Source organism: Vipera berus (genome assembly GCF_964194415.1).
Source record: "Vipera berus genome assembly, chromosome: 1".
NCBI lineage: Eukaryota > Metazoa > Chordata > Lepidosauria > Squamata > Viperidae > Vipera > Vipera berus.
In genome coordinates this window covers 31,423,420-31,567,598 of record NC_138202.1, presented here as the reverse complement: position 1 = coordinate 31,567,598, position 144,179 = coordinate 31,423,420, and the positions used below count along the sequence as shown (strand labels likewise).

The 144,179-nt window shown below is 37.3% G+C and overlaps 1 protein-coding gene across 1 annotated transcript; it reads right to left on the bottom strand.

The window, feature by feature from the left end:
* Positions 1-42,533: 42,533 nt before the first annotated feature.
* JAG2 (jagged canonical Notch ligand 2) lies at positions 42,534-119,481 on the bottom strand. The gene is made up of 24 exons (XM_081346733.1): positions 119,239-119,481; positions 91,258-91,312; positions 90,149-90,403; positions 87,904-87,964; positions 84,218-84,348; positions 83,744-83,863; positions 82,523-82,636; positions 81,587-81,700; positions 78,871-78,917; positions 77,232-77,405; positions 74,055-74,205; positions 73,085-73,249; positions 71,927-72,040; positions 71,010-71,123; positions 70,304-70,417; positions 65,027-65,143; positions 63,068-63,095; positions 60,314-60,399; positions 54,116-54,229; positions 53,837-53,952; positions 52,808-53,056; positions 47,891-48,022; positions 46,030-46,189; positions 42,534-44,855 (listed from the first exon to the last, which is right to left on the bottom strand). Exons 1-24 carry the CDS (start codon positions 119,467-119,469, stop codon positions 44,368-44,370), a joined length of 3,450 nt encoding a protein of 1,149 aa, XP_081202859.1. The 5' UTR covers positions 119,470-119,481; the 3' UTR covers positions 42,534-44,367.
* Between the last annotated feature and the right edge of the window lie 24,698 nt (positions 119,482-144,179).

Genomic DNA, 144,179 nt, shown 5'->3' with positions numbered 1-144,179 from the left:
TAGAACTAGTTTAATAGGCCTTAACTGGTTCCCTGCCCTGGGGATTTGGGTCGGAGGAATTAACACCGTTAATAATAATAATAATAATAATAATAATAAAACCCTCAAATCTGTCTGCGATGAATTCGCAGACGTATTTGATGGGTCTTTGGGTAAATATAAAGGGCCCCCTATTAATTTTAATTTAGACCCTGCAGTTAAACCCATCAGGCTTAAGGCCCGACGGGTGCCTTTCGCCCTCAAGCAAAAAATCGAGGCCGAGCTCGATAAGCTTGTAGGCCAAGGTGTTCTAGAATCGGTCGAGGGTGGTTTGTGGGAAACGCCGATCGTCACACCCCTTAAACCTAATGGGGATGTGAGGATCTGCGCTGATTACAAAGCCACCCTGAACCTCGGAATGAAAAAACATGCTTACCTGGTCCCGACGGTGAAGCAGGTCCTCGCCACGATACAGGACGGCGCCATATTTGCCAAGTTAGACTTGGCGCAGGCGTATTTGCAACTTACTGTTTCCAGGGAGGCTGCTGAAGCTCAAACTATTGTTACCCACAAGGGGGCGTTCCGAGTCCACAGACTGCAATTTGGTATTGCAGCAGCTCCAGGCATCTTCCAAGAGGTGATGGAGAGGACCTTAAAGGGCATACCTGGTGTATGCCCTTACTTTGATGATGTTCTAATAGCTGGAAGAAATGAAGAAATTTTAGCGGAGCGTCTGGAACAGGTATTGGGAAGATTTAGGGAGGCTGGACTTAAATTAAAAAGGGAGAAATGCTGTATAGGAGTTAAATCCACAGAATTTTTAGGATTTAGGATTGATAAGAATGGAATTCACCCTACAGCTGATAAAATTAAGGCAATTAAATTGGCACCTGAACCAAAAAACAAGGCTGAATTACAAGCCTTTTTAGGATTAGTCAATTTCTATCATACATTCTTGCCACATAAGGCTGCCATCGCGGAACCATTACATAGACTATTAGATAGAAAAACCCCATGGCAGTGGCAAGAAAAACATAGAGTCAGTTTTCAAACTTTAAAAGATATCCTATCAAGCCAATCCACAGTTACTCATTTTATTGAGAACAAACCGATCTATTTAGCTTGTGATGCTTCACCTTATGGTGTGGGGGCTGTTATCAGCCACATGGATAGTCAGGGCATTCAAAAGCCAATTGCATACTATTCCAGGACGCTTACTAAAGCTGAACGGAATTATGCACAAATTGATAGAGAAGCATTAGCTATTGTGGCATAGAGTAAAAAAGTTCCATGATTACCTTTATGGTAGGAACTTTACCATACTCACTGACCACAAACCATTATTGGGACTGTTTACCACCGATAAGCAGACACCCCAAATAATGTCTCCCAGAATGCTGAGGTGGTCAATTTTCCTCTCAGCATATTCATTCTCACTACAACATAGACCTGGTAAGGAAATGGGCCATGCAGATGCCCTTAGCAGACTGCCTTTATCCAACACAGAGGAGGACCCTGCCCCAGTAGGACAAATTATGTCATTACAGGAAATTCCTGAATGCCCCTTAACAGCTAGAGAAATAGCTGAGGCTACTAAAAAAGACCATATTCTCAAGAGGATTGTGACCTGGGTACTAGGGGGTTGGCCAAGCACTAACCCTGATCCCAAGTACATCCCATATTTTAGAAGAAAGAATGAACTATCATCCCATTTGGGATGTATATTGTGGGGTAACCGTGTTGTTATTCCTGAACTTCACAGAAATACAGTTTTATCTGAATTACATGAAGGTCACCCTGGAATTGTGCGAATGAAGGCATTAGCCAGAAGTCATTTGTGGTGGCCGGGGCTTGATAAAGATATTGAAGAATGCATTTCAGGGTGTTATTTATGTCAGCGATCTAGACCAGAGCTGGCACACGCACACACACATAAGTGGGAATTGGCCAGGAATCCTTGGATTCACATTGATTTTGCTGGGCCATTTCAAGGCCTAACCTTCCTAGTTGTGGTAGACAGTTTCTCTCGGTGGCTGGAGGTAGTACCTGTTAATTCAATGTCATCTGGTAAAACAATACAGGTTTTAAGGGGCCTCTTTACCACTCATGGGTTACCTGATGTGATTGTATCGGATAACGGGCCCCAATTCACCTCTGCTGAATTTCAGGATTTCCTCAGGGCCAACTCGATTAGACATGCAACATCAGCACCCTTCCACCCGTCCACCAATGGCTTGGCTGAACGCAACGTGAGAACCACCAAAGACGCCTTGAAGCGAATCATCCGTGGCGACTGGCACCAAAGACTTGCAGACTTTTTGCTGACTCAACACAAAACCCCTTGCACGGCTACCGGGAAAAGCCCTGCGGAAATGAGGTGGGGCAAATGGCTAACCACTAAACTAGACAGGTTACATCCTGACAAACGACCCTCAAGTGCTGAACCTGACATTCCAAACAGGTCCTTCAACATTGGAGACTTAGTCTGGGCCAGAAACTATGGACAGGGGGACAAATGGGTTCCTGGGGTAGTCACTGACATATTGGGGCCGTTGTCTTACACCATTGAGGGGGAAGGGAATAGAGTAAGTAAAAGACACATTGATCAATTAAGGAAGAGGGTTGCCGGAAGTATGCCAGTTGATGGGGGTCAAAATTTGCTCAGGGGTGATACTGCACCTTGGCTGAATCAAAACAATTTGCCAGTTAGCGGAGAAGCGGAAACTCAAACCAGTGTGGATGCAGCTAACCCACAACATTTTCAAATTGATTGGGAATTGTCCCCTATGAACAGACCAGCAGTACCTGAGCAACAACAACAACAAACACAACAGCAATCACAATCAGTTAGTAGTGATTCTTCAGAGCCTGTAATTCAAAGTTCCAGACCCATAAATATCAGCCAGCCAATCAGACAGTCAGTTAACAATGACTTTAGTAGCCAACCCAAAAGATACCCATCCAGGGTCCATAGGCCACCAAAATACTTGAGAGATTACGTCAACAAATAACATCAACTGGGGGGGAAGGGGTGTTATGTCAGTAGCTTTGTTGCATAGAAGGTTCTTTTGAAGCGGGAGATTCTGGTGCAATTATTGGTTAATGTTGCATTGGCGGGAAAACCCGGGCTTGGGATTGGATACAGTTCAAACAGCTCGAGTATATAAGCCGGAGTTACTTTGACAGTTGTCAGTTGACATATGTGTATTAATAAACCTTATTGCTGTTAAACCTCACTGAGTCATTCGTCTGTCTGAACCAAACAACTATCTACTATCTACTCTACTCCTAACAATAACTACAAAAATAGAAGAACTGAACAAGATAAAAATATTAATTTGAAAAACAATTTGGCAAAGGAAGAAGATTAGAGACCGGCTGAAGAGCCTGGATTCGCCCTATCAGATGGAATATTATATGAGTAAACACTTGTTTGAATATGTCTAAATAAACAAATAACTTTGGCCATAAAGGGACTTTACAATAAGTGGGATAAGAGATATAAGTAATATAGTATTTTTGATAAGATACAAAATGTAAAAATATTAGGATGTTGTAAGTGAAGGAAAAGTTTGAATTTTAAAGACAAATTAAGTTTGAAAAGATTTAGGATTAAGGAATTATTGAAATATTGAGGGGAAATTAGGCTTAATAAGAACTCTGAAAAAAAGGATATATAGAGATTTAACTAATTTTTACAAATAGAAGTGAAATATAAATTGACTAGAAAGATGTTATGGATAGATGTTATGATAGATAATTAGTATAGTATCTCTATAATATATGAAATATGAAAATACTGGGATGATATATTTAAATGGAAAAGTTGGATATTTAGATGTTAAACACTGGAAAAAATATGATTGACAAGAATTGTTTGAATATTATGGAGAAATTGAGTTTAAACAAGATTTATGAAAATAAGATATATGGTGAACCAATAAGATGACTCTTACAAAAATAACATAAGGTGATAAGAAAAAAATGCTAGATATGGATGCTACTATTGTTGGTATAAATATAGAAGGAAATGTTTTTATTTAATCATTTTAATATGGAAAATATCAAATATTAGAAATTATATTTGTTTAATGTTGTAGAAAGAGAATACTACTGGGTGAAGAGAAGATCAAGAAAATATATTATTAATTGATATACTAATTATGGAAATATAAAAATTAATTATTATTGATTGTTTATTAACTATTATTAATTGCACATTCTTTGCTAAAAAAATTATGAACCAAGACAACACACTGTACACCAGGCACTAAGGCTGTTATTGTAAAAAACCAATAAAACTTTTACAAAAGCCTTGGTGGAGCAGTGGGCTAATGCCTCCTTAAGTAACACCAGCTGCCTGCAATTAATGCAGGTTCGCGTCCCACCAGGCTCAAGGTTGACTCAGCCTTCCATCCTTCCGAGGTAGGTAAAATGAGGACCCAGATTGTTGGGGACTTTGTAATAATGCCGCTTGGGGTTTGTGTGAAAGCCCTAATAAGCAGGCATATACATAGAATGAAGGCTACTGCTAAGCTTGTAAGCCGCCCTGAGTCTTCGGAGAAGGGCGGGATATAAATGGAATTTAAAAAAAAAAGAAAAGAAAAGAAAAATCCGGCCTCTACTTTCAAGGATTTTCTAATTTGGCAAACAGGTGCTAGTAGTGCTATCAAATCCATAATCATTCCACCGTGAATTCAGTTTGAGCTCTTGAAAATGAGGAACTCCTTTGCATCAAGCAGGGATGAGGTTCAGGGCTGCCGTCCTCCAGCAGGTGCAATGTTAATATTGTTTTTAATGCTTCGGGCAGTGGTTAACTCAGTCTTTCATGACTCCGAACCAGTGATTCTGTTGTCACTCCTCAGTCTGAAGGAGGCAGCCAGTGCAGAAGCTATTCTTAGCTCATCCAGCCTGTTATTAGAGTGGGAAGGGAGAGACCCCCATCTTAGGGGAATTGGCACATTCCTGGATTGGATGCTTAATGGGAGGGGAGCAAGGAGGTGAGAGGGAAAATTGCCTGACGTGACACCCAGGGGAGGATCTTTGCTCAGGAAAGAAGGATATGTTACTTAATAATCTGGCAAGAAAAACAGAGAAAACTACAAGAAGAAGAAGAAGAAGAAGAAGAAGAAGAAGAAGAAGAAGAAGAAGAAGAAGAAGAAGAAGAAGAAGAAGAAGAAGAAGAAGAAGAAGAAGAAGAAGAAGAAGAAGAAGAAGAAGAAGAAGAAGAAGAAGAAGAAGAAGAAGAAGAAGAAGAAGAAGAAGAAGAAGAAGAAGAAGAAGAAGAAGAGGCGGCAAACCCCAGCCGGTGTTTAAAAGGGGCCTTATGAGAAATGGGGGAAGAAGCATTTTTCTTTTCATAACTAAGTAATTTGGGAGAGAGAAAGAAAGTTGGGTGGGGAGGATGACTGGAAGAGCTTGCCTGTTTTTCTGATCTGGAAATGTGCAGTATTGTTTAATCGAGGCTCCAGTGCCACCATGCAGACTGAGGAATAGCCTCACAGCAAGTAGTAGCACACTAGTCAGGGGTGGGGGGGAATCACCTGGGACAATCAGTGAAACCTAAGTTTGAGGCAGCCATGAGGCTTTCTTTATTACCAGCCTGGCTGAAATTAGGAGAGAGTTGATTCTCAGGATCCTTCCCTCTGATTTGCCAACGTGACAGGGAGCAGGTTCACTTCCCTCCCCCTACATAATCCTATTAGACCTAAAGAAGCTAGTCCTGATCCCCCCCAAAAAAACAATCCCTTCCTTTTTGGAAAAAAAGAAGAATGCTCACCATGAAAAAAAGATGGAATGAAATTGACTAGAAGCAAGGGAGGTCCATACAATTGACCAGGGCAACATTTCTTAAACATTTTTCTTCTCAGTATTCATTCCCACTTTTAAAAATTATGGAAGAGTCCAAAGGAGCTTTTGCTGTATGGGTTATATTTATGTATTAAAAATTAAAATGGATGCATTCCCTGCTACTAATGCTTCTCATGTTTGTTTGATGAGATTTTAATACTGCACTATCTTTGCAGCATAGACTGGCAAATAATTTTGATTTCAAGGGTCTCTAAGAAGGTCCTGGAGACTCCCCCAGGGATCCCAGAACCACACTTTAAGAAATGCTGCACTAAGGCAAACCTACCGTAATTAGGAAATTGTAAGCAAGTAACTGAATAATACCTACTTAATGCCTTCCACTTCCTTGCTGGCTAACAAGAAACAATAGCTATTTTCAGCATAGTTGCCTCTTCTTAAATTCACATTTTTCCTTAACAATAAAATGCCTCTCCTTACACAAATTTATCTGATTTTCTCTATATGATCACAAGATCCTGGAAGTAAATCAGACCCCCCCAAATTTCCTATTGTACAATTCAAAATTCTTTTAAAAGTTCTATTCTTCTGTGTTTCTCTCCTTGTAAAGCTGGAACCCAAGCTGGAACCTAACCATCACTGAAATGAACAATTTGCTAGTGTTGTGTTTAGTTCTGAATTTTCTATGGCCTCTCCCTATTTGGCAGGCAGATTGTCCTCTATCTTCTATTTGAAAGATTATCCAGTAAAACTCCCACTTAATGTGTATGAAATTGCTCAGAGTTCTTGAAGTTGGCCATCAATGCTTAGTGCACAGAGGCTAGTAAGAAGAACTCAAGTTACCAGATTTCCCCTGCTCTTCAGAAATGTACTGTATTTCTGTTAAAATTATAAACATTGTTTCAGTATGAAAATGTTGGTGGAAAGCGCACCAGAGGTCCACCTTCTTGGCCCTGGCAGCCTTCAGAAATGTTGAGGTGCCACTCTCTAATGGCTCTAATGACAGTCAAAGAATTTCTGGTGGCCAAGCAGATGGGGTAAAAAATGAGCTAAATGGTTGGATGCCTCATGCCACCAATTCATTGCTACAACTTTGTGCCATAAAATAAAATTTGAGAAAGATGTTCTGCCAATGTAGAAAATGTTTTCTGTTGTTATTTTTTTTAATTTGGGGACCTTAAGTGTTGGTTAATTCGCTTGGAACTGGGCACCTCATTGGATTTTGGCTGTTTATTAATTTGTCAGTTATTTGAAGATATGTCCATACACATCAGTCCAGCAGGGATGAGTAATCTATTGGCTGCCACAAAAATATAAAGATTTTCTTTAAAAAAAAATTAAACACAGCAAATGCAAAATTGGCAAGAAAACTATCCAAGCATTTTTTTTCATTTTTTAAAAATCTAGGCTAAGATTGATCAGCATCAAGCTGTGACATGCTTTCAAGAAAATGAAGAGAAGAGAGATAATAGGGAACAGAGATGCTTTTGTTTCTGACTAATTAAATACTGCCATGTTTGTCTTTTTACTGACAGTTAAAAAGTCACAAGATGTAGCCAATACTTCTGAGAGAGACACTGTGGACAGGAATGGTGAAGCTGGCTTACCCACTGAATTTATTGTTATATTTGCCTAGTTTCACCCGCTGTCTACCACTATATACTTGTGTTTATATATTTTTAAAAAATGGTTAACATTGCAAATAGACGATTATATCCCTCCCCTTGCTTTGTGATGTCTTTGGTTCCAGGCCTAACATGTTCTGCAGCTGTTGAAATACTACAGCTTCCCCTGTTGTAAGGTATAATTCTCAGAACTGACTCAGACATTAATATGTCTCATCCTTTGGTTGTACAAACATTTTATTTTTCTATTCAATTTCACAATGCCATTTTTATGTATAAAATTTCTGCCTAAGAGATATGCCTAAACCCACCCTTTCATATCTAATTTGTTTGGAATGATAGGCATGTTCTAACTAAATAATGATAATTTAGGTGGGTGGTATAACTTGTTTCATTATGCAAAAATTTGCCATTTGATGGGGTGGTGAAAAAGAAGAAAAACACTTAATTAGTGTGTATCTGAAAGAACTTAATTTGATCTTTCAGTGGAAGAAAGAAATGCAGGTCAAAGTGAAGATTAGGATTATATACGCACTAGAAGAATCCGCCCATTTTTACGGCTTCTTCTTTAAAATGTTGAGGAAATTAGTTTTGCTAGTGAAAAAATCCTACTGAAAACCAGTATTTAATTCAATCTAGATGGATTATTATTTTTATTCAAAAGCTTGATTTTAGTAAATGTTCTTGAATGAGGCCGAACAATTTGAATACTTATTGCCAGTGACAGGTTTGGAGGTAAAATCCTGTGTCCCACTCTCTTCTATCCTAACCTAATTTATAATAAAACCTAGAAGGTGGAAAATAATCATTCAGACAGTAAAAAAGAAAAGATTTAAAACAGTATTTAAAGCATTTGAAAACACTTGTCACCGAGCACTTTAAAAGGTGAAATAAAGAGATGTGTTATAACTGCTTTCTGAACTACCATGTTGGTTTGGGATTCTGGAAAATGCAGACTAAGTGCATCTGCTCCAGATCATAAAAGCCACTATTAAAAGAAGAAGGAAAAAAAAAGCATGTCAGAGGAGAAAATACTTCCTGATAGGCAGATAACTGTCTGCTATCTGCAGAACTTCAAAAGAAGTAATTATTTACTGAAAAACAACCAGAAGTATCGTTTCATTTCCTTCATTTTTTTATTAGTGCCCTTCCAATTAAATTTTCCCTCTTTGTCTTTTTTTTGTTTTTTAATTGCTCATTTGTGGCTTTTATAAGTAGTCTTTCAGGTGAGACAAAATAAAGCAGTGTTACATTCCATGCATGTAGAGGCTTAGTTGCCATTTAATTGTGTGTTCAACCCTGTAATTAAGAAGCAAATGGAAACTGATGCCCTTAAACCATAGAAATTGTAGGGTTCTTGGGGAAAGGCTTGGGCAACTGTACTTTGTATTAAACAGCCTCTGCGTATTGGGAAATACGGTGCTGGGGAAGGGAGGGAGGGAGGGAGGAAAAGGGGAAGGGAAGACTACTGTGTTTGAGACTTTTAGAGTGAGGGTGGGTGAGGGCAGAAATAAAAATGTTACATAAAATCATGCAGGGCATGAGAAATGTACTGTAGAGAGAAATGTTTGGGTCATCTGTTGAAACTAAATGCAGAAATCACACAGAATGATGGTGCTCAACTTGGAAGACTAAGTGCATTAAGTAGCTTCATAGATCTTTTACTGCTCAAATCAGAGGCACTATTCTGCTGGAGAGTATTAGTGGAAGAAAAATGTCACCCTCCTTTTCATATTTTAGCTTCCTGAATGCATAGGGTAGACCAGATAGACAATTGGTCTCTGAAGCAAATTCAGGCAGGTTAAAAATCTCCCATATCCTGAGTACAGTCTAAAGAGAAGCATATTTAAGATGCTATAATTTAGCAAAACAGAGCAAAAAGATGGCCACTGATAGAAGTTCCGTTAAGGAAAGAAAAATGGCACATTTTAAAAAAACCACTCTCCTAAGTCCTTCTATTCCTGAGTGTGTGTTCGAGTTTTTTGGAGTCACATTTTACTCATTGCATTACCAAGATTTTCTTGGAGTGTAGCTTAGAACTGTCACAAAGCATTATCTGGCCATTTGGCTGATACAAAACACAGCAGTCAGGTGAAATCCACTGCAATCCACTATTGCAGAACAACACCAATTTTACAGCTGCTGTACCAGTTACCAGTATATTTGTTTCAAAATGCTTTTTATCACCTACAGAGTTCTATCTGGTGTGCAAGGTGACCGTTTTTATTAAATATGATTTTGCCTGTTCTGCATGGTTATCTAGAGAGGGATTGCTCAATATCCACTGCTATAAGGAATAGCAGGGACACAGGCTTAGAAGATAAGACTTCCCCATAGTTCCCACATTCTACTCCCAGTAGTATGTCCTTATTCTCTGTGTTTGGAAAGGTACTGAAAACACATTTTTTTAGATGACAGATTTAGATTTAGATGACAGAGGTAACATTGGGCAGTCTTGTTTAGCAATATGATATTTTAGTGATGGTTTTCTTTATAACAATTATTATTTTAGGTTTACATTAATGTGTTATTCTATCTTACTATACACCATCTAGATCTTGCAAGGATGTACTTTAAAAATGTTGTAATTAAATAAATAAACTGAAAACTGTTACCGTAAAATATAATCAGATACTATAAAATCTTTACAGCCTGGACCTCATGTCTACTTTTAGTAACCAAAGCAGCAATTTCTAGCAAAGTTCTCTGGGCAGCTGTTTAATAAATGATGAGGCATTGAGACTCATCTTTAAAAAAAGTCTTTTAGTAAATCAATACCTACAGAGGACAAGACATACCAATTCAAAAACAAGCATTCCATCTGAAGGACAGACAGAAGATGGGAAGGGAATAAATATGCGTACTTAAGAACTAGAAAATACAGAAATATGGTCTTTAAAAAATGCCAGTCTTTTTGATGTTCAGATTACATTTCAAGATGTAACATTTTATTTTTGAAATACCAATTTTTAATGTCCAGTTTGTAGTTTTCTGGCAGTTTTTCGAGTACTTGATCTTCATGTGGGTGTTAAATATCAAATTCTCATCAGTCAGAGGTTAGTAATAGGCATTAAATATTAAATAGCATTGCATGTCAGTTCTAAATACTTCTGCATGCTGCCGTCAGACTGCAGAACCAGACAGGAGAACTATGTAGCTGCTGAGCCCATAGGAAAATGGGAGCTGAGGAGTGCTGGGAAAATTCAAAGTCAGTGGCAGTCTTCCCTTCTCTGCCCATTGTACATATGCTATCTGTCTACATGCCAGGTGAGAGGAAAATGGTAAAGAGCAGATCTGCCTGCCACTAGCAGCAAGCCTGAAACTAAACCACATGGAAAAATTAAATATTGAAAACAATATCCAAAAGAAGTGTACAAATGTGAAATCAAAATGCAGACATGGCACTTTGAAAGCTCTTTGCCCAGTAGGTGTATATTAATTGAACAAGTATTAATATAATTTTTTACAGAAGAAAATATTTGCATGCATCTTTGATGCCAAATTAATTTCAGGTCCCACTAAGGAAGTCATGATTTGGCAATAAGATAACTTAAATCTAACTCCCTTTGCCTTAGTTAGCTCTTCATTGAACTTCATGGTGTTTTTTTTAAAGAGCCTGGATCTTATTTGAAGGGGACTATGAACACATGTGCATTTTTCCTAGATTGGAGAAAGGGCATTGCTACTGAGATCCCTGTACTATTACTTTTGAAGTATATGCATTAACTATACTGCATAGTTAATAGTTATAATAGTTATGATGTTATCTATTAAAGGGACCTTTCTAAAGGCTTTTTCATGTGTCTAGTCCAGGGGTAGGCAACCTCGGCTCTTTTATGACTCATGGACTTCAACTCCCAGAATTCCTGGGTCAGCATAGCTGACTCAGGAATTCTGGGAGTTGAAGTCCATGAGTCATAAAAGAGCCGAGGTTGCCTACCCCTGGTCTAGTCTGTGTAAAAGTAAATGTAACTCTTCAGATAAATAAAAAGTAAATTTGTATGTATTTGACTGTTACTTTATTCTGTATCTCCTTATTAGAAGCCAGAAGATGAAGACTGAAGCCTCAGTACAATACTGGTACTCAATATTTCCCTTCCCCTCTTTTTCCATAACATAACCTTTACTACTGGAAAGACTACAAACTTAAGAAAACGAACAAGCAGGATTATGAGATCAATAATTCTGTCTCAAAAATGAGAATCTACAGAACTGTGATGCTTTTGCAGAATTGGCTTGTCCTCAATAAGCGCTGGTTGAGCCATGGGATATCACAGGAATGGCATCTGAACTGGTCCTCAGTTTCTGCAAGAAAAAGTATTTGTGATATGACAGAGCTGTGTGCATTTATTAACCCTTTGTAGGATCTGGGAGAAAACACTGCAGGAGATATTAGAGTAGTCTGAACGTTTTCATTGAAATGATAGGAAGGAAGATACACAGGCTGTCACTGTTACCATGACTACTATGCTCCATGTTATTATGCTTGGAAATAAACAACTGTTTAAACCTTAACACTGCCATCTATTCTTTGACTATAATAGAGGGGCTCCAGGATTCAGATACTTTATACATACACCAAGGTACTTTTGTTTTAAATAGCTAGGTAAATGCACACATGGTCTACTATGAATCTCTCACCAAAAGCTTTCCCTCCATTCTCATTCTACTAGGAATAAGAAAATGAAATAGTTACAGCTGAGGCCATGGGGTGGCCTTGTCTGCTAAGAATAAACAGAATGGTTGAATTCTAGATAGTGTATAGCTGACCAATACCTATAGGAAGCGTTATCTCAGGATCTGAGTTAGCACTGAGCAGGGAGCGATTGCCCAAGAAATGCACTACAGAACAGACCTGGGCATTTTATGGCTCCAGGGCCACATCCAGCCCTTTGGCTGTCCATAACAAATCCACATGAGGTTAATTGGAAAATAGAATTCAAATGTAAATAAGATGTAACATATATTCTTATCAGTAGCCGTAATCAAAACCATATAATTTGATGATTTTTATGAAACAGTAAAATTAATATTGAGCAGAATTAAGTTCAGCCTATTCAGTTTCTCATGTCACTCCTTGGGAAAATAAATTGCCCACTCCTGCCATAAAATAGCCAGTTGGAAGTGGCAGAAGAGTCCTCCACCGCCCCCATGCTCACCTAATTCTTTTTTGAAATGGATGGAAGCATGAAGGAGATGGGGAAAAAGGGAAAACTCACCAGGCAGGCAGCTATGCACCAATGGGTTCATGTCCTACAAACAGAACAGTGGCACCAGCTTTTGTTGGACAAGAGATCTGAGATTCATACAGTTCACTACAGATATAGTTCACATGACCACTGGCTGTATCTCAACCAACCTTGTAGGATTGCTGTGAAAATAAAACAGAGCAAGAGAACCAATATTTGCCACTTACTCTCTAGCACAGGAGTCGTCAAACTTGGCCCTTTTATGACTTGTGGACTTCAACTCCCAGAATTCCTCTGCCAGGCACGCTGGCTGAGAAATTCTTAGAGTTGAAGTCCACAAGTCATAAAAGGGCCAGGTTTGAAGACCCCTGCTCTAGCAGAAGGTCACAACTCAATCAAAAATCACAATGGTGCTTTTCCATAACAGCTAACCAACTGTCTCAACCTGGGAGGCTATAAAACCTCTATTTCTTTCCAATCCATTCCCAGTTTTTAAGTCCGCTTTTGCCAATCTGACATCCTCCAGATGTGTTGAGAATGCAATTGTTAGAATTCCCAAGCAACACAGCCACAGTATGGCAAGTTCACTGAGGTTGCTACATGATAGTCCTCAGCTTGAAGGCAGAAAGAATTGTCCAGTCCATATCAAACACTATAAGATGGGACAAAAAGAGTTCTGAAGTAGCCCATCAGCAGTTAACATTTGGGTGACAGATTGAACAACATTGATGTGCCATGGTTGGGGCAATACTGTCTTTGTTTCTGATTATGTAACTGAGGGTGAGACAACAAGGCTACTTATCTTCTCCAACACCCTCCTGGTCTAAACATCTCTTCCTTAGACGTAGAAGGGAAGAAGAATACAAGGTCTGAGACTTCACTGCCAGTCTTAATGCAGCCAATGCACAAGACTAAAAGTGCAAGACTCTTCAAGACCCAAGCGCTTTTAAGTATGTACAGCGGCATTGTCACTTGCTCCATGGAAGAGCTTAGTTGGCTGTGAATCAGCTCTGAAGCAACATTGTTGTGAATTGCTCCAAGTTTTAAATTCCCTTTCGTTGTGCTATTTACAGATTTTCACTGTGCTACCCACTCTGATTACACCTTGCATTTAGGAAATTTGACTTTTGGTCTGATTCCTTTTGCATTATAAACACTCATTCTCAATCTGCATTCATTTCTCGAGGAGGCTATTGTGGTTGCACCACATGGTTTACCTTACAGTATTTTACTAAATGTAACCAAATTGCCATGGTTCGCATAACCTTCTGAACCACAACTCACTTTAAGTCATTTCTGCAATAGTATTTTCTAATATGTGCATAGCATCACCCAGTTCTATAGAGCCTGTCCGCAGTCATCTGTAGCATGCATGTACATGTTAGAAAAGTCAAGATGGCAGCTGCAAATCAGATCAGCTCCTTTTGACATGCAGTCATTTATGCAGTTGTAAACAGAAGCTTAACTTTTTTTTACTATCCCCATGAACACTTCTGCAGGCAGGAAAAGAATCATCACCAGTCTGATTTTGCTTTCAGTCAACTGCTGTTCATTCCAGCCTCAGTGTCTGAGACTTCTCAGTGTAAATATAGAAAAAGATCCATGGAAAATGCACACACCTCAGACACTATTGAGGTGACATAACTTGGATGAGATTGCAATTTTTATAGCTTTTGAGCACTGATGTTGATCAAGTGGGCAGAATTCTCTTTGTTATGTAATTACAGAGTGATCACATTTAAAAAAGAGAAAATGTATTCCCAGAGGGGAGGCCAAAAAAGAAAAGATTTGCATGAAAAAATAGCATATGTTGTTTATTTGTTTAGATGCAGTTTTAAACTGTTGGGATTTGTCCAGGCAGTCACCAGGAGTCAATATGTTTAAATGGGAAGGATAAGAGACAAATAAACAGTTGCTCAACCTGTGTGACAATTCTAGCCTAGCCATGTCAGATGGACAGCACTATCATTGATGATAACCCTGGCAAGATGGTGGATTTACTCATGTTCTCTCATTTTTCCCATGTGACTCTCTCTCCTCACCCCTCACATCCCCCTGTCTGTTTAAAGCTGGCCAGATGCTATTCAAAAGATCACTTGGTTATACACCCTTTGTAGTCTCTGGATCTGTTGCTACCCTGCAGAACATTCCCATGCCGGACACTTGATCTAGGTGTAACAGAAGCAACCATCAAAAGAGTTTGGTGTCTTTTATCAGTCACTCATTTTGCAAGGGTAGAATAGGAGCAAGCACTGACAAAAGAAATGGTTGAAATGCTTTAGGAAAGATCCTGTTGCCACCATTACTACTTTAAAGAGCAGGAGTTCAGCAACCTCCTTGGTCCAACTTTTTCCACAGAAAAGAGCCCAATCAGGTGGGTTATCAAGATGGCTTCTAAATCAATTATACTATATGCTACTTCAATAAAACTGACTGTGACATTTTTTTCCTTTCAATGCACTTGGCTCTGCTTTCCAGCTCACTTAATAATGCATTACCAGAAGCTGAGGCAGCTTGATCTCTGAGCCCAGTAATAACACAGATCATATCCTCCTGTAAGGAATCAGGTTACTGTCATTTGGGAATCCAACAGATGGAAACTCTGGGATTCTTTCCATGGCGTTTCAGCTTTGGAGGTCTCCTACTATAGTAAATTACAAGCATATCATAATCCTGGTGTAAGACGGTCTGGGGGAGAGTGAAGGGGATGGAGAAATAGGAGGGCAATGGTGAAGTCTGAGGAGTTAGAACAAACTTTGCTGCAGAGATAGCCAGCAGGTTTTGAAAGCTCATGAGGCAGCAACCATGGTGAAAGGGTTAAGTAGGTTTGAATGGGATCTGGACCTGGCTGAGTGATAGCCTTAGGACTGGATGAGCCCCATGGAAGAAATGTGGTCTAGAAATAGCTTAGGTAAATACACGGTGGAATTTGCCAGAAAATCATAGATCACTGGCCTCGGCTTCTCAGTATCTATTGTGTTCCTGCCTAGTTTTCAGTCTATTTTCCCCATTCCTCCAAGTCAAGATTTTTCATCTCCTTTCCCTTTTCTTGCCTTTCATTATATGCTCCTATGCACTTCAGCCAACTGAAGGGTTGTCTCAAACCTGATTGTTGCCTGCTAAACATGGAAATGTTTTGGCAAGAGAAGCAGCGGCACTCAATGTCTGAATATGAGAAATGAAGGGAATGACAACAGACAGACCTCATAGACCAGTCTTGTGATGAACAGTAATTTGTTCCAAGCTCTCCCTGCTCTTGACATGAGTTTTCCCCTTTTTTAAAAAAAATGGAAGTGAGAGTTACTTGTGGCATCTGCGTCAAGGAGCTTTGGCAGTAATCTATAAAGTATTGTTGTTTACTTATTCTATTAATTTAACAATATATGATTTTTTTCAACTTTTAAAAATTTAAAAATGCAAAGCAGGCCAGTGCAAAACAAAATCTCTCTAGCATTACCTGTATTTTGAAGCATAATAATGACTCAGCAGTTTGCCCACCTACCCACAAAAAAGCAAAGGTAGTCCCAGGTAGGGAGGATGGGGGTTACTAAAGAGAATAATAAGAAACATGCTTGCAAATTTACACCCTGCTATTGGAGATATCCCTATAGCAGCCATTTTGTTAGTGGGCAATCCCTAGCAGCCATTTTCTGAGTGTAAGTATATTGCAGTTCCAAAAGGTGCTACATCGATGATACCACCCATTTCTGGCCCCCTCAAACAGGCAATCAGGCCCTTCCCCTCTTTTCAGAGTCTGTCAAACACCTCTTTTTTGTCACATCATACAACAGCCACTGAACCATGGTATCTGATGTCCAAATGTCCAAAAAACGTTCTTTGAGCCCATGAGCATTTGCCCAGCCCTTGTATTTGATGGAAACAGACCATTATCCCCAATAACCAAATAAAAGCAGGAAGGCTCCCCTCTTTTCCCAGCTTCACTGCTCTTGGTTGGAGGCACAAATTAACTTTTTTGGATACTTGTAAGCCAACTTTTTTTTTTACTCTGGCTTTGATAATTATTTAGGTGCTGTCCCTCTTTTCTCACCCCCTTCCAGGATTCCAGCAGAATCACTTATCATTTATGGAGGTTTTGTGTTTGTGTGTGTGCGTGCTGGCAGATAATTCTGATTTACATACATTTTCCAGTCTAAAAAGTCCATTTTGCCCAATTGTGAACCTGAAAAAATGATATTGTTTCTTTAGGAACTGGGAGCTAGGAGAGAAGTGGTGGCAGTTTGGAAGGACAGCCAAGATACTTCTTTAGCCTGGCAGAAGAAGCAAGAGCAGTCAGAGTTTCTCCTTCCATCGCCCATTTGTTTGACCTACTTGGACTAGAAAACCTCCAAGGTCCCTTCCAACTCTATTATTACTATTACTATTATATCTCACTGATTACTGTAGAACAAATTGGGATAGGGATGAGCAGGAAGCTGGGAACCAGCAATATAATATGTTGATGGAAAACATCAATTTTGAAAGCACAGTGAAAGGAATTCATACTCTCCAGCTTTAATTCATCCCTATTTCCAAACCATCTCTTTTTTATCTTATTACGTAGCTAAGGGATGCTCTGAAATTTTATTGGTAGATTTCATTGATTTTTCTTGAGCTCACAATCTCTCTGGAATCTCTTGATCTCTCTCTTTTTTTACATATCTTGTATGCACTGTCTGTTGTTGCATTTGCTTACCACAAACTTGCACTGTTGCTCAGGGTGCGTGGCATAAACAAGAAGGTACCGCAAAAGAATTAGGCATAATAGGGTTGTTTGTATCTATAATGCAACAACCGGCTGTCTCTTGTCTCTTGTGCTTGCTTGCCTGCACATCTCCGCCCAGGATCACAGCATTGTCTTGAAGAATAACTTGCGTAGGAGAGGTTCTCCAAGCCCGTTGGTTCATGCCACATTAGCCAAATGCTTTTAGCTGCTGCTAATCTGCTCAGTGTTGAAACTTTGACCAGGTTGTGCTATTCAAAGTTGCCTCAAGCACACCACATTTCTTAATTTACTGAGCCAGAGTTATGCATGATAACACATATTTCTGTAAGGTAGAAAAACTACACCACTTCAGAACTCAGATGATGGTTGTAGTGGTGTAACATTTTTTATTATTGCTCAAAATTTCTTGAAAACAGAGACTTTGGACTTTCCCCCTCAAGTGTAGAAACCCCAGAATCAAAAACTCCATCTATTGCAAGTCTGAAAAAACCCTCCTGCTTTCTCCTCCCATCCTGCTGCCCCCAATCTTTATTCTATTTCATGAAATAGATGTTTTTTTTCCCAAAAGAGAAGATAATTTTGGTGATCATCTCATGGATGGTGTCTGGTGGCTTTTCACTGTTATATGTTATAAGAGATGACCAAGAACTGATGATGAACTCTTTTCCACATTTCAGGTGAATCCCAAGGAAAGGTCTAAGGAGAGCAAAACTTTTTTTCTACTTGTTCAGGAATTGTGGGCAACATGGAAGTTATCAGATGATAGAAAGACGTGTAACCGAAAAATAATCTACCAATAGTATTCTTCACAAAGTACTGGATAAATTTTATAGACATTCTTAAGCATTTCTATTGTAGGATTGTGGGGAAAATTAGCCCTATTGCAAGTAGTCACCAAGGGCCTGTGGTCACTGTTATTCTATTTCACTTTTTGTAGTACCCGAAGGAATGCTTGCAATGTACATAACACCATTTCATCAGACAAGGACATTTTTGATACATTTGATATTGATTGCTTCTTTGAAGATCATCCATTACATCTGTGAATGCCTTCTATGTTCCATGAAAGTTTAAAATTAAACTTACTACCGTGTTTCTCTGAAAGTAAGATCTACCCCCAAAATAAGCCCTAGCTTGATTTTTTTGTGTGGGCCTAATATAAACCCTACCCCAAAATAAGCCCTAGTTTGGGGGCAAGGTACACACCTAATCAAGCTAGGGTGGGGGTGAGGGTGTGGAGCTGCCCAACATGCCTTGCACCCACTTATCTTACAGCCAGGCCTCAACTCACCGGCCCACTTCTTCTGAGGCTTGGTTCTTGGCTGCAGAGGCCTTCCAGAAAGGCCTTTGACTGTGAAATGCAAGTCAGAGCTTCTTTCTCAGCCACAGAATGAAGCTGCTCCTGCGGCTGCAGAAGTGGGCTGGCTGGGCAGGGCTGTCGGTCCCGTAGATGAGTGGAAAAGACACCCCCTCCTGGAAATAAGACCTGGTGCCTCTTTTGGAGGCAGCAAAAAAAAGGCCGGGTCTTATTTTCAGGGAAACACAGTAGTTTCAAACGTGGATAAAGTGAGAATATTTGTTTTGGGGATCCTTTTGCAAGGTTCTCTGTTGGTTTCCCCATTGACTTTCTGGGGAAGCTGGCAGAAAAGATTTCAAGTGACAATTACATCATCATGGAGCACTTGCCAACCAGTTTTAGTTGCAAACAGGTTGCCAAGAAAATCACAATCACATGACCATAGGGATGGGGGACATCATGATCACATCTACAGCAAGAATTGTGACCTTCAATTAATGTCAATAAATAAGGGTATACTGTAGATTAGCTTTTCCTAGCCAGGTGTCTATTAGATTAGGTTTATCTAATCCCACATTGCAAGATACAAACATGTTTATTACTATTTCTTGTAGCCTAATATGGGTTTTTGGGGACTCTTTTCTAATTTTATACTTGCAACAAAAATCATGTGAGGTGGATTGATCTGAGAGACATCACCTAGTCTATGTTCAAGTAGGATTTCAATTTGGATCATTCCACTCTGAGTCTAACACCTTAAGTATTACATTAGTCTTGTGTAGCTGGTTGGGAAGACATGTTTTAGAGGACAGTTAATTGATGATATGCCATTTCTAAATACATAACTTCTTCCTGAGTATTTATGAGTTCACCTTCCCCTTTCAAACTTAGCTTGTCTTTTACAGGAAGTGTCTCTCATTATTGAGAACTGTCTTGAATGCATTTGGGTCACTATAAAAGGGGAGGAAATGACATTGCCATAGGTGTATACTATAAGCCACCCACCAAACAGAGGTTGCTAATCAGTTAACTAAGGTATGTAGGAAGCACATCACAATAGTAATGGGGGACTTTAACTATCCTGACATCAACTTGGAGACAAACTCCATACCAAGTAGAAGATCAAACAGGCTCCTGACAAACGTAGCAGACAACTTTGTCTCCCAAAGAGTAGAGTCTTTGGACTTGTTGGACTTAATTTTCACTAACAGAGATGAAATGATAGAAGGTGTTGAAGCCACAGGAACCTTGGGGGCGGAGTGATCATGCAAGCACAAGCAATAGAACAAAGTCAATCTAGAGTCTTGGACTTTAAGAGAGCTAATTACAATAAACTTAGAGAGAGTTTGGGTAGGATTCCATGGATGAGAATTCTCAAAGGGAAAACAACTCAAGAAGCTTGGGAAATTTTGAAAAGTGAGAATATAAAAGCCCAGTCTAGCAGAATACCAACAAAGAAGAAAAATAACAGCTCTCAAAAGAAACCAGCATGGCTGCATAAAGAACTTTCTGATAAATTGAAAGACAAAAAAGACAAGTATAAAAGGTGGAAAGAGGGACATATAACTAAGGCAGAATATCAGCAGATAGCCTGAGCCTGCAAAGATGAACTAAGGTGTGTGACAAAGGTCTAAATAACAACAACAACAACAACAACAACAAAAAGCAGCTTCTTTCAACATGTAAAAACAAGAAAAAAGTCAAGGAAACGATTGGTCCATTAGTGGGAGAAAGTGACAAGAAGGTGACAAGCAACAGGGAGAAAGCAGAACTACTTAATTCATTTTTTGCATCCCTTTTTACACAAAGAAAAAAACAGTCCAAGCTATCAGAAAAACAAGTTAAAATAGACAAGAAAATGGTAAGTGAGCACCTGCCCACCCTACACAAGTTCAAATCACCAGGATCAGATGGATTATACCCCAAGGTTCTGAAGGAACTGGCAGATGTGAACTTAGAACCACTGAACTATATCTTTCAAAGATCCTGTAGTACCAGGGAACTACAGAGGACTCTGGAAAAGATAATCAAGCAATGAATCAGTGAACACCTTAGAGGCAAACAAATCATAACCAAAAGCCAACATGGGTTTGTCAAAAACAAATAATGCCAGACAAATCTTATCACATTCTTTGACAAGGGGACAAAATTAGTGGACCAGAGGAATGCTATGGTTATAATTTACTTGGATTTCAGTAAGGCATTTGATAAAGTAGGCCACAACCTACTATTTGATAAGATACAAAAATGTGGGTTAGACAGCATCACCACCAGATGGATTTGTAACTGGCTGACCAACCGCACTCAATGTGTAGTCCTCAATGGAACTGCATCTACATGGAGGGAAGTATGCAGTGGGGTACCCCAAGGCTCTGTTTTAGGCAGAGTACTCTTCAGCATCTTCATCAATGATTTGGATGAGGGGATAGATGGGGAACTCATCAAATTTGCAAACAACACCAAGCTGGCAGAAATAGCCAACACTCCAGAAGATAGGCATAAGATACAGAAGGATCTTGACAGACTTAAACATTGGGCACTATTTAACAAAATAAAATTTAATGGTGAAAAAAGTATGGTTCTACATTTAGGCAAGAAAAACCAAATGCACAGGTACAGGTTAGGTGGTATCTCGCTCAGTAGTAGTAACTGTGAGAGGGATCTCGGAGTCCTAGTGGACAATCACTTAAACATGAGCCAGCAGTGTGCTGCAGCTTCCAAAAAAGCCAACACAGTGCTAGGCTGCATTAACACAGGGATAGAATCAAATCCAGTTTTGGTCACCACAATGTAAAAAAGATGTTGAGACTCTAGAAATAGTAGAGAGAAGAGCAACAAAGATTATCAGGGGACTGTAGTCTGATACATATAAAGAATGGTTGCTGGAATTAGGTATGTCTAGTTTAGTGAAGAGAAGGACTAGGGGTGACATGACAGCAGTGTTCCAATATTTCAGGGGCTGCCAGAAAGAAGAGGGAGTCAAGCTATTCTCCAAAGCACCTGAGGGCAGGACAAGAAGCAATGGATGGAGACTAATCAAGGAGAGAAGCAACCTAGAACTAAGGAGAAATTTCCTGACAGTTAGAACAATTAACTAGTGGAACAACCTGCCTCCAGAAGTTGTGAATGCTTCAACACTGGAAGTTTTTAAAAAGAGATTCGACAACCATTTCTCTGAAATGGTATAGGGTTTCCTGTCGGAGCAGTGGGTTAGACTAGAAAACCTCCAAGATCCCTTCCAACTCTGTATTGTATTGTATTGTATTGTATTGTATTGTATTGTATTGTATTGTATTGTATTGTATTGTATTGTATTGTATTGTATTGTATTGTATTGTATTGTATTGTATTGTCCTGAAATCCAAAGTAGATTTCCTACCCCAAATTAGGGAGAATGCATTAGAGATGTATAGATACACTAACAATTTCTTGACCTTTATTTTGGTGTCATGTGCTGCTTTTACAGTTGAGACAGAAATATGAGAATAGGGCTATTTTGAGTCTTACATTAAAAGAAACAAGACAGAGCCTCAGGAATGCAAATGTTTAAAAAACTGGTTTCTGAATGCAATGACATGCAATAACACCAGTGTTATTCTCCTGGAACTTTACTATGTTTGCTTTTTTGTCACAGTTGTTCTACTTCAATTTGCAGGTCTTTATATTTTGTGATTTTCTCCAGTTCTTTTTCTTCTACAGTATTCTGCTTTCTCCAGGTACTGCAACACCCATTATCCAGAGTTTTTTGTCTTTCTTATTGATAATTGTTAAGTCTGGAGTATTATGGGCAGGGGCTCGTCCGTTTCAATTCTAAAGTCCCAAAGTAATTTAGATTCTTCATTTTTATTAACATCACCACCACCACCACCACCACCACCACTATCGTTGTTGTTGTTGTTGTTGTTGTTGCTGCTGCTGCTGCAGCTACTATTACAACATGAAAGCAGAGCTGCCAGTTCTTTAGCTGACGTTGGCCTTCATATACAAAAATCTAGGATGAAATAATGTATTGGCATAGCAAGCAGTTTGGCCTTTTGTAATTGACAGATAAATTTTTTCTCAATGTACATGTTTTCTAAGTGCCATCCAAGAGTTTTTGGTTTGGTACCCAGTGTACTGATAACCACTGGAACCACCATGGCCGGTTCATGCCATAATCTTTCCATTTCGATTTTTTGATCTTGACATGTTGTGATCTTCTCCAATTCTTTGCATTCTATTCTATTCTATTCTATTCTATTCTATTCTATTCTATTCTATTCTATTCTATTCTATTCTATTCTATTCTATTCTATTCTATTCTATTCTATTCTATTCTATTCTATTCTATTCTATTCTATTCTATTCTATTCTTTCATTCATTTAATCAATTTCCATAGAAGTCCACCTGATATTGCTATATCAATTATGCACAGTTTCTTCTTTTCAACCACAGTTAAATCTGGTGTGCTATGATTATGATTATTCCTTCTTGGATTGTGGGCCAGTAGGAACAACCTTAAGGAGGAGTTAAAGAAAATAAGGATTACAGGTGTGACTATGTGATTAAAGCCCTGTCCTTTTTTTAATGTGCATTGCAATGTGCATAGAAAAGGGATGGAGCTTTAACTTCATGGTCATGTCTTCCATCTTAACTTTTTTGACCCAGCACTAGCATACTATTCAAGGACAAGTGGAACTCTTGTTTGGAATATAATTGCACAACATTGTAGTCTGGTTCTAACCCTTAGCTTGCTTGCGCTTCGAGGAAATTTCATGAATGCAAAATATGCTACAGCTAATAAGGAATCTTTATTATACATTAAGATAGAAATTGTTATAAATGGATGATTGTCCACTAACAGAATATGTTACACTCAGTACTCTTTCTCTTACCCTTCCATAGCTTAATGAAACCCCTGCTTTGGACATCTAAAGGCTTGATGACTCTTAGTTATGAACATTTTAGCATTCCTGCTCTCAGAAACCTATTTCTTATATTTCCCATAAGTGTGACCAAATACAAAAGAATGTTAGATTTCTTTTACAAAACTGCAGGCATCGTTTCTCAACTTAAGCTCTTTGGAGGCATAGCAGAAAGAGAGAAAGAATCTTGAATCACCTAGGAAACAACATAATTGAGGCTTTCAGGGAGTTTACATTGGTTCAATTATTTTTGAAGTTCATACAGCATGAACATATATATATATATATATATATATATATATATATATATATATATATATATATATATATATATATATATATATATATATATATATATATATATATATATATATATATATATATATATATATATATATATATATATATATATATATATATATATATATATACACATACGCGAGAGAGAGCCTGTGGCCTAGAGATAAAAATAACTGCCTAATGTGCAATCAGCCCAGGTTCGAATCTCAGAAGGGTATGGCTGACTGATGAAAACTAATAAGTTTGAAATGCATATCAGTCTCCCTTAATTCTTTGTTAGCAATTTACACAAATATATGAGCCGTCACCAGTGTGACTACTGCCTGTTCGATGGCCTTCATGATAGGCTGAAACAGGAAATAAAGATTTGTCCCACACACACACACACATATATATATATATATAAAGGCAAAGGTTCCCCCGCATATGCGTGCTAGTCGTTTCCAACTCTAGGGGCCGGTGCTCATCTCCATTGCAAAGCTGAAGAGCCAGCGCTTCTCCGAGGACATCTTCGTGGTCATGTGGCCGGCATGACTAGACGCCAAAGGCACACAGAATGCTGTTACCTTCCCACCGTAGTGGTCCCTATTTTTCTACTTGCATTTTTACGTGCTTTCAAACTGCTAGGTTGGCAGAAGCTGGGACGAGTAACAGGCGCTCACTCTGTTACATGGCACTTGGGATTTGACCCACCAAACTGCCGACCTTCTGATCGACAAGCTCAGCATCCTAACCCACTGAGCCACCGCATCCCTATATATATATATATATATATATATATATATATATATATATATATATATATATATATATATATATATATATATATATATATATATATATATATATATATATATATATATATATATATATATATAGAGGTAAAGGTAAAGGTAAAGGTTCCCCCGCATATGCGTGCTAGTCGTTTCCAACTCTAGGGGCCGGTGCTCATCTCCGTTTCAAAGCCGAAGAGCCAGCGCTTGTCCGAGGACGTCTCCGTGGTCATGTGGCCGGCATGACTAGACGCCAAAGGCGCACGGAACGCTGTTACCTTCTCACCGGAGTGGTCCCTATTTTTCTACTTGCATTTTTACGTGCTTTCAAACTGCTAGGTTGGCAGAAGCTGGGACGAGTAACAGGCGCTCACTCTGTTACATGGCACTTGGGATTTGACCCACCAAACTGCCGACCTTCTGATCGACAAGCTCAGCATCCTAACCCACTGAGCCACCGCGTCCCTATATATATATATATATATATATATATATATATATATATATATATATATATATATATATATATATATATATATATATACATACATACCGTATACATATATGTTAAATGTTTGTTAAGCATTCATAATACACTTGCTTATTCCCAGACACGCGACAAATCTTATTTCCTGTTTCAGCCTAGCCCAAGGCCATCTACAGGCAGTAGCCACAGCAGTGGCAGCTCATATTTCTGTAAATTTTTTGGCTTGTTAACAAAGAATAAAGGGAGACCGATATGATCATTTCAAACATTTCAGAAGGGTATGGCTGACTGATGAGAACAAATAAGTTTGAAATGATCATATTGGTCTCCCTTTATTCTTTGTTAGCAAGCCAAAAAATTTACACACACACACACACACACACACACACACACATATATTGTGTGTGTGTGTTTCATATAAGCAAGCTAGCTACAATGAGCATAGTTACATAAATAGTATTCACCATACAAATGATGACTTAAAAATGAATTTCCCTGCATTAAAATTTCCTTTAGGAGAGAGTCTCCTAATTGAGATTTTGCTATCAAGGTATCTTAATCCTAAGCCTCAAACTCTCATGGGATTTCCAAGAGGTCTCCCTATACAGCTTCTTAGTTGGCAGGTGCTAGTGAAAGAGACTGTCTTTCCAATACTAAGTTCTGAACCACTTGGGACTCTATAGCTCAATCTTGAACTTCTGGAAATGTAGGTTGAGACTGTGATGAACATGGTGAAAGGTTTCACTAGAACATTGCCACAATGGAAAAACAGTATCAAGGCAACTGGAATCCATCACTGCTGGCTGATTATTGTTGGACACTGCTGTGAGATGCATCAGACACTAAGTACAAACAAAAATCAGCAGCAAAACACTTTTATCCATGTTGAACTCATGCAGCATGTCTGAAACATTATGGAATTAAATACATTACCATCACTAAACATTAGTGATGGCAGTCATTCTGAAATTATATTTGTGTTCAGTTTGAAGGGGTCTATCATAATAAATAAACTTTCAATAAGTAAAACTTTTGAAAAAATTGTTGTCCAGTGTTATTATGTCTTGGCTTGTGACTGTCTCTTGGGAGGGGGTTCCAGGATTTTTTTTAAAAAAGCTGGCTCCTTCATCCTTTCATTGCATGAAATGTCATCCTCATCTGGCATGCACAGACAGATGTATGCATAGGCATATGCAGATTAGGGAGTATACCAAATGTTCCTTTGAAAAGAGCAGAAAGAAATATTTTTTGAAGTCGATGGCTCAGGTCAGCTGAATTTAGGCCCCACTCAAGAGATGCCTGTTGAAATGATAGGACTTATTTCCTGATTTGTCTCTATTAGCGCATGCATATTTTATGCAGATTATATCTTCAGAGTTTAGATTTATTTATACTGGAGTTTGTATTCTGCCCATTTTCATGACACATACTGTATGTGTGTGTGAATGAAGAGCAAACTTCTTTTCTCTTTTTGAGAAGACACATAAAAAACAAGAGAAACTGCATTGAGCTCAAGGCAATTTGTAGTTGCAGCCTTCTTTGTCTGGACTTCTCATACTGGTTACTAGAAGATCAGGAAATGTACAGATCGGGTGTCCACACGTATGATTAAAATAAATCAAAATGGCAACCATATGGCCGGATTAAAGTTTTGCTTGTTTTTATGTGCCTTTGATCACATATTGTGGCTGCCATCTTGACTTTTTGACCCTATTTTGCAGACACCCTGAGAGATGCATGCAGATTGGCCTTATTTATGCTTTGGGGCTGCATTGCCCACTTCCACCTCACTATATCAAGTCTTAGCAAATTCTCCCCATGTCCTCATGATGTTGACTTTCTCTTGGCCCAACCATGGGTGAAGCATTCTTAAATTGCTATTAACAATATTGGTATTAAAGCAGAACCCCACCCCCCATCCCCATCCAATTTCCTCCAGTGGTTTATAAATTCTATTAGGGCTTGTCACCCATTTCTTAAAAGGAAAGGAAAGTATGCATCAAAGTGAGGGAAAGAACTGAAAATAGGGAGAGAACATTTCATGCTGACATAGTTTTTTGCCAAGTCAAGAATGAGTAAAGTGAACTTCAGTTCTGTAGAGGGGAAAGAATTTGGAGTAGGTGTAAATGAAACAAAATATTTAAATTACAACATTACCTTAGCGTAAATGGGGACCTGTTTGGTGCCTTTGCTAATTCTGATGGAATGAGATAATCATATCTGCTCCTGTCTTTGATTTATTCCTATAATTCATTGTTCCCCAAGTAGATGCCTGCTAGATAGGGGCTTCAGACCTACTCCCCTCTGAGGCAGATGGGGTTTATGGGAGTTGTAATCCAACACATTTGGAGACTATCTAGACCAGGGAAGTCTACCTTTTCACAGCTTTCCTCACTGGCAAACATACTCAGTGTGGCCTAGTCAGGGTAGCTGTTATTTCTTTGGGATGCTAAGTGGCATGCCTAAAATCTCTGTGTGAAGGCATGTTATTGATTTTGATATATCAAATGCTCACTCTCTCAAATGCTATTTGGCTATGGAAGCCAAATTTTGAACTGAATTGGAGAAGAAGAAACAAAACCCAAACCTTGGAATTTCCTCTTTGTCTGGTTTCTTTCTGCTGATACAGCCAGGCTAAGCCCCCCCCCCAAAAAAAAAAGCTGAGCTCCTAAGTAAGCTCTATGCCCCTACTCAGAATCCAGCCTCTTGGATTCCTCCCAAAAGCAGCCTGATGCTCTTCTCTGGGAATGAGCTAGAAAGGATTTGTGAAGGTGATTTCCCAGCATTTGATAAGAAAAAAAAAACGGCCTCAGGAATAGTGGCTGACAAGTTTAATTATTTTTTTATTGGTAGCTTAAATATATTTTCTGTCACTTCTACAGCTCTGAGAATTTCCTATGTAATAGTGCAGCATTTGAGATTCAAGTCTTATGGATACAACAAAGCCAGGGATGGCAGGGAAAGAACACCCAGAACAGAGAGTAGAAGGTTAACATAAGGTCATGAAGAAATTCTGCTGCAGCAAATTCAATTGATGTGCAGCTCTGTTTTAGAATGTGGTCAAAGCCAAACCAGAGATGGTATCAGATACATTGATTGCAATCAATATGCTCATGTTTAGAAATGTTTTTTTAGTAGCTATTGCTTATAGTGGGTGCATTGGTACAGCAGGAAAAATTGAAGACTCATAGGGGTGAAAGCTACTTTGGAGGTCTTCTACTCTACCCCCCTGCCCAAGGCAGGAATTTTCAGACCATCACAGACAAATAGCTGTCCAACTTCTATTTGAAAGTCTATGGTCAAGGAGTATCCATAACTTCAGGAGGCAAACTGTTGCTCTGCTAAAAGATCTCACATTGAGGAGATTCCTCCTTGATTTGAGTTTAGCTCTGTCTCTGCAAAACTTCCCTCCATTGGTCCTTGTCTTACTCTCAGGAGCTAAGAAGAATGCATCCACACTGACTTCCTCATGGCAGCAATTCAGATATTGGAAGACTGGGAGTAACACATCCATCTTCACTCTAATTGACCTCTCAGTTGCCTTCAATACCATCATTGCCCATGAGGTCCTTCAGGTTCAGTTCGAGCAGTTGGGGGTGCTGATTGTCTTCTTTCCTTCAGGGTTGGTTCCAGTTGGTGTTGACTGGGAGTGATAAGTCCTACCTTTAGCCCCTACTATTTAGGAGACTGCAGGGTTTAGTACTTTCTCTGCTTTGGTTTAATTATCTGCATGAAACTGCTGGGTGAGATTAGCCATAGCTATGAGGTGAAGTATCATCAGTATCCTGATCATACCCAGTGTCATATCTCCAGCCCTGGTGAAGTGATACTACAGTCTTGGTGTTGGGAAGCTGTGTGGGTTTAAATGGTGAACAATGGATCTCAACTCAACCCTGGCAAGTGGTTTTGGGTTTTGGAGCCACGAGGCTCCAGCAATTTACCATCTTTAGATCTTGGCCCCAGCAAACCTAATGCACAAATTGGGGCACTTCCTTCTTAACTCATGACACATGATCAAATGACAGTTATGGCTTGGAAGGATTATTGGATTATTGTAATGTGGTCTACATGGACCTGCCCTTGAAGAGCATGTGGAATGCTTCGTGTGCAGTTATTTACTTACTTACTTATTTATTATTTTATTATTTTTACAAACACTCCAAGGCAGTGAACATATCTAATATATCTTCCTCCTCCTGGTTTCCTTACCGATCCAGCTGAAAGGGCATTTACAGGTCCTATCTACAAATGAATGTCATTTGGCAGGACATAGAAGGAGAGCCTTTTCTACCTCTGAACCCACTATTTGCAACATCATGCCTCCAGGATGAAATTGGTCCCAACCTTGCTGGCTTACCAAAAGAGCTTGAAAACATGGCTTTGCCATCTGGCATGGAGATCTAGTGACATTGGTGGAGAGCATGCTAATTGGCTGCATTTCTAGGAAAATGACTAGTGTACTCCTGCAGCACACTCTGGTTAACTTAATAGATCTATTACAAAGCTTCTGCCCTTTTACAATGCATTAAACACTAAACTATGGTTTATAAACAGAACATGAGTTACTATGTCATATAAAAGAAACCATAATGCTAAACCAAATGCTGTAAACACAGTTACTGTTTCTCTGGATTATCTCCACTCCTTAAAGCAGGGACAAATACCTAGGTACATTGAATAATAGTAAATTCTACTATTGATATATTGAAAAACTTGAATTGATTCTTCCTGTTTTTACAAGGCAGCACTCTTCAAAAGCACATTTGAATTAAAGTGAATTAAATATGCAGTAAGCTTAGGTTTTTTATTTTATTTTAAATAAAAAACAAACTGTCATAATTTTTTTAAAGAGCTCAACAGGCAGAACAGAAACAAAAATGTTTTTAATTGAAGTGTGGCTTCAGCTACCCTAGAAATATATATATATATATATATATATATATATATATATATATATATATATATATATATATATATATATATATATATATATATATATATATTAGAAAATGTTCTTTGATCTTGCTTTCAGAGTTTGTCCAAAAGAAGATATTAAAAACCAAAATGTTGAAATTATTCCAGAAAGAATGCATTAATTGTCATGGCAACAACTTGATATGTGTCTGAGGTGACTGTGCATAAAGCACATTCACTGTATTACCTTGTTTTCACCTATCAGAACATGTAAAAAAGTCTCTAGGCAGTTTCACAGTTCCATTGATTCATATTACCAGTATTAGTATTTATCAGTATTAGCTATCCTAACTCATCAGTTTTCTTGGCAAATCTATTAGAGAAGTAAATATGAGATTCTGAATCAGCATTTCAATCTCTTCCCCTAATTTGGATTGCTTTGTTTTGCTATTTTTATCTGTAATAGTAGATTTTCAAAGCTGAAAAGATAACAAAGATCATGATCTAACAGAATCCAATCCAACCTAGATTCATCAAGTGGGTCCCAGAAACAGGCTAATCTCTAAAATGCAAGAAGTGATTTCAGCTTGGAAGATGTAAGAATCAGACCATTTGTCTGCACTCCTTCCCTCTTCATTCCATATCATGGTGCAAGATCAGAATAAATGCCACAATGAAATCACTCCAGAGAATTAAACCCATTATACATCAACTCCAGGGAGACTGAGCCAAAGAACATAATTGCAGAAACTCTACTGTGTTTTGTGCTCAGCTTGATCCCATCTTAAACATTTGCTTTGCATAAATCTGTTGAGTGACTTTTTCGTGAACTACAAGGTAAGCAAAACTTTCAGAAGGCCGAAAAAAAGAAAAGAAAAAGAAAATATGGGTTTCTCTCCATTGCCTTCTCTAGGTTTCTTTTTTAATGTTTTAACTTATAATGCCTTTAATAGTTCTAAGGCAAATTTAGACACAGAACAGGATATGCTGTAGGGTATCTCTACTACCACAGACTTCAGTGTTCCTCCCAGTTCCTTTCTCCTGGTTGATCTTGGCAACAGATCATACAGCTCGATATAAACTATGTCCATTGTTAACTCAGCCTAACATTTCTTCATGGCTAGAACAAGACTTCTCTTCCCTGCCGCAAACACCTTCAGCCAAACTGTTGCTGTACCTCTCAAAGGTTGTCAGCTATTTCTCTTTTCTCTGTGTGCATCTCTCTCTGTGTTTGTACACACACTAATGTGCACATGTCTGCATACCTCCTCCTCCTCTCTACCCTTCCTTCTCTGCCTCATTCTCCCTCCTCCTTGTCCTCCCTTCTCTCCCTCCCTCTTTCTTATTCTTCACTATCATCTATCCTCCTCCTCTATCTTTGTCTATCTAAAACAGGCAATGTAATGAGAAATGGATAGGATTACTGTATAGGTGTGGATTGTTCTGGGTTTGTAGGGGTGGATTTGCTTTTTTGAAAAACTGTGAATCCTATTTTGGGATTTATATTATAATTCATGACTCTCCCAGCAAGGGAAACCATGCCACCATATTTCAACAATGCAGTCCCAGTTTGTCTACGGCAGCTGTAGTGATAAGCAAGGAATGAAGTTTTGGAATTTAAAGGTCTCTGAAATCCAGTATTTGATGAGCCCAATGTGTTGTGTTTGATAAACACAACTAGGTGTCCCTACAATAAAAATGTGATAGTAATATTTATTGTGTATTTATGCATTATATATATCCTGCCTTTTCTCAGGAGTTCAGAGGGTTTTCTGGCAGAAGGTGGATTTGTACCCGAGTCACTCCAGTTTTATTCTCTCATTTTAACCAATATGCTTTGGTAGCTATAGCTTTGGTCACTTTTATAGGAAGTGAATAGGCATCAGGAATAGTAGCCAGCCACCAGTAGTCTTTTCTTTCACAGATTTGTCTAATTTCTCCTTAAAACTCTCAAATTTGAAGTTTTCATTACTGATTTGGCTACCAAATTCCATAATTTCATGATGTGGTCTCTTTTGAGTCTCCATCTTTCACCCAGTGAAAGATGAGTCTCCATCTTTCACCCAGGTATAGTACTAGTAAATCAAAAAGAAGTTTTTCTTTCACCTAGATTTTTCCCAGATATTATGCATAATTTTATACATAAAGTTCTAATACATACTTTCGTGTATAAGATGCTGCACATGTATAAGATGCACTTGATTTTTGAACAGGTTTTTTGCAGGAAAAAATAGCGTCTTATACACACAAAAATACAGTAATTAAGAATATGATGAGATGCAACTGCTTTTCATCTATCTATCTATCTATCTATCTATCTATCTATCTATCTATCTATCTATCTTCTATCTATCTATCTATCTATCACGCTTCTAGACCGCCCATCTCCCTCATATATTGTACGTGACAAAAAATGAAAACTGAAGAAAAGCTCTGTGATCAGATACAATAGAGTAAGCAGAACACAAGTTTGTCTTTTTTATCTTAAGACACAAACGTGATTTTTTAAAAATGCAGCCAAGTTGTCTGTATTATGACCCAGGTACAAAGTCATGTGTGTTTGTGTTGAAGTGTGTGTGTGTTTGTGCGTATATGAAAGAGAGAGAGAAGTGGAAGAACAAAATCTGGAATAAATACATTAGAGCATAATAGAGATTATTGGTCACTCTGAAGTATTGTCAGTTTGTTTTGAGAATATTGGCAGAACTGAGCAACAAAATGTAGTAATGCAAGGTGGATTCTACCTGAGGAATCCAAGGCACAATTCCTTTTGTTCTCCAGCCTGAAAGCCATATGCTCTCTTCACTCCCTGCCCACCCCCGCTCACTCCTTCCCGGTTGCTGCTTCTCCTCCATCAGCACTAATGAATAATGGATGAAGAACAGTTTATAGCTAAAACAGATGAGTCTCCCAAGATCTTTAAAAGCTTAGTGATAATGGCTTTGCAGAGAAATTGAACATAGACTTCTATAACCTTGTTTTGTAAATTTCTTAAACATACGTTGTCTATGTATGCTGAATTAGCAGAGATTTCAGTGCCACCTGCCTTGCTGAGCTGATTTCTTAAACTTAACAAATAGGTATGTTTGCTAATGTCGAATTAGTTTACAAATCCTATTGGAAGGATATTGGAAGGATACATTTTCAAAATACTAAATACTATTTGTCTGGATCAGCATTTATACCACTCAGCCAACTCCCAATTCCGTTTGCAACGCTTTGGTCTCCCTTTCATTTGGAAAACATCTCCAATAACTAGCATAACTTCCTTAATGTGGTGACCTCGTATTCATCTTCCATAATTCTTACCTAGAAAAGGCCTTCTGGTTGAATAATATAGATACTAAAGACCAAAACATGTAATTATTGCTATACCTGGTGCATTTCTAACTACAATTTCATAAGTATCTGATTATGTGTATTCCTAATTATGTAGTGTCTTGATATGCATTTGGTAAATAATTTTTAGAGTTAAATACTTTAATTTCAAAAGATAAGCATGAATTAACAATATGAAAATAAGCCCCTGTAGGCAGAGAAACACCATATTAAGAGATTTTCATAAAAGAAAAAAAATCAAGATGCACAAATAACTTTATTTATTAAAGCTGTGCTTTGGAGTCCAAAAGATGATTTGGAACATGTGGGAGTGCATACAGAACCCTCTTTACAGCTCATTAAAACAGTTGCATTTCTCTGCGCTCCAAATCATCTTTTGGTGATAAGAATCCGAAGCACTGCATAGTTCCATTATTTAAGTTTGGCTCATCCAAAATGATTTTGAATAATATCCCCCACCTCCATCTACACCCTCCCCATCTGTAATTTGGATCAGACTGTTTTCAGATATTAATTTATATATGTTTTATATATAATCTTTTATGGCTATGGTGGTAAGATGGCCAGCCAATAAATTTTGTAAATAAATAAATAAAATAAATATTCAACGTGAAGACCAAAACATTAGAAAAAATATAGAAACTTTAAGACAAAAGGCTTCACAAATATAAATTGTACAACATAAATTGTACAAAATATAAACCTCATAGCAGCAAAATATGATTGGCAAGATGGCAGCATAGAAGTTTAATAATGATTTTTTTTAAAAAAATGCAACTATAGATTGTTTAACAATAAAAGATAATACTTACTTTGTATCAGATACAAGCCCTTATGTTTTTTTTTATTGAAAAGTTTTAACATACAATTTTTCCCTTAAAAAATCCCCCCTCCCCCCCTTCTCCCTCCCCCCCCTTCCTCTCCCCCCTCCCCCCCTCCCCCCCCCGACTTCCCAGAGCTAAATACAAGGTATATATAAAAAAAACCAATCATAAACAACCATATACTAACAACCATAAACTCTAAAATCTATCACTCTCTAGCTTATATAGGATAAAACAAACCTTAGTAATATTAAATATATATAAATATATATAAAAAAAACTAATATAGAAAAAAAACAAAAAAAGAAGACTTATTCAAATATAAAACTTCTTAACCCTATACTTGTTTTGAATAAACCCAAGCCATTTTCTCCCTTCCATAATATAACGTTCCTGCGAGTAATCTTTCAAATAGGCCGAAATCTTCACCATTCCGACCAGGTCAGAAACCTTTAAAATCCACTCTTCTATAGTCGGCAGTTCCTCTTTCCAAGTCTACCATATATGAAAATATGAAAATATATTACATCTTTATCACCACACCTCCAACATTTAGGCTAATAATTCAGATACATGCTTAGCTTTTTAAAATCTAAATACCATCTATAAAACATTTTATAAAAATTCTCTCTTAGATTTCAAACTTGTGTAAATTTTACATTCCTCACCCAAATCTTTTCCCACCTCCCACTACTTGACTGTAAGTACGTTGTGAAAGTTCCATAGACTTCTGCTGATCTTGTTCTTTTATCTTTTTTGATCGTTTTAAAGCAGCACGCGTCACCCTCTGTTCTCTGGGATCATCCAAAAGTGTTATAACTTGATCTCCTCCAGCACCATTCTCCTCTATCTGTCCATCTTCAGCCTCTTGATATTCTCCTTCTCCAGATCCCTTTGCAGCTTCCAGAAGTGTTAATGGGGTTGCTTTTAAAACATTATTGTAAAAATCACGCGCTTGCATCACAGTAACCAGACGGTACCTTTTACCTTCATGCATCACCATCAACCCAGCTGGAATCTCCCATCTGAACCTTATATCTCGTTGCTTGAGCTCTTGCACAAGAAATGTAAAATCCTTCCTTCTCCTTAAAATCTTTGGAGGAATTTCTTTTAGAACCAGAACTTCTTGATCAGCAATCACGACCTTAGTATCATAGGCAGCTTGTATAACTTCATCTCTAATTTCCCTTTTTGTAAAATAAACCACCACATCTCTAGGCAACTTTCTCTGTCTAGCAATCCATGAGTTCACACGATACACTTTATCCATGCCTCCTTTTATTTCAGATGCTGGCTGATTCAATACCACTTCGAGAGCCTCAGAAACCAGCTGCTTTAGATCTTCCTTAATATTCTCCTTTAAACCTCTGATTCTAATGGCAAACTGCATCTGGAAGTATTGAGCAAGACTCAATTCTTTATCCATTTTGTCTCTTAAATCTTCATTCTCCAATACTTTAGCTTCTAATATGGCATTCTTTTGAGTCGAATCTTTGACTTTTTCATCCAAATCTTCCACACATTCAGCCACTTTATACACTGAAGACAAAATGTCTACCTTCATCACCCTGCACTTCTGTTCCATCCTCTCCTCCATTCTCTCCTCCAACTTCTTCAATTTCTCCTCCATCTGTGCAAATTTATCACCCATTGATTCCAAAATTGATTCCAAGATTACCTGGGTATGTTTTTCAAGAGCATCTTGTAAGTCCTTCGATGTCACTACATCAGGAGGATGCAATGCCTGCAATGATGATTGTTGCACCGGGGAAGTTCCAGCACTCCGAAGAGTTTTAGGGGGAGGTTTAGCCGCCATCTTTTACTTTCAATTGTGACGCACTTTCACTTAGAGTTTAAAAAGTCCATCAAGCTCGAGAGTAGAATAAAATAATCCTCTTCACCTTTTCCTCTTGTACCGCTCTGCCTGCTCTTTTTATTCCATAGTCCTTCCTTCAGGCAGGGGTGGTCGCAGACGCCTGGCTCTGCTCCATAAAGTCAGGAGCAGAGGCGCTGGCCAGCTGGGAGCGACCCAGGCTACGGGGGAGTTCAATCCTTCGGCCGCCCAAGCTACAAGCTCAGGCGGCCCCGGAGAACTCGACCCCTACCTGGGGCCTCACCCCCTCCTCTTCTCCCGAGGAGGGGGCTTCAAATTCGCCCGAACAGCTGATCGGCGCTGTTTCGGGCGAAAAAACACTCAGCTGAGCCGCGGGCAGCCCGGGAAGGCTGTCTCCGTCGCCGCGGAGCCACCGGAAGTCGCCCTTATGTTTTATATATACAGCAAAATTGTTTTCCTGACAACATGGAAGTACATGACTACGGATTTCTAGGATTTTTTTTTGAACTTTCCATTTTAGTATATGAACCTATTAGCTTTTGAAGATAAACCTAGATGTTATATCAAATCTAAGTATTTCAGTAAGGTTAAGTTTTTGGAAATAGGAGCATGTCTCAAAGGTGTTTTTTCAAAAGACAACTGGAAAGAAAACATTTCACTTCTCATCCAAAAAGCTTCATCAGTTCTGACAGTATATGGTGTGTGTGGAATCATTCCATTTCCCCCACCATCCAGTCAGAACTGACAAAGCTTCTTGAATGAGAAGCGAAATGTCTTCTTCTTCTTCCTCAAGGAAAAAACACAATTCAGATGCCTTTAAAAAAAAAAACACCTTTGAGATGACCATGAGCTTGATGACTGAAAATCTCCATAGAAATAAGAGTATCTTTTATTCTTTAAATTATAAAATCTAAAAAAAATATTTACCAGTTTGAAAAATTAATGTTTATATAATGCAATTAGAGATCTATTGAGTTAACTTATTTATTAATACACAACTTCAAAGAAAAACTTTAAAGACAGTGAACTTGCATTCACTATGTAATTCCTTTTTAAAAGATCTTTTATCCCACCTTTATTGATTTTGTAAATAACTCAATGTAGCAAATACACACAATGCTCCTTCCTTATAATTTTTCCCACCTTGTGAGATGACTTGGGCTGAAAGAAAGTGACTGGCCCAAAATCACTCAGCCAGCTTTCATGCCTAAGGCAGGACTAGAACTCAGAGTCTTCTGGTTTCTAGCCTAGTGCCTTAACCACTAGATCCAACTGGCTCTCTTTTTATGTTCTTAAGTGGACATAGCAATGTTCTAGTAATGTTCTCTGTGTATGTACAGGAAACCCAAGAAAAAAAAATAAATTTTCTTTGGCTGGATTTATACAACCTATTAGGTCATAAAGTAGTTTGTTTGGTTATGTTATGTAACCCAATTATTATAGCACACTGTATAAGCTTTAGTTAAGTTTAGTTAATGCAGTTAATGTTACTTCCCTAATATTTTGCATTCTCAGAATGAGCAGTTTGCTGAAATTTGCTGTGAACCTAATATACTACCTGAGAAGTGTTGCAGAAAATGGGGAGAAGCTATTCTATCAGGTTGTCTCAACTGTAGATCATTCCAGGTGCACAGATGTTAATTTTTATATCATGAAAAGATGCTGGTTTGCCCTGCGTGACTGTGAAGAACCTTCACTTCAGCCCTTTAGTCAAGCGATGCTGAAAAAAAAGAGAGGAAACTCTCAAGAGGATGAAACACATTTAAAGTGCATCTGTGTATGATGAGACCCACAAGGAGATAAAGTGCATTGAATGCCACCATAGGTGCCATTAAAACTAAGCAGATCTGCCACAGAGCCAGTATCTCTGAGCTTCCCTGCCTAAATTTAGACAACAGTCAATGTCAATTTCTGATCAAATATACCCTTGCACTTAGTTGCCTCTGCTAAATGAAGACTGCTCTTCCAGAAGCAGAAGAACTATTAAGCTATTTAAAGAAAGAGATTTGGCAAAATACAAGGGAGAGCCAGATGTTAGGTCAGGATAAGATGCCAGTATTCTTTGGTCTTTTTGAAGAATATTGTAATTCTAATCTAAATTGGCCTATTGGTGGCCTTGGAAAATTGGATGCAGGTTCCAAGTCAACTATAAGCAATCTCTGATCATTCAAATGTTAAATGTTATAGGTTAGTTAGTTAGTTAGTTATTCAGTTAATGACCAGCAAGATAGATAAAAAAATTGCTTCCAATTTTCCTAGCCAATTATAGTTTTTTAAAACTAGGTGGAAAACTAGCTACTAAGTTATCAGTCTTTTAACTACTATAAGGATATAATCACAAGGGTTGCATAAAAAATTCAGTTTCTGTATAAACAAATCATCCCTCTTTTGTTAAGAAAATTGTGGGGGTTGATCCACATAATCTGAAAAGGAACATTTTACATGCCTTTAGGATTATACTGTATCTGTTCAGAGAGGAGACTGAAGTGGTCACGAGGAAGTTAGTGGTGATTGAGGCAGTTTAAACTATGAAAAACTTCATATTTTAATATTGCTTTGATGTTTGGTTGCTTGAGTAAGACACAAGACGCAATGCATTTTCTGAGGTATAGCTATCCTATACAGAACATTGTACCAGTTTATGTATTTGGATTCTATACGTACATTTCTGTAAAGAGATGCTGGCCTGCTTTATTCCAAGATATCTTGGTGGGACTTTTGGTGCAACTTTTCAAATATTTCTGATTGATGTGTCACCTTCCATTGCTCCTTTAAAGAAAGTATCCTCCAGTTGAAATTTGATTGTCCATGTTTTGCTAAGAACAACTTTCAGTAAGACTAGCAGAACAGAATGGCTGCCAGATTAGTCTAGCTGCATAATTTTCACTGCGTCTCCATAAGCAGTGTGAGCAAATGGGCAAAGAGGTCACAATGCACAGTTCAGGGGAATCAAGCAATATCTGAGATTTAGAAGAGTGGTTCTAATAGAAGAGGGAAAGAAATGCATGCTCTTTAGTGGTAACTTTGGGTTATTTCTTGAATATCTGGCCATAGTTAACAAGCAAGTTTTATATATATTATATATTTGTAAATAACCAAACTTTTAGTTCCCAAACCCCTAAATTTAAGAAAACATTAATTCTAGTCTCCTTTTAATGAATTGAGTATAAATTTTGCTAGTTAATGACCAAATGACCAAAATAAGGCTCTCCTGTGATAAGTTATGACTGTTTTTAAATATCTGTCCATAATTAAGTTGAACAAATGTTTTAAAGTAAAAGGTCTATTCAGTTGTTACTGTATGCAATAGGTAAATTAGTCAGATATTAAGTTGGTTTTAAAAACAATGAGATACATTTTAAAATATAATCACTGTAGGTGGTTTTTTTTTTGGTAGTGATAGTAACAGCAACAGTAGTAGAGTTTCCATCAGAGGACAGACTGCAGGAATGTTAGCATTCCTCATTTTGGATATTTGCTCATCGTAATCCTGTTCTTCCTGGTCTTGTAAGCTCTTCAATGTAGCATTCCTGGCTAGATTTCACCCTAAACTAGGTCTTGCTCAAACTTGTTTTAAAATACCAAAACAAGGAGAAAAAGATATAGCCAGAATCTATTGTATTCAAGAAAATGAAGAGCTTGCAAAGTATATATAGTATAAAGTCAGAGCGGGATAATATGTAGGCTTCTGTATACTTTGAGGAACATCAATACCATACTGGTCAATAATCAGAGGGAATGAAAAGCTTAACTGTATCATTTAGCAATGGTATCCCAGATTCCACTTCACAATTAGAGGATCAGGATATAACCTATTATACCAAAGGAGCAAGGAACATGGAAGGCTGCTTTGCATTGCATGCAATTTAGCCCACTACTGTTTCCTGGCTAGTGCCAATTTTCAAAGTATCAGGTAAGGGTTTTTCCCGATTACCTTCTGCTATGTAGATGGATGAAATCTTTCATGTACAAACCTCCAAGAATCTCAGGCATCATTGTCCTGAGACATAGTTGCTAGGGAACCTAAGGGGAAGAGTGCTATTGTCTTTTTATCCAATTTAAAGGCTTCTCAGTAACATTTGGTTTGGCATTTGGTGAAACATAATATGGCCTCTGTGAACCATTTGATCTTATAAAGCAGAAACCTTAAGATATGTTGAAGTTCTGAGGTAAAGTCTATTTTCCTAATAGTTTAGGAAATCCTGCTGGCTACATGACCTTTCATCCTATACAGTACTAATCCTCTCAACTGAGAGAAGCAATTGGAATTAAGTAAGCTTTAAGTAAGCACGTAAAAATGCAAGTAGAAAAATAGGGACCACTACGGTGGGAAGGTAACAGCGTTCCGTGCGCCTTTGGAGTCTAGTCATGCCGGCCACATGACCACGGAGACATCCTCGGACAAGCGCTGGCTCTTCGGCTTTGAAACGGAGATGAGCACTGGCCCCTAGAGTTGGAAACGACTAGCACGCATGTGTGGGGGAACCTTTACCTTTACCTTAAGCTTTAACTGTGAATGTCTTATCCTGGTATCTGGAAGCTGTGTGGGTCTGGATGGGGAACAACAGGCTTCAATTGAATCCTGGCAAGACTGAGTGGCTTTGGGTTTTGCGGCTCACTAGTTCCACAACTATACTATATTTGATGCTGGCTTGGTGACACTCCCATAGATTGACCTGGTGGGCAGTCGGGGAAGGGCACATCTGCTCAATGAGCAGGTTGCAGTCATGACTAAAAGGGCCCTTGCACACTTGTGTGCCAATTGCACACGTTCTTGGATCAGCAGGTCTTGCTCACAATCACTCATGCCCTAATTACTTTCAATTTGGACTACTGTAATGTGCTCCACATGGGGTTGTATCTGGATGCTTCAGCTGGTACAGAATGTGGTGGCACAGGCAATTATGTATGCTTCTAGAATAGTATTATTAGCTGCACTGGCTGCTAGCTTGCTTCCAGGTCCAATTCAAGGTACTGCTTTAATCTTTAAAGCTTTTCATGGCAAGGGACTACCTCTTCCCAATTACATCTGCCTGCCGTATTAGATCTGGCATACGGGGCATATTGTGCATACCATCAACTAGAGATGTACATTTGATGAGTTCCAGGCAACAGGCCTTCTGTCATGGTGCCTTATGGAACATTTTTCTCTGTGAACTAAGATTAACTCCATCCCTTTTGACATTCTGGAAGTCCCTTAAGACCTGATTATGCCACCAGGCCTGGGACTCCCAGGCAACTGGAGACACATCTTGATGTCTTCATTGCTGAGGTAGATACTTTCGTTCTCTTTGTATTTTACTTTTAGTATTTATCTTTTAATACTGATTCTTATATTTTTACACTGTTTATATACTGTATATTATCAGATTGGTGTATGCCACCCAGAGTAACTTTTTGTGAGATAGATGGCCATACCAATTTGGTTAATAAATAATGAACTCACAAGAGGCACAGGAGTTAGGTAAGGAGGAGATATATAATAGATGCCTATGGGTTATTCTTTGGGTTCAAAGAAAACATGCTGCTGTGCACTTTATTTGTGGATATGGACACGGCTTTGCAGTCCCAGTCTGGAAGTGAAGAATCTAGCAGATTTGGGGCACTGAAAATCCATCGTTGCAGTAACTGTGTTATTCTGCAATACTATGCTACTCATGGTTTTCTATCAGTTTTGATAGGACTTATCTTTAAAGCTAGTGGAGGCTTCATAGCAAACCTTCATCCACCCAAGGAAATGAAATTTCAGGAATATTAAAACCAGGGGAAGGCATACAAATACATAAGGATAATTTTAATCAAAGCAGAAAGGTTTTCAAAGATTCGTTAATAGTACTGAAGTCTAGTGCTCTCCTGAGGGTTAATTAATCTGGTTGGTGAGAGTACATAAACATACACAGAGAACAACAAAAGGCCAAAAGGAATACAATGTACCTAAGTTGATCGGGGAATGGACTTACTATACCTGATTGGAAAACAATTTGGACTGGATTTTTTTTTTGGTGGGGGGAGAAATGTATTGACAACAGAAGTTTATGATTCTGAGGAATAAGATACAATTGTTGAGAAAATCCTAAACTAAGATGACTGTAATAAGTTTTGGTTTTTGTTTTTAAATTATGATTCCAGATTACTAAAATTTCTTTGTTCTGCATTCAAGAAATAACTCATTTATATTTGACGTGAAGGCTCAGACTCCTCCAGTTTCTTCCTTTGTCCTTCCAAACCTGAAATACCACAGGTGACAAGACATTTGAAAAGCACTGTTTCAAATGTTATATATATATATAAAATGAGGGAAATAGTTTTATTAGGCTTTGGAAGACAGCAGTATTGCAATACAAAATAAAATTACAATGGCAAGAAAATTGAATTTTAAGAAAACTCTTTAAGTTGCATAGGAAAAACTGGAAAAAGACACTGCGGTTGTGGGAGTAAGAAGATGGGGGTGATCAGAGATTCCAAACCATTCTGAACACTTAAGCAGAGTCAGGGGCAAAAATTTCAACTACTGACATTGTTATAAAATGCTTTAATAAATAGTTTTCATCTGAAAACTACAGAACATGTCAAACAAAACGTACTGCACAGAAGTTTCTGCAAAGCAATTTCTGCGTTCATGTATAAAAAGTGGTTCCAAAATGGCCAAGCCATTGAAATATTTCTTTCCTTTGCAATTACAGGATAACCTACTTAACATAAGGTTTTATCAGTAATTAAAATAAAAGTAGAGCCCATTTCTGTAATAACAAAGCCTTTTTTAAAAAAAAGAACCCCACAAATGATGCATAAGCCTTCTATTAAGAATAACAATTTCTCCTGAGATTTTCCATCATGTAAGATGGAACCAGATGTTACAACCAACGCAAAGCTGAGAACAGGCCTCTATTCTCTCCGCATGCATCTAGTGACCCCAAACACATGACATGATGATGCTGTGCTGCAGGTTTACCTGCCTCCACAAGTAGCAGCTAATGAAGTGACACAGAGGCAGGAAACTCAATTCAGTGGCATCACCCCATCAAACTTGAAGAAACACTAGTTATCAGGGATAAAGGAAAGAATCCCACAGCTAATTGATAATTGGCAGGTTTCTGCTACACCACCTAATTCCAGCATGTTTGCCAACATGTTTTCTAGCGTGAATAAGCATAACAAACAAGAAATGAGAATATTGTTCCCTTCATTAGGCCTGTATTTAAAAAAATGCAAAAAAGCAATACCACATGTAATAGAGACATTCACAAGAAAAAGAATATCACCCTGTCATCTTTATGCTGTACAGGATACTTACTCTCTGTGTTCTTGAGATGCGAGGAAACACCTTGGATCTATTTACATGTGAAATGGTTGCAATACATTGAAAAAAAGTACAAAAAGTGACCAACAGTTTCCCAACATTAATTATAGTAACATCATTTTCTAATATGAACATAATACCAAAATAAGGTTTTTGTATCTTTTTTTAGAAATTGCCATAAAACTTCCCTTTCTGCGACATAAATTAAAAAGGAATGACATTTAAAAAGATCAAAAATATTTTTAAGTTATTAACTCAAATATACAGAAGTGATTCATTTAAATATATACATATTTACAAAAATGCACTTGCACAATCTGAAAATAAACTGAATCAGTCTGAGAGAACCAAATATCTTCTTGTGGTAAACTTAGATGGGCATGGCAGTCTTTGACAGTTGCTATTGAGTAAGCAAGATGATATTTCAAGGCACTTGGTATGTGCTTCAATACTGCATTTCTAAGGAAATTAAATCAAATTGACAGAGTCAAATTAAAAAGGCCACTTTTTCTAACCAATCACAGTTTGAAAGATCTCTATAGATTTTCTTTTGTTCACAGAATAAGGCAATATTTTTTTCAAGGGGACAAACTTGTAGAAGTATTGAGAGAAGTTTTTAGTAAATATTAAACAAGAACACTTCATGTTTTCTTCCTTAAGTTTAGCAACTTCCTGAACCAGGAGGTTTCTAAGCCACTGTTGTAACAAGTAAAAAAACAAAACAAAACAAAAAACCCTCCATTTTGTAAACCGTGTTGAGCTTTCTGTGATAAACCTTATGAATTGAAAATACAAACTTCTCTCCTCTGCCTTACAAGTGTATTGTAAGTAAAAATTACAAAAATAGCAACTATCAAAGATTACTCTATCATCTGACAGTCATTGAATAATTTATACAAGGCTAAAAGAAACAAAATAAAATTTTTATTTTATTATTTTAATTTTTTTATTCAAAATAAAGTAACTATGAATATTTGACTTCAGACAGTTAAGTCCTTTATGCACAATGGAGATGCCAATTTCTCCAAATTTTTTTAATGTAAGCAATGTAGTCATGGTCCAAACACAGTTTAGTCTCTTCCACCTTCAAGGTTTTTTGTGTTCACATTTTTTACAGATCTGTTGTCCATTTTGGTTGTCTGAAGAGTGTTCTTAATAGGACTATTCTCTATTGAGTCCACTGCTACCTTTGTTGTCAAAGGTTTAGAGAGTTTTTGAGAGAGGAATTTGTCCATTTCCATAACCTCTTTTTCTTCTTCTTCTTCTTCTTCTTCCTCCTCCTCCTCATACTCTGTATACTCCTCTACCCCATCGTAAGTTCTTTTTTGAGGAGATATAAAATTTTTCTGTTCATAATGAATGCCTTTATGACTGTAAGGTCTATCTATAGGATTCCAAATTGGATTTAGAGGTGCCCACTGATTATTTGTAGCTTCTTCTCTGGATGGGCGATTTCTTTCTCTCTCTTTTCTTCTCTTTCGTGTCCACCACACACAAATTATTATGCAGGTTATCCATACAATACTAAAAACTACACAGAGGATTGGAACCAGATAATCTAGAAAGCAAACCAAACACAGCTTAGAAAGGGAATCTTGAAACTATATGGAGTGCAAATGAAATCTCCAAAAGGCATCATAGGCACTATTTGCAATGAGCCATGCAATCAAAGAATTTTTTTGCAAAACTAATGAATTAGGAAGCAGCTATCATATTTACATTGAATTTTTTAATGAGGGCTGTTTTGAGATGGCATTAAATGTCTGTTTCAATTTATCAACAAAGTCACAAAACATCAAGTATAATATAAAATAGAAAGATGAGCAAATAGAACTTTTTAATAATCAATGTTATTTTTTAAAAAGAAAATGGAAATCTGTTTTATACTATGTATCAAATTTGTCATTTGAAATACCTGTGCCAGTCATTTATGACAGTGATTTTAGACACACTTGGACACAGGAGGACAGCCTTTCAATGTGATGTATTGGGATGATTTTTTGAACCAACATTCCTTTTTCCAAGAAGAGTGGCTTGAATGTTATTCTTGTCACTCCCCTTTGTAGAATAGGAGAGAAATACTGTCATGATTGGGGGGGGGCATTCTCCACTTACACCTCATAACACAACCATTAAATTAAAAGTGGAAAGTTATTTGGATAGACATGTAGAAAAGGCATTTATTTTGGTATTTATACACTTTCCTATTTATAATTTATTCCTTCTTTCTTCATGCAAGTACAGAAGGAATATGGGTAAACACATTTCATTAAAAAAGGAAAGACAGAAATTTTACTTAAATTTTTAACTTAAGCAGCTCTACTGCAGGACATTAAAGAAAATGAAAACCAAACATCAGTGTTTAAAAGATGTACAAAGCCTAAACATGATAGCCAATTCCATTCTATGTAAACTACTTTGGGATTTTTTAAAATGAGAAACAATTTACAAGTATAAATAGTCCTTGTTTAATGACCACAATTGAGACTAACAATTCAGTTAAGGAAAGTGATTGCTAAGTGAAACTACGATTACCATCTTACTTCAGTTTTCCTTTGCCTTACAGACCTGCAAAGGTTATAAATGCAAGGCTTAGAGATATTACTTTTTCATCACCACTGTAACTGCAAACAATAGCTAAACAAGGCAGTTGATAAAAAAATAGTACATGTACAATAAAATCAGTATATTCTGAGGTACGCAAACTGTCTCAAATGCATATTTTATCTTACCTGATGAAGAAGAATTCCCAACTACTATGGTCTCTATTTTGACTTCCGTTACTGCTAGCATAACTGTGCTGTTTTGCCGCCTTGTAATTGCATTTACTATAGTATTGGCAGCATTCTGTATGAGACTATTATCCGTCTCATCCTGATGCGAGATGAAAGACTAAGAAGAAAAGACAAACAGGAAACTTAAATTTAAAAGTAACTACTTTCTTGAGACTGATGATGGAGAACTTGAGAATTCCAGTTGACTGTTGTGGCATGAAGATTGATTTCAAGCCAATATGAAAATAAGGTAAAAGGTAAAGATTTCCCTCTCCAGTCATGTCCGACTCTAGGGCGTGGTTCTTACCTCCGTTTTTTTGGCCAAGGGAGACAGTGTTGTCCAAAGACATTTTTATGGTCATGTGGCCAGCATGGCTATACACCAAATGCTGTTACCTTCCCAACAAAGTAGTATTTATTAATCTACTCACATTTGCATTCTTTCAAACTGCTAGGTGGGCAGTTATAATATGAAAGTATTACACTGATATAATACTTATAGGTATAATATTATACATATATATTAGTATATACTATACTAATATTTAATAATTCAATCATTTAATCATTCAATCAACCAATCAATTTCTATAGTAGCCTAATTGGCTCCTCCATCCAGTTGACTCAACTGGTTACACACTGAAGATTTCTTATTATTTACTGCAAGCTAAACTTTTAAACGTTGAATTAACATTTAAAAGTTTTTGATGTATTATCTGGCTAGATATTTGCATTAATGATATAACCTGATACATAAATAACACAAGCTTTCTTCAATTTGTATCCCAAATGCAACCATATTTGAGGTGGTTAAGTTAGCTAAGAATGATCACTTAATATTACTCAGCAAAAAACAATGTCATGAAGCAGTCTTCAGTCCTTTCAAATCAATTTTCCTAGTTTCCAGGCTGAACTCATATTTTTACCTTTCCTGGTATCCAAGGCACTTTAGTTTAGCCAGAAAAGATAAATCTGATTTATATGGCTGCCCATCTTGCAAATGTTAATCTGGGCACCTAACAGAATTTTAAAAGGCTCAATCAAATGAAATAAAAAATAAACAGCAAAAAATAAGGACAGACAACATATAACTGAGAAAACCAACAACCAATCCAACTGAGCTCAATTAACTTTCCAACCCCCATGCCTGGAAAAATAGCTAAGTCTTCCTGGGTTGCACATAATGCCATTATCTCATCAACAGGGCCTGGAACATGTCCCTCCTGGCAGAGACAACTGGAAAAAGGCCAAACACAGCTGTATGCCATGAAAGCTTTATAGATGGCAACTAGCACTCTGAAGTGCACTAAGAAGCCTACTAAAAATACTTCTATTTCTATCTTTTGGGCTTTGACAGAGGTGTACAAAGTAGGTTAGCACTAAAATTAGTTAAAAACAGGTGACAATTAAAAATAGCAAAGATTCATGATGAAAGCAAATCTAACATCCACACATTCTCTGCATTTTCTTTTATCTCTTAAACTGAATTACACTCCATTTCTATTTGCTTAAATCTCACATCTGCCTTCAATAACTGAATGAACATTCACTTTACATGAATCTGAAGGGATGCTTTCTCTTTCACTGAAGAAAGAGACAATCCCTTTCTCCTTCTGGGTCATACCGACACTTATGTTCTTTCTTTGTTCAACTTCTGCACTTTTCTTGGACAGGTTCATTCATAATAAACACGTCCTCAATAATAATTAGCTCATTATCCAAATCTTGGGTAGTTCTTACTGTATTTACTAAGCTGAAAACAGCCTGGCACTACACAGAAAGGGCATTAATTTTAATTTAACAAAAATGTAATACTTACAACAGCAACCTCCACTGCATTCTCTATGGAGTAGGATAGGTCACACAACACTAACAATATTCTTTCACTAGAAACAGATCTAGTTGCTGGTAAATATCTTATTTCAGAGCATACATTTTCAACAGTAGTACCCTAAGAGAAGAAAATGTAACAACAGGAAATAAAAATTAAAGTGCATATTATTTTATAGAAAACTTAACTATTAAACAAAAAAAGGAATCAGTGTTATAACTTACAACATATGTAAACTCCTTATGTTACAATGTACATTAGTAGTTTTAGAAACACTATTCTCATATTCAGCAATCTCACTAGACTGCTACCAGTATATACTTGACCGGAGATATGCAAGGAGTTAATGCATGAAATTTTAACAAAATTCCCTTGTTTCCCTTATCTCTTCAGCAAGAAGGAGACATCACGGTCAGAAATGAGGTTCTGGTAGTCACCTGCAAAAGATGTACCTTTTCCTTTCTCCTAGAACAGAGGTCCCCAATGTTTCTAGGTTGGCAGCCCAGAGGGAAAGGAAGGGGAAGGCATGGGGCTGCATGCGTGACGCAAATGGGAGTGGTGCGAATGTGTGTGTGATGCTGGGGGCAGGGCTAACGCCCATGTGACACTCAAGGTGGCACTAGCGCGAGTGGGGGGGAACCCTTGTTCTAGAAAACAAAACATTAGTGGTTAAAGATGCTGGCCTAGAAACCAGGAGACTGTGAATTCTAATCTAGAAAACTAGCTGGGTGATTTGGGGCTAGTCACTTTTTCTCAGCCCAATTCACCTCACAGGGTTGTTATGGGGTAAAATGAAGGAAGGAGTATTGTGTTCACCACCTTCTTAATAAAGGTGGGATAAAAATCAAATCAGACGAGATCAAATCTTAAATAAAAAAGTGGAGATGGTGAAGATTCTGAAAGTAAAGCTTGGTGAACTGGAGGCAAAGCATAATCTTTATAACTAATTCCCTTAAGATGAATACTTCCCAAATAATAGTGTGAATGCCATTACTTCTCATAAACAGCAGAATAATATCAAATGCACAACTTCAACGAAGGATAAGAATGAAGATAGCTGGCAACGTTGCTGTCACAAAGAAAACTAATATGAAGCAGAGTAAACTCCTAGTTTTGGTAGCCAATTTCCACCTTTATCCTTTGGATATGCTTTTGAAAACGAGAGCAAAGCTACAAAAGCTAGAATTTCGTCATCTGATTCAAGTGGACATGGTTTACTACCAATCATCAAGAAGAATAAAAGAAAGGCTATGATTCTAGATCACGGGTGTCAAACTCGGTAGTGTCACGTGACGTATTGCGACTTTGTTGCCTTTGCGAAGCCGGGGCGGGCCTGGCTTGCACGTGACACATCTGGCTCACGGGCTACCAGTTTGACACTCCTGTTCTAGATGATTCTTTCCGAGACACAGAAGCTCTCATTTGTCACCCAGTTCTTCCATCTCAACACATATACTATCTTCCATATACATCAGCTGCCTGATGTATATACACCAGCTGCCTGCAATTAGTGCAGGTTCGCATCCCACCAGGCTCAAGGTTGACTCAGCCTTCCATCCTTCCGAGGTAGGTAAAATGAGGACCCAGATTGTTGGGGGCAATTAAGCTGACTTTGTAATAATGCCGCTTGGGGGGTGTATGAAAGCCCTAATAAGCAGGCATATACATAGAATGAAGGCTACTGCTAAGCTTGTAAGCCGCCCTGAGTCTTCGGAGAAGGGCGGGATATAAATGGAATTAAAATAAATAAATAAATAAATAAATATGCCCAAATCGAAAATGCAAAGGAAAAAAAAATGACCTGGCACACCAACCTACCAGTCACAGACCCATCCATGTGAGCACAGAAAAAGCAACACCTCCCGCATATCAAAAGTGACTTCATGGCTTTCAGAAAGGTGAAAAAATGGAATAACCAGCAGATTGTTCTTTAATAATATAAACTTCAGGGATGATGGGCTACTTTTAAAAGATGGAATTCATCCCACTAAAAAGGCAAATTACATATTTGGATCATTGGCTATGTTGAGAGGATGACTTTAAATAGAAACAAGGCTTTGGCAGTCATGAGAGCATAAGTTACAAACTGGCGAGTAATGGATTATATACAGCAGTAAGGTGTTTTGCATTAGTTTAACAAAGAAAATGCAGATAAATGGAGACTAAATTTAAGCAAATAGACATTACCTTAAATATCTCTACACTAATGGACAAACTTAGGCAAGGTGAATGGGATGTCATAAGGCACAAACAAAAAAACAAAAAAATGATAGAATAGGAACTGTAGAAAACATGGTGAGATGAATTCCTCAAGTGGAACATTGGGCTTGATGGGTATACCTTGTTTCATAACAGGCAATATAAGAGTGGTGCAGTGTTGTATATCAAAGAAATTATCTATACTGAAGTCCAATGGAGTGATGATAATAAGAGTACTGAAAGCATCTGGGTTAAGATAAAAGGGCAAGCAAAAGAAAAAAAGATTTCTTACTAGGATTTGGCTATAGACCACCAAACCACTCAAATTTGTAAATGAAAATTTAATGGAACAGGTAACTGAAGCCTCAAAAAAACCATGAAGTAGTTATGATGGGATTGTTAGTATTCTTGATTGTGAACAGAAATTTGGTTTAATATCCTACTATAGCAGTCTCAAAGCTTCAGCTTGGAAAAACAGGAATGAGTTTACGAAGGCAAGGCAGAAAGTGAACTTAAGCTAGCAAGAGAAGCAAGAAGGGTTTATTCATATCATCAAGAAGACAAAAAGAAGTGGTGGGCTCACTGTTTACTCCGGATGGAGAAGTCTTAAGAGAATGCAGAGGAACCTAACTCTTGTTTTGCTTTTTGTCTTTATATCTAAAGGAAATGGTGATTTAAATATCATAGACTGGGAACACACTCAACAGAGAAAAATGCAAGTCAGTAAGGATATTATAAAGGAACTTCTAATCAATTTAAATGAGGGGCAAGATGTCCTTCAGCAGAGGAAAATATTAAGTATCAGGGAGAAAAATGTAGAACATGCATAAGATGAGGGATTTGAAAACACTTCCAATGGAAAAAAAAACACGTGGGTATGTATCGGCAGCAAGCCAACTGCAAGTAATGGAATTCTAGGCTGCATTAGGAGAAATACTATATTAAAGATACATAAATATCTCATTATCTTCTATTCTACATTGGTGAGATCAAATCCAGAGTACTATGTACGTTCAAGGTACTGCATTTCCAGTATACTAATGGATCAGTACACGTTCAGAGGATGGTGATAGACATATCATATACTCTATAAGGGCAAATTGAAGACATTTAGGATGTTGCATTTAGAGAAGATTGTGGGAAGACATCATGTTTAGGTACATTAAAAATGGCATAGGAAGATGGTCAGGAAGTCATTTCCATTATCAGAATCAGAAATAATGCATAAAGTTGTAGTTAACGAGATTTTGCTTAAATATAAGAAAAAACTTTGCAACAATAAAATATGTACAAAAAAAGTGGATCTATGGAGATTATGAATTCTTCATCTATGGAGATTCTTAAAAAGAGGCCGACAGCCATCTTTCCTGGATGTATTAACTGATTTTCTTGTACATTTGTTCATTGAAATTATCATCATGGTTTCTTCAAATTATGACATTGAAAGCATGTTGATGTAATGGATCAAAATCAGTATACATGAAAAATGCCAGAATTCTCATTTATATTATTTTCCTCACTTAAGGATTCCAATTCTTCAACAAAGAAAATATTTTCAAGAAATGCAGAGAAAGAAATGTACCTGTCATAAGAGTTCTGCCGTCTATTCTCTTGAGTATCACAACAAATTCATCTAAGAAGTATTCAATTATTAAGAAACCATTTATCAACTGCCGGTTGAGCTCCGGATGGCACCGGATCTCCGCTCCTTCCGGCGCGGGTTAAAGACCCATTTATTCGAACAAGCTGGCCTGGCCTGATGGGGAGTCAACTTAGGGTTTTAATATTTGTATATTTTTTACTGTTTTATCTTGGGCAATAATTTAATTCTTTTTTAACTTTTGTACCTTTGTATTTTTATTATATGCCCTGTTCACCGCCCTGAGTCCTTCGGGAGAAGGGCGGTATAAAAATTTAATTAAAATAAATAAATAAAATAAATCTATAAAGCAATTTCACCCAAAATGTACTAATTGACTGTGGTGGGAATGGATGGGAAAATGTGAACAGAATAAATTGTGTGATAAGGATTGGATCCAAAATCTTTGTAAAATTGGGCCTGCTTCCAAATTGTTGCATTTCCTTTCCAACTGATACAGATGGAAGGGTAGCACAAGGAAGGTACACCAGCTGACCAAATAGAACCCATCCTGCCAAAAAGCTCATTCCACAAAAGGCCAAATAATAGGCAAATTTTGAAAAAGATGGTCATTGAAAAATAAGGTCATTCCCAAGAGAGTCTGGGGAATTTTGAAGTCCTAAATATATTCCAGGAAGAATATATAATTTCCCCAATACTTGTAGCAGAAGCGAACTTGGAACTGATTATATATTGTTCACTATTTTCCCACACATCTACCTAATTTTTATACCAAAAACTGATGGGAATTTTAAATAAGACACATGGAATCCTTCACAATTAGAAAAAATGATTTTGTACAAGAGAGCTGATCTTTATTAACATTCCACATAATCAGGCAGGAGTATTTTCCTAAGAAAAAGATCAATACACAATACCAACAGACTTCAAAATAAAATAAAACTTTCTCTCTCATTGCCTCCAAAGCAGAGGACTGCAAACAGAAATGATGAAAGTGCTACAGACCAGTTAATAACAATTAGAATTATGCTAGCAATGTGATCAATTCCAAAACAAAATGCTGTGTAAAACACTAGCAAAATCTAAATAAAACTTAAATGTCTTACCTGGGGTACTTTATCTCTGTTAAAAATTAGAGTAATTCTTGCACAGCTATTGTCCAAGTGGCCTGAATTGGGGAAGCACTTGATGTTACCAGGTAGAGATTCTGATTCACTGCATTCTCCCCAGCTAGAGCAAGGTGGTTGGAAACATTTGATGTATGAATTTTCTTGGCATTCTTGGCCTTTAGGACATTGATAACTAGAATGGTCCCCAAGTTTGGTAAGCAAACAAGATTTCCTTCCACACCATACCTAGAATTTAATACAGACCTATTGATTTCAATGGATTGTAAAAGGAAACACTAAAGGAGATTGTAAAATTAATTCCTATCAGTGTCTATTCATGTCATTCAAGCATATTTTTCTAGGGTTATACTCATAACAACTCTTTCTTGTTCCTTATCTACATGTAGTCCTCAGTTAATAATGGTAATTGGAATTGAAATGGTGCACAGGTGGGCTAGTGAGTGGTGAGTCCAACACAGTTGGGTAGCTGCTGGTGGGCAGGGGAGGGGAAGGTGCATGAGTGGTTGGTGAAGTATGATAAGGATGCTGCTGGGCAAGTGAAGATATGTGTGTGGCTGATGAAGTCCAGGGTGAGTGTGGCGGGGCTGGCTGTTGCTGGGCAGGGGAGGATGTATGGCGGTCAGTGTGGCATGAGCATAGCAAGGCTGTTGTTGGGCAAGGGAGAGTGTGTAGGTGGATGGCGAGGCAGGGCTGGAGGGGGCTGCTGCTAGATGAGGGAGAGTGCGAACGACTTGCCAGTCACGCAACAAGGATATAGCTTACTTTTTCCTAAACATTGTTGCTGGTGGCATAATATGATTTAGAGGCTTGCACTGTGCCCAATAGCCATGAATTTAAGATATTAATTTTAAAGTATTATTTCATCAGCCCTAGCCAGTAGACTAATTTCTGGGCACTGTAAGAGTTCTTACTAAAACATTCAGAAGAAGGTTGCCATAAAGAAATATAATTAATAAATTCATTTCACATTGTTTAAAGTGGGAGAAGAATTCCAGGAAAATTTACCTTGGTACAATCAATGTGGCCATCCAGACAATGGCAACTGTTGCATTCTTGATCCCATTTACTCCTGTGAGGAAAGGACTTTCCTTTAAACCAGCAAGATTTTCCAGAGCCTATAACTAAGGAGAAAGAAGGGAAGGAAAGGCAACAATTTGAGAATGGGAAATTTAACCTTGGAAGAAAATGCCAAGTTCAATTTGCAGATAAAGCCTGACAATCATGATTTGCAAGATGTTAACTTCAATATCTATTTTCTTATTTTAGTTTACAGCTTCAAATTACCTTCTTGGCATCTTGTTCCAGCTCGGCCAGCAGGACAAATACACCTGTAACCATTTATTTCATCAATGCAAGTAGCACCATATGCACAAGGAGAGGATTGGCATTCATCAATATCTAAAGGAAAGGAAAATTCAAGGGATTTAGAAAAAAACAAGTGCTCAATGCATGAATTGCTATTGCTATTAGCAATTTTTACTAGAATTTATTCAGATATTGTATTAGTAGCTTTCTTCAAACTTATGGCTTTGAGATCCACTGAATTAGATTGAGTCAGCATGACCATTAGTTGTAGTGTTTGAAGATGATGGGTGCCATAATCTATTATACCTACAGGTCTGATGCTAGGAAACCTTTATTTTTTAAAATATCTCTTTATATCCCCCCCCCCGTTTATCCTCTTTAGCCATTATAAACTTTCTCAGGTAAATTACAGCAAGCATCCATTTTCTTTGAGACTATGTTACTAAGGCAGAAAATTTGGAAGTTGGTTTTACTTAGTTAACCACATCCTTCACATGGAAGTCAACTATTTGTAAGTGTTACAAAGTAGACAAAATACAACCTCTGTAAGAAAATCAGTAGGGTTCCAATTATGGCAAAGAATGAATCTCTGCGAATCCTAACCTGCTTTCTTTTGAAACCAGTGCTTTTAGGTTAAAAAAAAGAGAATTAAAGTGAGCGTGAGAGATAAAACAGTATTTACCTATCAGTAACTTTCAGAAATCTGTACATACGCTATTTCAAAATTTGAATATATTGTTAGAATGCTGTGTACCAACACACATGGTTTCTAAGTATAAATTTTATAACATCTCTCATTTTTTATTCAGCTCCTCTCGCCTAGGCATTTTTTAACATCAAATTGTCATACATTTTTTCTAATCTTAATTAATTTCAAACTCTTGAAAAATTTCTCTAATTCCCTATTCTGTTTTGAATGCATTATCACTACTCATGCTTGCTGTGCTTTTAAAGTTAACTGGTCTTAATTATTTCTAAATAATGGAATATATAAATTTATAAATTATCAGAATTGTCTCGAGTGAGCAATATTTACTCAGACTTGGGACTTAAAAGGCTAATTAAGAAAAGTCAGAATTATTTCAGCTGTAAAGAAAGTTCAGAGACTTTTTGTTCAAACACAAATAAAAACAGGTTGTCAGTAATTCTTACATAAAGCAGTAATATTGCTGAGTATTCCAAAAAAAGCGCATTCTGTTCAAGATGTAATCTCTCTTTAGATGGAATCATATTTTAACTATAGTCATAGTGTTAAAATAGATATAGATATAGAATACATATATACATAGAACCCTGACTTGCTTGTTTTCTTGCAGACGTTTCACTACCCTAACTAGGTAACATAATCAGTGCTGGTAAGGAATGCTGTTTGCAGTTTATATTCTGGTGTCTTGCCTGTCTGTGTGGGTGGGGGTGGTCTTAGGGATTCTTTGATTGGGCTGCTTACTAATGGCGCTTTGGCAGTTTCTTGATTGGGGTATTGCTTACTTGACTGTTGGACTGAAATTGACCTTAGAGTTAACTATACTGATTTGAGTACTGATTACTGGTGGAGAGGTGCTGGAGTCTTTTTTCTCTTTGGGGTTGGTTGTTTGTCTCTTTTGCATAGTCTATAGATTTATTAATGTCTATGTGTCTATTGATGGCTGATTTGTCAGAGTGCCAAGCTTCTAGAAATTCCCTGGAACTTTTGGATTTGGCCTGGTCTAGGATTGTCACATTTTCCCAATTGAAACTATGGTTTAATCTGTCTGTATGTTGTGAAATTAAAGAATTTTTGTAACGCCTTTTGACTGCGTTGGTGTTCATGGATGCATTCTGCCAGTCTTCTGGCATACATAGAACCCTGTCTGGATCCATTTGGAATTAAGATTTTTATCTGTGCCTTTTAGCAGAGTTAGCAAGCCTTGGTCTGAGGTATCTCCTAATGCAGTTTACCATTTTTGCCTCATAGAGTCTAGAATGGATGAGACTAAAAATCTTAGAACTTAAGTTTTGTCTGATTTGGGGAAAAACAAGTATCTTAACCTTAGAAAGCTTAAGTTTAAAACAAAAACATGTTTGCTGGGGATAGATTAAGAGGCAACCTCCCCAGTCTAAAAAAAGAAAGGAGCCCAAAATTATTAGCCCTGTCCACTCCAATTTATTATGTTACCGGCCACATCCATGTTACTCCCTAACATGGTAGGAGGAAACACGACTTTCAGGCAAATAATTGTTCTTCATCTCTAAGATATTCTGCCCACTGTTTCCCTTCAGTTCTGAAACAATGGATTTTAAAGTAAAATAGAAGTGATACCAACTGAAGTAGGATGGATAATTTGTAGACATAAATGATAAAAGAACCCATTATTTCTAAGCAACTATTCTTTATAATGGTGTCTCTGATTCAGTTATTACTTCAAAGAGAGCAAAAGAATCTATGATAGATACTTGAACTGCTCTACTAAAATAAGTATTCTGATAAGTTCACAAATCAGGTTAATGAGGGGTGAGTGATATTTGCCAGATGTAGTCTTCTGAACCCTATCAAGAACATCTTCAACCTTTAGATTAAATAGATTAAACTGCCACTGCAGTTTCCATATACATTTGAACCATTCAGGCAAAACAAAAAGCACTCAAAATCTTCATTACCTCTAATTCAAAATGTCAAGCAGTTTCAAATTGTTGTACTTCATCCCCAAATACTTCTGCATTTAATACATTTGCTAGGTTTTTTTATATATTTCAGAAAATGAATAAAAAATAACACTACTTTCAAAGAGGTAATTCTTGGCCATAAAAAAATTGGTAGCTCCAATTCTAAGCAAAAAGGCTCAAAAAGAAGAGGCTTCTTCTTGCCTGTGCGATCCACACTTTCTGTCTTCCTAATACAAAAGAGCTGAATTTTGTTTTTAACATTAAGAAGTCTCCATGATGACAAAATGGGGAGAAAGGTGCTTAAGAGGAAGAGCCAACCATCCTCTTGAATCCCAGAGGTTCTACTTCTTTTGGAAATGGGTATCATGGATGCAAATGTGGATTCTGTATCTTTGTGCATAAGTATGATGTAACTTTGAATCTAATGGAACATGGGCTGGCCAAGATGCCACCATCAAGTCATCTAGAACTTCTTAGAACTCAAGAATGGATGATTTTCCTTAGGTGTGGGAAATTCAAATAACTTGAATATGTTTTGGAGAGAAGCATGGTGCCCAAGCCAAATGATAATAAATCCTAAACACTGAAGATCAATTTATTATGCTGATAAGAGGTTAAGGTAATAGAAAGATCTAATAAGAACTGGCTGAACAAGTGAAAGCATAGGAGTAGAAGGGGAAACAGCTGGTTAGCTGCTTTTATCCAGGCATAAAAGAACAGGTTGAAAAAAGATGCAAGTGGGACCATACCAAGCATTATCCTTTTCATAGTTTGTGTTGGTTGTGCTGTGTGGGTTGAGTAATCAGGAATCATCATAGTTCACAAACTAAAGCCCTCCAAAACATCTTAAGTAAATCAAAAGACTCAGTACCCCAAGAAGTAAAAGAAGAGTCATCTACAACATACAATATAAGGAATGTAAGAGCTACAATGTAAGAAAAACAGGCAGAAGACTAGCAGAGCATACCCATAAATACCAACTAGCAGAGACACAATGAAAACATGCTTGATTTCTTAACACATTAACAGACTTTACTGTAGTTTCAAGTGGGAAACCACTAGGGAAATCCTGAAAGCAAGGCACTCAGACAAATCAGCCATCAACTGGCACAAAGAGATAAACAACATTTCCACACCATTCAAAAAATATCCAGGAGTTTATCATTTTTGATCTTGGATGAGGATGGAGTACTTCAGACAGACCTGGTGCATAATTTGGGGGTCCTCTTGTATTTGCAGCTCCCACTCAAAGAGCAGGTGGCTAGGAGGGCTTTTTCTGAACTTCATGTTGTGTGCCAGTTATGCCCTTTCCTGGACAGACACACTATCCACTTGATCACTCATGCCCTGGTCATCTCCCATTTGGACTACTGCAATGTTTTCTATATGGGGCTATCCGTCAAAAATATCCAGAAGCTTCAGCTGGTGCAGAGTGCACAAGATATAATGGGTGCCCGAAAAAGAGCACATGTAACATCTCTGCTCTGTGAACTGCATTGGGCACCAAGTTGCTAGTTATTATCTATAAAACCTACAGAATGGTTTCTGCCATCACATCAGTCCATCCCACCTGATCAGGCAGGGAAAGTATGTTGCAAACCCTGTCAAAGAATTTCAACTGAGGTGGTCTAAGAAGACTGCCATTGCCCTGCCCTATGAAACTTTGTCCCCACAGAGATAAGGTTGGCCCAGACTCCCCTGGTCTTCTGCAAAGGGGTTAAAACATGGATTTGCTACCTTGAGTGGGGATCACAAAGGAGTATACAGTTGTGGAGTTTGTTGGTGCCATTAAGAGCTCTCCCTTTGCCTTACTAATTTTAACAGGGTGTAACTATTCTTACCTTCTTGAACATTTTTATAACTTTTATTTTTTTAACTATTTTAATTCTAACATTTTGTTTTGTATATGTTTTATATTTTGATGTCTTATTGTACACTGCCCCAACCCCTCTTTGAGGGAGATGGGCAGTTCAGAAATGTAAAATATAAATAAGTAAAATAAAAAAACATAAAATTAAAACAAAAAGACCACATACTTCCTCACCATCAACACTCAGATAAACATGGGTTAACCCCTGGATTAACAACTAGACAAACAATCAAGCAGTAAACAATACCCTAATCAAGAAACAAGAAATTCAGACTAACAATCAAGCGTAAACAAAAAGAAACTGCCAGGGAGAAATCAATACTTCCATCGATGTTGACAAGGAAAGCTACTGTATTAAAAAAGAAAAAAAAACACTCCCTTCTAGCACTGAAAATATTACCTAGTCAGTTAATCCCAAAGCTGCTGTTCAAAAGGCAACTAGACTTTTTTTCCTTGAAAAAGTTTTGCTGCCCATCCAAGAAGCTTCTTCAGTTCTTGGATCAGAAGGGAAATGTTTTCAAGGAAAAATCAAGAACAGCACCTTTGGGACAACCATGACCTGGATGACTGAGAATCTCCATAAATACCTAGTCAGATAATGAAATGTTCACAACAGAACACCAATGACTCCACAGTTCAAACCTGAGCTACATATTCTCTCTTCTGTTGTTAATATAGCATCAAGAAATGAGATGAAAATGATAAAGTGCTAATAGTTGTATTTGAGGTAAAATAATGTAGCAATTTAAAGTAAAAAAATCATGATTGGTGTGATACCAAGAGATCAGGCTTCTCAAGACCTTAGTAAGGCCATAAACAAGTTTTCAGAATGGAAGCTATCTAGAGAAAAGCACTTTGACTGAGAGAATAAAAGATGATGAGTAGGTGAGATGCTATGGACATATGTGTTAGGGTTTTCCAGGGTGAGTGTTCTAAACATAAGAGAGACAAAGTGTGTTTATTCAGTGGAGAGAATCTATCCCTGCACTCCTTGTATTTGAAATAAGGCAGCATTCAAAGCCCACAGTCCCAAAACAGGGGAGAAACATTTAAAGAGCTGTGCATCCCAATATAAACACAGAAATGACAGCTGAGAGAAAATTGTAATTAGTAAAAATAAAAAATAAAACTACAAATAACAAATGGAACTGACCATCATTATGGAAGTTGAAAAATAATTTAAAAGAAATATAATTTAAATAAAGGACAGGACAAGTTCCTACCATCTTAGTTCTGGAATATTCTGGATGGTCTTTGCAAAGGGTTCATAACACATGTATAAATCATAAACATCATAATGAAGAAACATATAGATAAATCTGCAGTAATAATAAACAAACATACTACAGGATATTCTTGAGTTGAATATATATTAAAGGTCTTGGCTGAATATGTTAGTATCATACATTTGTTTAGAAATAGCAGATAATTTAAATACAATTTAAACCACATTTAATTTATGAAATGTTATTTATAACAGAATTCTATCCAATAACAAAAAGAGCACTATTCTTTGTAAGATAAATATCCGCATCAATGAATAATTCAGTTAGTTTCTGCATTATTTGAGATACAGCTGACTAAAACGTAATGCATGGGTAAAGGTAAGACATGACATGACAACAGCGTGATTTTTTCACTCCTTTTCCTATATAGATACTTACTAATTCTGCAGTCAGGACCAGCAAATCCAGGTGCACATTCACAGCGAAACCAATTCACACCATCAACACAGATGCCTCCATTATAACTGTAAAAATGATAAATCTATCATCGCAATGAAGGCTGTCAACAGTTTTTCAAGCTGAGAGAACATTAGTTTTTGTATAAAATAATGTGCTGAAATTCAAATTTATTTCTATCCATAGTCACTGTATTATTAGTCAACATTGCAAAATTCAAGTAGTGTAGTTAATTTATAATGAATCCCTTTTTAATAAAATATTTGTATTGTCTTAATTTGTTAATTTAAGTTTAGTTAATTAAATGTTCAGTCACACTGAGCAAAGGTCTTACTTTTATTAACAGAAGCAGCATGTAAAGAATTGTTAATAATGGGTTTAAACTCCCAAAATTCTATTAAAGCAGAGGAAAAAATAGGTAACTACATTGTATTTTAAAGGTAAAGGTTCCCCCGCACATGCGTGCTAGTCGTTTCCGACTCTAGGGGCCGGTGCTCATCTCAGTTTCAAAGCCGAAGAGCCAGCGCTTGTCTGAGAACATCTCCGTGGTCATGTGGCCGGCATGACTAGACGCCAAAGGCGCACAGAATGCTGTTACCTTCCCACCGTAGTGGTCCCTTTTACATTGTATTTATAGGAATATAAAGCAGATTTTTTATTATTTCAAAAATAAAATACATTTTAGTAATGTGACTATATAATTCAATAGTAACTAATCCAATCACATGGTTTAGATTTTACTTCAAACAAGGATATGAAGTTTTAGAAATTTATGACTTAAGAAACAGGACATTTTGAATGCAATTATATTAAGTTGCACAATTTCATAAATTCTGTAACCTCAAGGAAGTGGGAAAGCTATGAGAAAGCCCTTTAAAACTGTTCATTTTGTGGTTGCTAAGAGTTGACAATAACTGAATAGCACATAATCAAGAGTATTGACCCATGAAGGGACACAGGGGAACTCTAATAATGAAGATGAAAGTAGGAAGTATTTTTTCAAAAATCTGGAAAACTACTGCATGTAAAACTATCTACATAAAGCTGGAAGAAAATGTTCAATTGCATATTTAAACATTTAATGCTGGTACACAAAACCAGAAAGTTCAAAGGGAAATTTGTAAAGAGGCAAGCTAATACTGAGGTAGAACTATGATGAGTACATTACTATACACACACACACACACACACACACACACACACACAGAGAGACACATATATATATGTTTATTATATATATATGTTTAAGTTCACATGCTTGCACTTATCTCTCTTCAAAACCAATATTGTATAAAAGGTATAAATAAAGCGCTTCATGCTTTAAAAGTTAACGAGTCAAGATTCATAATCTTTTGACATTATTTGCAGCAAAGGTGCTTACTCTACTCTTTTACACTGTTTGAAATACATAAGTTTGTTTTTTAATTGTAGAAAATTTGGGCATGAAAAATCTTGCTTGCTTCCTCTTCAAGTATGAGCATGCTACCACTTCACTAAGTTATACAAATATAACCTGTAGCTTCAAATAGGGAAAACAAAATTAATTTAGGTGAATATAGATCCTTTCTGGACTCAAAATCAATGGTTATATCAAAATGGATATTTGAATTTTTGGAACAATTTAGATTAACCTCCCTAACTTGATTACTTCCAATTACATTAAATTACAATTCCCTGACAACATTAACAATGTATTCTGGAAGATGCATTCAACACATCTGAAAATATAAGCATCTGAGTGAGGGTAATATTCCATTAGTTTTTCACAGATACAGGTAGTTTGCAACTTATTACTGGTCATTTAACTATTTTCCAATAGCTACTTATGCTTTTGAAGTTATGACACCCTCCCCATGGTCATATGATCGCATTTTGGGCACTTGGCAACTGGCCCACCTTTATGGCCATTTTCAGTAGCCTAGTGTCACAGCTGGTTTTTTGCTGGTTTCCAGTGTTTACTGCTGATTTCTGCCAAAAAATGTCCATTGGGGAAAACTGAAAAGCTTAAGATTCATTTAATGTCTACAAAAAACTGGATCTAGTCACGTTATGCCTCGACTTACAACTACAACGACTTACAAACATTAATTCCGGGCTCAATTATGGTCATACGTTGAGGACTATGTGTATTATTAAAATCTGCATTGGTATTATATCAATATTTATCACTACTAAGATTGTTTTCTTTAATTTATAGCCTGTTGTGGATAGGTACACAAAGTAGCTAATAAAACTAAAAAGTAAAAAATTGCAAAGTTAGAAATATAGCTTAAAATAATAATAATCAAATAAATATTAAAATAATCTGATAAATAAAATCTGGCATGCATAGTGCCTTAATGATTTCATATTCAACAAGAAAGGGTAAGTGACTGGAGAAAGAAGGGAAGGCAAGCCCAGGTTTCAAGGGATCGCATTCCTGAGCTAGGAAAAAAGTTACTTTTTTCCCCACTTCCTCTCTTATTCTAAACAGGGACATCAAACAACTAGATCCAAATAATTCTGTTTTAAATGGGATTATTCAAGTAAATTTTCTTTTGAGCTAATTTGCTTCCACAAAAATTTTGCAGCTAAGAAACAGATTTCTTAGGCGTAGAGTAGAGTAAGTATAGGAAAGTTCATTTGGTAAGCCCAGCACAATTGCTTAAGATGGATGTGAAGATTTTGAATCAATATCATTTATTTTTATTGCTGTATTAGAATATTTTGAAAAAAGAATTATTATTGAGTACTCACCATGGATGTGGATTGCAATCATTAATATCTAAAAACAGAAAAGTAAAGTAATTATTCATCTGAAGTATATAAAGAATATTAAATGTAGACCATATCTGAGCAATTCCGTCTAATTTTATGCATAGAAAGTTTCTGTATAGTATGTACAAAAACTTTCCCCCAACAACATACAATAGTAATGGCAATTCTATTCCTATATCCCAATTTGTTTTTATATGTAGTCACAGAAGTATCAATTCTAAAGCTCCAAGAAAGTGTTCTGGTGAAATAACACTACTGCATTGTTAAATGTGTAAACAGGAAACTCCTTTTCATATTGAAATATCAAATTGGATGATGCGAGTTAAAACCTTTTGTCTGCTAGATTTATATTCCAATTTTTCTTGGGGAGCTCTAAGTGGGTTCTCTCTTCATCACAAGAAGTGAAGTTTGTTGGCTTGAGAATTTGTTACTGACCCAAAGATAGTTTCATAGTTAAAGAGGGGCTTGAGCCTGGGTCTGCTCTGTTTCAGTTCAATATATGAGCTCATGTAAAACACATTTCTTCCCAAACCTCATTCTTGCCTCTAGTTGGACTTGTTTTCAGTATCAGAATTTAAGAAAAAAAATAGTTTTAGAAGTTAAAAAAAAAGTGAGGTCATAAAATTTTTAATCTTATTAATAAATAATGATTTTGACCTTAAAAGTAGATTTTCCAGCCCTACTTTATAGATACAGCACATGCAAAAGTTTTACAAGAAATCCAACTTTGTTTTTGATCTTAGAACGCTGGCCACAAAGATATTGAGATGACCTCTAGAGGTTTTAAAGCAGTTCTTCCACAACTGGGGTTCTCCAAATGCTCCCTTTGCTTATGAGCCCCTTCCCAGTATGTCTAATTAAGATAGTAGGTAGAAAAGATGAGGTATAACAAAATGAGAAGCATTTTGGGGAAACATATCTATGTGTACACCAGACTATTCACACCATTAATGTAGGGATATTCTTTGTGTTGCTTTCCAATAAATAACTTTACTTTTGCACCAATTAGCATAACAAAATGCTATGCCACAATGAAGAACCACAGTATAATGCAATTCATAAAGAAGCCAACCTTCTCTTACCTACCATTTAAAACTGAATAATGCTACAATCATCACTGTTCATATTTTATGGCACAAAAACATAATAAAATAGAGATTATTAAAATAATTTAAATGCAAAATTAGAAGATTTAGACCAGATGTAAAATTTTAAGCAAGTTTTGTCATGAGTCAAAAACTGAATCTCAACCACACCTAAGAAACTCAGTACTGTGTATCAGAATGCTAATACTCAAATACAATATTCAACTAAGCTATTTTGATAAAATGTAAAATAATTACTAATCTGAAGTATATTAACAGTATTAAATGTTCACCATATCTGAGCAATTCCATCTAATTTTTTTGCATATACAAAGTACTTTGTATCAGAATGCTAATAAAATGTTGTTGTTAGCTGTGAAGTCGTGTCCGACCCATTGCGACCCTATGGACAATGTTCTTCCAGGCCTTCCTGTCCTCTACCATCTGCTGGAGTCCATTTAAGCTTACGCCTACTGCTTCAGTGACTCCATCCAGCCACCTCATTCTCTGTCGTCCCCTTCTTCTCTTGCCCTCAATCTTTCCCAGCATTAGGCTCTTCTCCAGTGAGTCCTTCCTTCTCATTAGGTGGCCAAAGTATTTGAGTTTTAGCTTCAGGATCTGGCCTTCTAAAGAGCAGTCAGGGTTGATCTCCTCTAGGACTGACCGGTTTGATAGCCGCTAATAAAATACTCAAATATAATATTCAACTAAGCTGTTTTGATAAAATGTTTAATGCAATATGTAAAAAACTTTTAGTACAAAAGTCCACTCTTAAGTATCCATCACAATAAATTATCTGGGTATGCTACAGGACTAAGAACATTATATTAAAACAAACAATAATTATACTTACTCTGGGTACATGTGCGTCCTTCCCAACCTTCTTTACAAATGCAAGAAAAAGAATCTCCACTGCCAACACAAGTTCCACCATTCAAACAAGGATTAGGAATACAGCTGCTGTTCTTTGCTATAATTGAATTTTTAAAAAAGGGGGTTTTTTTGACCATAGGAACTTTCATTGATATTAACTAACAGGCCAAAAATAAAAATCCACATTGTTACAATTATTTTAATTTAGACCATGAAGTAGATTAGCACAATACTTGAAATAATTAGCAAATAACCCAACTTCTATATCAGATGCTAAACCAAGCCTCTATCAAAAATTATTAATATTTTGGACTTCCGGTGGCTCCGCGGCGACGGAGACAGCCTTCCCGGGCTGCCCGCGGCTCAGCTGTTGTTTTTTTCGCCCGAAACAGCGCCGATCAGCTGTTCGGGCGAATTTGAAGCCCCCTCTTCGGGAGAAGAGGAGGGGGCGAGCTCCCAGGTAGGGGTAGAGTTCTCCAGGGCCGCCTGAGCTTATGGCTTGGGCGGCTGAAGGATTGAACTCCCCCGTAGCCTGGGCTGCTCCCAGCTGGCCGGCGCCTCTGCTCCTGATTTTTGGAGCAGAGCCAGGCCTCTGCGACCACCCCTGCCTGAAGGAATGACTATGGATTAAAGGAGCAGGCAGAGCGATACAAGAGGAAAAGGTGATATTTTACTCTCCAGCTTGATGGCCTTTTTTGGATTATAAATCTGAAGTGAAAGTGCGTCGCATTTGGTAAAAGATGGCGGCTAAACCACCCCCTAAAACTCTTCGGAGTGCTGGAACTTCTCCTGTGCAACAATCATTACTGCAGGCGCTGCATCCTCCTGATGTATTGACATCAAAGGACTTACAAGATGCTCTTGAAAAACACGCTCAGGTAATTTTGGAATCAATTAATGCTAGATTTGTACAGATGGAGGAGAAATTGGAGAAATTGGAGGAGAGAATGGAGGAGAGGATGGAACAGAAGTTCAGAGTGATGAAGGCAGACATCTTGTCTTCAGTGTGTAAGGTGGCTCGCTGTGTGGAAGAATTGGAGGAAAAGCTAGAAGATCTGACTCAAAAGAATGCTATATTAGAAGCAAAAGTATTGGAGAATGAAGATAAAGTGGAAAAGGAACTGAGTCTTGCTCAATATTACCAGATGCAGTTTGCCATTAGAGTTAGAGGCTTAAAGGAGAATACCAAGGAAGATCTAAAGCAGCTGGTTTCTGAGGCTTTTGAAGAAGTGTTGAAACAGCCAGCATCTGAAATAAAAGGAGGCATGGATAAAGTGTTTCGTGTGAATTCATGGATTGCTAGACAGAGAAAGTTGCCTAGAGATGTGGTGGTATATTTTGCAAAAAGGGAAACTAGAGATGAAGTTATACGAGCTGCTTATGATACTAAAGTTGTGATTGCTAATCAAGAAGTTTTGGTCTTAAAAGAAATTCCTCCAAAGATTTTAAGGAGAAGGAAGGATTTTACATTCCTTGTGCAAGAGCTCAAGCAACGAGATATAAGGTTTAGATGGGAGATCCCAGCTGGGTTGATGGTGACGCACGAAGGTAAAAGGTACCGTCTGGTTACTGTGATGCAAGCGCGTGATTTCTAGAATAATGTTTTAAATGCAACGCCATTAACATCTCTGGAAGCTGAAAAGGTATCTGGAGAAGGAGTGCATCAAGAGGTCGAAGGTGGTCAGATAGAAGACAACGGTGTTGGAAGAGATCAAGATACAACTTCGTCGGATGATTCAATAGAACAGAGGGTGACGCGTGCTGCTGCAAAACGAGCTAAGAAGAGAAAATAGCAGGATTTGCAGAAGTCTATGGAATTTCTACGACGTATTCATAGTCAAGTATGGGAGGTGGGAAAAGATTTGGGTGTAGACGCAATATATTTTTTACATGTGGTGGTTTTGTGGAAAGGGTGAGGTTTTTTTGGATTAAAGTTTGGTGGAATATATAGAAGATTTCCAAATGGAGGTTAAAGTTTTGTTCGCAATTTTTTTATTGTTTGGAATAATTATAGATGTGCTGGAAGAGGAACGGCCGATTACAGAAGACTGGACTTTAAAGTTTTCTGATTTGGTTGAGGTGGCGAAGATCTTGGTTAATTTGAAAGATTATTTGTAAGAACGTTATATCATGTAATGGACAAAAAGGGATGGAGTCTATTTAGGACAAGTATAGGTTGAGAAGTATTATATAGTATTTGAATAATTCCTTTTTCCTTTTTTTTCTGTTCTTTTTTTTCTCTTTCTATTTTGGGGTTCTTTTTCCTGTTTTTAATGTATATTTAATATTATTAAGGTTTGTCTTATTCTATATAAGCTAGAAAGTGTTTTTTTTTATTTTAGTTTTTTATATATATTTAATATTGCCAAGGTTTGGTTCATCCTATATAAGCTAGAGAGTGATGGATTTTAGAATTTATAGTTGTTAGTACATGGTTGCTTATGTTTGCCTTTCTTTTCTTTTTTTCTTTCTCTTTTTATATATATACCTTGTATTCAGCTCTGGGAAGTCGGGGGGGGAGGGGGGGGGAGGAGGGAGGGAGGGGGGGAGGTAGGGGGGGAGGAGGGAGGGGGAAGGGGGGTTTTTTAAAGGAAAATTGTATTTTAAAACTTTTCAATAAAAAAAAAATTATTAATATTTTGTTTAACAGCAATCATTAAACCAGTCAGACAGTCTTTTGAATGGGAGTCCAGAGTCTGATCAATGTCTTTGTTAATACCATATATGGGATTTTTGATAGATTTCAGTTTTTCAGTCTTATAAAGCAATCTCCCAGCACATTATCCAAAACTATCAATCCTCCAAGTGTGACTTCTAGGAGTTCTTGGAAGTCAAATAAATATTCTAAAATTTCTTAGTTTTAATGGATATAACCCTCATAAACCAAAGCTCTTTGGATCTTCAATCATTTTTAAGAACACAGACAGGTCCTGAGACCAAAATATTTCAGAACCAGTATTCTAAACTATTCAAAATATTTAATTTTGCCATGTTGATCAGCTAGTAACCTGACCATTATTTCTGCCTATCTACAGTGCATTCAGAAAGTATTCAAACCCCTTTCACTTTTGTCACATTGCAGCCTGATTCTACACTTGCTGAAATTCATTTTTCCCTCATTAATCTACACTTAGTGACAACAGAAATTTAGAAATGTCTGTAAATTTATTAAAAAGAAAAGACTGAACTATCACATTGGCATCAGTAGTCAGACCCTTCACTCAGTACTTTGTTGAAGCACTTTTGGGCAGCAATTACAGCCTTGAATCTTGTTCTTCACAGCAAGAGAGTCCTTCATGTGCTTTTTTGCAAACTCCAAGTGGGCTTTCATGTGTTTTGCACTAAGGAGAGCCTTCCATCTAGCCACTCTTCCATAAAGCCCAGATCACTAAAGGGCTACAGTGATGGTTGTCCTTCTGGACCTCTGTCCTATCTCCACACAGGATCTTTGGAGCTGAATCAGAATGACCATTGGGTTCTTGAGCACCTCTCTTACTAAGGGCCTTCTCCACCAATTGCTCAGTTTGACCAGGCAACTAGCTCTTGGAAGAATCCTGGTTGTGCCAAATTTCTTCAATTTGAGAATTATGGAGGCCAGTGCTCAGTGCAGCAGAAATTTTATTGTAGCCTTCCCTAGATCTGTGCCTTGCAATAATCCTGTCACTGAACTCTGCAAGCAGTTTCCTTGACATCATGGCTTTTGCTCTGCTCTGCATGCATTGTCAGCTGTGAGGCCGTCTATTGAGATACATGTGCCTTTCCAAACCATTTCCAATCAATTTAATTTACCACAGGTCGACTCAATCAAGGTGTAGAAACATGTCAGCAACGATTAAGAGAATTGGGAAGCTCCTGAGCTAAATTTCATGTATTGTTGCAAAGGGTCTGAACTCTTATGCCAATGTGATATTTCAGTTTTTTCTTTTTAATAAATTTACAGACATTTGTAAAATTTTGTTTTCACTCTGTCATTATGGGGTGCTGAGTGTAGTTTAATGAGAAAAAAATGAATTTCAACAACTCAAGATCACGCCTTGGTAAGGCCACACATGGAATACTGCATCCAGTTTTGGTTACCACAACATAAAAAAGATGTTGAGAGTACAGAGAAGAGCAACAAAGTTAATTAGGGTACTGGAGGCTAAAACATATAAGGAATGGTTGCTGGAATTGGGTATGTCTAATTTAATGAAGAGAAGGATGAGGGGTGACATGATAGCAATGTTCCAATATCTCAGAGATTGCCACAAAGAGTCAAGCTATTCTCCAAAGCACCTGAAGGCAAGACAAGAAGCAATGGATGGAAACTAACCAAAGAAAAAAGCAACATAGAACTAAGGAGAAATTTCCTGACAGAATAATTAATCAGTGGAACAACCTGCCTCCAGAAGCTGTGAATGTTTCTACACTGGAAGTTTTTAAGAAGAGACTGGACAGCCATTTGTCTGAAATGGTATAGGGTTTTCTGCCTGAGCAGGGGATTGGACTAGATGACCTCCAAGGTCCCTACCATCATCATCATCATCACCATCATTATTAACTGTAGAATCAGGCTGCAGCATAACAAAATTTACAAAAGTGAAGGGGGTCTGAATACTTTCTGAATGCATTGTATATTGAGGTAACTTTGTTCACATTGTCATATTTCAACAGGGCTCCTAAGGTGTTATTGTGTTGCATTTGTTGTTTAAAAATTGTTAGATCCTTTCTTTCTTTCTTTCTTTCTTTCTTTCTTTCTTTCTTTCTTTCTTTCTTTCTTTCTTTCTTTCCCTTTCTTGCTATTTATTATTTGGCGCCCATTCAATCTGGGAGGATTACAGCATAAATATAATAAAAACTTCAATTATAAGATAGCAAAGCAGATAAAATAAAATCATTAAAACAACATGGAACCGGATTTTTATACATTTTCTGCCTCAAAATAGTGAGAAATGATACCTTTCATTTGAAATAATGATAATTAAAAGAGCTTTAGAGCCATAAAAAAGGATTGGTATCCTTAGCACTGATTATTCAATTCTACCTTAATGGAAGATAACCATCTCAATTCCCTCTTTCTTTTTTCCCCTCCACACCCTTCATTTTTATGCCAAAGCAGCAGTCCTCAAATATAATCAACACTAGTACACTGTTCTACATAATAAAAGACTTTTTCTAGATCACAGAATGAAGAATGAAGAAACAGACTACTTATATTAGCTTCTCAACCAAGTCATTCTCTCGATTTAAAGACAATATAAGTAGATTAAGCACTTACCAATATTGCAAGCGCTTCCTTTCCATTCTGGAGGACAAGAACATCGAAAAGTGTCACCATCATCGTAACATGTTCCTCCATTTGTACAAGTATTTGCATCACACTGGTACTTACCTAAAATATCATAAAAGCACATTAAAGCAGCCTATCAAATATACTATAAATTCATTGCTATAGAAGGTAGGGATATATTCTTTGTTACATGGGATTATGTACATTATTAGACCCTGAATTCAACTTACTTTCTATTTCAGGTGTGCAGTGCTTCACATTCAAAGACAAGAACACCTCTCTTCTTGGGATAATGCTGCAAGCTATGTAGGGCAGCTGCCTAATCCCAGGAAAACACGGAGCTGTTTTAAGAAGCTGCAGAGGTGTGCTATTCAAGTGCTCCTACCTCACATGAAGCATCATTTTGCATTTACCTAATGTGAAGTGCTATTTTGCTGCATTGCCCTTTCTAAATAAAATTATATGTGAAAATAATTTCAAATGGCATTATTTTATGAACATTAATTTTATATGGGGACTAGACAGAAGCTATAATTTATAACTTGATATTTTATTATACTCTTCCCTATATCCAGATCATTTCATTTGTTAGACTTAATTGTAGATTACCTTTTTCATCGCATTTTTTTTTGCAATTCTTAAGTTTTCTTTTCAGCTTTTGAATATTTTAAGCAGTAAACCACAACATACTTACTTGAATGGCATGTTTTTCCCTTCCAGCCATTTTTGCATGCACAATAGAAATCATTCTCTAAATCAATGCACTGGCCTCCGTTGTGACATGGATTTGGTGAGCAGTCATTAACATCTGTAAAATTCATAAAGAATTGAACAAAAAATGTCTGTGAAAAGAAGAATCTTCATAAATAACAATCCATTAAGCCATACATAATCTAGACTCATTAATCTGTATTTAAATACTACAGATCCTTGGATAACTTTGAGTAAATTAATGTGGGTCACAACTTAATCTGTATGATGCAAATCCAAATTCTGTTAATTAAATTGCAATGAACAACAACTGCTGGGTTTGTACAGTATGTTAAAACCAAACTGAAATACTTTATTACTTAGCTCGGTAGAGAATCAGTGTAAAGTTATTAGATGAGAGCTAAAGAGGACAATCCAAAATTCAAGTATTTCTTAACATGAGATTTTAAAATATCAAAATCTGTCTGATTGGTTTTAAAGATAATATTGACTGTCTCAGATTAGCTAGAAATTCTTGTCAACTTTGTTTCTTTTTATTTTGGTTGACTTTTATTGATCTTTAATAAATGTTTTAAAGCATGTTTGATATCATTATTAAGATATATAATCATATATCTATTATAATACTATAATAGAGGAATGATCTTTCTTATTAAAAGTGCACATTCTTATCTAATTTTTATAGTCTTTAAATCCTTCTTTGTATTTCTTCCCTCAGTTCTATTCTGTATCTTTAAAAATAAACTAAGCTAGTTATCACATATCTTGACATGTGGTTGAGAATTAAGAATACAAACCTAAATTTCTTTTTAAGTATCATAAATAAAATCCCTAAGAACTGCAAGTGATAAAAAGATTTCAATGTCTACCTTAAATATATTAATATTTAGCTGTACTCACTAATGTCACACAATTTTCCTTCCCAGCCATTCCGACAGAAGCATCTGAAATCACTAATTTCATCTATGCAAGTTCCACCATTCTTGCAGGGTTTTTCAAGACAATCATCAATATCTAAAATATAATAATACAAAATTATTATCTGTTTGTTCTATGGTGACTGTTTGGAAGAAACACAAACACCTTAAATAAAATTCTTCAATAATCATTCAAAATTAGTAGGTATAAAATAAATATGAAATTAATGTGAGGAACAAAATGTTCCATTTGTTTCAAATAATATTGTACCTCAAAGATCCTTTCTAAATTAATCTGGTGCTTATTCGAGCCCAATGTGGTGAGTTTTGCTTTTCTACTCCAATGAAATAAGTCTGTGATGACTTCTTTTGTTCAAAAAGCTACCATGTAACAATTGTTTAGTTAAACATGTAAAATCTAGCTACATTTAAGATGTTATCTGAATGGGCTCTTGCTTTATGAAGTCTTTATTACTTTGTGGGGTTTTCCATAATCTGAAAAATGTTAGCTTGTTGCAGAACAAGAATCACATTTATAAATGCTATTTATCACTCTTAAAAGTTTTACTACAAAACTTAATTTTTATCAAATGTGGCGAAGTGTAAAATGGCAGGTTGTGGGCCAGGAAACCAGATACCAGGCTGCTCTGTTTCTGATTTTCTCTCTGAGCTCTCTTCACTCAGCTGTGATGTTATCATTGCTGCTGTAAAGCTAGGACAAGCTGGAAATTCTTGCCAAAAATCAACCAATATTCAACATACATTTCACTACAAAGTGCTTTTTTTGGACAAAACATTGGTATCACTGAGAAAGAGCAAGTGAGCTCTTGTAAATTTGCCAAACAACAACAATCTAGTTATTATACAGTGGATCTTTAAACAGCTCACCAATGAAAAACTATCATTTAGTATTTGTACAACACAGAAGCTGTTTGTGCAAAGCCACCTGCCCATCTCCCTATTGAGAGCAAATGGCTAGTATTCATAGAAATAGTCATTCACGATCGAAGTCTTCAACTAACTTAGACCTCTAAATCCTATTATGTGCTTATGGAATCACTTTAAACTGTTAAGAAACAATGTTTTATAAAGTAAGGCCAAGTACATTGTGTTTTAATACTGTATTTTTTCTTTTACATACTTTCATGACAATATGCTCCAGTAAAGCCCTTTTCACAGGCACAAGTAAAATTTCCTCCTGGTTGACTGATGCAGTGTCCATGAGGTCCACATACACTGGATGAGATCAAACGAATGCCATTCTGAGTAGCATTTGTGAAAACTTCTATTGTACAGCTGTCTATTACTAGGAATAAGAGAAAATTATGCATATAAGCTACTCTCTAGGATAGAAAGCCACCATAAAGCTGTGGTTTCTTAATTCTGGCACAAAATTTTTCATTTAGGCTTCATGTTTAAGTTGCAAAATTTAGCAAAAAACAATTTAAAAAGTCACTTTATGACACATCCTTGCATGGATTAGGGAGCAGATACATTCTAAATATTACTTGCTAGTACTTAGTATATGACATACAATGCTCTTATAAAATAGTAATTGGCTAATCATTATCATTATGAAGGAACTTTAATATGTATTAGAACTTTTCCCTCTGTACGATCTTTTACATCTGCTCTAAATAGTTCCCAGTTCTCTGAATCAGATTTGGAGAGACAAAAAGTGGCTACAGAAATACACGAGAATGTGATCCTCTACTAATGTCTGTTTCACTGGCACTCAAAACAGAATTCAATCTGGGAAGCAAGGTTGATAATGCAAACAAGGTTAAGAACAAATTAAACAGATTGTCTCATTTTATCTAAGAAAAAATGACTAACAGATCCTCTATGGATAAGTAAAATAATTCATGTTCATCTCCATATATTTATTTTCTGTGGAAGGACTGAGGTTTGTTAGTTCCCTTTCTTACTCTATTGATTTTATTTTTTTAAGAAAATCAAATTTACATGCATTTAAGTTTGCCCATATTGTTAACATCTGTAATACTAATTAAGAAAAATCAGTGAACATGATTTTTTCCTTAAAGAATTCTATTATTGTAAGATTTCTGGCATTTGGATACATGGTCAAAATTTCACAGGACAGATAGTACCTTTACAAGAGTTATTTTTACAATGATCCTTGAGGTGAGAGCAGTTCTTTCCATCATAATCATCAGAGCAAGCACAGTAATAGTCTTCTCTCAGATCATAACACTGAGCTCCATTTTGGCAAGGGTTAGGCTTACAGAGATCTATATCGATCTGCAAAAGATTTAAACTGCAGTTAGTTTTGTAACAATATTCCACAAGATAGTTACTCTATTTTTTCAGATCAGTTGTAGACTTAAAAGAAAATGGTTTTCTACAGAGAGAAGTAATATGTCACTAAAATTAAATTCTAATTTATATCAAGTGATAATTCAACCTCTAGATGAATATTCTGACATTTGGCGCTCAAAGTGACTTAAATGGGGGTCTTACTTCATTGAATTGGCACAATAAACGTGGGTTAACTTTGGCAGAGTGCGAGTGAGTGATTCAAAATCTTGGAACAAATGTTAATGGATAAAGGCGGTGTTCAACCTGGATTTTTCCAATCCTAGTCCAGTTTATTAATCATTAAAGCATGCTGGTTGAAAGCATTACTCTTAAGAATTTCAGTTCAATAGATGGATTTTATTAATCTATTTCTCTACCATACAATCTCTAATAAACCTGTCTTTTTCTATGCATCAAATGAAGCCTAAATTCCAAACAATAGATGGATAGACCCTAATTCTTACCTGAAAAGCTTCCTATAGAATTTCAGTTAAGATGCATCTCACACTTAAGATGTATTTGGTAATGGGGCTGATATAATAACAATAACAATAACAATAACAATAACAATAATAATAATAATAATAATGATGATGATGTAAGGGACCTTGGAGGCCCTCTAGTCCAACCCCCTGCTCAGGCAGGAAACCTTATACCAGGCGAACCTTTTAGAGACAAGGTGCCCAAACTGCAACCCAAAACCAATTTATCGCCGGGTGTTGAGTGGGCATGGCTACAGTGGTCATGGCAGATTGAGTGGGCGTGGCCAGGGTGGGCAAGGCCACCTTGATGTTGCTCGTGGGGAGGGATGCCTGTGGGGGCCGGACAGGGTTGGAGGAGATCCAGGGGGTCTCTGGCAAGTGGGGCAGTGGGCACGAGGCTCATCCTGCAGGGTGAGGTGAGGCAAGACAGGGTGAGGGTTAGGGTTAGGCGGCTGTTGCTTTCCCCCCAGGATAGAATGCCCCGCCGCTGTTTCACCAGTGGTGAAGGTGGAGTTTGGGAGGCAACGGCAGGGCATAGCCCAGCTGTGGCCCAACAGCAGCAAAGCTTGTCCTCCCCACTCAAGCGGCCACCAGTGGCTCCATCCGAGTTGAAGAAAGCGGAGGCGCAGCAGCAGGATTGCTCTCAATAAGGCGGGCACAGAGCGAGCAGCACACCTGGCTCTTGTTTGAGAGCAATCCCGCTGCTGTGCCTCTGCTTTCAACTGGGACGGAGCCAAGGTACCCAAGCTGTGCACCGGCTGCCTCCCCCTCCCCCCTGTGCCTCGGACCGGTGCCTACAGCAGCTTGCTCAGGGAAATTATTACTTATAGCTTGTTGTAATTTAATTGCATTATGGGTATATTTAAAGCATCTTGAAGGCGATTTGCTACTATCATGATAAAGGTGGCAAATTTTAAAAATTCTAACTACAAAACGTATTGAACTTATTGAATTCTAAGGAACCATAGTCTTAATATAGTTCTTTCTGTCAACTACAAGTGTTTAAAAGAAGCATCTACTGTATTTGCATTAAGCTTTTCCACAAGTTTCACCTAATAATGAAACATGTAAAAACACAACAAAACCATATTACAGCATTAAAACAGTTAAATACCCAGCTAATGGAGATAGGTTTTTTTCCATTAAAAGATCTGGGAACTGGGATCAAGCTTAGCTGTATGGGACAACATCTTCTAATATGAGATTGATGTTTAGGCATACCTGAAAAAACTGTTCTCTTAAAATGAAGGTGCCCCCTTCTACAGATCTTAATGAGTCAAGCATTATTTTAGTACTAAAGCTACAAATGAGCCAAAAACAACTAATAAAGAGGAAATAATCTAGCATCATTTCTCATTTATGTTCTAATACACAGAAAAAGTTATTTCAATAAAAGCACACTCAATTCCTCAACAAAAAGGAAATGAATCTAGAGCAGTTGTTTGCTCCTAAATCACACATTGTGATTATAGCAGCATAGCCATATTAGAATGCCTGTACACTATCCAGTTGCTCATAAGATAATACACAATACCTTCTATACCTAACAAATAGTATAGGATTTTTTCACCCAAAAATTCCTTGGTCTGCTATTTGCAAATGTATTAATTCAAACAGATTGACTGGCGGAATGATATTAGATCTCCAGATTTTTGCATGAAACAATTCCTTTGCAAGACAAGAGACTGGCCTTAACAATTCATTAGTGTTCAAATTTGAAGCAGATTATGATTTCCTCCTTGCAATAGAAATTAGATGTAGAGTACTAATCAATACTTCCAATAAATAATTCTATTCCTAAATGGACTGGAGTGAAATGCAATAACCCTCCATTTACAAACCTACCCATTGAACATTAGGTTTAGAATTTGATTTATAGTCTGTAACAGTGATGGTGGAAAGTAAAGAAAGGGAAGGAAGGAAGGAAGGAAGGAAGGAAGGAAGGAAGGAAGGAAGGAAGGAAGGAAGTGAAGGAAGAGAAAGAAAGGAAGGAAGGAAAGAAAGAAAACACACTGTTGTATATTCAAAAAATGCTACTACTTTAAAAAAATAGTGCTCACAAGAAGGAAAGATTGAGAGCATCCCGAAGTGTCCTTTCAAGTACTTCCTTTCCTCAAAAGGCTTATAACAATAATTAATTTCTACTGCAATAGCTGACATATGCTATGAAGCAAAATCACTTAACTGGGATCTAGAAGAATTTGGGGGAAATGAAAGGACGGCTTTCTGTTGTAAGAAAAAAAAAGGAAAAAAATGAAAAAGGAGAAAGTAAATGAAAAAGAAGAAAAAGAGTGTTGGTGAGCTCTTAATGGGCTCTTTCTTTTACGTGTCCCACTATGCTTAGATGGCAGTACTATTTTGCACCAAATTTGCTTGTTCCTGTGGGGCAGTAAATGAACTGTTGCATTCATCCACAACAACAAACACTCAAGCTGCTCTAGAATTCAGCCTATTCAAGCATTCTAACAAGTCTAAAATATCCTTCACCTCACAGTATTCTCCTGAGAAGCCATGAGGGCAAAGACAATGGAATCCATTGACGAGGTTAGTACAATGACCTGCATTCTGACATGGGTTGCTCGTGCAGTCATCAAGTGTTTTTTCACAGTTCTTGCCTATGAAAGCAGGAGGGCATGTGCAATGATAGCCATTCACTTCATCCTGCATGGAAAAATTGGAAAAAAAATTATTATCATTTCCAGAAGATACTACCGTATATTTTTTTTAATGAATAAAGATTACAACTTAAAAGACATTCCAGATAGTTTCTAAAAAGAATGACTGGGCCAATGGTTCCTCTAGGCTGATTCTCCTTTAACTTTAAATTGAGGCCCATGGATTAAAATACTGGAATGTCTACTTGACTGTTGACTACTTCTGCCTTAAATTTTTAAAAACAAAGCTGATGAAGCACATGTGTTTAAAGAAGAAACCATTAAACCCATAATAAAATTGTTTGGGATGAGTCCAATGCCAAGCAATTCAATGCCACTAAAGTTTGATGTCTAGAAAAAAGTAACTTAATGGCTTTGTTTATGCTTTAGATTCATTGCTTCTACCATTATGCTTATTTATTATTTCTAAGACAGCTGTTATGGTCTTTTTAGAAAAAGTGCCCATCTGAATATTTCTGTTTTAACTTACTGATATAGAGACTATGCCACGCAAAAGGCACAGAAGAAAGTTAAGTTGCCCAATAATTTTGCATCTGAAATTTTAGAATTACTGTACAAATGCTTCATAATCAGTTTGTTCTAAAACAAACTAATGAACATTTTAGTAGGATTATTCCCAGTTAACCTCTAAATGCTCACATATGGATTTGAATTGACTTTACTTTTTAACAGTGTTTAAATCTTAATTTGCATTTCCACTTTCTAATGTCATAAACATTAGGGATACATACCCAAATAAATATTTTCTGAAGTACCTCAGAACTCTTCTTTATGGTCTTAATTACATTTTAGGATAAGGTAATCCTCAAAATGTAAATAATCCTCTTATTTACAGAAAGGGGGCAATTAAAAGTCAGACAGTATCCTACCCTACTGGTTTTAATATACCTAGTCCATATTATAAAAAATTTGGATTTAATGTGTCATTTTATCTCCTTGATTTTACTGGATGAATTTATTTATTTATATGACTTCTATGGCTGCCTATCTGCTACAGGTAGCCCTTGCTTAACAAACACTTGTTCAGCAACTGTTTGAAACTATGATGGTGCTGAATGAAGCACTTAACAACCTGTGACCTATTGCAGTGCCTGCTGCTGAGAGATGATTGCAATCAGGTGGTCCTCACTTAATAACTGATAGGATTCAATTATCAACAGCAATAGAGACTGTGATGTCAGTGATGGAAATTCAGGTCCCAATTCAAGGGCTACCTGTACATTACTGAAAGTATATTTTTGAATGGCTGTTGGCTATGCATTTGAATCTTGAACTGTGTAATGTATTATCCATACATGAACAATTGCTACGGTATTATTCGTCTACAAAGATATAAAGAATTAAAAGGGCGAGGTTAAGACAAATGCTGTTAGGATCCAATTATGATTGTCCTGATAAATTTTAAATTTAAAAGGTTGCTCAAAGAATCATAAAACAACAGGAAAAAATACCTTGCAAGTCCCTCCATTTTGGCACTGCCCATGACAATACTTAACATCTAGGGATAAAATAGGAAAAGCATTAAAAATAATGGAAAAATAATGGAAATAATGGACTGAAGCATAATTAATGTTATATCTGTTGATTAAATATTCAAACTGATGTTTTCCAGAGGAAAGGAAATAAGAATTTTATGAATGATGCAAATTTGAGAGAGCCCAAATCATAAAGTCAGGCAATATTTAAAACATATTGACCCATGTGAGTAATTTCTCAGAAACTTTCAGTTAGTTCATTCCATAATTCAAAAGCTAAGGCTTTTAGATGCAAGGAAGTATGTGGTAAAAGTGTCATTGTAAAGGCTTGTAGAAAAGTTAGGTTTGGAAATGACACATATGCATTAATTTGTTTTTAGTCTATAAATAAGAGACCCTTTAGGTCAAGTGTATACGCTAAATATTAAATACTGACTGATATGACAATTTACTCCTTTCCATCCTGGAATGCAGTCACAATAATATCCACCAATAAGATTTTTGCAAGAATGAGCATTAAGACAGGGTTTCCCTTCACACTCATTAGCATCTGTGAAAGAAGAGAAGAAAAGCAGAGTGAAGAACAAACCCAGAGAGAGATTGCCCTTGCACCAAAGCAAAGCTTCCATGCTTTCCAAATATCAGCTACATTTCATTCGCTACTTTAATATGATTTGCTGATATTTTCAATATGCATGCTGCATTCTTTGCCTTAGGAAAGCCTCAATGACTATTTAAATAAAATTCAGGGAAATAGCTGCAATAAAAATGATTTGAACAGGTTTCTTCCAACTTTTTCTAAAAATGAACTAAATCAAACCACACCATCCTGGCAGCTGCATTAGAACTTTTTCAACTAACAACTTAATTGTGGATTAGATGCAGAATAGCCAACAAATGTGGACACCTGGGATAATGTATGGCTATGCAGCATTTTTAAAGAATAGTTAGATATCAGCATCTGTTCTACCTCTTATGCATCCATTCAATCCCTTGCTCAACAGAAAATTGATTAAGATATCTGGGGCATTAAGATTAGTGATCTCACTGACCTGATTCTCCTCTAATGTCATTACCTATTTCCAGTGCTTTTTTGTAAAACAAAAAAAAAAGTGCCGGAACTCACACACGTCATACCTACACGTCATGCCTACCCTACAAGGTTTACCTTTGTAGCTGAAAAAAACCACTTTCAATTTTTAGTGTATCTAAAAGACTAGGATTTTGTTCAAGGTAAGTTAATACTATTAATGTTACCATGCACTGTTTGGCTTTAAATTACAAAAAGGCATTTTATTAATCTTTTGAGACATTTGTCACAGGCATACCCATTTAGTTTAATGAGTGGAAATGGCAGCTTTCAATGTGGAATGAAATTGGCCCAATAAAACAAAATTTGGTTGCTTGTAAAAGATTGATTTTTTTAAGAAGTTGTCAAACAAGGAGGAAAAATTAACATTTGGAGTTTAACATGGATATTGACTTGAAACAAACTGAAGTTGAAACTTTGTCAGTGAACAGCTTACTTTTAATTTACCTTTAAGTTAAACCCAATTTAATAAATAGATCTGATTAAACCTGTAAAGGTCTACCTTTACATCTGACCAATACATCATATATATTATTAATAATAATAACAATACTTCCAAATCACAAGACATTAACTTTATTCTTATTCTTCCCCTCTGCAGTTTGAATATAAAGTACAAAAGACTAAAAAGAGATTTTCGTAGACATCCCAGCATTTGAACTACCCAAGGAACTGAAACAGCAAAGTTTTGCTGTCAGGCAAGTTTCCATGCCAGCCACCTTTCTTTCCTCTCGATTTGCCTCTTTTTAACCTCACACCCCACCTTCTGTAAGGGAAGGCAAAAGGCTCGCTCACCCTCTCATGAAAGATGGCCTCCATGTTTATGTGTCTCCCACCGCCACCATCGGCTTCCACACTACATGGTCCGACCCAGCCAATGAAGCCATGCTCTGGCTGTGGTGTTCTGGCACCTCATGGCTCCTCCTAGAGGAGGCAGACAGTGCCAGAGGGTACCCCGCTCGCACCGTACCGCCAACAGGGCATTTTCAAAAACAAACAAGGATAGGAAGGAAAACAATAGGAAAAGAACGCAACTTTGGAAAATCTGTTGAAAAAAGGTGCCAGAACTCCGTTCCAGTGCGTACTATGACAAAGAAAGCCCTGCCTTTTTCCCTGGCAAAACAGTAATTGTGGGGGGGGGGGGGTTGGGTGACTCCAGCCTGAATTATGCATTCAAAAAAGAATCGGCCCAAACATCTGTACAGAAAGCTCCATGTTTCTGAGTAATCCTGTAGCATGCACATACCACAATCATGAAATGAGTCAAGCAAATGAAGGAATAAGGAAAACTGAATGGCCACGTAGCAGGAACAAAAACTTTCTGCAGTGAAACACAGTAGCTTAAACATTTACACATGCCTAATTTATCCAGTTATTTTGCCAAAGATAATTATCTATAGAAGGGAGGAATATTACAGAGATGAATTTTGATTAAATGTTGAACACTATACAGCTCCTGCATTCAAAAGATAACAATTTGCACCCTATTTTATGAAGTGATATAAGCAGTAGCTAAATAATAATTTATCAAAGTTAACTTTAGCATCTTTAAAAATATTTTTGAAGTAATAATTTGAAACACTTTTAAATGTTAAGACTTACCAAGATGGCAGGTTGCTCCAATCCACTGCTGTGGACATATACATTCAAACCCATTAATGCGATCGACACAAGTACCACCACTAGCACAAGGGTTAGATGCACACTCATCAATATCTGGGGAGGAAAAGAGTTGTTTGAGATAGCTTTAGAACTGTAAAATATCTTTCAAGCAAAGAAAGACGCTAATTTAATCTGACATGTAATCCTAGAACTGTCTACAATTGTCAAAACTGGCAATAAAGCAAAACAAAATGAGGCTCAAATCCTAAAACAGGGCTAACATAATTTTTTTTAAAAAAGGAATCCCAATCAAATAAGGGAAAATACTAGTCTGTTCATGCATGTGAGCAGTGCTACTCTTTTGCATCTTTCTCATCTACTGTGGTTCTCCCTTTCATCATGTTAATTACTTCTCATTCTCTGATAAACTATTTTTAAAAAAGGTTGCATCCAAACTTTTTGAACTTATGGGTGCATTTAGAATTTTGTCAAGTACTGTATAACGTAACTTCATATATTGCCATTGGGAAAAGAAATTTAATTCAGAAAAAGGTATATGTTGAGCATTACAGCATTTTGTAGTAAATAAACTGGTGAGCATCCTTCCTATCAATTCTAAAATCACTTCTCTCTCTCATTCTCTCTTTTGGATAGATTGATACCATTCTTAAGCACTGTATTGTAGCCACATACCACAATAATTTAAAAGAATATTTCTGGGTGGAATTTTATTTAGTTTTAATTGAAAGAATCCAAAAGAAAATGATATAGAAAACCTGGAGGGTGACAAAGGGGGAGTCCATGTGTGAATTGCAGAAATGGGCACTTTCTTCAAGATATTTCTAAGGGAATGGCAACTGAGTTGCAAGAAATTTTCAAGCACCAAAATGAGTTTTTCATCAGCAAGTACAAATATTATGATCAGACAGTACCTACCAATTGCACATGTTGGTCCATTCCATCCTTTAGGACACTGACATTTAAATCCAGATGAAATTTCATGACAAATTCCACCATTAGCACAAGGATTTGAAACACAAGCATGCTCAGCTAATGGGGAAAAAATAATAGTTTTTAATTCCAGACTGAAACCATTTATAGTTTCTCTACAAGAAAACTCACCATTAAATTTTATACATTTAGGGTGGTCCCATACCGGCCAATTTCATTTTCTCTTGGTTTTTCTACCTTGCTTTGTTTTTTAATCATTTAAATATTCAACATGACTGCTTTAAAAAATTCATGTATGTTCATGAATATTTTGTAGATTGCCAGTTTGCTTCTGGATCAAATTCAAGGTGTTGGTTATCACTTTTAAGGCCCTTCTGGCATACGTCCAGCTTATTTGAGGAACTGGCTCATCCCGTTGGGATTAGTCCAGTGCACCCGCACTGGCAGAAAAGGCATGCTGCAGATCCCATCAGTAAAGAAATTTTGGTTGGTGGGGTCCTGGAGAAGAGCCTTTTCTGCCATGAGTCCTACTGTCTGTAACATCCTGCCCCTTCCAAGGTGAAATCTGCATCCCTTCTGGCCTTCTGAAAGGGCTTGAAGACCTAGCTCTGCCAGATCGCCTGGGGCCCCAATGGGGAGTGGCATCGTGGAGGTGGTTAACTGATTAGATAGACCCTACCTCCTCCCCATGCGTACTTTGCTCCTTTCTTCCCATCTTGGTTAATTGAATTTTAACTGAATTATATGTATGGTTTGTATTTACTGTTTTAAGGTCTTATATCATATGCAGATTGTCAGCTGCATAAAGTTGCCTTGGCGAGATGGGTGGCACAGAAGTTTAGTAACAATAAATATTTTTCCCTATTGTTTTCATACTGTAATAAGATGAACATACTTTCCAACATTTCTCTATTACAGCTTTAGTGTATTTCCTATCATTATTTTGTAGTTTGGGAGATTATCTAAGACATAGATGTCATTTGTAAAAAGCAAATTCCACCCTGCAAGTATTTGTTAACTTATCTATAAATTCTTGAAGTATAGATTCATATTTTCATAAAAGACAGTGAAGAGAATAGAAATTCATTTATTTCTAATGCAGACAGGAAACAGGAAAATGCCATACATTTTGAATTTTTCCAAAACTATGTCACTAATTAATAAAATTTCTGGAGTAAAAAATGTATTATTAACTGTTGTATGTACCAATTTCACAGTTCTTTCCAGAGTAACCATCTTGACAAGCACAGCTATATTCATCTGGTTCTGTATTCATGCAGGTTCCACCATTTACACATGGATGATGATTTCCACAATAGTTTAAATCTAGATAGAAAGAAGTATTAAAGTCATAAGGTACAGAATTTCATATGAAAGCCTTTTCCAATAAAATGTTAAAATACTTTTCTAGCTCTAACATACATATATCCACATCTAAATTCTCCTTTAATGCATCTGATTTCATCTAAGTTATTGCATATACTGTCATTTTTGTGACATTTATAATAGCACATAGAGAAATATCCATCAAGCTACCAAACATCTTACAGAAAAGTTACCTGATACAAACCAGACTCTGCTGAATGGTCTTAACTAAACATCTTTACATAAACAAGTGTTGCTAGATTTTTGTTAACCTTGAAGCTTTAAAAGTATTTATTACAAAGAGAAGTTCAATACCTTTGTTGCAAAGCAGGCCTCCCCAGTTGGTTTCACATTTGCATTCCCATGGGATGTTGCAACTCCCATGAGCACAGCCTGGGTAGGGGACACACTTATTGCAGAATTGCCCCTGCCAACCATAACTACACCTAGACATGAGTGCATATTGTTAGTAATATGTTCATTTTCAGTTGACAACTACAATTTTCATACAATTTTAAGTTGCAAACTTGCAATTATGTTGTGTAAGCAGTCTTTAACACCTAGCCACCGTGGATTGCCATAATCTTAAACACACGCATCTCTTACTATATCTGACATATATCAGTGAGAAGTTACAAAACTATATACGTGTAGGGTTTTTTTTAGTATCAATAAAGGTAAAGTTTCCCCCGCACATGCGTGCTAGTCGTTTCCGACTCTAGGGGCCGGTGCTCATCTCTGTTTCAAAGCTGAAGAGCCAGCGCTTGTCCGAGGACGTCTCCGTGGTCATGTGGCCGGCATGACTAGACGCCAAAGGTGCACGGAACGCTGTTACCATCCCACCGTAGTGATCCCTATTTTTCTACTTGCATTTTTACGTGCTTTCGAACTGCTAGGTTGGCAGAAGCTGGGACGAGTAACAGGCGCTCACTCTGTTACGCGGCACTCGGGATTCGACCCACCAAACTGCCGACCTTCTGATCGACAAGCTCAGTGTCCTAACCCACTGAGCCACCGCATCCCTATTTAGTATCAATAGCTCTTCTTATATAAATTAAAATATTTTGGGTTGCTAGCAGCGTGCCCGATTTATAATTTCAGCATTCATCAGGAGCTAAGTATTGCTTACCAATGTTTTAGGTTTACAGTAAAAATTATTTTTTAAAAAACTGTATTTTATCATCTTGAGTATTCTGAAATACTTGTGAATATGTCATTGTTTTATTCCGTACCTAAGAGATTGTCGTAAAACATTTTCAATGCTGAAGGCAACTCATTTCCCTCTCTATTTCCAATCTTTGAAATCCTTCCCACATCAGACAAGAGGTTCATGATGCCCATTGTCAATTATATTACTTATTATTAAATTTACCGGCTGCCTATCTTACCACAGGTTAACTCTGGGTGGCTTACAATGTTAAAAAGGATAAAACTGTACAAAACATAATAGCAATAAAATAATAAAACTACAAATTATTAACTAATTTGTATCAATTTTCTAATGTTGGTTCCAAAGCTATATACACATTGAAAGTAATATATAGCTGATAATAAGAATACATTATTTTATACTAGACTGTAAAATGGAGGTATTTAGATTCACCTGGAAACAGTATTTTTAATTAAACACTAGAAGCAGACTTATTATTTTTACAGACATAGAAAGGAGCTACCTGTATATATAAGCTTGATTATGCTTGAATGAGCTACTTGTCCATATAAGTTTGATTATAACACATTTCCTAAATTTCTGCAGGAACCAAGTAAATATATAAAAAACTATTTTTTTTATTCCACACCATGTAGATTGTAAATACAATTCATATTGCACCATGCAGCTGTCTCAAGGGAAAGAAGATTCATTTTTGTTCATTCTCAATTCATTTTTCATTCAAAAAAGGTCAACATATCAAGATTACTTGGGAATATTGGGTTTTCAGCTCTAAGTGTATTATATATGTAAATGAAACACTGCACTTGAATACAAGATGGCAGTGAGAGCAAAGCTGCTCATGAGTTGTTTTCTGTGCTACTCGAAATATTTATTTCATTTTATCTGAAGGCTGCCCTAAATACTCTATTTGAGGAGACAGATGGTATATAAAACTATTTTAATTTATACATTTGACAACGTCTGTATTTGAAAATATAAAAAATATGTGCTAAATTTATTGTTAGTTGCTTGCAATACAATTTTGTAAAATGTTATCATTTGAAAAATAGAAACAATCTCTCAAATGCAGATTTGTTTAGCAATTAAGTATCTACTCCGCAAAATTATTATATGCCCATAAGATACATACAAACAATGATCTGGCAGTTAAAAAGTTAGGAGACCCAGTTTCCTTAGCTACAGAGACTCACTAACTAACTTCGAGCCAAACCTTTTTTCTCAATCCAACCCAACTCACAAGATTATTGTTTAGGTCAAATAAGTAAATTGTATATACTGTATCTGAACAAAGACAGAATGTAAATCTAATACATATCGACATAAACTTCATACTGAGAAAGGTGATAATGAGTCCTGTTCCAAGAATCCACTATTTGATCAAGATATACTGGACAATTATACTCTCCAACCTTCCGTTTGAGGGAAGATTATGGAAAAAGTGACTGAACTGCAATTCTAGAAAATCCTAGAGAAAGTAATTTTCAGTACCACAGAACATCATATCCTTCTGAACCATCTTCAAAGGTTACAGTGAATTAAAATGTTTCTCCCCCTTCCTGAAGTCACAATTCTGGGGTGGTGGTGGTTAAGAAAATTGAATCATAGGCCTCTTAATGGAGAGTGCTACAGGCCTTGATGCTCTCTCACTTTTATTCAGCATCTAAACAACATTACTGAGTGAGATCCTCCAGTAGCATAGGATAATGTTACTTTGGTATACAGATGATATTCATTGTTGTATTTTGACCCCTCATTGAGTAGTTGATGCTTTTGAAATGCTGCTCAGGAGCCTGGAGGTTGTTTGAGTCTGGATAGGATCAGGTAGAGACTTAATCCAAGGAAGATTTTTGAGTGAGATTCCACCGTTAACTCCAGAGTTCTAATGCCTCAGGCCGAACTGGTTTGCAGTTTAGGGAGAGCAGGTACAGCTGTGGTCAAGAGGGCATCTGCAAGCCCTCCATCTTGTATGCAGTCAACAGTAAATTCTCTTGGAAGAACAGCCATTGCTCATTGTGAGGACCCAGATTGTTGGGGGCAATAAGCTGACTTTGTAATAATGCCGCTTGGGTGTGTGTGTGAAAGCCCTAACAAGCAGGCATATACATAGAATGAAGGCTACTGCTAAGCTTGTAAGCCGCCCTGAGTCTTCGGAGAAGGGCGGGATATAAATGTAATAAAAATAAAATAAAATAAAATAAGCCTGTTACCTGTTGATTTGGCTGTTGTAATGACATGGGGCTATACTTCCAAAGAGTGTGGAAGTTATAGGTGAACTAAAATGAAGCCACTCAGTTAGTGATGGGTGAATCTCAAAATATCCACATATGACTTCTATTCGGAAAGCTGTACTTGTTGCTAGTTAGCTTCCAATGCAATTCACAGAATGGCTGTGAACTCGTTATGGTATATTTCGTTATATCTATGGGGTTTGAATAGCTAAGGGAGTACCTTTGCCTTGCCTGTTAAGATCTACAGTGGCTGGGTAGGCTTGTTGTATTTCCCTTAGAAATTGTTATTTTAAGGGCAATATAAGCACTCCTTCTAAGTTGCTATCTCACTCCTTTGGAATAGCACCTTCTGCCCAATTGTGTAATCTGCCCCTTCCCTCTGGTTTCTATGAAACCTGGTTGCTCTATCAAGGCAGAGAAGCTGGTTTGCTATAATTGTCTTTCAATCATGGGATTGAATTCTTCAAAGTTGTTAATGTTTTTATTCTTATTCCATAGGAATGTTTCTAGTTATTTTTAACATTGTATGATTTGAGTCTGAATTACATATTGGGGAGTTCTGTGCCACTCAGAGTAAGTAAGTAAATAAGCAAGCTTACTTGCACTCCCCAGGTACACTGCATCCTCCATGGATTAAATTACATCCTTGCTTACATACAGCTATGAAAAGAAAGAATTAAAAATCAGTTAGAACTAACTCTTTAGAAAAAGTGATTACTGTAATTAAATGATACTACCATTTTATGCAGTTTTTTTCTTGAAGGATAGCTTTAAGAAAAAGTGGAACAGTTTTAGCTAGAATTATCAATTACTATTATCACCTCCTGAATACAAAAAACCAAATATATTTTTTGGGTCTAAAAATATCTATTTCAGGAAACACAGAAAGATATAAAGGAAGAGGAAACATAAAGCATTATAAAAGTATCCTGTCCAAAAGCTATTCTTACAAGATATAAATATAATATAATGTTTCAGATGCTGTGCCAACATTCTAATTTTGGAATGGATGCAGATTAAGTTCTATAAAATGAGGAACAGAACAGAACAGAATAACAGAGTTGGAAGGGACCTTGGAGGTCTTCTAGCCCAACCTCCCATTAAGCAGGAGATCCTATACCATTTCAGACAAATAGCTGTCCAATGTCTTCTTAGTGTTTTAACTGTGAACTATAAACAAATGAAACAATTGCACTATGGTCAGCTTTCAAAACACAAGCCCAGCATCTTCAAAAGAAGTTTCTAGAACATCTAGTCTCTTAATATACTTGATCAACTTACACAATAGTAATACTAGAGTTTATCTGGTTAAGAAAGCAAATCACAGCTAAACCCCACTGAAATATAAGATGTGTGAAAAATAGCGATCATTATAGCTTGTTTACTATAGTAAGCAGTGCATGTTCTTGAACGTTTCAGAGGAAATGTAGAATAAAAAACATTTCAAAAATAATGAGCTTCACTGAAGTAGGCAGTCGGTTCAAGAGCTTCTATGGTTAAAACATTTTCTGATTATGTGCTTTTTAAAGACTTGCTGATTCAATACAGTATCTCTAATAAACAAAATCATATTATTTTACAGGAGGCATAACTCAATGATGGACATTATTTTGCTTGCAGAAGTTATAAAACTGAGCCCCTGCCTTTTTCCTATTTAGAAAGGACTCCAAAACTTCTTGTTGTTAGCTGCGAAGTTGCGTCCAACCCATCGCGACCCCATGGACAATGTTCCTCCAGGCCTTCCTGTCCTCTACCATCTTCTGGAGTCCATTTAAGCTCACACCTACAGCTTCAGTGACTCCATCCAACCAACTCATTCTCTGTCATCCCCTTCTTCTCTTGCCCTCAATCTTTCCCAGCATTAGGTTCTTCTCCAGTGAGTCCTTCCTTCTCATTAGGTGGCCAAAGTATTTGAGCTTCAACTTCATGATCTGGCCTTCTAAAGAGCAGTCAGGGTTGATCTCCTCTAGGACTGACCGGTTTGATAGCTTTGCAGTCCAAGGAACTCGCAGGAGTCTTCTCCAGCACCATAGTTTAAAGGCCTCAATTCTTTGGCGCTCAGCCTTTCTTATGGTCCAACTTTCAGTGCCATACATTGTAACTGGGAAGACCATAGCCTTGACTATACGCACTTTTGTTGACAGGGTGATGTCTCTGCTTTTTAGTGTGCTGTCTAGATTTGCCATTGCTTTCCTCCCCAGGAGCAAGTGTCTTTTAATTTCTTGGCTACAGTCCCCATCTGCAGTGATCTTGGAGCCCAGGAAAATAAAATCTGTCACTACCTCCATTCTTCCCCATCTATTTGCCAGGATTTGAGAGGGCCAGATGCCATTATCTTGGTTTTCTTAATGTTAAGTTTCAACCCAACTTTTGCACTCTCCTTCTCCAAAACGTAGTGTCAGTATTAACTGGAATAGACAACATGTGACTTAAAGGTCCTGACTGCCTAATTCAGATATGGCATCAACATAATGTACTGGGTTAATAATAGTGCAGATATTCTATGCTGGAGAAGAACAACTATTTATTTATTTTGATCTTCAAATACTGCAATAGATGGCTTGATGATATGAACTTTGTTATGACTTATCAGTGCCAGAAGCTTACTACATCTACTCTGGGAGGTTAACATACATGAATGTATAAATAAAACAAAGAAAATAGTGCCACCTAAAAATGGATAGTTTACTACTACATTTCAGTCATAAGTGTATCTAATAGCTACAAAAATAGGCCAGGGGAGTAGTCAAAATCCTTAGTTTGGCCATTTCTCCTCTTTTGCCCTAAAAATATGTCACAATTTCAGTATAACCATTGCATTATAAAACATGAGAAATACAATACCTTGTTTACATTCGTCACCTATCCATCCTTCCATACAGGTCTTATTTCCATTTTGGTCACATGAGTAATGGCCCACAAAGTCATCACGGGGCCCACAAAATTTATTGCACTGTGGTCCATAATAGTTTTCATCACATTTCACTCTTATTTGTGCTTCAAAATGAGCAACATGGCCATTCAACTGTAGTGTTGTCCATCTATCCTCTGGGTTTATCATACCCGCATATGATACTCTGTCAATTAATGATTTCTCATCTACAAATTGAAAGAAGAATTTAAATAAACATATTTTAATACAGAGCATGTTAGCAAAGGAGAGCACTCTAGTTGCAAAAGGACAAAATGTGGCCAGAAGTCCATAAAATGTTAATTTTTGTATTGAGAATCAGCACACCCAGTAAGCCTTCTCTGCACTTGTTTTAAAAAGCAAATTATCTTAAGAATGAAGGAAGTCATGTTGTTAAGGGTGCTGGGAAGCTGCTACTGGTTAGAAATGGATTTTCACACGTGAAAAACAAACTTAAGAAGTAACCAGTGGCAAATGAACTACAAGATTCCTGCATGCCCCCAATACAGAAGGGTAAAATTGTGGTTTAACCTTCTCTTGTTGCACTTGTGCCTTCCATCCCATATTTTTCTATAAATTGAGAAGACAGTAGAATTTACAGAGTATGTTGTGGTATAAGACAAAAGACTATAGAGTTCAGTACTTGCATTGAATTCCCATTGCTTTCTATACAGAAATTAGCATGGGGAGGGGGAGAATCTTGAGAAAAAAGATCTCTACTACATTATGAAATATTTCCTCATGTTTTCTCAATGCTTCTTCAATTTACCTCAAAGCTTCCAGAGATTTAGTGGAAACACTCATAAAACAAGTTTATTTATTTGAAGTATTGTGCTATTCTTTTGAGTTTGAGATCCCTGATCTAAGCTATCATATTTTGGTTAATCATTTCTTTTTAGTGTCTCAGATGTTTGAAAACAGAAATATGCTAACTTGTCTTTGGGGTTTGAGTAAAAAAAAATCTAAATGTTTCCTACAAGTTGTCTTATTTCCTCATAACTGTCAGTTCCAAGTGTTCAAATTCTTTAAAAAATATACTCACCAGCTTTTGTTTCATTATCCCAGTCCCAGGCTTCTATTATTAAAGTGAATGACCTCTGAAACAAAGCATACAAATCAGTTACTGGAGAGGCTAAATCAATATCAGAATCCTCTGAAACTGACATGTAACATGAATCAGATTTAACACTAGCATCAAATTATTCCAAAACAATAGCTTGTTTCTTCCAGAAAGATTTAATTCATTTATGCAGTGATCTGGTCTGTTGCAAAGCAAATTTACAAGACTTAGTCAAGAAATATCTGGTGGCAGATAATACTCGCTATTCAAAAATCCAGTCACTACTAGCAAAATAACTATTTAGGAAAAATTCCCTAAGATTATACCTGTATAATTGTTTTTTAAAAAATAATTAAATGTAAAAGTAACTTTGAATTTTAAAGTAATTGTAAAATAATTCTAGGTTAAACAAAATATTGGACTGTAGAAAAGAGGCTTTATAAGAGTAAGTTCTCAATATTTTGCAAATGTAATCTATACCAAGCCATATATTTTAGGATTGTTCAATCTTCAACAATATTTTGGAAGAAGAAACATGCTAGAATACCTCTCTTATTCATCAAAGAAACTCCTATTTTGGGGGTTCTGAAAATGAAAAAGAATCTGAAAAAGATGCCATTGCTTTTAGGAATCCTTTCATTAATGTTAACTCAATTATTAAAATGATGGCACATTATTTTTCACACTTATGTGGTAGCCTCTTATTCTATGATTGGGGCCTTCACTAGGAAAAGGGGCTTGTGTGGGTAAATGAAATTGTGGGCTATGTCATTGGACATGTATATATCCAGAAGGGTCTCCTAAGGCAAACAGGCTACGATGGATACCCTGGACTAACACCGATCACATCTGCCAACCTGCATTGGACCAGAGTGGCAGATTATGGTCTATTCCTTCCACATGCCAATAAACCTGTATTGGTTGGAAACATGTCTAATTAAAAGTTCCTAGTTTATATGGAATAACCTGAGCAGACTTGGGATAAAACTAGATTTTGATTGACTTTATGGTAAAGATAAAATATGTGAAAACTGACCAATCAAACTGAATATTACATGTCAATTGGATATAAATAAGGATTCCATCTAGCCTAATCATCCACTATGTTAACAAAACTTTATACAGACCCAATTGACCTAGCTGGGCACCCAAAGTCAATATCTATGGGATCATTTGATGACTACAGAAGATGGAACATTCTGACTTGAAATCTAAGAGATTAAACTGAAATCATGAACAAATAATGTGAATTTGAGAAACTAATACAGAGAACTGTAGGTCAGAAAGTATAAACTGTAAACCATTTGCTGTAGAATGTTTCGAAAGCATTATGGAAATAGAAATAATTTGTTGACAGTTGCATGTTATACTCTAGAATGCTCTTTGTAGAAGCTCCCATTATTCCTGAACATGACCTTCCTAATTTCCCCTTGGGGAAATTAATCAAAATTCACTCTTCTGAAACCTTGTATGCAGGTCCTATTTTTCTTATTTCCTCATTCTGTTTGTCACACTTTCAACAACAATGAACACTCATGGTTGGTAGAACAACTGTACTGAAAGAGTACTGATTAAAGGTTCCAAATAGGCTTCGACGGATTTGTGTGCTGCTATGCCTAGGTTCCATGCCATTGAATATTTTTATCAATGATTTAGATGTGGCACTGAACAGAGGTTGGATTAGATGATGTAATAAACTCACTTCCAACATTATGAGTTTATTTATGACTCTGCTCATCAATTGACTAATAGAAAGACTTATCACTATTATATGATCAAGGTTTAATGTTATGTTGAAAATTGAGTCTTTCACGTGTATTGTAACCTTTTTTTCATTTCTGTGCATTAAAGCAAATGAATAATCTATATGGAGATTACATTCTTCCCAAGTAAATATAGCAAGAGCAAATGCTAATTTTAATCCACAATAAGATCAAGGGACCAACTGTAGTTGAAAGCAGTCAGAAGAAGAAACTTAAGGAATGTGAAAGATAAAGAAAGGAGAGGATCAAGAATGACTGAGGTGCTGACTGAATGTGTACTGAGTATAAAATGAATGGCCAATAGAACTGTGAGATTATTTGGTCATACAGAGAAAATGAATGAGAAATGAACTATTTAACGAGTATATAAAGGAAGAACAAGAGCACTGGAAAGATTTAAGAAGTTGTACAGTACTTGGACGGAAATAATGAAATCTCTGAAAAAAGAATAGTGAGAATGTTAAAGTTTAGAATGGCAGAGTTATTACTTTATCTCTCAGTGACTTCTGAAATTTTTGAACATGTTTTCTTTTTCACTGAATTGAGTCTAAAATTGTTATTTAGTGATTCATTTCAAACCTGCAGTTTCCAGATTCTTTCTAATTATATTTTAATCTCTATAATTGTGTGCCATCCCAATGGTAATAGCATTTGAAGCACTTGGGAGAATACTACTTCTAATATATCAGAGCTATTCAATCTCAATTTGCTCATCTAATGTGGAAGGTTAATATATATTTTGATCTGCCTCAGCTGGTATACCTTTTAAGAACATACATAGACAGCGTACTGCAGAATTTGAGAACTACTCTTCTCTTAAAAAGGTATCCAATTAAGGAAATCAAGTATGATTCCTGAATTGTATTTGTATTAGATCAAGACAATTCCATTCAAGTGTCCTTGTTATCGAGACCATAATGCAATGCCTGGAATTGATAGGACTCTGAGTCTAATACATACATTTATATAACCCAAAGTATAGATCCAAAGGATGTATAAGACATCTTTGTCATAATAAAAAGGACCAACTATAAAAACAGAAACAAAACTATCAACATCTTCAAAGAAATAAAAATGACTAGGGAAGAAGAAAACAGCAACATGCTAATCCTTTCTGGATATCCTCAACAGCAGAGGCAGTGATGGCAATTAGAAACATACGTTTATCATAAAACCATCCACACCAATGATCCACTACCAAGGTAATATCCCAACCTCCCACAAGAGACGCTGTGTAAGAATACAATTTAGAGAGCACAAACACACTGCAGCAACCCTAAACAGCAGAAAAAGGAAATAACTATACATCTTCCACCAAAATGGATACCCATACAACTGTAAAAAAGTGCCTGACCACTCAACCCAATATAGTACAACCAACACAAGCTGTGAAAAGGATAACACTGCCATACATCAAAAATATCCCAGAAACAACCAACAGACTATTACAATCACATGGCATCACTGTAGCACACAAACCAAACAAAAATCTCCAAAACATCCCAAGTAAACCAAAAGACCCAGCAGCCCAAGAAGAAAAAAACAGGAGTCATTTAAAAAGTAAGAGTGTAAGGATTGCAACAGCTACTACTGTATATAGGACAAACAAGCAGAAAATTAGCAGAGTGCATCCTAGTAATTGGAAGAAAGATGAAAAAACCCTCAATTTCACAATACATGGACAGACTTAACCATAGTTTCAACTGGAAACTGTGAGCATACTAACATTAGACCAACAATCAAGAAGCAAACAATATCCCAATGAAGGGACTCCAAACAGGGTGGATTTGATTTAAATCAAGTCAATTTAAATCATGATTTAAATCAATAGTAAAAAGACTTGATTTAAATTAACTCAATTTGAATCATAATTTTTAAAGAGCAACCGTCATTTCTGTCCCACAGTGGATTCTCCTCTGACCCGCTGTTGACTCACCGACAATCCCATTCACTTTAATGGGATGGCTGGTGATGTGGCAGTGACACAACAAGGTGAGGGACGTGGCGGGCAGCTGGTGAGTGGATGCCCGCTAACAGACACTCCCATGATGATCTGAAATGACAGGTCTCTTTAAATGTAAGGACTCATTCTTGCTGGTAGTTAGAATCTTTAATATTATTATTATTTGCAAAACAAAATGTTTGCTTCCTATTTAGAATAATAATCTGTCAGGTTAGTAAAAGAGCAATACCAGAACTGATTTTAGATTAATAGGTTAATCGCACATAGTTGGAGAACTACTCAAATTCTTTTATTTAATTAAAACACTTAGAGCCTGGTACAGATGCATTTCTCTTCAAACAATCATACAGTTTGAAGTGTACATAGATTTGCAAAACAATGGGATGGAGCGTTCTTGCCTAAACGCCTTTTTTCAGCATGATGATGGAGAATCCACGAATGGGTTAACTCTGCCCAATTAGACTAAGTCTGTCAAACTTGCCACGCTTCCCCTGGGCCAGGATACCTCCCAGTTACGACGAAGGCAAAACTATTGATGACAGTCCAACGTGTTGGCTCCCATACCCGACACAGGACCTGATGGACACTAAGGGGTGGGTGTGGATTCTCCATCATCATGCTGACAAAAGGCATTCAGGTAAGACAACGCCCCTTCTCCAGCATGATAGATGAAGAATCCATGAATGTGACATACCAAAGCCGCCCTGTCCCTACGGGAGGGAATCAGTCTGGTCCTGTGTCCCACCCTGTGGCACTACTTGTTGTAGCAGTCTCCGACCAAATGAGGGATCCGCGGAGGCAAATCTATCCAGTTTATAATGCCTCACAAAGGGGGAAGGGGAAGACCATGTTGCCGCCCTACAAATGTCCCCAATGGATGCCTGTGTCGCCCACGCTGCGGAAGTCGCCGCCCTACAAATGTCCCCAATGGATGCCTGTGTCGCCCACGCTGCGGAAGTTGCAGTGCTGTGAGTGGAGTGAGCAGTGATATGACTTGGAACTGATAGTGAATGTGATTGGTACGCCCCTGCAATACAAGCCCTGATCCACCTGCCTATAGTGGAGGCAGAAACCTGCTGCCCCATAGTAGAATGTTGACAGGAAATGAAGAGGGCTTCCGACTTGTGAAAGGACGCTGTTCACTTAAAATAGTGGCATAAGGCCCTGCGGACGTCCAGGGCGTGCCATTGATGTTCCAAATCACTGTTACCCAGTTTGATAATGAAACCTGCAAGTTTCAAGTTCAGAGAGAACCAAGGACCCACAAGTTCAACCCTGAGCTATATTCTCTTCTAATGTATTCCTTTGGTTAGTTTTTAATCTTTATCTGTCTCTTTATGCAGGCAGCTACAATAAGTCAATTATTGTCAATTAGCATAAATTTTTTTAAAAGCACAAAAGTAGAATTGGATTACAAGAAATTTGCAAAAAAATAAAATTAACAGTATCCTATTTTGTCCAACCAATGACTTCAAGTTCCAAGGAATGTTAGATATGTTTTTTATTCCTTAAAATACTAAATTTAACAACAAGGATAACAACACTAGAAAAACATTCCCTGTTTATTGGATCACTGAATTTTAAAAGTAGTTAGCTATCATTCTTTTACTGCTGGAACTGTAATTCACAGTAAATGACAAAATTCTGATTATGGGAGACCACTGTACTCTCCACTAGGGTAGACCGCTCTTGAAGTACCAGGCCCAGCACTGGGTTCTGAATTTGAAATGTTACATGGAGAAGCTGCTTTTAGAAGAACCACCAACCTGATAAAGCATTTGGAAATTAGTTCAAGGAACCAGTGCAAGGGATGGAAATGTTTAAGTTACAAAAGGAAAGACTGAACGAAGAAACAATACAGATATAGTCCTTGTTTAACATCCATTTGTTCAGTGATTATTTGAAATTATGATACAATACCGAATGTAATGATTTATGAATTGTCCTTGAAGTTCTGGCTCTTACATCATTCTTGCTATCATATAAACAAAATTAAGGCCTGCCTCCATTTATGTCCGTCTATCAGCTGCTGCCACCTGCTCCTGCCATCCAACTCTGCCACCACCATCAAATGCCATTGCTGTACCAGCTTGGGCTTCTTCATGCCACCTTTTGCGCATGCTGCCAAGACTGTTCTCATACCCTGGAGATGGCCTTTATTCAAGTCCCAGTCAGGCCTTCTTCATTTAAGAAGAACCTGGCTATAAGGGTCCTAGATTGAAGCCAGCACACTTGCTGTAATAATTGTTTTGTCAGAAGTAGGATACGTTTGCTGGGGGATAAACATTATTGATAATCTTACTTTCCTTAAATAATAAGATGCAACAATTCTTAACCTCATGTTTCCTTCTGTACTATTAACTTTTTTCCTGATAGCATAGTATTCTATCATGGAGAGGGGGAATATATCATTTACTTCAAAGAGCACCTGTTTATAAAGAATAAAAAATTAGCAATAGCATTTCATGAAAAGATAATATGCAAGTTGTTTGAATGTTTAGACAAAATGTAATGCTTTCAGACTGATAGTTCACTTTGTTACAAGGGCCAATAATTTCTGGTTCTCTACATACTGTTTATCTCCCTCTTCCTCCCCCCCTCCCCCGTTTTCTCAATCTATTAACTGCGTCTCTCCAAGTTCTCTTGGCTTCTGCCCAAACCTTTGTTATTTGTCTAGTTGAATATAAGTAAACTACCATTTCATTAGAAAGACAATGACTAATGAGACTGTTGGAGGTAACACGGCCTTTATCTTGCTCCTGGTTAGAACTAGGTGAGGCATGTCTCTTAGACAACAATTTCTCAATGCCAATAATGGCACAACAGAAATTTGAGGACTCCCTGCAGAGAGAATGTTTGATCACTCTCCCCAAGAGATGAAGAACCACCGGCTATAGTAGGAAGCTTAGAAAATGATGAGGGAGTTATAATGGCATTGTAGTTTCTTTGGGAGCTTGCTCCCAGATAAGGATTGAAAGTAAGAATAATGGTGACCCTGTTTAGCAAAAACCTACCAGAGTTGTAGTTTGGTAAGTGCTGTTTAGTTATATGGTTTATACTAGAGGGAAGCCAAAGAACTTTACAAGTTTTGAATGGGTTTGGTGTAGTTGCATAACCCATGTGTGAATCACAGAGACCCAACCATTTTGTTGCTACAAGCCATTTTCTTTCTAAATAAATAATTCCAGAAGACGAGAACTGCAGATTGTAATAATGATGCAATGACATCCAAAAGGATGGACTGGGATTGTTTTTTTTAAAATGACAAACCTTTAGGGTTCAATGAAATTATTTTACTTGCTGTAAAAATAGAAATAAAAATTGCATTGCCAAATTTCACCAATGGACTGCAAAAAAGAAAAAAAGCTTGAAGGTCACATGTAGTCTACGCATTTCTTAACACAGCATCATTGCTGATATAAAATAACACTTAACAGACAAAACCAAATATTTAGAATGCTAATTATTTTTAATTACAGGTGTATAAATAACTTCACTCATGCACTATCATAGTATAAGAGGAAAAAATATTGCAAACTTAGGGAGATAAGAAATGTTGAAGAAATAAGAAATTAAAGACTTACATTCTTAATTATACATATTTTGAGTCCATGGCCTTTTTCTTATGAAAACTATTACCGTATATATATATATATAAGGTAAAGGTAAAGGTTCCCCCGCACATGCATGCTAGTCGTTTCCGAGTCTAGGGGCCGGTGCTCATCTCCGTTTCAAAGCCGAAGAGCCAGCGCTTGTCCGAGGACGACTCCGTGGTCATGTGGCCGGCATGACTAGACGCCAAAGGCGCACGGAACGCTGTTACCTTCCCACCGTAGTGGTCCCTATTTTTCTACTTGCATTTTTACGTGGTTTCGAACTGCTAGGTTGGCAGAAGCTGGGACGAGTAACAGGCGCTCACTCTGTTACGCAGCACTCGGGATTTGACCCGCCAAACTGCCGACCTTCTGATCGACAAGCTCAGCGTCCCAACCCACTGAGCCACCGCATATATATATGTGTGTGTGTGTGTGTGTGTGTGTGTGTGTGTGTGTGAGTGAAATTATATTGATCCCACAAAATTACAAATGTACTACGTTATGAAGACTCATGGCAGTGCTGCACCTGTGCAACAGCAACAAACAAGTTTCCAAGAGTTATAAGACAAATAATGATAGGTAAGTTATTATTCAAAACTGGATAAGAGTATTGATTTAGAACAGAATACAGGCTTCCATCCCATTTCAATATTGCAACCAAAAAGTCCTGACCACGCTCATATGAAATATACACTCGCATCTTTTGTGTAAAATACCTACTTTTTTGTGAGAACTAAGGAGTAGGTATTGGCAATTGAAAGAGTATAACATTCCAATGTTGGTGATGGTTTCCTGTCAATCATATTACCAATAACTAATTTACAGTTGAAGACCAAATGAAAAATAGAATATTATGATACACAAACTGTATAAAACTAATAGAAAGACAAATGAATGATATAATTCCTATGGATAATGCCACCATTAATGAGAGAGCCTCTTTGGAAAATACCACATGTAGCTGAAAACCTCTGATGGCAATAATGATTGAACAAAGCACGAACAGGTTTTTGGATATTTCTGCTGAGAAATGTGCAAATAAGCAAATACATTCCATACGAGACCAACTTATACAGGAGGAGAGAAACTGGAATCTCAGCACACTATGGTATACCACAAAGTGGACAATGGAACAAGGCATGTGTTCCTGACATTCTAGTAGCGTCAGAACATATAACAGCATTCCACATAATGAACTCTATTAAATGTTTTTTCTATCAACCCTGAAGATAACACATTAAATCTTGAAAACACAAGTACTATACTATTTTCAGACTGGCACAAATAATACCTTAAAAATACTTGGAGGCCTTGAAACATAATTTTATTGCAAATCACTAGCTCTGCCCCAAAGGATGATCTTTAGGTAGAATTAAAATGTTCCTTTGAAACATTCAAAATAAAAAACTGCCATCTAAAGAATTGGCTGAGATTATCCTTTTGGGATGAATCATTGGTTCATCTGACTTTTGATCACAAATTTCTGCCTGGAAAAAAATACTGTTGCAAAATGTGTTTCCTTTTACAGTTTTTCTGCTCCAATTTTAATATTACTTGGTCTCAACAGAAGCAATGCAGATATGTAACCAGGAGTCTACAATCTGAATATACAAGTAGTCCTTGACTTACAAGGATTCATTTAGCGACCATTTGAAGTCACAACACTGAAAAGGTGACTTATGATTGGTCCTCATATTTACTACCATTGCATCCCCACAATTATGTAACATCTAGCATGTATTTACAATAGATGCAGCGTCCTGGGTTCATAATCACCATTTGCAACCTCCCTAGCCGGTGTCTGAAAAAGTAAATGGAGGAAGCCAGATTCATTTAATGATAACGTAATTCACTTAACAATTGGCAGATCCCGGAAGGTCATAATCTGGTATATCTCTCCATTGTGAAAAATGTTCATTTATTTCTACTCTTTTCTATTCTTTAACCAGTTAGTTATCAAGAAGATGCCCTGTCCTTTTATTTCACTGCCGTTCAACTAAGAAGTCTTTGATGAGTACCGTAACTTTATCTAAAGTTTTCTGGAAATCTAAGTAGATGATGTCTACTTAACACCAACGGGGAATCAAGCATAACAAAGATTCACAGTTCTATATGCAAATTTATCACACAGATCATGGATTGTATGTTGACTACCAGATTTTAAAATATGCAATTATTAAAGATGGTGGACTAGAACCAGAGGCATTCATGTTAAGTTTATCCTCATCCATGGAACCACTCTGGGTGAATTGGTTCAGTTGTTCACTCAACTCTTCCTACTTAATCCCTATGGAACTGTTGTAGAAGGACCTGAAGCGACCAGTTCATGATAGGAACTGAGATTGTTCTGTCAAGAGGAATGGGCTGAAAGTCCTTCAAGCCAATGTGCAGTGCTGATCAACATTATCAGTCAGAAATGTTTAGGTGCAGTTGGTGCCCAGCAACCAGTTATCTGAAAACAAAGATTCACATACTTTTGCCACATACAAAAACAGGTAGTCCTTTGTTAACTATAGCTTGCTTTAGTGATTGGTGTATGGCACTGAAAAAGTAGAGCTCACCATTTGTGAGCTTCACAGCCAGCTTCCAATGAGCAAAGTCAATGGAAAATCTGGCAGTAAGTCTCAAGTCATGATTATGTGATGCCGCATTTAATGACTGCTTATAATTTGCTTAATTACAGCAAAGCTTATGTTGTAAGTCATGTGATGTTTCACTTAATGTCACTTAGCAATGGAAATGCTAGACCCAATTGTAGTTGTTACCTGAGTAGATAAGGTTTTCCTTATCTAACTTGTGTAGAGAATAGATCACAATTTAAGCCAAATTTATGCAGAAATATTGTCAATTTCAAAGGCTTCACAAATTTTAAGCACCACTATATTTGACAAGAAGGGACGCGGTGACTCAGTGGGTTAGGACGCTGAACTTGATCGGAAGGTCGGCAGTTTGGCGGGTCGAATCCCGAGTGCCGCGTAGCAGAGTGAGCGCCTGTTACTCGTCCCAGCTTCTGCCCACCTAGCAGTTCGAAAGCACGTAAAAATGCAAGTAGAAAAATAGGGACCACTACGGTGGGAAGGTAACAGCGTTCCGTGCGCCTTTGGCGTCTAGTCATGCCGGCCACATGACCACGGAGATGTCCTCGGACAAGCGCTGGCTCTTCGGCTATGAAACGGAGATGAGCACCGGCCCCTAGAGTCGGAAACGACTAGCATGCATGTGCGGGGGAACCTTTACCTTTACCTTTATATTTGACAAAGGGACGCGGTGGCTCAGTGGGTTAGGATGCTGAGCTTGTCGATCGGAAGGTCGGCAGTTTGACGGGTCGAATCCCGAGTGCCGCATAGCAGAGTGAGCGCCTGTTACTCGTCCCAGCTTCTGCCAACCTAGCAGTTCAAAAGCACGTAAAAATGCAAGTAGAAAAATAGGGACCACTATGGTGGGAAGGTAACAGCATTCCGTGCGCCTTTGGCGTCTAGTCTTTCCGGCCACATGACCACGGAGACGTCCTCGGACAAGCGCTGGCTCTTCGGCTTTGAAACGGAGATGAGCACCGGCCCCTAGAGTCGGAAACGACTAGCATGCACGTGCGGGGGAACCTTTATATTTGACAAATATATGATTGAGTTTTGAATAAAACATGGTGTTTTACAAAACAAAGGTCTATGTTATTAAGCAAATTTGGGTAGTAAGGCTGGTATATTGTTGTTTTAATCATTAATATATTAGCAATGAAAGTTACCAGCTGCCACAGAAATTGATTTTGCAGCAGGGAACACATAAAGCCTCTCTGATATAAGGGAGGAGAGATCCTCTTAATAACATAAAAAGATCATTTTTTAAATTCCATTTATATCCCGCCCTTCTCCGAAGACTCAGGGCGGCTTACAAGCTTAGCAGTAGCCTTCATTCTATGTACATGCCTGTTTATTAGGGCTTTCACACACCCCCAAGCGGCATTATTACAAAGTCAGCTTAATTGCCCCCAACAATCTGGGTCCTCATTTTACCTACCTCGGAAGGATTTATTTATGACCTAAATGAAAATTAAGCAATCCAAGAAATTGTTTACACATACGTCTTCAGAATAGCTAGATTCATTTCTTGCAGCTAAAAAATCCTAAAAAAGAAAATAGCTAGATTCATTTCTTGCAGCTAAACAAGCAAGCAACCCCAAGCAATCTCTAGGCCAGGCATGTCAAACTCCTGGCCCATGGGCCGGATGCGTCATGCTGAAACTGCGCCCACCCCATTGCCGGCAATGGGGAAAAAGTCATGATACTTCACGCGACATTGCGAGTTTGACATGCCTGCTCTAGGCAATCTCTCCTATGTCTGACCCCACCTACCCCACCCATCACAGAGCAGAGCAGAGAGACTGGAGTAGAAAGGATTATTAGAGAGTAAGCAGATACACAATGAGGAATACATTGCCCTGTTTTAGCTGCCAGCACCACATTCTTTTCAATTTGATTTCTCCATTGTGTGTCTGCTTACTTTCTTATAATCCCTTTCTCTCCAATTAATAAACTTTATTTCCTTTCTTACTGATTATCTGAGCAAATCAACCAACATTATCCCAAACATGATTGCTAATCCAAGACTACATATACCCCTGAAATCAGAGCCTGCTTGAAATCCAGACAGGATTTTACAAAGGCTGTTAGATGAAAAAGCTAACTAAATATTTTACATCATGCCTTCTGCCAGAAATTATACTTGAAGCAGCTAATAGTAAAAATAAAATAAAACCACACAATTCAATTATAATAACCAAATAAATAACGATTTAATCACTAGAGATGTGAGATGAAATATTATATCAACACTAGACTCATTCTTTCACATTAAATTAAAAATATGGAGGGTTCTAAATTCAAAAACAGTAATGAAATCTTGTATGGAATGGGGAGTTAATATATTACATCAAATTGTTCCTATATAATCATCTGAAAAGCCTAGACCAAAAGAGCTCTCTGAAGTCTTAATAAAGGTAACAGATGCTCAACAATTGGACACAAATCTTTTCACTCTCTGGAAAGTCATCTACAAGTAGAACTGTTTTCAAATAACTACAATTTCCACAGGTCTGGACATTCCTGGAAGTTCTACTGGAGTGCAGAATGAAAGATCCAAGAAGTCTCTAGAAAACCAGAATGTTATCACTATAGGTTGATCTCGCTATTACTGATGTCAAAATGTATGAGTTTACTATTAGAAAGAATCTGCACAAATTATTCCTACACTGAAGGAAAGAGTTGTTCAAAAGAACACCAGGCAAGATCAAAGTTTGCTTATAACATCTAGGCAAAGACTGAACAATATGCTACGGATATATGAGACAAAGTTAAAGAGTTATCTGGTCACAGTACCAGAAATTTTTTGGGAAAAACCAAAGAAAAGCATATTAACTGGAGAACCTGATACCATCTGTAAAGCATGGTAGTAGAAATGTAATGACTTGAGGATGCTTTGCTGCATCAGTTTGGACAGTTCACTATGGTAAGAATCCACTATGAATACATGTTTTCTGGTACTGTGGCCAGATAACTCTTTATTTTTGTCTCTTTTATCCAGAGCACTTTATTCCAGGGACTGCTCGAGGATAATGTGAGACTACCTGTTAGAAGACTGAAGCTCAGCCAAAAGTGGACTTTATATAACAATGTCTCTTTAAAAAAGGTAAAGGTTCCCCCGCACATGCGTGCTAGTCGTTTCCGACTCTAGGGGCCGGTGCTCATCTCCGTTTCATAGCCGAAGAGCCAGCGCTTGTCCGAGGACGTCTCCGTGGTCATGTGGCCGGCATGACTAGACGCCAAAGGCGCACGGAACGCTGTTACCTTCCCACCGTAGTGGTCCCTATTTTTCTACTTGCATTTTTACATGCTTTCGAACTGCTAGGTGGGCAGAAGCTGGGACGAGTAACAGGCGCTCACTCTGCTACGCGGCACTCGGGATTCGACCCGCCAAACTGCCGACCTTCCGATCGACAAGCTCAGCGTCCTAACCCACTGAGCCACCGCGTCTCTTTACATGCCATTAAATCCACCGCGTCTCTTTACATGCCATTAAATCCACCAAGTAATGGCTAGACTGTATATTCAACAAACCCCTTAAACATTGCACAACTGGAAAAATTCCAGAAGAAAAAGTGGGAAAAATTCCTCCCAGTTAATATCTAAAATTGGCAGATAGCTATAAGAAATATCTACTTAATATTCTTTTTGTCAAAAGGAGCAATACTAGATATTAGTGCCAAGGATATATCACCTTTACTTTTGTATAATGTTTGAATGAACATAAAATATTGATGTTTCCACATTATTAAAAAAATTTTTACAGGTGAACTTTTTCACGACTGTATCATTTGCAAAAAGCAAGTGGCAATACATTCAGTTAAAACAGTTTTACATTTATTGTCCTAGAGTCTTAATTATTTCAAAATCTCTCTATTATTACAATATATTCTCTGCAGCTATATATTAGCTAAAATATTTGATTTTGCTAAAATGTAACATATAACATCAAGGGAAAATTACTTTGGCATATGTACTTTACATTTTAATTTAGTTTAAAATTGCAGATTAAAATTTGTTGATTTAAAATTAAATCAACAAAAGTTATTTCATGTATGTCAGATACCCATATGTTTTTAAGGATGAAATTTTTAGCGATAAGTTCAGAAACAAAACAAAAAAACTAAGCACATATAAGCATGTATATAGTGGTTCTTACGTTCATCCTCATTACATACCAATAGTGTGGAAATCAATAAAAGGACAAAGTAAATAGATACTGTTTTGGTTACAAATGCTAGAGAGTTAAAAAATGATATCTACATTTTTTAATATCTGAACAAGCATCCTATCATCAGTAATTTTGACTGCAGGACTAATTCTAAATTTGTTTTAACTCCCATTGTTCCTCTCTTCTAAAGATAGCTGAATTGATAAAAATATATCAATAAAAATTGCTCCTAGACAACTCAAGCCTACTTCAGCAGAACCAACCTTCAGCAGTCCCAGAATTTTTGCTAACTCAAGGATGGAAGACATGCTATGATGAAATGTTCAGAGAGTGGCTTATGTCTTTAACTTTTCTTAAATTAACCTATATCTTCTCTATGAAATTTCTCTTAATGGCTTTGATTTAAAAAGTAATATTTTATAAAACAGAGAGTTTGTAGTAGTGATTAAGGAAGCTGGCCTAGAAATCAGGAGACAGAGAGACTTTTTTTGCTGTTTTTGCTGTTTTCTTTCTAAACAGGTTGCTGGAAGAAAAATGGGTGCTTGATGTTTCCTATATACATACCTATCATCTTAACCCCTTTGGGGTTTTATGAAGTTATTGAGGTACACAAAAGGAAGAAACAGTAAGCTAAGGAAAAACAAAGAAAAGGTAGTAAGCTAAAGTTTACTTTACATCAATATAATTTCCCATACTTATCTATATCCTTGTATTTCTGCAAACTGTCCTTGCTGCCACTATTTAATCTATATTCTGCCTTTATCATTTTTATAAACAACTCAGTAGGTATAAAATGCCTTGTCCTTATCATTATCTGACCGCTTAATTCTATAAATAACCCTAAATATTATTAATAATATCACAAAATCATGTACAGAATCCCTTTAGAGCAGAGGTGTCAAACTGCCAGCCCACGGGCCGGTTTCATCATACTGAAGCTGCGCCCACCCCATTGCCGGCAATGCAAAAAGAGTTGTGATATGTCGCAACACATCACGTGACGTGGCAAGTTTGACACCCGTGCTTTAATGTTTACAAGTCAACATTTTTCTGCTTTAAACCTATTTGAATCTCACACCAGACTGCATGTGAAAACTAAATGCAAACTGAAGCTTGACAAGTCAGTGTATTAGTAATCTTTATATTTACTGAAGGTAAATCAACAACTGCCATTACCTGTTTGCAGAATATAGCACAACACAAATATAATCTATAAGGTTTACCCACATGAGCTCTAACTTCCCCACAGTAGATTTTCAAAAACAGCAGTAACTTCCCAGACTGGTAGACATGCAGCAATAAACAATTATTTTCTATCTAGCTATACAGTTAACTCTTTTTATCAATCAACACTCTATTTACATATCACCAATTCAAATCCAAATGTCCTTACTGATCGAAAAGTTGTCTGGAAAATGTTTGAAAATAGCAATCAAATCATAAGCTCTTAAACAATAGCCTAATTACCATGTTTGGATCACTCATAACAGTCAGCTTCTGTATCATATTCCATTCATATGGAAAGCAAACCTAGAGGAATTCAAGATAAAATCAAGACCCCATGTTTTTCAGAGACGTAGATGCTTTCCCCCTTCCTTTTTGAAGTTTTCAAATAAGGGATATTCAGGATAGTTTCTATTTCTGCCTTGAGAAGGGAAATGGATGATTCATAAAGCGCTTCGCAATTGACATATAAGACTAAAACTAAAAATCTTCAATAGAAAAAAAATAGTCCTTAAGGCTTTGGTTATGCTCAAATATCACTCAGATTAATTTGGTTATACCAATTTAAACAAATGTAATCCTTGATTATATTCAGCTATTATATTCAGATATTCAGCTACAAATACCGAGGAGAGAGCTAATGATTTAGGGCTTACTAGAGCAGGGGAGCAGCAGTCTGACAGTCATGTATCTCTAATATAGAGGGAGAATCAAGATCAAGATCACTCCTTTTTGTTGTTTTAGCAGTGAACAAGAGATCAATATCATAAATAGTGATCACTAATCCTAATCCTGCTTCTTGCTCAATGGATAACACAAAACATCTGGGAATGCATCACTAGTGAATTACAGGCAAAATTGTCTGTGGCTATCCACATGTAAGGTAGAGGAGAATCTTTTAATTAGAGGTATGGACGTAAATATACAGCTAATACTGAAAACAGGACTTTTCTTTCCAGAATCCTCTTTAGAAATCCTGACAATAGTTATAATTGATTTCACATCATCTAGTGGACTTAAAAGTCTAACTGGAACATTTACAACTTTGATTTCAGAATCAAACTGAATTATGCCAAACTTACGCTAGCTGATTTGAAATAAGAGAAAAGAACCTACATATGCCACATCTTATTTACCACATCTCTAAACAGAAGTGGTATACAGGTTAAGTTTAATGGCACTGAGTATCATATGTAAAAGATCAAGTTCAAACTTGAAAGTCCAACTAATTTATTGCTAATTATGCCTATGTACAGGAATCTTCCCAACTCAGAAGATTGGACCTGATCTTTCGCGCCTGACAGGGATGTGTTTAATGTATAGGAGGGGATGAATTATTAAATTTGTTTATACAGTATTTGTTGTGATTAAGCGCAGGAAAATCAGGGAAGTCCAGGCAGTTCAAATGTATATAAAAGTTTATTGCAAGCTTATGCTCTCTACAAGAATATGAAATACTAATGGACAAAGCAAAAAGATAGTATATATGAGTCAATAAAATTCAAGATGGGCTGGACCTACCAGTAGATCTCTTGTAGGAATGAAGGGACTCGAGACGGATGACACATTTGAGCCCTTCCTTGGGCTCAAGTGTGGTCATCTCCTACAACTTCTTTATATATTTATTTACCTCTTCTCTTTACTTGCACTTTTTCTTCTTTCTTTCCACTCTTTCCTTTAAGTTTAGTTTATATTAGTGCTGATTATAGTATCAAAATACACTTTGTGGTGCTAAGATCAAAGGAAAAAGGAGTGAGAATTTGCTTTAATAATTCCCACTGTTTTCTTCTGCCATACAAAGGCACATTCAAAATGATTTGAAGGTATTTGGTGTTGCTATCTTTCAACACTGAAACCAAACATTTTTTCACTGCTGCCTATCTTTTCTACCTCCAGATAGCAAAGTCCTCATACACTGTTTGCCAAGATCATTCCATTCTCTCAGAAGGTGGAAATGAGATCTGCTGGAGGACTGCTATCAAGTAGTAATATGAAAGGGATTCAGCTTTTCACCACCTAGACTTTATCATTCTAAATCAAAATAATTAAGAGTAATATTGCATTTGGGACTAACCTATTGCAATTCCATTAGTTTGAAACTAACTTATGCAAGCTCCAGTAAAGACAGTGGGTTCCCACATACATTTATTTATTTATTTATTTTATTTGTTTGTTTTTATATACATGCAGGGCAAACATAAATGATAACTCATCTGAAGACTGTACTTTGAATTCTCCAGTTTTCCCCATCTCCACAGGAACACTAATATGCTTAAATTGACATAAACCTATAAGGACAGAGTGGGAAGAGCAACTGAATCTTTCCACCTATTTCACTTTAGTTGTCACTCTACCCAAGGCTTAGCAACATGGCAAACATTTTATAGAATAATAATACAGAGGCAGTAATGAATGAAGTTAAATATTCTTTTTAAGAGGTACAATGTATTATCCATGCAGTATTACTTTGCAGCATTTACATACAGCTCTCAATTTGAACCTGTTTCTCTCACAAACTTATGCCCCTTCTTAATTCTTTCTGGACTTCTCAGCAGTATTCCATATCACTAACCTTGGTTGACTGCCTACAAGAGTTGATGAAGGAAATGCATTACAATGGTCCTTAGGGACAGTTTCAGTCAGTAGTTATAGGAGAAGAAAATCTTGTGGCTATAAATTTGTGAAGTGTCACAGAGCTTAATATCTCTCCCTTGTTAATTAACATCCACATTAAATTGCTGAGAAAGCTCATCTGATCATTTGAATGACAATCATCAGCATGCTTACCACCTCAGGGCATACAGGTGATATTGGAACTTTTGCCCTGGTGTCTAGAGGCTATTAAGATCTAGATACAATTAAATAAGCTGTAATTAAACTCAAGAAAGATGTGATTACTGCCTGTCCAATGAGGAATTAAATTCCATATGTTCTTTCTTGAAGAGAAGACACCATTCTTTAGGAAGCCACAATAGTAACTTGGGGATCCTTGTTGGAAGGAAGTGGAAACTGGTCAAAGGGTTTTTGTTCAGCTCTGGCAAGTGTACCAGTTGTGGATCTCCAGTCATAAATGAACCATTACATTTATAGGCCTTTCAGATGTAAAAAGCTCTATGTGAAGTGGAATCAACATCTCTCCAGGACCCATTTTTTCAGACCCATCTATTGCAATCAAATAAGGACAGGTTCTTAAGTGTCTGGAGGTGAGGAGGCATTGCCTTTCTATAATGGTACCAATTTGTGGAAAAGTTTTCCTTTAGATATTAGATTTTCCCCACAGGGGAATCTATAAGAAAGCAATGAAAGACAGAATTATTCCAAAGAGCCTTTAGTAGTTAATTGGCATCCTAATGAACACATTGTATGTATTTTGATACAGATTTTAGTTATGTTTTTAGCATCTTAATACATACATCTGAAATTAACAGAGCAATTAGTATGCTAAAATTTATTGTAGACACAATGGTTGGTGTATGTTACTGCTATTTTAATTGCTGTGCATTCATGTGGATTCAGTTCATGTAACTTTAATAAATGAGCTTTTTTCAAAATATCAAAAGACTATAGTTCTAGGACCTGTGGAAAGGAAGAATTAGATTCAGAAACTACTACTACTAATGTGGTTTCTTGGTTTTCTTGCTTAGTATGCTTCCAAAATTTTGGTTTATAAAACATATTTTATGGTTTCCTGTGTTGTATCACCCAGCCACTTATGATTTATTTATCATTAAAAAAATCATGATGTAATTCAATGTCTTAACTAGACCACAATTTTGTATTTACTGTTGATACTTAATACCACTTAGAATGTTCAAAATTATCTCTTTACTTAAACATGAAATTAATCTAAAGAAAAGCATTCAGAAAGCAAAAATTTATGCTTTTGGCCAGACAATATCCACTTCCTCCAGAGTCTTCAGTTTCTTAGCAACCTCATCAAACAAACCTAAATTTGCAATCTTTTACTGGTCTTTTGTGACACACACATATACATATATACATACTTTTTATATGATGAGTTATGGGCTTAAAATGCTCCCTCATCCTGCAAACTAATATATCCCCATTTTGTTTTTGCAATCAGTACTTACTTCTATACAATAATTTTAAGTATCAGAGGTATACTTTCAATGGCAAAGTGAAGAAGTTATCAAATATTCAAAGTAGAACCAAATGTATCTATTATTTTACTGAATTATCAATGGGTAGTTTGGGTATAAATAGCAATACAGTAAATGTATATGAAAATATGATCATTCAGTGCTAAGAAATAGTACAGTAGCTTTTTATAGTTGCACCTGAACTTGTACATCAGTTTACATTCCTCTACATGTAAAAAAAAACCAATGTTGTGCAACTTTAAGCATCATGTAACTTTGTGCCAGTCACTTTCTCTTAGTCTATTCTATCCCATAGAGTTATTACTGGAGGAGAGAATATTATGTAAATCTCCTTGAGTTGTTGAATGAAAGGTTTAATATAAAACTAAATATTTTTTTAAAAAGTAACCATAACTCAGCCATATATAAAATCTAGTAAGAAAGAAAAAGCCCCAATGACTGGTGATCAAGAGATATAAGCAATATTTTATGCCAGAAAAGTATTAATGTATCATTGACACAATAACATTTTCATAAATGGTCACATTGGAGAACCATTGGTAACTGAAAATGTAGACTGCCTCTTTTAACTAGCAACCATGATTGCCTAGAAAGAACAAACAAATGCTACTAATACCTGCAGACACAAACTAAGCAGGAATTCTCAGAATCTCAGTCAATTATTTCTATAGGTTAGCAGCAACAATATTATCTAAAATTGCACAATATTTTTTTCAATTTATGTGTTCCCCCAACTTCTACCAATATTCAATACTCAGTATTTTTATGAAACGTATTTCAGTTAAGGCTTGTAGGAATATTGGATAAAAATAAATCATTTTTGTTCTTTGGCCTGTATAATGTATTTATATATCTCTATATAATACAGATATAAAACCTACAGATCAAGAAAACATACAGCACCAAGTACTTTAGAATTCCTTGAAAATAAAATCGTTTTTAATTTGCTTTGTGAAGCTTTATTTTGTAAACATTTATTAAGTCAAAAGGGAAATGCAGAACATTTAATATTTTATATACCATTTATAGTATTTAAAAATACTCAATTTCTAAAAAGTGATTCTTGATTGAACCTCATTTCAAATAAAGTGCAGACACAAATTGACAGCTGAGTTTTATTTCCACTTGTGGACTTTTAATTTTGTTACTGTTTGTTGTGAAATATACTGTAGTATTTGGACAAAGGTGGTGACTGCTGTTTGCCAGATTAATATATTAGCATTTGATTGAAAAACATTGTGAGACAACGATTTCAATGTATTAGTTGCTGAGTTCCTTTAGCAATAATATGTGTTTGTGTGAATTATAACATAACATTTCATTAAGGCAGCGGCCTCCAATCTTTGCTGCTTCGTGGCCTGGCTGGGGGGGGGAAGGGGAACTGGACCGTGTGAGTGGCAGGCCAACATGCACGTGCGCAACCCTTGTATGAGTGGCAGGCAGGCGTGCAGTTCAACTTGCCACTCATGCAAGTTGAACTGTGCACGCACACACTCCGGCCAGCTACTCATGTGGCCCAATTCCAAATAGGTAACAGCTCAGTAATGGGCCACAGCCTGGAGGGTTGGAGACCCCTGCATTATGACAATGGCCTTGCTATAGTGGCAAAGAAGTATGTGTATAAACATGCAAATAAATTAGGCAAAGTAGCCCATGAATGAATATAAACCTAATGTAGAACACATCAAAATCCAAGAATATTACATATAATTTAAAAAAAATAATTCCAACCATCATAAGCTAATTTATACTGATTTCTTAAAACACAATACCTCCTAAATAAATTAAATGTTCTGTAGATATGAATAGAACATTGCCACCTTCCCTACTCTTTTACAGAAACCATGGGAATGGGAATCAGCACATAAATAACCTCTGGCTTCCTTTCACATTTACAAAAACATCTACTGGATAACGAAGAGAAAGAGTGAAGTAGGCAATCAGAATCAGGTTTGCCATTATTTATTATGTGCCATTAAGTTGTTTTCAACTCCTACTGGCCACATAGTTTTTCTCCATATCAATCTCCCCAACCTGATCCTTCGTATCTTCCAATGGTACATTCTTCACCACTTTAATGGAAGCAATCTATGTTGCTGATGGTTGTTGTCCTTTCCTTCTATCTTACTGAACATTTGAGCTCCAGGTCTTTTCATGATGTATCAAAAGTAGGATAATGTGAGCCTGGTCATTTTCCCCCAGAATGAAAGCTCTGGGTGGATTTGTTAATGATCTACTTGTTTGTTTTCTTGGCTGTATAGAGTATCCTCAGGAGTTTCTCTAACACCAAAGTTCAAAGGCATCATCAACACACTGCTTTTTCAAAATCCAACTGTCACTTTCACAGTTTCACAGTTAATATCATGATTCCATGATTCTGATTTTTGTTGGTACAGTCACAACATGGCATTTGAGTATCTTCTCCAGAGCCATCATGGCTGCTATACCAAGAGACAGTCTGTGGCAGTTTATTCCTTTACTGTTGAAGATTGATACTAAAAGACAGAAACTATCTATTTTATCTTAAAACTTCCAAATTATCAGCTGAATTCTTGCATCAGTTATGCAACTTAAAAGTTCTCCTTACAAGAAAAAAATAGTATTAATAGTATTAGTATTGCTTCTATTTTACTGTTAAGTTTCATTAACCCACTTTGAAATAAAAAAGTCATTTTAACAAATTAGTTTGAATACAGTACTCTATACCTTTTAAGTCTTAAACACTTATTACAGGTATTCCTGTAATATCTGTAACAACCATAGTTAGGCCTGGCAACTTGATCTTTAAGAGATCACTTCCACTTACTCAATGACTTTAATTTTTGGTTTATCAAAACTTTACAAGAATACAAGGCAGTCCTAATAAGGTCATTTTGTTAATTCTTATGAAATAATAGTCTTCAAAACAAATCTGTAGTTTATAGTAATAAGCTAGGCAACCGACGTAGTCTTAACCTGACTCTCTCATGCCTGACTTCATGATTCCTTTTAGGGTTTAGGGTTTGGGCTGGTATGTTCAGTTTCTGTACAGCAGCCTTTCACTATCTACCCAGTAAGAGCTATATCCTCCCCATCCCACATAATAAACAGTGCATAGAATTACTCCTTCAATTAAGAACCACATTCTAAGCAAGATAAGAGAGCTTCAAGGTAACCAAACAAATCTAACATTATTTAATCATAAATACAATTTATTTAATCACACAATTTTGGGAGGTTGAGGTGAGCTATCTCCTAAGACTGCAAATGTACAAGACTCATTGCCATGACATGTTGTGAAGTAGTTTCAAACTTAATTGGCATATTTTAAAAAAAATACTAATTTGCTTCACCCTACACTCATCTTTCATTGCAAATTAATGTCTTAATAGGAGCAATGTTTTACAAATGTTGCTTAAATTTATATTAATCATTGTTCACCATCCTGACCACTTTCTAAGATTTGCTTTTTCACCCATTCTATTCCAATAGATTTTATTAGCTTATCTCAAATTTACCCTATCAAGTCCTATGCAGAATACAAACTTGAATTTGCTTTAATTAAAAAATAAACTTTTTTAAAAACATGGGAAGGAAAGCATGAGCAAAGTCATCATTAGAAAATAGGCAATCCAAAACAGCAATTAAAGATATGTAGATAGATTAGTTGCTTTAATTGCATTTGAATCATGATCCAAGACAATAGTTTAATATATTTAATATATTAATTTATGAGAAACAATTTGGATCATATATTTCATTTCTATAAAAATAGCCACAAAATAAAGGTAAAGGTTTTATTGTTTTTTTCCAAAACTATAGCAACATTATCATACCGGTAATTGCAGTAAAAGCACTGAAGTTATCATTAGTCTATAAGCTGAAAAGGTGGTGCTGGACCTTTTTTGACCACATATTTTCTCCATTCTAATTTATACACATCATCTGATTCTTCACCTATTTCAATCATAAGCCCATCACTATTATATCTAAGTCCATCCACCTTGCTGTAGGTTGCCTTCTTCTCTACTTTCCTTCCATAATGTGTCCAAAGTAGAAGAATTTGAGTGTGGTCATTTAAGCCTCAAGAGAAAATTCTGAATTGATTTCTTTAATAATCCATTTTTTTGATTGTCCATACTATTCTCAGCAGTCTTCACCAACATCAAACATCAACATTGTTTCTATCCTAATTCCCACCTTACTAAAAACTTTAAATATATATGACAAGCTATATACAAGCATATATGACATGCCAAAACAAAAAATTATAACTCCTTCATATACAGCAGTGATAGTAAAATCCCCTATATGTTTTATAGATTTCAAGAAAATGTTTATTTAACAAATTTATATAGTCACTCATCTACCCAAATAATTGTGATTTTTCCACATTTTACAACAATTTAAACAGAGTAAAAAACTACATCACACGACAGATACCTCTATTGCATTCTACACATATCCTAACAAATATGCAGTTATTCACTCATGTGAAAACACTATTAGTTGATGAAAACTCAGCATCATCTAAAGTGAGAAATTTAAGTGTAGTCAGACTTTCTTAAATGAGGTGAGAATTAAAACTAGAAACATGATATAATTGAAGATGTATGCTTAACTGAATACTCCCCAAAAGATAACTATGCTGTGTTCGGCCCATTTTCTTAATTGCAATATTATGCATACAAAAAAGATTAATAGGCCATTACATTTTATTACTCATCAGAGTGTAGGAAAGAACAAATCTAAGGTCAGACTTATGTTAATCACTATAAAAGACAATAATTCATAAAATTTTATCAGGAAAAGTAGTGGTAAGTTGCATAGAAGTCTTATCTTCTATACTACGGGAAGCATTCTTCCCATCTTACTTTGCAGTGAAAGGGATCAATGTTTTAATTTCTACTGCCTTTCCTCAGGTTAATTTGACAATTTGCAGACTGTTCATCCTGTGGCATTGTGGTTTGAGTGATACGGTTTTGTTAAAACATATCTGTTACCCTTCAGGCAAGTATGGCTGCTTCTCATCTTTCTTGCACTGCTACTAGTATACCCCCAAATCAGCAGATATGGTCTGCTGTACCATTAATTTTGAAGTGTTTTCAAAGAACCCTAGTGTGACAAATATACATATTTAGAATAAGGAACTCAATAAAAAGTTATTTCAATTACCCCCCTTATAAACAATAGGCTGGGAATATTTTAAAAATAAAAATATTACATGTGAAAGGAAAACCTGAAATATTTTTTGTAGATCATCTTGCTATTATATAGATTTTAAATAACCTTTCTGAAATGTGATGAAGCCAAGAGAAACATTTATGGATCCTAGTCTCATGCTAAATTTGACTTTTTCCCAACTTCAAAAACTTGCACAATGATTTAAATGAAGTATTAATATTGCAAAGTCAACAGGCTGAAAAGATGCTTACTGTCAGATCTTGAAGCAATACATCAAATTAAAGGACCTCACAAATTTTAAAAAGGTTAAAACATAAAAAATATTATCATTAAAGCATACACAAAGTGTTTTAGTCAAAATTAAGTGCTGAAGATAAAATATGACTTTTTCAAAATGTGATTAAAAACGAAGCCAGTTTAGTCAGAAGACTGTTTTGGCATCCAGATCTGTATAAAACCAACAGAATATACTGAACAATGGCCCACTAGTCTCCATTCCCTCAATTAAATACGTATGTTATAATATGCAGACCTTAAGTATCAAGATAACCTAAATTAGACCCATTCATCAAAACCAGTATTTAGTATTAGCAACTACTTTTTTTCAGGCAGCAAAAATGACCAGTTGCCAATAAAAGCTGCTCACTCAGCCTTTGGACTAAGGAACAGCTTTCTAAAATCCTTAACTTGTATGGGTAAAATGTAAGAGTTGTGTCTCATCAATGAAGGATTATTCATCACAATTACACAACTATATTCCACACAGAGCATACTCAAAGCACTGTTTTATTGTTCTAATTTAATGCTAAAAAATTCCATCATAAAGGAAATCTCATCAAGATATCTGGATCTCCCACAAATTTTGTATTTATAATCTTTTTCTCTAATAAATGCAATGAAAATGATCTTTCAATTAAAGGAAATATTTCAAGAATTAAATAGTTTTGATTATATAGCCTACAGTACCTTTTAAGAAAACTATGAAAATATGAATTGCTTCTAATAGCAACAAAATAGACTCAACAGCGAATGCAACAAGTACAGTCAGCTATAAAAGTGACCATCGCAAGGAACTGCAACTTGCTAAATGAACTCCATTTAAAACTGAAAACAGGATGGATTGTAGTGTATTAGGTATGCTATCTTTTGCTTTATCTTCTATTGCTAATTAGTTATTTCAAGACTAGCCACTTTTACACACCAATAGAAACTATTTTAAAAAGTACAAATGATAAATATTCCTATACACCTGCTGTATTGTTAGAATTCAGCATGAGTTTAGGAAATATCTTTTCCTTTTAGTAAAAAAAAATACAGAGAAAAACATTCCACATACTAACTCTTTTGTGAAGACTCTTTTGTGAAGCATTCTAAGGATCTCTCATTCCTTCCCATTTGTTCCCTGTGGTGCATATAACACTGTATTCTGTTTTGCAAACAATCATACATCTACACATACTCTGGTAAACAGCCAAAAATTAAAGTACTTTATTTACTGCCACACAAGTACTCATGAGCAGAAATCAAATGCAACTACAGTAAGGGTGAAAATAATGATTCCACAGTTGGGCTTTTGATCTGCATGCTTTGGAAGTGCTGTAAAAACTCACAGGGACAACTCCACAATTTGATAGTTTTATATTGATTTAAATTATATCAAAATTAAATAAATATGTGCAATATACACTGCAAGCACAACTGATCAGCTGAACAGAAAAAAATGTAGTCCAAAGAGTTATAGATAAAACGATTTTCTAACCATAGAACCTGGCTTTTAATACAACTACAGTCTCAGCTCAGTGTCATTTTAAGTCACGTTGTCTGATGTTTGCTTTAATATGTATAAGTCCAGTTACTGCGGTTGCAGTATCAACCCATCCTATCACGATTAAAGTCAAGAGTGAAGCGTTAAGCAAACTACAAGTTCTTCCTCCCTTTGAGTTACGGTAATTGGTTTCTTACCCTTTTTGCAGAGTGTACCACACTTCACATGTACTCAACGGATTTTATTACCACGAATTAAATTTTGGTATAAATTAGAAATCGACTGCAGCAGTTATTGATTTCCTAATAGTAAGCAGAATTGAATTAAAAAAAAACATGAAGGAAGGAAACAAGAATGTTATGGAAAACCAGGAGCAGGTTTCCAGCTGTTCCCTCCCCCTACTAAGCCTGAGGAGACCAAAGCAAGAAGCGAGGCTCCTACGCGCTTCGCCCTTAAGCGCTCTTAGTCCAACGGTCGCTGTTGAGGCGCGCGCCAGGCGGGTGAGTATTCTCGCCACGCCTCCTCCCTACCCGCGCCAGGTCTAGTCCCAGGAGCCAAGTAGCTCGCGCCTTTCGCGAGCAGCAGCACGCGCCCCGCGCTTTCCCGTAGCTTGGGGCTAAGAGCAGCTGCTTGCTTTGCAGCGGCGGCAGCCACCGCCTCCTTCCACGCCCCGCCGGCACAATTCTCTTCTTTGCGCACACGCCCTGTGATACACGTTAAGTATTTCTTTAAAAAGAAAAACAAAAAAATAAAATAAAAAAAAATGAAGGCGCAGCCACGCGGAAAACTAGTTACACGCGCCCTCTGCTGGAAAGACGCTTTTGCAAATCCAAGAAAGTGTTCAGGAAACCGGAGGTGTATGTCATACAAATATATTTTAACAGGGTTGGGCAGCAGCACTTTTCGCCGGAGAGAGAAAATGAAGAATCCGAGAATATGCAAGCCGTAAGTATCTTCATCTATGGGGGAATCCTGAGCAATAACAAAAAGGTTTGGCGCAAAGGTCAATTACTCGCACCTGGCCACGCGAAGAGACGCTATCGCACACTGGGCTTCTACTCCTCGCCTCCCCCGCTCCTGGCAGCTGCTCCTACCAAGCGTAGACACGCCCCTATGAGATGCCTCTAGGTGCGGCGTTTTCCATTTTTCAAAGTAATCCCCTCTTTCAGTTTATTGTCCCCATCAACTGGCTCATGGAAACTAAGCTTTATTACCCGCGCCACACAAATTCGCGTAAGGTTCCCATATATCCACAATACAAAACGTGTGGCTAGGTTTCGTGGATATTGAAGGAAAAACTTGAAATTTTCTAATGAAACGCGAGAGATTGCGATGCTGCTCTTTTTCCAACCTCAACTTGGTTTCCTCCCCCCCCCCGCCTTCCGCGTGCTGGGGGAAGAGCAGGAAGGAAAAGAAAGCCGCCCGTTAGACACACTAGCCTCCACAAACCAGAACGGGCGTAAGAAAAACCCAACTCAAGTTACAGTTCTGTAGTTACCCACAAAGTAAGTCAAAAGCGGCAGCAAGATATAGCCCATTTAAGCAGCTACTAATAAACACGGCTGCAGAACCACGTTTGCTTATTAGAAAAATAGACCAGGAACGAAGAAACTGGACTTACCGGCCAAGCAAACTGAAAAGGTATAACAATCCTCCCCATGTCGTGGTTTTTACCCTGATGAAAATTTCGGCTGTTCAGATAAAAAGTATTTCCACCAAGAACAGGAGTAGATCCGGAACCGTAGCTGCATGTCCCAATAGGCGTGATTTTAGCCTGATATTCCTTCAGACAGACTTTCACGTAAGTATCACACTCATCCCGACTACAGTCCACTTTCGTTGGGGGTTTCATGCCATCACAACATTCCCCATTCAACAATTCGCCGTTTACATTCTTTACCGAGTTAATCTGCAGCTCGAAATAGCCCGTGGACTGGGAGACCTAAAAATAAAGAAGCAAAAAGGGAGAACCTCATTAACTGTAGTGTCTGGGGGAAAAAGTGCATGGAGATTTACAAGCGGCCAGTCCAGAGTTCCCAACGACAAAGTAGCCTTCTGATAAAACTTAAAACCATGGGCACTATTAAAAGAGAGGAAACAGTGCCGCAATTCCGGCTTATCGCAGTAATAGGGAGGCTGATTGCAAGCCGCGCAAAAGACCTGCAGAATGCTTCACAGGCAGCTAAAATAGGCACTTCGAAATTATTTGATGCCAGCCGAATAGGCACTCCCCATTTTTAAAAGTAATTGGAAGAGATGCAAACCGTGTTACTGCTTTTTAAATCAATGCGTTCGGGAAATGGATTAAAAACGCCGAGGGTGCGACGCGCAAACGTGCAATGCAAGTTTGCCTCCGCGTTCTTCCAAAGCAAACATACAATTGGAAGCATCGACTAGTTAAGGGAGCTTGCAAATAGACAACAGTAAAGCCATAGCTTTCCAATCTTCCCCGGGAAAAAAAATCGGGTTTCTTTTTTGTAGTTTCACAAAACAATACCTGCTGTTCTTTCAAAAGGAGGGAGCGACAAAGTACTCAAATCTCATCACCGGTTTAAGTGGAAAGGTAAAATTTACAAACCGTCCAAAAGTCGTCCCCGATCAATTTCCGCCCAAAGCTAACCCTCCCCGCGCTCTTCCTTTGAAACAATTACCACCACAAGCCAATTCTGCCGAAATGCAGGCAGTTCTTTTACCTGCGTCCATAAAGTTAGGAGCAGCCACAGCCTGAGCGCCGCAGCAAAAAGAGCCCAGTGCCGCCCGCCACAATCCAGCATGCCTGCTGCTCCGAGCTGAACGCCTTTGGATCAGGGAAAACAGGCAAGGACGCGACAAGCCATCGGCCAGCCGCTGCTCGGCGCATCGGCGGCAGGAAGGCTTTCGCCGGGTGCAAGGTGAAAGCTCTCCCGAGCCTGAATCACCCCCTGCCCCGATGCTTAGCCTAACAGCCTGGGACCGCTGGAGGCGCAGCCAGCGCTCGCCAGCTGGGATCCACCTAGATTTACAGCACTCCGCAACAGAAAAGGGAACGGTCTGCCAGCAGCAGCGGCGGCGGCCGTCCCTCGCAACCCCGCTCGCTCCTCTGTGCGCCTCTGCTGTGCGAACACCCAACAAGTAGGTGCCAGAGTGACAGCTTCATCGCCCATTAGTCAGCAGCGCCTCTGCCTTCATATTAATGAGGGGGAAGGGCCCAGAGCAGCAGCGGGCGGGTGTGGCCACGCGACTTCTTAAAGGGCGGGGGGAGAAGCGAAATGAAAAAGGCTGGAGCGTGCGCAGCCGTCGGAGGTTTTTCCAACCTGTCATTTATCTCCCGCCCGGCAAGGGCCCTGCGGCGGGCAGTTGCGCAAGCGGGTCTGTTGCGCGTGGGCAAGGCCCTGCCCAGTGCGTGCGCGGCGCTGCGGGGGTAGGAAGGGACGTGTGCCTTCTTGCCCCGTAACGTATGCTAGACTTCGCTTCGCTGCCAGTAAAGGAGTGGTATCTTGTGCTCAGCAAGCGTGGTATGCCTTTGGATGGCTGTTTACCTGTCCCTGCGCGTTTATTCCAAGATAAATTGCTCCGAATTAATCTAATTTTGAGTGCTTTTTCGATTTCCCCATCCAGGAAACCATGCCCCATTCTTCGATCCTACAGTAGCTGAAGGAATCGGGAAAAATATGCTTAGTCAGTTTACTGCTAGCTTTGGAACTGAAAGATATAAAGGCCGGTAAAAGAAGTTTTGTGATGCTCGTTTACCGATAAATGTTCTATAGAGAAGGAGAATACATGTTTATTTTCAGTCTTTGTCCTGGGTTAGTTTTGGGGGCAGGAACCAAAATAATGGCAATCAAAGCTAGTACTCCTAAATTACAACTCGACGCCCATGTTAGCTGGGAGGAAATCTGAGAATTTTAACCCTTCACCTATAGGCATCAGATTGGGTAAGTTAAATCTGTTTTATCATCCTGGAAGAATGAATAAATGCCAATGAATGTTTTTGCACAACACGCTAGGCTATGATTTATGGCAGCCAAGCTAAAATAAAATTGTAAACCACACTGGTTGAATTTGTACAACACAACCACAAACTAACCAATATCATTTTAGCCTAGCACATTTTAGCAGGTTGCCAAACCTGCAATTTTTGGTTCTTATCATGTGACCCATCCAGTCCAACCATTTAATGATTATTCTTGTTCTAGCCTTGGTTCTTGTAGAGCTCAATATTGGTTCAAAAATTATGCCAAGCCATAAATTTAGATTTAGATTTAGATTTTATTAGATTGGTTTGCTTTGTTTTAGTATAATGTAATTCTACATCCAACAGCTGCAATTTATGAGTTCTTGGTTAATAGTTAAAGATTAGTGGTTATAATAACACAGCATGTGTGAATGTGGCCTATTGTGGTGTAGTGAACAAACTAAACTGGGTTTGCACACTGAATATATATGACTGATTTCTTAAGCCACAATTAGCAGGTTTTCACATGCTAAGTTATAATGCATGGGTTAATAGACCATAATGATTGGATTTATACAACAATTATATTAAATCTTAATGTACTTTGTGTTTGACATTTGTGTGAATCATATTTGTGAACCATGGTTTATGGCTTAGTGTATTGTTGAGCATATTTATATTAAAAAATGTATATGCTCCCTCCCCAACTCACTCTCAGTGACTCCAGGCAGCTTGCAAAGATAAAAGCCCAATATAAAAAGCAATAACCCTTCAAATCCCCCACACCTCAGCAACAACAATCAGTCAAATAAGCTCCATCTGACTGGGTTTCTCAGGCCCATTGACAAAACTAGGTTTTCAGGGCCTTGCAAAAGAATGCCAAAGTGGGAGTCAATCTTATATCTGTGGGGATGATGTTCCATAGGGAGGGAGCCATCACAGAGGAAGCCCTTCTTGGTCACGAGGGAACCTGTGGCATTCCCTGCCTCCCCCTCTGATTGATCAGGTAAATGTGACTGGGGAAAGGTAGTGCTTCAAATAACCTTAAAGCCATATAGAGCTTTAAAGATGATAATAAGCACCTTGAATTGGATCTGGCAAATCGGCAGCCAATGCAGCTCACGTGAGCTTCAAGGCCTGCTGTATTTTGAACCAATTGAAGCTTCTGGATACTTTTCAAGGGCATCCTCATGTAGGACCCTTTGAATTTATGACTAACTGAGCAATAAAAACCAGCTAATGATTCTGTTACTATTGGCAGATAGAGATGAAATGGAATTCCATTTACTGAATGCACTCTATAAAAGCCTTGTCCAAGTGGCACCTTCCAGATGCTTTTGGACTTCAGTTCTAATATCCCAATCTCACACTATTTGGGAGGTACTGGAATGAGACAATTTAACAAGTAAAATCAAAATCAAGTCCCAGTATGGCTATTTCCTTGATGGGGATTAAAGTTTTTTCATTGCATTAGACAGCTATCACTGATGTAATACATATGCCCGCCTTCATTACTACAAATTATTTTATTTAAAATGGTTGGATGACTCTAGAACAGGGGTGTCAAACTCACAACATCATGTGACATGTCATGTATCAAAACTTTTTTTCCATTGCCGGCAATGGGGTGGGCATGGTTTTGCCATGATGCATCCGATCTGTGGGCTGGCAGTTTGACACCCCTGCTCTAGAAGATGATATAAATTGCTATTGGGAAAATGACTGTCGGCTACAAAATACTGAGCCACAAACCATTTAATTGTAATGTAATCTAGGATGTTGTATAAACCTAGCCTATAACTTATCACGATTAGTTAGTTGTTTATAAACTAACTAATGAACCTGACTTCTGTAAAACTTTGATTTAGTTTTATGAATCTAAACTAATAATGTTTGGGCTGATACTTAAGGCACTTTTTCACATAAATGCTTAATATGTTTTTTTCAGTTGGCTTGGAGCAGTACATAAACTCAACTAATAAAACAGATGCTCCATGTTAAATTGATGTGACAAATGAGATCTACCAAAAAAATAGCATATTATCTCATCTTAATAGAAATGTTCAGAGTGCCAGCTAACTAACAATGGTATCCTTCAAAATACCATTAGTTGTGTTAGCTGGGGGTTATGGGAGTTTGTCCAATACAGCTGGAGGGCATCAGATTGGAAGAGGCTCTATAAACTAGTAAATTCTCAGTCACATTCCCTGTATTGCCTTCTCTTCCCCATCTACTTCCCTATCATTTTTCTTAACCGTAATATATTAATAGTTAATAGTTTCTGGGACCATTGGGTGCTCAATTCTCTTGACATTGGAGGAAAGGCAGAGATAATATACATTTCTATAAGTCTTAAGCCTTCCCGAACTATGTTGATAAATTCTTGATACTTTTTGTTTCAGCTTTTTGTTGTATGAAATTTTTTTATTGGAACAAGGCTGACTGGATTCCCAAATTGCACTAATTCATGCTTTGCTAGGTAAACCCCAGTGTAGTTACCACAAACCAAGCACTTGAATTACCCCAAATTGGTCTAGTGCAGGCATCTCAAACTGCCAGCCTGCAAGCTGGATGTGTGATGCCGAAACCGTGCCCACCCCATTGCCAGCAATTGGGAAAAAGTCGCAATACGTCACGTGATGTCATGTGACATCGCCAGTTTTACATGCCTGGTCTAGTGGCTAGAAACCAGTAAACTGAATTCTCATCCTGCCTTAGCCATAAAAGCCAGCTGGGTGACTTTGGGCCAGTCCCTCTCTCAGCCCATCTCAGAGGGAGGCTGTTGTGGGGAAAATAGAGAGAAGAAAGATTGTTTAGTAAGTTCACTGCCTTATTTATCAAAATAATAAACATTAATAAAAAAATCTGAAATTAAAAAAGATTAAAAATGCAGCCCAAACTCCTTGTAGTTAAGGATTATCACATCATTACTGTAAATCACCTGTAGCAAACCATTAATTCTTTTCCAGCTGTTCTGTGAGTGCTGAAGGTATCAGAGTTGATTGATGTCAGCTGCTTGGGCATCCACATAGTTATATGGTGTGCTCAGCAGCTTGTAAATCTAAAAAATCTCCCTTTCCTTCATCATTAACCCTTTCATCCTCCAGCTCTATTAGAGAAGCATGTTGGGAACAGTTAACCAAGAAGTCAAAGAACTGTAATCACCCTGCTGGGCATGGAAGCATTTCATAAAGCAAGCCCCCTGCCCCCCTTTTCAGAAATCCAGCCTGATTCCTCAGCTGCCAACCAGCACACCACTCTTCTGCTATTCATGGCCAGCGTATAGCTGAGCTACAGTACCTCCTTCAGCTGACACAAGAGCAGCTGCTAAATGGGAGCCAGCTGGCCAGCTGCTCACCCCAGCTCAGCTGCTTCTGCTGCACTTCATCTGTCCCATTACCCCTTATGACTCCTGTCTTTTATCTTCAAACTATGATGGGCCTACTTGTATAGTTGCTGATCCTCACTTTGGAGTCTAGGAACCTTCCTTATCAAAGTAGGTTGGAGAAAGGTAAGAGGAGAGCCAGCCAGATCTGAGTTCACTAAGACATACTTTAACCATGGTTTTCTAATTAAGTAAAAGGCAAAAGAGGTATGTGAACTGAAAGGGAAACCAGAGTACGAGACAAAATAGTTGGGTTTACAGTAGTAAACAATAGTTTAGAATGGTTTAGAAATTGCAGTGGCTGCATTCACACATTGCATATAGTGTAGCTTGTAAACCAAATCAATGATTTAGTTTCTCTAGCATAAGCTGTGTTGTGATCATATTATCTGCTCCTGTGACTAATTGGAGGCAATCAATATTTTGAAATGGTATATTTTTAGTAAATTTCTTTGCTGGTTAATTAACTACATCTTAACTATTATTGAGCAGAAAGTGTTTTTTAAAAAGGCTACTATATTCCTTCATTCACTGCAGCTACCATGCAGCCAGGAGTTCATGTCTTACAAACACTGTCTACCTACAACACTTATTCCTCGTCTTCTTTCAGACCCAGTCTTACTTTTCAGTCTTCCCAAATAGCAAAGAATGTCGCAGAAATTCCTGAACATTCATATCATTTGTTCCTCCAAATACAATCTTATGCTCTCTCTCAAAACCTTAGCTAAGGAATACAGTACTTGTCTATCCTATTATTGCATTGCCTCTTCTTATGGCAGGATGAAATGGATTCCCTAGAATCTATGCCATCCTTGGCTGGTAGGGGAAAAAAAGATTTGGAGATGTTATAATTCATGGTCATTAAGGATCTGTCATCTCATTTGTAGATGCCAACAGGCCAAATACCATTCATATAGGAGCACTAGCTGGCATATGCCCAGAAATGGCATGTCAAGCATTGATGCCATTGGATACTTCATAAACCTCTGGGTCAGTTCAAAATTCTATTAGAGCTCAAAATTTTTATTCAGAATTGAGGCCGTTATGTGTAGAATACCACAACAGTTTATCAAGTTGAGTTTTCTATGTACTATCAGCCAGTGAGAAGTTGAACAGGTTGTAGAAATTCAATAAATGTAGTATGCATAATAAATGGCCTGGAGGTGGGCTGCATACCTACTGGCCTGCATGCTACTAGAGTGGGGATAGGCACCATCCCAGGTAACTAATTGTAGTGGTGGAAGATACTAGTCTTAAGCCTGATGCAGAGCTAACATTTATGGTGGGAGATCATGGTCTTCTTACTACTGACCTTGTCAGGTTCTATTTCTCACTGCCTCCTTATCAAGATAGAAGGCTCTAAATGCCTCTATGGATCTGGGAAACATCTGAATCTTGATGTCTCTTATTTTACCTAGCAAAGTTATTGGTAGCACATCTTTGTATGGAAAGATGTTCCCACAGGGAAGTGCAAGTGGAGCAAATGACAGGGAAGTCATGAATGAAATGATGACTTGTTTGTTATCAGATGTTAGGGCAATATTACATAATTGTGTATTTTTGTGTTTTATTTCATCATGTTACCATTTTGACATCTTTGCTTGTTCTAGACCACGGGTCGGCAACCCACGGCTCTGGAGCCGCATGTGGCTCTTTGAGCCGTCTCCTGCGGCTCCCAGTTGCCCGGTGCGCGTGCACCTCTCCGAAAGGGTGGAGGTGCGCGCGCACCACTCCGAACGGGAGGAAGTGCGTGCGCACCACTCCGAACGGAAGGGGGTGCGCGCGCACCACTCCAAAGGTTTGGAGAGCTGCGTGCACACCTCTCTCGCACCTCCGCCCGAACACCCGTTTGGAGACCTGTTGGTGTTCGGGCGGAGGTGCAGTTTGGAGACCTGCTGGTGCTGGCTTAGAAAGCTGCTGTGGGCCGCGGCACCTTTCTAAACCGGCACCAGCAGGTCTCCAAACCGCTGTTCGGGCGGAGGTGCGCATGCACCTCCGCCCGAACACCCGTTTGGAGATCTGCTGGTGCTGCACCAGCAGGTCTCCAAACGGGTGTTCGGGCGGCAGTTTGGAGGTCCCGGGGGTGGCTCCGGCGACGCCCGGGCTGAAGGCGGCACCGCAACCCAGCGCCCGTCACCACGGAGACCCGTCGCCGCTGGCGTGCAGGTGCGTCCACATAAAAAAAAGTGGAACCGCGCGTATGAATCCACGCACGCGCATGCACAAAAAACAAAACATTTTGCGCATGCACAAAACATTTTTGTGCACGCGCGCGGCTCCCACTTTTTTTATGTGTGATGGAACTGTTCCCAGTGGCTCTTTTGCTTTTTCAGGTTGCCGACCCCTGTTCTAGACAATATCACCTTCTGATTTGCTTCTGAACATCATTCCAAGTGTTGTTTCTTAGCTACACAGGTTTACATGACTTTAAATCTAGATATCTGCCCAAGGGATACGTCTTTTCCCTCATCAGCTTGCCTTATGCTTTAAGATCGTTTTTGCAATGACTATTTTGCTGCTATTGCTATTATTGTGCTACTATTACAACTAGTGCCCTCAAACTATTGCTAGCTTTTATTTTATCTGACTCTAGTGTCTTCTGCCTTAATTTTACCAGATACTTAATTTACCTGTCTGCATAATTTCCTTCTGGCTGGGTTAACATATATTGTGCTAATATGATATGTTAAACTCATTAGTTGACTGATTTAGTGTGATATTTGATCCTAGCCTCTATTTGAGAATTATAGAGTGACCTCATTGGAATATATTGCTAAGCAGTTATTATTTTTATTTCATGTTGAAAGAATCTACCTATTGTGGTTCAATAGTGAATGGCATGTTCAAAACATGATTTAATAAACCATTTTAACTAAAATTATTGGCTTTATATAGCACAGTAGATGAACCCGACCATAATCTGTGAGACCCATAACTGAAGAAAAACAAAATTGAATAAGGACCATGGAATAAATAGAAAACATCTTAAGTTTTACAAACTTCCCACATGAATTTCTGCTAACTATGAAATGCAGGCATACAGTTATGTACAAAGATGATGCACATCCATTCTGCAAACCAATAGAATATGAAGCTGAAATTATTAATATGGATGCACCTCTTTACCTGTGAGCAAACTGCTTTGATGTAAGTGAACTTGCGTCTGAAAAAAAATGTCTAAAATTGTGGCGTTCTGTGCCTGATCTTTTGCACTAAGCTATCCCACAAGATTGATGACAATGCAGTCGAAGTGTTTATACAAGGCTAGATTGCTGGGGAAATGTCAGTATGTAGTAATTGAAAACATTAATAGTGTGCAGTACCATGGAAGAAACACTCCCCTGATAGCAAGAAAGAGATTGCAGATGAAAATATAATATAATAACTTGCAGTAGAGGGAACCATTCAGTGATGCACATGAGGTTAATTTCCAAAGCGCTTCGGGGCTTTTGCCAAAGGAAGCTGTGCTTGGATATTGAGCTTCCATCCATATACAGAACTACTTTGCTCTCAATGGCAAGCAACTGTCAGTCTCTGTGCAGCTGCAATTTATTGCAATGTTTTGTTCTCTAATAAATTTCCGTAGGTGCTTAGAAAGACTCACAGCAGTTGTTTTATCACTGAGATAAAGTGTTACCTTGGAACTTGTAAGCCAAGAGTACCAGGAAAGCAAATTTTCTTTTTCTAAAATAAGGTAAAGGTCTTCAAATTGCTTGCTCTCACCTGCAAGTACCTACAGTACATAGACACTTTTGTATTGTTTTCTTAACAATAATATGGATATAATTTGCTGTTTTCTTCTCTCTCTCTCTCTTTTTTTTACTTCCCAGTTTAGACTAAAGCCGTGCCTCTCTTAGTGCTCTTCCCGCAAGAACTCCTTTGATTAAATTGTAGGAAAATTCACAATAAATGAAAAATCTGTGCTTGCTGAATAATCATGTTATGGAATTTATAGCCACAAACTACATTGATGGCCACTGACTTAGATGACCCTGAAAGAATCAGACAAATTATAGAGAAGGTTTATTAATATCTGTTTGGTGGTAGTAGTTATTTCATTTTTAATTGACTTTTTATCAATGATATGGTTAGGTCCTCTTACAAAATGCCATATGTGTGCCTGCATGTATGTGTGTAGTCTCCACTATGTTTGATACTTTGTAAGCATCAATTGGACAACATAGAACATAGAACAACAATGTTTGAGTCAACATACTTCAATGAGTTAACATATAGAATATGTCCAAAATCTGGGACTATAATGAAATATGTGAATTGCCTTGGGGAAAGAGGGGAAGAGATCCTGGTTAGAAAACAATCAGAAAATTTGGTGGAACATTCAAAAGATTTTTAAGAGAAAGATAAAGTTTTCTCCGCAATTGTTTTTATTGGGTATTGTTGTAGATTGTGATGTTAAAGAGACCAATTTGATGTTGAATATGATAACAGCAGCACGGTTACTGGTGGGACAATATTGGAAGAAGGATAGTTTGCCTACTATAGAAGAATGGGTGCTTAAAGTTTCGAATCTTGCAGAAATGTCTAAGATTTCTGCTTACTTGAAAGATCATTCACAGGAAAGATATATTTCAGTTTGGAGGAGATGGATAGATTATATTCAGAATAAATATGGGAGTAAAAAGTTCCATTTAGCTTATGAGTAGATTTTAGAGGGGTATTGTTATTGATCTTAGTGTTGGTACTTTGTATGTATCTATGTTAAAGGGGAGTTAAAGCACATTATGAATTTGGTTAATTGTATATTATGCATAATTTTTTTTAGAATATGATTATTATAACTATAATCCTGTATTTAGCTCTGGGAAGTGGGGGGGGGGAAGTGGGCGGGTTTGGGGTGGGGGGATTTGGGGATATATTGTAAAATCTTGTTTTTATAAAACTCTTTAATAAAAAAAAAAGAAAATCAGAAAAAAAGGAAAGGAGTCCCTAGTAGCTTAACAGGGGAAAAAATAACAGGAATGACCCATTTTAATGGTTCAAGTAAGGTAGTTTATGCCTTCAGATTTTGCAAGATTTATTAATTCTTATAATAAAGTAGAATTCATTCCATCTAGTCCTGTTTCCTATTTGTTTGAAGGGGGGGGCTGATAGGGACCCATGTCTCCCAAGGGACTGAAAGTTGCAAAATTGTATCTGCTTCAGTGCTCCCATATCTTCTGCCTTCACTTCCCAGAAATCCATAGGTTGTGTGGCAAAAGGGAAGATGAGACGAGCATATTCCCACTTTCAGAAGCTGTGAATGCTCCAACACTGGAAGTTTTTAAGAAGAGACTGGACAGCCGTTTGTCTGAAATGGTATAGGGTTTCCTGCGTGAGCAGGGGGTTGGACTAGATGACCTCCAAGGTCCCTTCCAATTTTTAATTAATAATAATAATAATAATAATAATAATAATAATAATAATAATAATAATAATATAATTTCCCACCTCCCTCTGGCCCCTGCACCCAATATCCGGCAGCCATGAGGTGAAAGCGAATGGTGGAGGCCTATATTATATCTGGAAAGAGGAAGGACAAGGGAGTAACGGATTTCTACTGGCATGGGAGGTGCCGAAGATGGGTAAGTCCTCTTCCTCCATGGAGGTAAGGGGCCCTTGGGTACACACTAGAATGGGCAGTGTGGATACACTTTTCCTTGTGGTCCACTTCTCATTTTATTCCCCCCCCCCAGCAAAGTGGGAGGGTGTTCTGTGGGTAAGCCAAGGAGGAAGCTTCACTGGGACACTTCTGAGCGTCATGAAGGGAGGAGAAACAGTGCAACCTATATTACAGGTAGAAAGAATGACCCAATGAGTCATGGGTTGTCCTGTGTATGTGTATACACAAACACACACACACACAGAGAGAGAGATGGATGGAGATTGTACAATGTCATATAGGAATCTTCATGGTTAAGTAGGATTTGGATCTAGTACATGTTCCTTCCTACCTAATTTTTTAACGTTCAGGTCACGAAACTATTTTGGGTCTCTTTGGTCACGACTGTTCAGAGACTGTTACTGCCAGGTTTTAAAGATAGCTAATAGAGAAGGACTCTTGCTTTTATGTCATTCTCCTTTGGGGACCCAGGAGTACTAGCTGAATTGTTATCTGGGTGATTAGAGGATCTAGAGCAGGGGTGTCAAACTCAATTTCATTGAGGGCTGCATCAGCATTGCGGTTGCCCTCAGGGGGCCGGGTGGGTATGGCCTGGGTGGGTGTGGCCTACTGGGTGGGCGTGGCCAGAGTGCATATGGCCTGCTGGGTGGGTGTGGCCAGCTCTACATCGTTCGCATCAAGGGTGCCTATGGGGGCCTGGGCAAGAGTGGGACAGATCTGAGGGTCTCTGGCAGAAGGAGGGTCTCTGGGCCAGGGCCAAGGCAGTGGGGGCCGTTCCCTCACTGTTTCCAGGATGGCTTCGCGGGCCACATGAAACCACTTCACGGGCCGGATCTGGCCCCCGGGCCTTGTGTTTGACATGTCTGATCTAGAGGATTAGATTTACAATTCAGCTTCACACATTGTCCTGGAAAGGAAATGAACAGTTTGCAGGAATAATTGCTTAGGAAAAGAGTTAAGCAGCCTCCTTATACCTACAAATGCTTTGCAAATGTACATTTGGCAAATGTAAGCATGGTAACACAAAGTAAAATATTGATCCAGTCTGGAACAGTAAATCTGGGGATCATCACTAGTTTTTTTTCCTGCCTGTCTTTATACTGAGAAAAATAAACAATTGAGATTGCTATATGATGTAACGAAGTGGGAGAAATGTGCTAACTGTTCGCTTTTGGGGAGTTATATGGCTGAAATTAGTTATTAATTTTGTATTTTCTTTTGTTGAAAAAGTAAGCCGACTTGAGTGATTTTGGGTCAGTCTCCTTCATTTCATTTCATTTCATTTCATTTCATTTCATTTCATTTTCATTTATTGGATTTTTATACCGCCCTTCTCCCGAAGGACTCAGGGCGGTGAACAGGGCATATAAATAGAAATACAAAAGTTAAAAAAAAATTAAATAAATTGCCCAATTAAAACAATCAATTATAAAAACCCATAAAAACCCTGACATTCCCCCATCAGGCCAGGCCAGCTTGTTCGAATAAATGGGTCTTTAACCCGCGCCGGAAGGAGCAGAGATCCGGTGCCATCCGGAGCTCCACCGGCAGTTGATTCCATAAAGCCGGGGCGCCCACAGAGAAGGCCCTCCCCCTGGGGGCCACCAGCCGACATTCTCTGACCGGAGGCACCCTGAGGAGGCCCTCTCTGTGGGAACGCACAGGGCGGAGGGGAGTCAACGCCGGCAGCAGGTGGTCCCCGAGGTATTCCGGACCCATGCCATGTAAGGACTTAAAAACCATCACCAAAACCTTGAACCACACCCAGGGAATTGGGAAGAGCCAGTCTGGCTTAATGCATATTTCTTCTGCTGCTGTTCTAAAAGCCAGGTCATCTGGCTCCATACAATTGTATCTAGGATACAATTCCTCTGGCCCTTTATATTTGCAAATAAAGAGACATTTTCTAGGTGTCTGTCAGTCTCTAGCTTGAATCCTATCTCTGGATAACATTTCTTTTAAATCACATCACTTTTAAATTCCAGTAAATAACTGCTGGAGGTGCATTAATTCTCTTCATACTTTTGCAAAATATTTTCTTTCTTCCCACCAAAATTGTTCTGAATTTTCTCCACTTCTTTTAATCTTAACTATTCTTTGCTCTGTTTGAGCACATTCTACAACTTATCTTTTTCCATTTTCCATTTATATGCATAATATTTTTTTCATAGTATTTTGGAAAAAACCATTTTCTTACATGTATTTTTCCTCATTTGCAAGCTCCTCCTCATTCCACCAAGCATTCATTTTTATACTTCCCATTAATGTAACTCCACACTGTTCTATGGTACTATACCAGGGGTCAGCAACCTGAAACAGTGAAAGAGCCACTCGGAACCGGTTCCCTTACAAAAGGAAAAACTGGAAGCCACAAAAAATATGTGCGCATGCGCATACGTGCGCGCATGCGCAGAACAGGGTTTGACTGAAGAGTGGAGCCAAGGCGAGATATGCACCTGCCCTGCATATTTGAATTGATTGGTTGAACTTTTTTAGTCCCACTTTTTTTTTTGGACTGCACATGGCAGAGGACTGGGAGCCGCAGGAGACGGCTGAAAGAGCCACATGCGGCTCCAGAGCCACAGGTTGCAGACCTGTGTACTATACAATAGATTGCTTTTCATTTTGTACCAAACAAATTCCACATCCTCTTTCTACCTGGCCCTACCAAAAATGGTCTGTCCAAATTCAAAACACTCATCACCTTTTTCTCCTTTGGCAATTCCTCCAGTCCTTCATCATCATAAAAATACCCAAATCAGTTGTGCTTTTAGATTTATATTCATTTCTTACTTATATTTATGAATAGAAAACTACATATATGAAACCCAACAGATTATTTTTTAAACAAATATTCACCAAGCTATTCGCATTCATTCCTGGATTTCTGAATGGCCCTGACTTTTTTGCACTTTCTCTTCTTGTTCCCATTTATTCAATCACATATTCCAGCAAAATAAACCCCCCCCCCATTGCATTATTTCAGAATGCTTCCAACTGTAGAAGATACAATATATTAAAGAAAAAGGTTTAGGTCTACCTGATTTGAAATTGTATTTTGCAGCTTGTTTAGTTTGGATGAAGGAGTCAGTGATGCTGAGAAACAGGAAGTTATTGGAATTAGAAGAGCATGCTTAAATATTTAATTGGCATGGCTATTTATGGTATGATAAAGCTCAGGTTGATTTAGATTTCAAAAATCACTTTACTACATATGCCATATAGAGAATATGGGATAGATATAAACTTAGGTTGCCTCAGAAAATACCTTTATGGCTGTCACTACAAGAAGCATATTATGCAAGATAATTAAGCATAAAACGTTAACATGTGGTATATTGGAATTCTTCCTAAGAAAATTTTAAAATCAAAAGAGATCTGGTATCAGAAAAATATATAGTATGCATCAGTGGTTTTCCTATGTACAATTATTAGAAAGATTCAAAGTGTATAAAAAGTCTTTTGGTTTTGAACCAAGTAAGATGGAATTCAAAATGAAATGTTGAAACAAAAGATGAACAAGTGAACGTATGATAAAATTAGCTAAAAACTTTGGGTATAATATACACATGGGAGTATATGTAGATGGAAGGATTGAAATTCACATTGGGTTACAAGATAAATTTTATAAAATTATATACCTTTGGTATTTATCGCCAGACAAATAGTCTAAAAAGTATCTCAAATACAGGTGAAACTCGAAAAATTAGAATATCGTGCGAAAGTTCATTTATTTCAGTAATGCAACTTAAAAGGGGAAACTAATATATGAGATAGACTCATTACATGCAAAGCAAGATAGTTCAAGCCGTGATTTGTCATAATTGTGATGATTATGGCTTACAGCTCATGAAAACCCCAAATCCACAATCTCAGAAAATTATATTACATGCAATCAATAAAACAAGGAGTGTAAATAGAACAATATCGGACCTCTGAAAAGTATAAGCATGCATATGTACTCAGTACTTGTTTTGGGCCCCTTTTGCAGCAATTACTGCCTCAATGCGGCGTGGCATGGAAGCTATCAGCCTGTGGCACTGCTGAGGTGTTATGGAAGACCAGGATGCTTCAATAGCGGCCTTCAGCTCTTCTGCATTGTTCGGTCTCATGTCTCTCATCTTTCTCTTGGCAATGCCCCTTAGATTCTCTATGGGGTTCAGGTCAGGCGAGTTTGCTGGCCAATCAAGCACAGTAATCCCACGGTCATTGAGCCAGGTTTTGGTGCTTTTGGCAGTGTGGGCAGGTGCCAAGTTCTGCTGGAAAATGAAGTCAGCATCCCCATAAAGCTCGTCTGCGGAAGGAAACATGAAGTGCTCCAAAATCTCCTGGTAGACGGCTGCGTTGACCCTGGACTTAATGAAGCACAGTGGACCAACACCAGCAGATGACATGGCTCCCCAAATCAACACAGACTGTGGAAACTTCACACTGGACTTCAAGCATCTTGCAGTGTGTGCCTCTCCATTCTTCCTCCAGACTCTGGGTCCTTGGTTTCCAAATGAGATGCAAAAGTTGCTCTCATCAGAAAAGAGGACTTTGGACCACTGAGCAACAGACCAGGTCTGTTTTTCTTTAGCCCAGGTAAGACACTTCTGATGTTGTTTGTTGTTCAGGAGCAGCTTGACAAGAGGAATACGACATTTGAAGCCCATTTCCAGGATCCGTCTGTGAGTGGTGACTCTTGATGCACTGACTCCAGCCTCAGTCCACTCCTTGTGAAAGTCCCCAACACTTTTGAATGGCCTTTTCCTGACACTCCTCTCCAGGCTGCGGTCATCCCTGCTGCTTGTGCACCTTTTTCTTCCACACTTTTCCCTTCCACATAACTTTCTATTAATGTGCTTTGATACAGCACTTTGGGAACATCCAACTTCTTTTGCAATTACCTTTTGAGGCTTTCCCTCCTTATGGAGAGTGTCGGTGATGGTTTTCTGCACAACTGTCAGGTCAGCAGTCTTCCCCATGATTGTGATTCCTACTGAACCAGACTGAGAGACCATTTAAAGGCTCAGGAACCCTTTGCAGGTGTTATGGCTTAATTAGCTGATTAAAGTGGGACACTTTGAGCCTAGAATATTGCACCTTTTCACAATATACTAATTTTCTGAGATTGTGGATTTGGGGTTTTCATGAGCTGTACATCAATCATCACAATTATGACAAATCATGGCTTGAACTATCTTGCTTTGCATGTAATGAGTCTATCTCATATATTAGTTTCCCCATTACTGAAATAAATGAACTTTTGCACGATATTCTAATTTTTCGAGTTTCACCTGTATATGCTGAGAATGTGAACAACAAGAGGTGACATGTTATCATGATTGCTGGACATTAAAAAAACTTTTTTAAAAAAAGATTAAAATACATTAATTCAGAAGAGATTTTTAAAAATATACAATAGTATACAATTGAAACCTTTTGGGACATGGATAAACAGTTGGAAAAAAACCTATGGAACTTTGTTTATGAGCATGATTTTAAAATAGGAGTGGTAGGAACATTTGAAAGATATAGGGAGTCATAAAAAGTTAGCATGTGAAAGACTATATCTATTATGTTACAGAGTACCGTAATATAGTACATATTAAGTGCCCATTGAATTTAGTTTATAATGTTGACCATGAAACACAAGCCAGAAGTTATCATCTGAGAAGTTGACTGCTGCTGCAGAGAACCTGGCAGCATTGTATGTTGGAGCAGATTTAGTATCTGAACCCAACAGCATGTAGTAAAATTGTCCTAGCTGATACTAGTATAAAACTTGATACCAGTGCAAGTGTAGTATGAGCATTGGAGAAACACATGCTCTATTATTTTTATTCATCCAGAGATGCAAGGACATTTTGATTCTTTTTTTTAAATTTTTTTAATTGCAAATTTTATTATTTAAAACTTTGGACAAAGTGTTAACGGTCTGACATTCCTTCTTATCTACATAATTTTTGTATTTTATACACATATATACATTTTATGTACATATCATTTATATACAATTAGACAATATTTGATCTTATCAACCATCTTATTCTAATAATGTGTGAAATCAGCATCCTGTATATCACTATTTAGACCTTCCTTTCTGTTCCCACCATAGGTAAAACTTATTCCAAATTTTGTAATAATCTGACTGATCCTTATTTTTAATTTCCATAGTTAACTTGTCCATTTCTGCGCATGCTCAAATTTTATTTATCACTTCATTCTTGTCTGGTATTTCACTATTTTTCCATTTCTGGGCGAATGTCATTCTTGCTGCCGTGATGATGTGTATCATTATATATAACTCTTTGGTACATTTCTCTGTTGTTATGCCAAATAGGAAAAAATCTGGTCTATAATCTACTCTCCATCCTGATATTTCTTCTACCCATATCCATATCCTTTGCCAATACTTTCGCATCTTATTGCAGGACCACCAAATATGAAAATAAGTACCTATTTCTTCATTTTGATCCTTAAAAGTAAATATTGACTTGATGGCACACAATCAATTAATAATCATATCAAAACTTACTTCCTTGAATGTACCGGTATTCATCATTTCCACTCTTGATGATATGATCACCTATATTCATACATATCCTTCTCATTTTAGTGTAATTTAATAGCTGCATAATATATTTTTCTGTCTTTTGGTTGTCAGATCATGCTTTTTTACATTTAGCTTCTCTTACATTCCAAGTCACAATTTCCTATCATTGGATTATCATTGGATGGACCTTAATAATGATAATGATAATAATAGATATTGAAATATTGGAACACTGCTATCATGTCACCCTTAGTCCTTTTCTTCATTAAACTAGACATACCCAATTCCAGCAACCGTTCCTCATAGGTCAGGCGCGCCTGACCTATGGAACCGTTTACCGGTTGAGCTCCGGATGGCTCCCGACCTTCGCTCCTTCCGACGCGACCTAAAAACCTATCTGTTTGAGCAATCCGGTCTGGTCTGACGGGTTCTGTTGTAATTATTGTTTTAAGGTAACTTATCTTCTACATTAATGTTTTCAATATCTGTATTTGTGCATTTGATATTTATGTCACTGTTCACTGCCCTGAGTCCTTAGGGAGAAGGGCGGTATACAAATCAAATCAAATCAAATAAATAAATAAATAAATAAATAAATAAATAAATAAATAAGTTTAGCCTCTAATCCCCTAATCATCTTTGTTGCTCTTCTCTGCACTGTAGTCTCAACATCTTTTTTACATCGTGGTGACCAAAACTTTAGATACTGACTTTTACCACTCATCATGGCTTTGGTCAATCATGATTTTTGCATAATGCTTTTAGTAAGAGGAGGTAGAAACTAGGTTACCAGTCTTAAACCGGTGCCACATGCATCATTCCTTGGTAATGGTACAGACAGCACAGCCAATGTCCAGCTTTGTTTCAACCAGTCATACCCGTCTTGCAAGTTAGGATCGTCTACCTAGGAATGGTGGCTGCATCTCACTGCATAGGAGCTAGATGCAATATACTGACACACACTCAACATGTGTCCCCCTCCTACCTTCCAAGTTGGAATAATTTAACCAAACTGCCCATTTCATTTTCAGTTTTGCCATTTTCCTCTTTTCTACTGATAAAGAGCCTAGATCAGGGTTGTCAAACTGCCGGCCCACGGGCCGGACGCATCACACAGAAGCCGCACCCACCCCATTGCTGGCAATGGCAAAACTGTCCCGATACGTTACGCGGCATCACGTGATGTCGTGAGTTTGACATGTCTGGCCTAGATTATTTAAAAATTTTGCTTCTTTTCATAAAGTAGCAAAATTCTAACAGTATTGGTAGTTGCTATGGTAAGGATTTTCTGGGTTGGCTAGCATTACATGAAATATGAAAACAAAAAGTTCAACACAAAGGATAAAACTTGAAAATACTCTGTGTATTTATATTAAAAATGTAATAAATATATGTGTGTGTGTGTTACTACATATTTATATACATATATACACACACATACTTGAGTCCTTAACTAATGAACAAACATCATTATGAATTTGAAATAAATGGGTATATCCTAAATGGCAAAAAATTGGATCTGCATCACTCAAGGGCAGGAAATAAAAACAAATTTCCCTTTCTGTTCAAAACACACAATTCACCTGGAGCTTTCTATTAGCACTGCTTACAGAAAGGGTAGATTAAAGGTGATAGGATCATTACACAGTCAGAAGAAATCATTTTTTAATTTTAAATATTCCCAGAAATGAAAGTGAGAAGGGTCCAGTTAAAATAGTACAAAAACTGTACTTTGGTGTAGTTTCTGAAGTTTCTGAAGATTACTTTGTATTCTTCTTTGGCTATGATATATGTCCTTTTTCACATATCAATATTTTAGATGAATGTTCATCTATACATACCAGTCTTATTTCTCATGAGGATTGTTTGTGATTGTGCCTACTTCATAATCTTTCCTATCCTTCAAGATTCCAAGTCATTGGATCCAATTTATTTTCACATAGAGTTCATGAAAATCTCTTCTATTGAAGTCCAGTATGCAAATCTGATTGTTCATCCTCTTCTGGATATACAAATTGAAGGATAATACAATAATAATACAATTTTCTCCAAGGAATCAATTATTTTCACTTTTTCAATGAAATATTCCTTGGTATGGATTAAATTCAGAATAGCAAATCCAACAGAAGTTGTCAGTGAGAAAAGATAAGAATTTGTTGAAACCTATGCCACTTGGTAGAATTAGATTCCCAGCAGATGTCAAAATATTTAAAATCCCTACTGATCACTACTGCATTCATTTTTGAAAAATTGGTCATTTGGAGTAGAACCTCAAGGGCTGCTTGGTGAAGAATGCAGTGAGAGACATGTTGCCTAGCGAGCCAACCCACCTGCTAACACATAGAAAGAGGCTGCAGAAGACAGATGAGAAAAATTGAAATAACTACCATCCTTCAGCTATGCTTAAAAAAATAATTTGTCCAAGGAATGGTCAATCAGTGTAGCGGCAAAGCCAAGACTCACTGCAAGGTAGCTTAAGAGGCAAGGACTATCTGACAAGGTTTACTGCTCAAGACCACAGCAGACACGTTACCATTACAGTAAGAGAAAAGGGTTTAGGTCAGGGGTCTTCAAACTTGGCCCTTTTATGACTTATGGACGTCAACCTCCAGAATTCCTCAACCAGGCACGCTGGCTGAGGAATTCTGGGAGTTGAAGAATAACTCAAGGAAGCAATAAGAATCCAGCTCAGTCTAAATTAGACAGCTCTTAGGACTTTGTGTGGTGTCAAGCCTTACTGCTCACCTTTGATTTCATCTTTTGCTTTCGGCTCTTTTAAACTGCTGAACATAAGGGCCCTGTTTCAACAATTTTGTTTAGTCTTGGATCATACAGGTCTTGACACTGGCAGCAGAATTCCCTGAAGGAAAAGAAAATGTCCCAAAATCAAAAGGCATCCTTCAGGCAAAGGATGATTCAACTTTTTCAAAAAGTCTCAACACATAAATACTTGTAGAGAAGAAGACTGTGGAAAGAATGAAAATAGTGGTTTGAGTACAGAGTTGTTTGTAGGAGGGGGAGGGGTGTCAAAAATATCAAGGGGGGACATGACTGCGTGTGTCACATATGTTAAAAAAGTAGGGTTTCAATTTCATGGTTATGGTCACCATCTTAGTTTTATTTACCTCTCCCCTCCCCCTCTAGATTGCCTTGGTTTGTAGGCTGAGAACATTGCATGGCTTAAGAAGAAATTATGTCTTTCAGGAAGAGTGAGATAAATTGGTGAGAACCTTGTTCAAGAGGCAAGATTGCTATTTTTTTATTAATTATTTTTCCCGAATGCAATAACTTGCATTAAGATCAGGCTTGCATATTTGCTTGGGTAGTTCTTTTTTGTTTTAACATGCAGTTTATTGATCTGATATTAGATATGTTCAATAAATGTGGTCCATTATATTTCTATCTATAGTTCTTTTCAGCACAAGCAGTCTGTGATTACAGAGGTACAATTAAAAAGTGCTGTCACCTTTCAGCACTTCAAAGATGGCACTTACGAAATGGCTTGACTTCAAGATCCAACTCAGTAGAAGCAGCCATTTCCATTTAACATGATATCTGAGAATATTCTCAGCAAGAGAAAGGATGTGAACAATCCTGCTACTAAAAGGCTTTTAACTGCAACCATCCTCTGTAACAAAATTACACAGGCAGTAGTTTCCATTTTAATAGCATTCTCCTCCTTGGTAACCTTGTTTTGGTCACGGGCCAATAATTCATAGGCCATGAGTAATGCTCCATTCAGGTTATTCCAGGAAAAGAGAGAGAGGCTAGAAGTCTCTTTTTTCATTCTCTAAAAAAATAACTCTCTATAAAAAGTCCTCTTTACAATCTCCTTCATGAAGTGCCTTTTGCATTTCCTATGCATACAATATCAAGGATCCAGTCCAATGACAGAAACAATTGTTGGAGAGAGAGTGCAACTTATCAGAAAAAACCAAGCATGGAAAAGTCTGAACCCTCCTATAACTGTGTAAAGTAAGGAAATATCAATGGTCACAGTCAATCTGCTTTAATGCGCTGGATCTCATATTGTTAATTCTCTGAATACTATTGTTGGTAGGACTAGCTTGGTGATCCTGTTAATATTGTGGAAGGCATTTCTAGTTTGGAAAGTATTTGTTCTGCATTAACTGAGCCCCTGCTTGGCATACAAATGCTCACAGGTTCAGTTCTTGATAGTGTTGGCAGTCCACGTAGATACCGTAATAAGAGTGTAAAACAAGCTTCCTCTAATCTAGATTGGAATATCCAGTTTTATTGACCACAAATATATACTGTATCCTTGGTAGAATAATGATATCCTTAGGAAAGTGTGCTACTTAGAACAGAATTCAATCCTACAACTGTTCAGAATTTAAATGCCTTTGAACAATGTTTTTTTTTTCTTTTTTTTTATTAAAGAGTTTTACAAAAACAAAATTTTACAATATATCCCCAAATCCCCCCCACCCCAAACCCGCCCAGTTCCCCCCCCACTTCCCACAGGATTATAGCCTACAGGATTATAGTTATAATAATCATATTCTAAATAAAAATTATGCATAATATACAATTAACCAAATTCATAATGTGCTTTAACTCCCCTTTAACATAACTACATACAAAGTACCAATAACAATATCCCACTAAAATCTACTCATAAGCTAAATGGAACTTTTTAGTCCCATATTTGTTCTGAATATAATCTATCCATCTCCTCCAAACTGAAATATATCTTTTCACCTTGGCAAGTATGAAGAAGAATTCTGGGAGTTGAAGTCTACACATCTTTATGTTGCCAAGACTGAGAAACACAACCTTTGAATATCACTGAATAGCACTTAAGGGATGATCCCTATTGTCAAGTTTAAAAGAAGGCAAGGTGTTCATTCTAATTCCAAATGCAGCACTTCCACTCCCTAGCTTCAGAGAAACTTATCCTGAAGAGATGCATTTTAGAAATACAACTATCAGATCAACAGAAACATAACCCACCATTTTGTGTTTTGCTGAATTCAAATAATATGCATGTTTTGTTGCTGTATAAATATCTTTTGAGAAAGATCCCTACAACTTATACCCCCTGGACTTCTCAAAAAAATGTGATGGCATTTTTTGGTCAAGAGATATATACAAGAGGCTTGCAAACTGATGTAAAAATTGAATGGGCCAGATCAATGAAACTGATATAGATTGAATAGGTTTTTAATGGTTTTTTAATTTTTGTATCTAATTTTTATTGTGTATTGCCCTGTTCACCGCCCTGAGTCCTTCGGGAGAAGGGCGGTATAGAAATCAAATTATTAAATTAAATTATTATTAAAATTAAGGCCTCTGCTCAAACTTTACATATGTAGTGCATTTTTTGCACATATATAAAATGATGTGGAAGTAAATGTAACAGACTCACAATAAATGCCTGCCAGTTTTTGAGAAATCTGCTTGAATCTTCCATCCCTAAGTATGAATTAAAATGAACTCTCCAATATGACACAATCACACAATGATTTAGGTGGCAACAAAGCAACATAACAGACTGAAGAGAACACAGGAAAAGCCAATAATATGTCCTTTTCTCCTGGAGCAGGTGTTCTGTTTTGGCAGAATCTTTTCATGCGGGAATTCTGCTTAATCAGTAAAGGTGTTTCACATAGCCAAGTGGCCTCTTGTCATAAATTCTGTTAGCTAGAACTCCCTGTTCTGCTTTTTCCCCCCAAATCAAGCTCAAACACCACCATCCCACACTAGCATGTACTTTGCATTTGTTTCTCAGCACCCTGTGAATCTGATTCTTGGTCTGATAAATGCTTTTTCATAGTTATCATCTGGTTCTGCTAAGCATTCCACCCATCTGTACTTGGTTCCATTAGCAGTACTGTCACCATCAATGAAATGACATGAATACCAGTCTATCGTTGCCAGTAGGATTGCTGGAAAACATTAATTAGCCCTCATTTGCATTTGTCACTGCCACTTTTGTAGAGATAAATCTGTCATGGCAAAAACACTTTCAGAAACAATTGCTGTTTATGTGATAAGTAGAAGTTCCACTCTGTTCATGCAGCTTTAGTTAGTTAGTGTCAAGGACTTAACAATTTGCAACTGTGTGGACAAACTTTCACTCCCTTCACCTGTTCTGAGCAATCACCAGTGGCTTATCCAGGGTTATTCCAGTGGTCTCTTCCCCTCCATCCTGCCATTTTACACATTGTTTTCAGGTATCATCTTCATTCTGTTTTGCCAAGCATGCACCTTTTTTTTTAATCTAGTAAAAAAAAAGTCAAGTTAACCATGCAGCACCCTATAGATTCTAATATGAACAGTACAGTCAAACACACACCAGGCAAAAATAGTTCCCAAGAGGACAAAGTTAGACACTGCCAGGATTGTCCACATAGTTACCTTCTGTAGATCTGGATAACTGAAACTACCTAGGGCTCTTCATCTGGGAAAGTGATTGAATCTGAAAAATGTATGACAATTGGCAAATAATCAACAAAAGCCCAGTTTGATATTCCTATTATTTTTCAGGATTGCTTCAGTGAGAAAAAAAATATAGATATTGTATTTAAAGCTGAAGACTATCCATTAATCTCATGTCAGAATTGCACACATCCTTTCATTCCATAAATATACAGTAATAGCAGAGGTTGAAGGGCAGAAAAATGCTCTCGCCAAATGAAATACAATAGCCATTTCCCTCTGCTAACCAATTTTCTTTCCCAAAATGCCCTCACTGTTTGTCCCAAGTAGAGATTGAATATATATTTATATGTTATTAAATCTGTTTGGGAGGTGCCAAAGATAAAGAGCTGCCATTCATCACATTAATCTCTCTTTTGAATGAAATGTTTGAAGAAAAATTATAATAGTTACCCAGAGAATTATAATAAATTACTTATACTGTAAGCTTTCCAGATAGCGGGTATCATAGGTGAACAGGCCCACTTCTGAAGATGGCTTCACGAGAACAAAAACTCCCTGCCCCATTTTATCAATCAGACACACTCCCAAATCCTCACATAACAACATGATGTGAGAGATCTGCAAAAAAAAAAAAAAAAGAAAGAACAATCCTAAAATGAAATAAAGCTGACAAATGCCTA

Coding starts and splice junctions, on each gene's coding strand:
- JAG2 (XM_081346733.1), bottom strand. CDS start 119,469: ATGAAACCCCCAACGAAAGTGGACTGTAGTCGGGATGAGTGTGATACT. Junction 91,313..119,238: donor CTTTTCAGTTTGCTTGGCCG/GTAAGTCCAGTT, acceptor GCTTTGTTTCAG/AGGTCATTCACTTTAATAAT. Junction 77,406..78,870: donor AAAATGGAGGGACTTGCAAG/GTATTTTTTCCT, acceptor TTTTCCATGCAG/GATGAAGTGAATGGCTATCA.